General features: G+C 34.9%; 1 protein-coding gene across 2 annotated transcripts; it reads right to left on the bottom strand.

Moving 5' to 3' along the window:
* Positions 1-80,807: 80,807 nt before the first annotated feature.
* CDH26 (cadherin 26) lies at positions 80,808-139,627 on the bottom strand. Of its 2 annotated transcripts, XM_031951712.1 has the most exons (16): positions 139,370-139,626; positions 125,092-125,154; positions 124,694-124,783; positions 122,609-122,767; positions 112,513-112,660; positions 111,901-112,067; positions 110,401-110,529; positions 108,913-109,098; positions 107,439-107,698; positions 104,394-104,536; positions 101,741-101,974; positions 101,325-101,546; positions 100,753-100,883; positions 94,351-94,434; positions 92,557-92,640; positions 80,808-81,360 (listed from the first exon to the last, which is right to left on the bottom strand). In XM_031951712.1, exons 1-16 carry the CDS (start codon positions 139,418-139,420, stop codon positions 81,157-81,159), a joined length of 2,355 nt encoding a protein of 784 aa, XP_031807572.1. In that variant the 5' UTR covers positions 139,421-139,626; the 3' UTR covers positions 80,808-81,156. The 2 variants fall into 2 exon arrangements, with proteins under 2 accessions (XP_031807572.1, XP_031807573.1); XM_031951713.1 differs by lacking the exons at positions 80,808-81,360; positions 100,753-100,883 and having other exon boundaries at positions 92,565-92,640; positions 139,370-139,627.
* Between the last annotated feature and the right edge of the window lie 4,552 nt (positions 139,628-144,179).

Raw genomic sequence — 144,179 nt, 5'->3', positions numbered from 1 at the left:
TGTAGATAATACTTACCAGAATTCTAATTAGATGGTAGAGTTAAATAACATAAATCCTCCTTACATAAGTATGATAAGACAAAAGTAGTCCAAAACATTGGACCGGTATCATGGTATCATGGAAAGAGGCCTGGATTTGGTCCTACTAGATCACCACTTAAATTCCAGTTCCAAAACTTGCTAATAAGGTTCGGGTGCTTTGAGTCCCAGTTTTTTCATCTGTAAAAGGGAAACTGACATTACCTTGCTCATAGGTAGGCTTGGTGGGAGAAAAATACTGTGGAAGAATACATTATTTTTACCCACAAGACATCTGAAGCAGTAATTATTATCTTTATTTGACTAATAAAACTTAAAAAGATTGAGTAACTTTCTCAATGTGCCACAATAAGCTAGTGTCAGAAGAGACTCAGAGGTAGTCATTTCAACCTGGGACTTTCCCATAACACCATGTATCTCTCTCTGCAATCATCACAATCCATTATTGTTTATATGCCAAGGGAAGAAGTGATATTTTCCCAACAAAAGGGGACTGCTCAGAAAAGAGGTCCTCCAGCTGTCTGGAAGGACAACTTCTATTGTCCCATTGCTGCCATTACAGCAACATAACACCTGCAGAGGTTCTCCCTCCACTCTACTCTTTTCCACTTCATCCCTGAGTAGGGCTTGACTGCCACTTTTGGATACCTCTGTGCTCAAGTGCTACCTATTGACTCTCTAATCAGTTTGTTTCCTCTCATTTGTGAGGAAACAGATATGAAGACTTTGTAAAATGTAATCATTTTGCCAGGTTTTATTCTGTGTTCCTCCCAGAGTATTGTTTCCCACAAGTTTTTTGTGAATGTTGTTTTAGCAAGAAATTTGGCATGACGTGTGCAGGGGCATCTGAACACCCCTCATGTAATTCTCTGGGTTTGGTATCTGGGCCAAATGTCTCTGGATGAATAAAGTCCTGTCATTCAGGGCCAGATGTTCTTGGGAGTCGAGAATTATTGTTGTTGACTATTCAATATTTTCCCAAATTGACATGGTAACACATACACACACACAGATCTTCTTAGGTCTTTGATATGCCAATGGATCTGAACTCCTCCCCAAGAAAACTCATTCCACCATTTCAAATCACTCCCATTTTTATGCTTCATAGTTGCCATGACAAAAATGAGCCATCAATCAATGATCAGAGCTCTGATGATGAGCTTCTACTACTTGGTTAAACTGGTCCTCAAAAAGCAAACACAGGTTATATTATAGAAGTTTGAGGGACTTGTCCCCCCAAAAACTGCCAGATTGTCTTTTAATGGCATAGACTTCAAGAATTTGGGGGTTATCTCCTGGCTAAAAAAAGGAAATACATAAGTCTGTGAAATATAGCCTGAGTATGGGGACTAGCCAATATCTAATTTTCCCTTCCTTTGTAATGGTTCTAGCTTTGATTTACCTGGAAACCAAGATTATAGGAAAGCTCCCTACTGCATCTTTTGATTGTAGCAAAAGCTTCCTACCTAGACCTTTTGATCTAGTAATTTGGTTTTAGCAGAAGAGGACAATCTTCCCTAGAAATGTTTTCTATCTCAATTGACTTGGGGTCAGAAAGTAAAATCTCTTCATTTTTAGTTTTGCTTTTTCTTAAAAGGGAAAAGTGCAGAGTGCCATCTTTTTGATGATTTAAAAACTTTATGTCAAAGTAAGAATGTCTGCTATAATGGAAACTATACATGTGAAAACTCCAACTCTTATCTTGCGTGTGTGCTTGTGTGCATATGTGTATGAGAAAGAGAGAGAGAGAAGGAGGCGGGGGAGAAGAAGATTAGAATAATGAAATAGATGATTAGCAGATTTGTTTATAGATAGGAATCCCAAAATCCCAAAAAGATCTTAATAGACCAGAATTAAAAATGTTTAAATTCAAAAGAGACAAATACTAAGTTCTGTACTCAATGTCAAAAAACAAATGTACAAGCATCAAATGGAGAAGATGTGGCTGAAACTCAAGGAAAATGCAAAAGATCTGAAAGATTTATAGGTCAACAGTGTAACATGCAACAAAAAATAAAGCTAATAAAAAATATCAGAATGAGAGAAGTGATAATCCTTCTGTATTCTTCTCTATTCATAATAACATCTAGGACTGACTTCAAATTTATAGCACCATATTTTAGGAAGGACATTAACAAACAGCTAAAAGAAAGCAGTAGCCCTATCTGGGTAAGGACCAGAACACAAACAAGGAGAATAGTGACTACATCTCCCTGGATGGCATCATCTTGGAAGAACAGAAAACTTAAAGAGTTCTAGGACTAGCTGGAAAAACAGTAAAATCCAAAAGTCTAAAGCTTGGAACAGTAATCACCTGACCTACCAGAAGTAAGCAGAGCTCAACTCTAATAAAGTTAGTCAAGAAATAGGCTGGAAAAATTAATCAACAACAGCAAAAACTTGACCATAAAAAGCTACTGTTACTGTAATATCAGGGAAGTTCAAAACACAAACATTAGAAGACAATGACTTAAAAGTGTCTACAAACAAAGATTAAAACGGGAAAAATGCAAATGAAATACACATTCAACAAGAACTCCTAGAAAAATTGAAGAAATAGATTTTTAAAGGAGGGGAAAATTATTTTAAAAATTAAATAGGTGGCATAGAGGGGGAAATAAGAGAAAGTGAAATGATTCAAGAACATTGTGTAAACAAAATTAACAAACACAAAAAAACCTAAAGAAATTAACTCCTTAAAAAGCAGAATTGACTAAATAAAAAAAGAGGCACAAAATCTCCCTAATTAAAATAACTCCTCAAAAATTATAATTGGTCAAGTAAAAGCTAATGACTCTGGGAGAACAATAAAATAAAATCAAAAGACTGAGAAAATAGAAAAATATGTCAAATATCTTACAGAAAAAAAAGCTGACTTGGAAAATAGATCAAGGAGAGATCATTTAAGAGTTATTAGATTAACAAGAAAGCCGGGATCAAAAAAAAAATTTCAAAGAAATTATAAAGAAATTATGCCTAAATATCTTGGAATCAGAAGACCAAGTAGAAATTTTAAAAATTGTGATCACTTCCTGATGATGATGATGGTAGTTCTACTTTTCTTCAAAATAGCATTTTTTAAACCTATTCCCTAAGTGGAACTACTGGACCTTCACCTGTTAAATAATTAGTATATTGAAATCAGAGCTGAGAAAACTCAAATGCTGTGAAGGGATATTTGTGACCCACAAAGGCCCCTATCAGCTATAGAAGCTTTTGACTAAAGCTTGTTAACTCAGAATATTGGAGTGTTAACATCCATACTCACACAGTGTTATTTCCAAGATCAAGAAAAGCACAATTTTTCTTCTCCAAGAAAGCAAAGTTAAACATGCACTGAATTTCTCTAAGTAACATACCCTCAGTCCTATAATTAATGCCACCACATCTCACTGATTCATAATTAAACATGGGATGCTCAGTTCTTGAAAGTAGTAATGGGACATGCATGAGATAAATCATTGTGCTGTTTTCTTCCACAGAGTTCAGCAGTGTAAGCACAGAAGGGAAGAGCACATGAGAAGTAAGAGGGGCATAATGGTGAATGCAAGTTCTGAAAAAACTGGGATTCAGTGTATTTTTACCTGATCATATTTCTAGTAATGGTGAATTTATCAGGGCATTTTCTGGCTTATTAGTCAGGCAATTACTAATAAACACAGATATTTTGTTTATTTCATCACGTTCTGGTGTCATTCATCATGCAGTCTGGACTATGTTAAAATAAAGATAGATAAATAAAAAACCAGAAACACAGCATAATTGATTGTTTTCAGAATAATGACCAAACTCCACCACTTCAAAACAAAAAGAAATATGTTGGATATGTGATGATTTGTATTGCAGTAAGAAGAGAAAATGAAAAACATGACCACATAATTTAAAGCTTCAGAAATAGCAACAGAGGTTGGGTCACAGATATAATCACCATCCCAGCCTGGTTTATTTCCTGTGACAAACTAAAAATGTCTACATTTTGAGCTTTAATTGAGATGACTTCTATCCTTAAATTTTTGGTTGTTCAATCACCTGATCTGAACATATACATGCTCCCTACTGGGAAAAAAGAATAAAATTGTCTAATCCAACAATGGAGAAAAGGAGTAACTAGGTATACTGGAGAGACCTGGAGTTTCAAAGTCTAGCCCATGGTAGGGAAAGGAAAATTTTTAAAGCTAGTTGTTGTTCTCTCTGTGTGAAACTTCTGTACAATAAAAATCTAGCCAAAAATTCATTCACCTATCAATAGGAGGGGGATTTGTAAGTGTTCCAGTCCTCTGGAATACCAAGGAGGAACTGTGTAGCAATGACTGGAGGAGGGACAAAATACTTGGAGACTTGATATAATGGTTACTGATGAGGACTAAATGACCAATAAAGAGATTAAGGATAAACTTAGTCCACAAATAGAAACCCATCAATAATACTCTCACAGAAAGAACGACAATGAATTAACAAGATATATTATAATGAATAAATAATATGAAATGATGGAGTGACTGAAAATCCCAGTGAAAAAGGAAAGCAATACAATCTAAAGAATTTCTAGAAATAAAGAAGCAACTACAGAAAAATTTCAAGAGAACTTTCAAATTTTAAAGACATGAGTTAAAAGATTCAAGTCCAATTTTTTTTCCAAAAAGTGATTGGCAAATTTTTGGTATCTTTGATTTTTCCTCTATTTTAATGCACAATTTTCATTTACGCTCTTTTGAAATATAGTGTCCAAGTTTGTTTTTTTTTCATAGATTTCAGGGATTCCAATTATTATTTTTTTAATTATTTTAATTTCACATAATCAACATTTTTCCTTTTATGCCTCCTCCTCCCTTTTCAGAGAGTCATCCAGCAAAATGAAGTATTTTCCTGCAAAGAGAAAAAAATATATTTTTTTAACTGACCAGTACATTTAAAAAAAAAAATCTAACAATATAAGCAGTGTTCCACAGGCATGGACATCCCACCTCTACATAGGAGTTGGGGGAGGTATTTTCTTATATCTCTTCTTTGCTTTGCATCAGTTCATGCTTCTTCCCATGCTTTTCTGCAATCATATTTAGATTACTGAGTTCCGTTTTTTTCTGATTCTTCCTTGTCTAATCTCTTCCATTGATCTATGACTATTTTTTTTTTAATCAATACCAAATGTCTTTGATGATCACTATTTTACAACATAGTTAGAGGTCTAGAAATGTCATTTATCCATTATATTCCTTCATACTTGGCATAAGCCAACCATAAGCACTGTAGTATTTCTTCAGTTATTTAAGTTCTTTATTTCTTTAAGGAGAATTTTGTAATTCAATCTACACCAGTATTGAGCATGCGTTACTAATTTGACTCGATTTTTTTTAATGATCTCTCCTTAATGTGTTCCCCAGGTTTCTTTAGCTAATTATGCTATTTTTCCCCAATCTTTCTATTTTGTCTAATGTTTCATACTATTTCATGCAATAATTGATTTCTGTTTATTTAATTCTAGTTTTAAGTCCATCACTTAGGTAAGGCTTATCACTTTTTCTTTTACATCATTTCATTTCCCTCCATTTCTTTCCTCCAGGGTGCTCCTTTTGCTTTATTTTTTCTATGTATTTTATGTAATCCTTGTGGAATTTTTTTTTTAACTTTGAGTCACTATTTAAATTTATTATGGAATTACTGACTTTTTCTTTTGAGGGCTCTCTAGATCTATTTTTTTACATGCTAGCCAATTTTTTTTTCTTTATTCATCTCTTTAATTTTAATTACTGGATTAAGGCTCTGTGCCTGTTCTAATCTCTGTCCGTTGTTGCATTTTATGGAGATGGAAGGTTGGTTTTACTTACTCTCCTTTTGAGTCCCCTGGGTTCCTATCAACTTTTCTCCTGGTATTAGTTCTCACACATTAGTTCACACACACCAACTTTTCCTCATTTTTGAAATTCAAGGTAGTAGATCTTTTTTAAACATTAACATATTGAATTTATTACATATTTTAATCATGTAAAATATTTCTATATTAGTCATTCTGTACAAGAAGTCTCAAAAGAAAAAGAATGAAAGAACGAAAGTGAAAAATAGCATGCTTCAGTTTATATTCAAACAATATCAGTTCTTTCTCTAGAGGCAGATAATATACTTTATCATTAGTCTTTTGAGATATTCTTGGATCTTTGTGTTGCTGAGAACACCCAAGTCATTGCATCTCTAAGAAGATTTGCAGTTATATTTATCGCCATAAACTTAGGACACATCCTTTCATGGATAAGTACACACATTACTGTGTACAATGTTCTCTTAATCCTTCCTGTTGACTTCACTGCATCAGTTCATCTAAGCCTTTCTAAGTTTTTTAAACCATTTTGTTTGTCATTTCTTATGACACAATAGTTTTCCATCACAATTATATACCACAGTTTGTTTAGTCATTCTCTAATTCATAACCATCCCTTCAATTTCTAATTCTTAACCAACACAAAAAGAGCTGTTATAAATATTTTTGTACAAATAGGTCTTTCCCCCTTTTTTTGAAGTCTTTGGAATATAGACTTTGTCATGCTATTGCTGGATCAAAGGGTATGCACAATTTTATACCCCTTTGGGCATAATTCCATATTACTCTTCAGAATGATCAAAGCAGTCAATCTTTAAGGGTGTCAAAACAAGTTTAACAATCCATGAGCCTTAGGACACAGGGAACATCCAGTATGAGAACTATGTCATCATGAATATTGCCACTCCTTACAGTTTTAAGCTCTGTCTACTCCAGAACTTTCTGATCACTCTGAATATCATTCAAGGGTCTCTTCCACTCTTGTGTGTCTGATCACAAAGCCTTACAGGCTGAATTTATCTCTGGTTAATATGCTATGAGGCGATATTTATTTGCTTACACTGATGTTGACTTTGGTAGCCACACTCATTCCTATTGCTGATTTTCTATGTAGTTCAAGTGTGTGAGATTTTGCTTACTATAATTTCTCACTGGATTTCTTGAACATTATTTGATCTGCTACAAATTTCAGGTTATTTGCTAACGTAGGTATATAGGAGCCTGTATTTGGGAAGAGATCTTGGCCAGAAATCACAACCAAAAACTAATGAAGAAACAAATCCTTATTTATAAGAACTTATGGGAAAACTAAAAAGAAGCATGGCATAAATTAGCCTTAAAGGAGCATCTTACATCATATACTCTAATAAAACCTAGACTTATATGCAACTTAACTATAAATGGTTATATCGTTAAAATAAAATTTTTCAAAGAGATTGGAAGAAGGTGTCTTTCTAAATATTGCCAGGGGGATAGTTATTAAATGATGTATGGAAATAATCATGAAAGATAAAATAGGCAATTTTTAATAGTTATATCAATTTATAAGGCTTTATATGAATAAAATCATTGAAAATAGAATAAGAGAAAAAAACAATCATGTGAAAGAAAATCTTAGCATTAAATATCCATGATAAAAGTTTCATGCCTAATATAAACATACACACATATACATGTATACATGTACATATATAATGATCTATATACATCTTAATCTATCTATATGTTAATTACATATGTGGCACCTGGGGGAAAATCCCCTTCTCACCTGCAGGGTCCAAAAATAACAATCTGAGCTACTATCAAAGTACTGTTGATAATTACTTTGTACTTAAAGAGTACTAAAGTACTGGGTGGGCCCATGCAAAACAGCAGATTATGAGTCCCCATGTATTTATGCTCTCTAATAAATCAGAGAATACAATTAATTCAAAGAAAAGTTATTCAATGAAATAGTTCTCTAAGATTTGCAGTTGTATATATATCTCTATAAACTTGGGACACACCCTTTCATGGATATGTACACCAGGAATGAGCACACATGGAGATCACATAAAAGGGTCAAGCAATAGGAAACACCTGTTAATGAGCAATTCACATCAGGTTACTGTATGGCCATCAGAGAGATCACACTACTTTCATTGGGCCCACTCCCCAAATGATACTGCATCTCTTTTACGTAAGTTGTGGTGGTCTTTTTGATTTCACAGTCTTTGGAGGGTGTTCCTCTGTTCTACAAATGAAGTTAATCTCCTCAAGTCAAATAATCTTTTTTTCAAATAAAAGCAGACAAATGTCACTTTACTCATAGCCACCATACTTGGCTAACAAAAGCCAAGAACCTTAGGTCAGGCTTGGTTAGGTCTTTCTTTCTTGATATATGAATTTGGGCAGAGATCCAATGTTTCTGACAAAGAAAGTAATTTCAATCATTAACAAGCATTTTATTAAGCAACTATTATGGCCATTGTGCTAAGACCTAAGGATTCAAAGAACTAAAAGACAGTTCCTGATCTCAGGGAGCTTACAATCTAATAGGGGAGATCACATGGGAACAAATATACATATATATATATATATATATATATATATATATCAAGCTATATAGAGAACAAATAAGAACTAATTAATAGAAGAAAGGCCCTAAATTAAGAGAGAGTGGGGAAGGCTTGCTATGGAAGGTGGGACTTAAAGGAAGTCAGGTAGGTTCTTGAGCAGAGGAGGTGAGAGCTAACTGGGTCTACTAATATATATATATATATATATATATATATATATATATATATATTTTACATATTATAAAATTATATATTTATATATTATCTATTTTATTCTTCACATTTTATATATTATAAAATTATATTATGTTAGTTGATCTAAATCCTCATTACAGCAATTTTACCATTACATCCTAATTGATGTTCTATATCAGCAGCAACTCCAAATCTTTTCTCCTTTCCTCAACCCTTCCACACCATTCTCTGCTTCAAGCTTTTGGGTGAGGACCTTATCTTACACTCCACTTAAGAGAAAAAATGAAGCAAATCTCCAAGAGAAATCTCTTCTTTCCTTCTCTTCACCTCAAATCCCTCTGACATTATTCCCCATATATTTGTGAGTTACTCTTACCACAAGAAGCTGTGTGAGATAATGTACTGAGAACCATTCTTGGGTCAAGAAGACCTTGGGTCAAGAAGTCACTAAACCTCAGTACCCTAGAAAACTTTCAAAGATTACAAATTGTAAAGAGAGATGCTAATTTGCACTAATCAAGAGATTTCCCCACTGGGAGCTCCTTACACTAAAGAAATCTGGTCCAAAAAAGTGCTACGGAAATGTGAGCTAACATCATCTTATTCAGTTTTGTCCAGCTCTTGGTGACCCCATTTGGAATTTTCTTGGCAAAGATTCTGGAGTGGTTTGCCATTTCCCTCTTTAACTCATTAAGGCCACACAACTAGTAGTGTTTGAGACTGGATTTGAACTCAGGTCTTGCTGATTCCAGACTCAGCACTCTATCCATTGAGGCATCTAATTACCTTCAGGTAGTTTATAGAGTAGTCCAAGGAACAATGCTTCACAATGGACATGCATAACAGAGAATAACATACAGAGGAAAAGTTAAGCAGGAAATCAGACTCTCCCTATCCATATACTCTCCCAGAATAAGGTTCCACCTGCCTTTCATGCCTACTCCCCTATGAAATCACAGCATAAAGCCTAATTAAAGAGGACTGCCCTGGAGGCCTAGGCTCTGCTATTTATATATCTGCCTATAGGTAGCCTCAGAGTAATTTTATGTTCATTCCTACACTGCAGGGACATTGCTGTCTTTCCCACATTCTATACTCACACAACTGATTTTATTTTTTTCCCTTTTTGCTGAACTTATCCTTCCATCCTCAACTTTCCCATATTTGCAAAAACTGACTTCCATATCTGTAATAAAGTCTCTCATCACCTCTACCCCTTTAGAATTCCTAGCTTCCTTCAAGGATCATCTCATTTGTCTTCTCCTAAGGGAAGACTTTCCTAATCCTCTTAATTGTTAATGTTCTCCCTCCTCAAATTATTATGTGTAAATTTGTCAGTCCCAGCTATTACATATAATGACTATGTGATCTTAGGCAAGTCATTTCTCTTTTTCATTTTTTTTCTTTCCAGGCAACATTTTAAGACCAAGGCAGTAGAATGCAGAATAATAGCTTGTACAGCACCTAGAGTTTCATTCCTGAAAGTTCCCTACAGAAATAATATCACAACTTGCTATAAAACAAGCAAACAAAAAACGTATCTGTTTATTTGTTATCTTTCCTCCAACCCCAGTGGGATGTAAGCTCCTTTAAAATAGGATTTAGTTTTCATTTTACTTTTGTAATCCCAGTGCCTAAGAGATAATATTGTACACAGTAGATTCTTAATGAATGGATGTTGATTTGTATTGATTTGTATTAGATCCATTAGAAGTAGCATGTTATTGGACTTGACAGTAGGCCCAGATTCAAATCCCACCTGAAACACTTGCTAGCTACATGAGCTTTGGCAAATCCCTTAACCTCTCTGTGCCTATTTCTTATCTATAAAATGGAGTCATTGGACTTGACAGCTTATAATATTCCTTCTAATTCCTAATCTATGAGTCTGTTGATAATAACTGCTGCCTTCTTGATCTAGGTGCTATATTTCTTCTCACTTGTATTAACAATCAAAAGAGAGAGATAAGATATTCTTTTGTTAAATATAGACCATCCTTCCTTAATAAAGGAGTTGATTGAAGTTAGGCTTTCCTAAGCCACTGGTCCTTTTGGGAAAACTTTTTTATAAAATTATCCCTCAATGCTGAAAAGGTTAATGTACCTCCAGAATGGTAAGTATATACTCCCTTTACAACAGTGGGACAAATCCTATTAATTTTAAGATTTTGTGTATTGTCACAAATGCAGAATGTTTCTGTCTCTCTAGGCCTTTTTTTTTTTTTTTTTAAATGACTCCAACTTTCCTCAAAGGAGCTTGTTTGCCTTGGTCTGTAATGCTGGCAGTTCTGTAGACCCTTTAACATTCAAAGCTGTAGCTTCTTCGAGAAAACACTGAAATGGGGAATTCTCTGTGACTAATGGATTCCAGAAATAGAAACTCACTAGTCACTGCTATCACTTTAAAATAAATTTCGAAAAGAAAATACCCTTTAGACTATACATAACATTATGTGAAAGTGACAGGTCAGGCTGTTCTTGTGGCAGTCTAGGTCAGCAAATTTCAGATCTTCAGCTCAGCATTTTTAGATTCTTCCAAAGAAGACAACTGCCTTCCTTCTTCCTCTCAACCACTCCCATTCCCTTCTGAGTTATCAAGAAAGAGAAAATTGTGTTTCCGAATAAAATTTAGCTGGTACTTAAAATTACAATATGCTACTTCAGCTCATCAGGTGACAGAGTGGGGGAAAGTATATACAGCATCAGAAAACCAAGGTTTGAATCCAGTCCTGTCTGTGCCCTTAAAGAAATCATTTAAATTCTCTCAATTTTAGTTTTTTGTCTTTGAAAAGAGAGGTGTTTAATTTCTAACGGGCTTCTGGATCTGAATCCCATGAGCCAAGATTTAAGTGGTACGGGCACTCCCTCTACTAACCAATCAATAATCATTTATTTATAGGCCAGCTATTATGCTAAGTGTGGAAAAGACAAAGATGAAAAATAAAAGTCTCTTCTCTCAAGAGGCTTATTTGAGGAGAGACCACACACACACACACACACACACACACACACACATACACACACACTTAATAAATACCAAATGCAGGCCACAGTCCCTCCACAACAAAGTATAAGTATGCAAATCTTTCTGTGACTTCTAAGTCTCTGAAAACTGTCAATCTACATATCATATGCATTGTAACTTGAAGCTGCCTATAGCAGGGGGCAGTACTGTTGAGTAGACAAATCAGATTTGGAAGAGGATTTTTTATTTGCCTGATCTTTGAGGTCTCCAAAATTAGATTTCTATTTGAGAAAATGACTTAAGAATTTTAAAAGTTTATTTTTTTTCCTTCCCTGCCCTTGGGTAACATGGTTTTAATTAAAAGAAATACCAGAGGACTTTAGTCTTGCATCACCTGCTGTCTGCAGAGGAAAGACACTGAATGAGGAATCTGCAGAGCTGATTCTGTCTGCCTTAATCCTGCCAACAGTGAATTCACATCTCCGGATAAGATAACTATAAAACGAACTCTCAAGCAATGAGCACATTTGATAGAATCTGGGAGTATTTAGACTGCCAGGCTCATTCAGTCCATCCAATCCTCTTGCTGACAAAGAGGAAGTATAAGTGCCTGCTGGATACCCATGGTGTGTAAATAAGCCCCTTAATATTCTAATTCTCTACTGGCTCCACCAGGCAGAAGCAGTCCTGGGAGAGATTGGGCATGGGGCTGAAGCTGGCTTTGAACATAGCAAGCAGAACTTTGGCAAACACATGGTTGTAACTTAAGCCTCTCAGGTATTTAGTTTCCTTTCCAGCCTGCAGAAGGTCTAAGTCAATCAGTTATGGTTCTAGCTAATTACACACCCACCTAACTCCACAACTGGCAAAGGGCAGAAGAGGAAGATAGGAAAATGGGAGAGAAAAGAAAGACAGGGAATAGAAGGAAGGTAAAAGAGTAGGGGGAGGGGAAGAGAGAGGCAGGGAATTGGAGAGACCAAGAGGAGTAAAGAGATCAGGGGAGGGAGGAGAAAAATAAGGGGGATTGTGAATTAGGCCAGGTAATTGGGGAAAAGGAAGAACAGAAGTAGAGGGAAAAGAGAGGGGAAAGAGAGAAAGATTGGGAATTGAAGAAGAAGAAGGGGAAAGAAAGAGATGAAAGGGGAAAGAGGAAGCGAAGCGGGGAAGAGAGAGAGAAAGCTAGAAGAAAAGAGGAAGCAGAAATAACAAGGAAGGAGAAGAGATGGGAGTTAGTGAGGAGACAAAGAGAAAGGAGGTTAGGGAGTAAGGCAGAGACAATCAGACAGGATATATACAAATGAATTAATCAGAGGTGACCAGGTTTCATTCTGCCACCGTTTTATAAAATAAATTTTCCTGTGACATGATGAGTAGGTAGAGTTCTGTTACAAAGCTGGTATAGGATTGGGGATAAGGATGAGGAAGTGGGGAGAAAAAAATAAAACAATAACAAAATTTTTGCTTTCAATCACTCATTGGTAGGTTTATTTGCTTCATTGTTGTGTCACATTTGTGTATATGTATTTTTTAATGTCAAAAAGAGTAAGGATGCTTATCAGTTTAACAGGTCTTCCCCCCATAAAGGTTATATCTGTTTAATCTGTCTTGATCAGACAATGACTTTTTCATCAGTCACAAAAAGACTCAAGAGAAATATTCTACCTTCTGTTCTCTTTCCCAGAGTGAGCTTTGTGGATATTTATATCCCTAAAAGACCTTCCTTTGGAATGGACTGAGGATATTAGAGTTAGTTTGACTACAGGGCAGAGAAGGAACAAATATAGGAACTCTTATATTTGTGTCATCCCTGTCCCCCAATCCCAGCCTCAAAAAATCCTCCCTGACCTCTCTCCTTGGCAAACTCCGGTATTACAATTCCACCTTGGGCTCCTATCACTACAATGTCTTTTACCCAGTCATACTGATCTGGACCATAGCACCCTACATTAAGAGGACTAAGCTTTGGAATCAAAAGACCCATGGTTTGAATCCCAGCTTTGCTAATTGTGAGCCACATCCAGTCACAGCCAAGTTCCTTAATCAATCAATCAATCTGTACTTCACTGAATGTCTGTGCTTTATTTGCTTCATTGTTGTGTCACATTTGTGTATATGTATTTTTTAATGTCAAAAAGAGTAAGGATGCTTATCAGTTTAACAGGTCTTCCCCCCATAAAGGTTATATCTGTTTAATCTGTCTTGTACTATGTACAAGATGACACAAATATAAGAGTTCCTATATTTGTTCCTTCTCTGCCCTGTAGTCAAACTAACTCTAATATCCTCAGTCCATTCCAAAGGAAGGTCTTTTAGGGATATAAATATCCACAAAGCTCACTCTGGGAAAGAGAACAGAAGGTAGAATATTTCTCTTGAGTCTTTTTGTGACTGATGAAAAAGTCATTGTCCGATCAAGACAGATTAAACAGATATAACCTTTATGGGGGGAAGACCTGTTAAACTGATAAGCATCCTTACTCTTTTTGACATTAAAAAATACATATACACAAATGTGACACAACAATGAAGCAAATAAACCTACCAATGAGTGATTGAAAGCAAAAATTTTGTTATTGTACTATGATTTGGCATAAAATGACAAAATCAAAACCATTTTTCAAGGAGCTGATAATGAGGGAAGGTTGAAGAGGGAGAAAATACATAAATACAAGATATGTACAAAGTTTCTCCTCTATAACATAAAAGCAAAAGGCTCCTTTTTAGACCCTTAACCTATGATTCCATGATCTTGCCCTTTCTTACTTACATCCTTAAACTATCAACTTTCCTCCACAAAGAAATGCCCACCCTAATGATCTCTACTTCTCACCTAACACTAACAATGTTACCTGCCTAATGGTGTTTGAGTGCTCAAGGCCAGATGTGAACTCAAAGCCTTTCTTGCTCCAGATCTACCCAATGGCTGCTCCCTAGTCCCAGCCCTGTCAGTACACTTTGCAAAGTGGAACTCGGGGAAGAGACAGATTCAAGGACACCTCAGGGAGCCTCCACTTCAATGGGTGGGAAAAGAAGTGGGGTTTTTCTGCCATCAGTATAGGAAATGCAAAAAATCTGTTAGCTTAGAGTCATTGATGCTGCCATAAACCTTGATTCCCAAGACATTTGGGGACCAATAGTAAGTGGATCTTGAAACATTTGTTCCCTCTACTTGGATCTAGGTCTCACATGTCCACATGAAGGTGAAGTGAAAGGCACTGGGGAAAGTTGGTGACTCACACGTGCAGATAGGAATGGGTGAGGGGACAAGGATATGAGCTGGTCTTTGTGCCTTCATATTTGCTACCTTCGTTTCCTCTACCTCCCACCCACCCCCAAGAAAGGAAACGCACAATCCAGAGATGCTTCCACATTCTGAGAGCTTCATGCCTTCTTCTCTGCCAATCCCTGCATATTGTGGAGTTGTCACTATGTAAGTGCTTTCTGTTGTAGCACTCTCTGAAGGAAGTCCTTGAAAGGAATTGAGCCAAACTCTGCTGTTTCTATACAGCTACAGTTAAAACCTTACTACAGGAAATTAAGCACATATGTACCGTTGGTGAAGTTGTCACTTCATCCAAAGAGACTGTGGAACATTTGGAACTGGCTGGGGATCGACCTAGCTGTATCTGTGTCTTACACTGCTAGGTATGTCCTCCAAAGAAGTCAAGATCAAAAAGAAAGGTTTTCATATCAAAATATTCATAGCGGCACTTTTTATGACAACAGAATTTTTTAAAAAGTGAATTCCCATCAGTTTGATATTATTAAACAAATTTTGATAGCTAAATGTAATGAACAGGTAGATAGTATAGTGGATAGAATGCTAGACTTGAAGTCAGGAAGATTACATTCAAATCCAACCTCAGATATCAACTGGGGGAACCTGGGAAAGCTGCTTAAGCTATGTCTGCTTCAAATTTCCTCATCGATAAAATGGGGATAACAATAACACTCATCTCCCAGGGTTATTATGAGGACATATTTGTAAAGCACGACGAAAACCTTAAGCACCATGTAAATCATAACTATTATTATTGTTAACCAAAATTGTATCATTTGGGTTTTTTTTTCTTCTTTATACAAAAGATTTATTTGGCAAAAGAAAAGGAGAAGCCTATTTTAAGATAACTATGGTGCTGGGGCAGCTAGGTGGCACAATGGATAGAGCACCAGTCCTGAAGTCAGGAGGACCTGAGTTCAAATCTGGCCTCAGACAGTTAACACTTCCCAGCTGTGTGACCCTGGGCAAGTCACTTAACCCCAATTGCCTCAGGGGGAAAAAAGATAACTATGGTGTAAAAACAAAAGGTATCAATAATTTTTTTTTCATAAAAAGAATATAATTAATATATTTGGTTCCTGGAACAAAACTCAGTTTCTGCCCCATTCTTTGCTGGATAACTCATTTGGCAATTAGCCAAATGCTGCTTTGAGCAATATTTAATTCTGTTTTCTCCATGTTATATAATCCATGTATTGTCACTGATCTTTTCTATTGTTTATGCTTTATGTCCTTGAGTGCAAGGGCTGTGTCTTAGACGTTATTTATTAATAGTACAAAATGAGGCACGTAGGCACATACTCTGCAAATGTTCATTGGCCAAATTTTAATTTTCATCTTTTGAGCTTTTCTCTGAGACAAATTCTTATTCTTTTGTCCTTAAAGCTGGGAAATTCTTGAATTTGGAGAATCATAGGTCCATTGCCAACCTGGTGAAACCTATGGAGTCCTCAGAACAATGCCTTAAGAAACATAAAATGAAATATTGAAAATTAAAAAGGAAACCAACTCTATTAAATTATAGTGTATATATATATGTATATAGATAGATAAAATTTCACAGACTTTAGGTTAAGAAATTCAGCTCTAGATTCTTTAATTCATCTTTGATATGCTAATTTCCACAAAATTCCAAAGGCAACAGAGGATAGTGACCCACTTTAACTTCCTATATTAAAGGCTATCTAATGATCACAAAAGACTGTATTTTAAGGAAAGACACACGAACTGAACCTTGGCAAAAGGCAGCTTGGTGACAGAGTCCAAGGGCAGACTGAAATGAAACTAAATCTCCTCTCACTTAGCAGCCTAATAAGGATTTGAACTCAAGTCCGCAAGGAATTGTCAGTGTAACTGGATTTTTATATACGGAAAACACATTTAATTTTCAAGAGACCCTAAGGAGGAAAACTGCAAGCTGGAAATGTAGATGCATGGAAATCACTTGCATCTGTTCCTTCTCAACATTAGTCTCTACCCCCGCTCCCTAGGTGTCAGGAAACAGTGCATCAATCTATAAGAATCGGGAGGCATTGTGGGAAAGCTCCAAGTATGGGTTAAACTGAGGAATGAAACTGCAACTCAGAAGGAGGGACAGAATTTTCAGGGGAATGAAGGAAGTCAGAATGATAAATGTACAGAAATGGAGCACTGGGCTTAGAGGTTATTCCAACAGCTTTGGGAAATGAGGCACATGGGCATGGGGAAATGAGTAGTACAGAAATTACAGTCGTTACTATATTTCATTTTTTAAATTCCCAGATTCTGTCAACAGCTCCCACCAAAGATGGTCAAGTTAGTGTCAATAATTTAAGTTGGAAATTTAGAGACTCCAAAGAATAATGTCTTCAGTTATCAGTTCATTCATATACTAAGAAGATTTGCTTTCCAATCACAGAGTAAGGTAGCAAAAGGCCCAGGATCTTGTATACGGCCTGTTTGCAGTTTACAACGTAGATGAGTTTTTCTCTTGAAATAAAAAGTGCTCACTTGTGCCTGCTGGGTACAGGGTTCTGCTGGAGTGGAGTACAAACATAAGCCCTGTCAAATGTCCACATCCTCTTCCTAAGAAATCTCTTACCATTCATAAAGAACAACCAACATTTTCCTGTGGTTCTCTTTAGAATGTTATATGATTTATCATCATTGTTCATCATCATGAATTATGTGGATGGGGGGGGAGGAGGGGGAGTGTTTGGGGCAGAGTTAGCAGAAGGTAGAATCTGCTGCAGAATTTCCAAACTCAATTGGTACCAACCTTAGCCAAGTGCTGCAAAATAAGCTCGCTTCCTCCATCTTCTGGAACTTTTGATAAATTACATCCTTAAGAAAAGGATCATAGGCTAATAGGATTTTTTAGTTGGAAGGAACCTTAGAGATGATAGAATCATAGATTTGGAGATGGAAAGGAATTTAAATTACATTTAATTGTGTTCCCTTAATTAAGGAAATAGAATTCAAGAGAGGTCAAGTGACTTGCCCTAATTCAGATAGCTAGGAAGTTGCAAAGCTGCAATTGGAGCAATCCGAATACCCTTATATAATAGATGAAGAAACCGAGGTACAGATCCAGGAGACTATTTTCCCACAGAGTTACAAAGTTATTAAGTGGATTCCCCCTCACCCCGACTTTCTCTCCTTCCTTCGATGATGAAGAAAGGGATGTTCTTCCCCTTCTACCCAAAATTAAATGAATAAAATATAGAAAAACCATAATTTTAGCTGTTACATTCTAGTTTATTTACTCCTTTTTTGATTAAGAAGCCAGTTTGACTAAGAAAGTTTATTTTCATTACAATCCCCCACATTAGGAGAACTTTGTGACAACAGTGCAGAGTAAAGTTTCCCCTCATTTCTCAAGTTCCAGAAGAGTTCAGGAAGGGATTCCATATAGTTGCTGAGAAAATTTCAAATCCTAAATCTACCACTTGCTACATGACCTTGCACAAATCATTTCTCTGTAGTCCTCCATTTCCTCATATGCATAACTTAAGGATCAGCACACCTCAGCTGTAGGTTTATATAGACTGAGTTAAATCTTAGGGAGTTCTCAAAAGTCATTTTTCTTTGTCTTATTCCTCACCTCCTCACCCACCCAAAGGATAACTACAAATATTCTCATGTCTCCCCTATATTAAAAAAAACAACTCATAGCTATTATCCTATATCTGTTCTCCCTTTCTTGGCTTAAATTCTTGAAAAAGCCTTCCACAATTGGTGCCTATAATTCCTCTCCTCTCACTGTCTTTTAAACTTTCTGAAATATAATTTTCAAATTTTCTCCTGCAAACTCAGGTACATTTATAGTTCTGTTGCTGTTCCTTCTGATCATCTGTCTCACCTCAAAGAACACTCTAATCTCTTACAGAAATTCATTTACATGCTCAATCTGAATAGGTGGTACCAAACCACAGTAGCCTAAAACAATTAAATTATTTCCTAACTAAAAGATCTCTCAGGTATAAAAATTGACATGTATCTAAGTCCAGGATATATTTTCAATCATATTAATAGAGGTATTGATGAGCATATACTCAGGGAGAATGAATGAGTGAATAAGAAAAAGAGAGAGAGAGAAGGATGGAGGGAAGGAGAGAGAGACAGAGACAGAGATAGAGACAGAGAGGGGAGGGGAGGGAATAAGGGAAGGAGAAGAAGATGGAAGGAGAAAAAGAATGAGAAGGAAGAAGAGGAGAAGGAGGAGGAAGAGGAGAAGAAGAAGGAAGAAAGAGAAGGAGAAGAAGGAGAAAGAGAAAGAAGAGGAGGAGGAGAAGAAGAAGCAGAAGGCTTTAGAGGAATTTTAATGTTTAATGTCTTTGGAAAAGGGAAACCATAGCCATTACTCACCTCTCAAAAGATAACTTCATATAAAGTTCCACTCTAATTAAAGATAAATTCTTATGAAGTCTACAGTACTTTCCAATAATAAAATCATCTAGAATTAATGAGTGAGAATCAGAGAGTCATACTTAAACTCTTAGGGCTTTTATTTTTTTAATGAATAAAATGATGGGGATTGGACTAGGTGTCTATCATCACTTTCAATTCTGAAATTCCACAAATCATAGTATTAGAGATACAACATGCTTTAGAAATCATTCTGTCCAAACTCATCATTTTACAATGAAGAAACTGGGGAAATGATTTATCCAAAGTTGTGTAAATATTTGATGACTCCAAGGTCAGATTTTTTTTCATTAAATTGTTTGCCAAGATTCAAGATCATAAAGTCAGAGCTGAGAATCTCTTAAATTCAGATCCTTCATATAAAGAAATTGAGGCCCACAAAGGTTAAATCCTTACTCACAGTGTCTAGTTTCAAAAGTAGTGAGTAGAAAAAGAATTCAAACCAAGATCCTTTGATTCCAAAGCCAGTGCTCCTTCCCTTCCATCATCTTCTCTTGTCCTATAGACAAAGAAGAGACAGAAGATCTTGGTCTGCACCTTTGCTTGCCACTTACTAGTTGCATGGCTTTGGTCAAGTCATTTTAATATCTGATATCCAATTTTTACATCACTAAAACAAATAAAAGAAAATCTACCTCCCAAAAGTTGCAGAATCAGAGATTTAGAAATTGAAGGGAGGGATCTCAGGGAACAACTAATCCACTATAGTCTTGTACTGGTAAATATATGTTGACTTCAAAATCTAGGACAATGGGATCTCAAAAATCAATCCACAATTTTCTAGGAATAATCCCTTTAAGTATGTCATATATTACAGTAAGACTAAGATGTGGCTCGTTGGCCACTGTGAGTCAGGGACAGTGCTTATTGTTCAGTTATTAGTTTAATCTTTACTATTTTGGCATTTGGGGCTGTTTTTAAAGCTCTAAGGAAGCCTTTCAGTGTCAGCTTTATGCAAATTTCACTGTGTTTGGCTGCAGTTTCTTCCATTTGAAATTTGTCAAAGAAGTTGCCCTGACTCAGTTTCTACTATGTATTGGCTCTCCATTGGACTCTAAAAAGACAAGATGAAATAGCTTCTTGGTGATAGGTACAAGATACACATCTTGGCCACCTTGACAACGATGTTGCTGACACAAAGTGATTTCCACTAAAATATACACAACATATAGTCATCTAATCTTTGCTCAAAGACTTCCAACGAGGAAGGACCTACTACGACATAAGGCAACTCAATCCATTTTGGGATAGATTTAACCAAAGGGGAAATTTTTGCTAATATCCAGTCTAAATTATATCTCTTGTGAGTTTTACTTTCCAGGAACAAACAAACACACTAACCACTTCTCCAAATTAGAAAGAATTATACCTAGAATTCCCCTTGCTTGTTACTCCACTTTTTGACAGATTAAATTTAATTGAGGCAAGTCAGGAATTTATGAGCAAATCATTTTTGGAAAAGAGAGAGAGAAAGGAAGAAAAGAAGGGAAAAGGGCTAAGGCAGATAACAGGTGGCCAAGGGGAGAGAGGAGGGAGGGAGAGGGAAGAGAAGAAGGAAAGGAGGAAGGAAGAGAGAGGGGATAGGGAGAAAGAGGAAGGGAGAGAGAGGAAGGAAGGAAGGGAGGGAGGAGAGAGAGGGAAGAAGGAAGGGAGGGGGGAGAGAGGGAAGGGGAGAAAGAGGGAGATGGGGAGAGGTGGGGGGGAGGGTGGAGAGAGATGTTTGGATAGTTGAAATTTCCCACTACTCTCTCATATTTTTGTGCTAGGCATGCATTTTTTTCTTTTCTCTGTCTAGGTGGTCTATAGCAAAGTACTTAATTACAAAATTGCTTCTATTTCTTCCTCCATTGATTCCAACTGTATAATTGTTCTTTTTTTTTTTTAAACTTTCTCCTCTGCATGTCATTCTTCCATTTTCTAGCTTCCTAAAATAATGACTAAGTTTGTCTCCTTCCCATTCATATTTTTCCCTAGTGAAGCTCCATTTCCATTTTTAAAGGAATATATCATTGTCTTTGAAGCTTTGAAGTATGGAAAAATAGTTTTTCATTCCCTTTAACTTCTCTTCTAGAATGTAGACCAGCCTGCGTTAGAAAACAGATACTACTATTTGAATGTGGTAGGAACACAAACATTAAAAACTCCTTGTTCTCTGCGTTGAGATTACTGACCTTGTTTCTTGAACTATTTGAAGGAATTAATATTTCTAAGCATCTGTTATGTCTCATGCTACTTTTTAATCATCTCTTAAAACCTGACAGTCTTTGCTTTCTCTTATTATTTTATCTATGTGTCTTACTTTTTCTTTCTACTTTACCTTGCCACCTACCTTTTGCTTGAGTCCTTTTCTTCAGGTCTTTACTCCTCAATCCTTTTCTTCTTTCAAACTGAGTCTTCCAGCAGAAGCCTTTAGAGTTATCCAATTTATAATCTTCAGATTACCGTGAGGTTTCTCAGATATTTCTTCCAAAAACTCAATCTTTGGGATTCTTCACAAATTCAAACACCACAAATTCACCTTCACAATTTATTTCTCCTTATTGCTCAGAAACAGAATCTTAACCTAGATATTATTATTTTCTTACAATTTTCTTCAATTTCTCCAAAATTTCTCCTCCCCAAATTCTCTGGATATTCCTCAATTATTCCCATGGTTCAAGTGACAAGTTTAATTCTCTCAAAATCACCTTCCTACTTATCTTTGCTTTCTAATTCAGCTTCAATCTTTTTTTTTCTCCCATTTCCTTCCCCACACACACAAAAAAAAGGAAAGGAAGGAAGGAAAGAAAGAAAGAAAAAAAAGAAAGAAAGAAAGAGAGGGAGGGAGGGAGGGAGGGAAGAATGAAGGAAGGAAGAAAGAAAGGAAGGAAGGAAGGAAGGAAGGAAGGAAGATAGAAAAAAGAGAGATATTGGAAGGAACACATGCAATAATTTATAAAAGAAGTTTTATAAACTTTAAAATGCCATCTACATAAAATGCAAATTATTTTTGAAATTGGTAAACAAGAGTGAGAATTAAGAGAAATGATCAAAAGACACCATGACTAAACACTTATATTTCAGTTTTACAGTCCAGAAGCAATTAAGAGTCTAAGGCAGAGAAGCCCTATTTTTAATAACTCTGTCATTATTCTCAATTTTCAGCACCACCACACATGAAAAACCCATTTCCCATTTCTTTAAAGGTGTTAAATGGCTTTTGCACTGAGTTGGGAAACTTTGCCACTAGCAAAATGACTGCAAAGTGAGTTCACAGTTTTCCTGCCCCAAAGCTTCTATAACAACCTAGTTTGGCCTGTTTTTTCCCACTAGACCAACACTCTCTTGTTAAGTGTTTAATTATGAGGACTGCAGACTATGAAAATTCTGGCATTCATGGAAGCATCTAATTGCAGCCTAAGTGTTTCCTCTAAGCACTTTCTATCAGAGGAACTAAGCTAACCTTTACCTCTGCATGGCCCTGCTAAGATATTAATGGGAAATTGCTTCTTCCTGTTAAATAGACAAACTGATGCAGAAACCAGGAAAGTAGAGTAACTTCTATGAGAAAAGAAACATACCAGGACTGGGAAGGGAAGCTGAAGACTGTGTATGAGAATTTTACCTAAGGAGAAAAGGACTAGCTGAGTGTACTGAATGGGAGAAAGAGAAAAAGAATGGGATCCCATCAATGTGTCAAAAAATGAGCCCAAATTGTAGGGATACCAAGAATCTATGATTTCCTTGGCTGAAGAACTCAAAAAAATACATTTATGAATCTCATCTATTTAGAACTAGACGCAGTGGTATGCTGGAGCCAGCGCAAACTAGCTGAGGAGCAATATAAAAATTTTCATTGTGAGCATTTATATGTCAGAAATTATCAAATGTTACATATTAAGATTTAATTGTTTTGTTGATCGACTAAACTTTAAAAAGTGATGAGAAAAGTGTTAATAATATAGATTAAAATTAAAAGTATATCATGTGTAATTTGTTTTTAAGAGGAACAAATGTTAAATATTTAGCCAGTACATGGTTGGCTAAAAGGGACCTTAGAGGCCATCTAATTCAAACTTCTCATTTTTCAGAAACAGAAAATGTGATTAAGAGAGGTTATGTAACTTGTTTAAGATTATACAGACCATAAACAAGAGACAGCATTTGAACTCAAATCTTCCAAGTTAATTCCACAAACTCTGTATTTATCAGGTATGCTCAATGCTAAGATTATAAAATTAAATATTCTCTATGAATGTGAGGGTAGAAAACATATATAAGTAAACATAAAACATATGCAAAAAATACAAAGTAATTGGAACTGATCTTTAACAAATGGGAGAATCAGGAAAAATATATTATTGAAAGTTGGCAATAAAGCTGAGCCCTGAAGGGAAGAAAGGGTTTGAGAGGCAGGGATGAGAAAAGAAAGCATTCTAGCAATAAGGGGCTGGCATTGCATAGACACAGAGATAGTAGACACAATACAATGTATAAGTTATAGCAACTTGGCAAATTTGACTGAATCATAGCAAGCTATTGGAATGATATGCAAACTTCCTAGAAAGATAGGTTGCAACCAGATTGTGATGAGTTTTAAAAGCCAAATGGAGCAGTTTATATTTCATTCTAAAGGCAACAGTGAACCACTGAGGATTCTTGAGCAAAGAAGTGACATAATCAAATCTGTGATTTAGGAATACTAATTTGGCAGTTGTGTTTAGAACTGATTAGAAACAAAAAATGGTTTATGCAGAGAAATAAATTAGGAGATTATTTCAATAGAAGAGGAGAGAGGTGATTGGAGCGTGTTAAATAAGGTGATTATGGTTTGAATAAAAAGATGAGACAGAGGATAGAGATGCTGTGGAAACATCATTGACAAGTCTTAGCAACTGATGTGACACATCAGGGTGAAACAAGAGTGAAAAATCAAGGATGAGTCCTAAATTGCAAAATTGGATAACTAGAAAAATGATCATGCTTCAACATAAACAGACATTACATAGGAGAAAAGTAGGAGGGCAATGATGCTGATAAGTTCTGTTTGGGATCTATTGAGTTTGAGGAACCTATGGGACATCCAGGTAAATATAGATATGTAGTAAATAGTTGAAGATAGAAAAATGGAGCTCCATTTCTAAAAAATAGAGAATTGACTCAAATTTATAAGAATTCAAACCATTATCCAAATGATGTGGTCAAAGAATATGAATAATTTTTAGATGAAGAAATTAAAACTATTTCTAATCATATGAAAAGACGCTCTAAATCACCACTGATTTACTGATCAAAGAAATGCAAATTAAGACAACTCTGAGATGCCACTACTCAATTCTCAGATTGGCTCAGATGACAGGAAAGATAATAATAAATGTTGAGGGGGATACTGGAAAACTGGGACACTGATACATTGTTGGTGGAACTGTGAACAACAAAAAGAGTAAAAATATTATGTTGTAAACCACACTCAGTTCTCAAAGTCCTCTCTCTGGGTGTAGATGGCTCTCTCCATCACAAGATCATTAGAATTGGCCTGAATCATCTCATTGTTGAAGACAGCCACTCCCATCAGAATTGATAGTCATATAATTTTTTGTTGCCCTATATAGTGATCTCCTGGTTCTGCTCATTTTACTTAGAATCAATTCATGTAAGTCTCTCCAGGCCTCTCTGAAATCCAGAACAATAATATTCCATAACATTCATATGCCATAACTTATTCAGCCAAATGAGAAAAAATTAATTGCAAGCAAACAACAAAAAAGAGTGAAAATGCTATGTTGTAATCCATCTTCAGTTCCCACAGTCCTTTCTCTGGGTGTAGATGGCTCTCTTCATCACAAGGTCATTGGAACTGGCCTGAATCATCTCATTGCTGAAAAAAGCCACGTCCATCAGAATTAATCACCACTTGCTATTGTTATATATAATGATCTTCTGCTTCTGCTCATTTCACTTTGCATCAGTTCAGAAGGAAAGAAGGAAAGAAGGAAGAAAGGAAGGAGGAAGGGAGTGAACAAGATGGAGTGAGATTTCTAAAAGATAGTTGTGAAAATTGAGTAAGACTTCATCTACCCTAGAGTTGGAGTAGCTTCCTCCTTATGAATGCTTGTTCAACTGGAGTGATTGCCTCTTCTTGAGAGAATATATAATAAACCTTCGTTTTGCTCCTAAAGATATCTCCAGCTTTTTTTTTTTTTTTATTATATGGTGGTCACTCACCATTCTGAAACACACAGGAGAAAGGAAGGAAGGAAGGAAGGAAGGAAGGAAGGAAGGAAGGAAGGAAGGAAGGAAGAAAGGAAGGAGAGAGGGAGGAAGAAAAGGAGGAAGGGAAGGAGGGAGGGAAGGAACAGAAAGAAAGAAAAAAGAAAGAAAGCCAATTTGTTAAAAGTTATTTGATTACTTTACTCAATTATAAAATATGTAATTTTAAAATAACCTGATACTCTGAATTGGATATAAAGGCTGGTTATTTTATAATTGAACATAAATATTCTTGATAAATTCCTAGGCATATTTTCAATGATTAGCTAAGCCAAACCCTCTTCTGAAGTCTCCTTCCATCATAGAGTGGAGATAATTCTGGATCTGAAATGCCATGCCAGTAAGATCCCAGACAAGTTCTACCTAGAGGAAAGACTATGTCCATGTCAGGAAATAGACTGTGTGTTCAAAAAGATTTATTCCCACAGCCTTGACTTTCGGATGATGGCCACAACAATTCATAACCTTCTACTAAGGCATGGAGAGTTTGTCATTTGCATCACAGAAAAGGCTGCTCATATCTATTGATCAGTAAACACTTATTAAGAACTTCCTGAATACCAAGCACCATGGGAGTCACAGGAGACAATAAGGCAAAATAGAAGTTTTTAACATCAAAAAGCTTATATTCTAGGATTTCACATAAGTGAAACCACAGATCTCGGCAATCTTGAAGTTAGTGTCATAAAACAATAAAGGTGATAAGTCACTTGAACCATGGGAATAACTGAGAAATGTTATTGTTTTCATAGATAATAGTTGGGGATTGGGACGAGAAAGGGAAACTAAAGAACAACTTGGGCTTTGGGAAGGAGAACAAACTGAGCTGAACCTGGAAGGGTTCTAATTATTCAATTTATATGGGCTGACATGCCAATAGAGCTTCATTGTTATGGAAAGTGATGGATTAGACTTCTGGAAATGGGAGTTCACCTGCTGCTTCCCATCAGAAGACATACTCCTCTCCAACAATCCTTTTTTGGTTTGGGTTAAAAAAGAGCTCTTTATTGACTGACTTTCCTCAGTGTAACCGTTAGAGACATGATTTTTTGCAACTGGGGTGATAACATCTTCCAATTTACACCTCCTTTCAAATAATCTCTGTTGATTTTTGTAATCAGCCTATAAGGATAAAATCTCATAGCTTGTGATCCCCTGGTGCCAATCTCTGCTAGAGCCACTACTGGTGATTCTACAAATGTTCCTTGGTCTTGATACCAGTGGTAAATTAATGGGCTAAGTTATCCCTACTTTTCTGTCTTGTGACAACACACACCAGTTCTGTCAGTATCTAACTTCCCACTGCCAGACTCAAGCTGCCAATGAGAAGGACATTAGGAGGCAAATAGATCTAACCCCAGATTACTTAGTGAGCTCCCTGGGACTCCAGTCACAAGGATGTGATAATTTGACAAAATAATACTTCTCTAGAAGGTGGAAATTTTCATATATCTAACACAGACCCTGTCTTTGCCAAAGGCACTGGCATCTAGCTTAGAGAAGGTCAGATTGAAGGGACCTTGGACCTCACCAGGGATTTGTCCATGTTCATATAGCTAGTCAGTGGTAAAGTTGGGACTTGAACTCAGATCCTAAAACTATGAGATCAGTGCCTCTATTATAGAGAAAAGTCCAAATAGTTCCATGGGAAATGGAATCTATTGTTTCCATGAATGGTTTGTCAGAACAGCCTGACCCCCTCAGACTAAAGGAGAAAGTGACTGATTAACTCTATCACACCCCCATTCTCTATAAATCATTAGAGTCAGCCAACAATGTATATAAGTCCCTATTGAAGGCATTGCCCTGAACAAGCTTCCAGGAGGAAATGGTACAAAAACAAACACGGTCCCTGTTCCTGAGGGTATTTACTTTCTATTGATTGAGATAGGTCAAACACTGTCCTAAAAAAATTTTAGATAGCTAAAGCAATGTACTAAACTAATCAATACTGCAGCACAAGTGAGATTAATTCCTCAAGGATAGGATCAAATAATAGTCACACATTCTAGTTCAAGAAAGAATAAGAATCTCTACAATCTCAGTGTCTGTCTCTTTGAACAGATATGAAAACTACAAGGAGCTTTGAATTCAGTTAAGAGAGGGGATGTAATCATTTAGACAGTTAAACACAACACAAAGTAGTATATATAGGAGGAGAGGGGGAAGATCCAGACATGTTCCCTGGGAAAATCTGAGGAAGGAAAATACCTGTTGAGGATCTGTGGACCATTCTACTCCAGGCCAACTCTACTCAAACCATCACTTCCACTTCCTCCTCCCTGTCCCTGGTAACCTGAATTCTGATCCAATGTCCCTCAGCCCTGATACTTGCTTTATCTTATCAGGGCTGATTCCTCTACTCCAGGGCTTCTTAAATTTTTTCCACTTATGACTTCTTTTCACCAGAGAAATTTTTGAATGACTCCAGGTCTAGAGGTATATAAGCTAGGCATATAAAGCAAACATTTACTGATAATTAATCATAATTTTGGACCCCACATGCAGTTATGAGACCCCGTATGGGGATGTGAACCACAGTTTAAGAAGCTGGGCTCTACACCACTTCCCTGATATGCTACACCCAGTCTCCTTCCCCACCACCACCACCACCTCTCCTTCCCCTGTTCTTTCACCTTAACGTTATGTGCTATCTTCCCCCATAAGAATGTAAACTCTCCCTCAGGAGAGAGACCTGGGCAGGAACTATTTTACCTGTCTGTATTTATATCTCTAACACTTAGCACGATCTTTGGTTTATGTTAAGTGCGCTATCTATAAATGCTCTATCTATCACAGTATAATTTAGCCTAACACTGAGCAGATAAATACTCTACATACTGATTCATTAAATAGAGAAAGAACAGATTGATATATATGACACAAATTAGATGGGATTCCAGTTTGGGGCAGCAAAAATCATTAAAAAAAATCTTTCCTTAGGTTGCTCTGAATTCTGTCTGTACCTAACTTTCACAAATTGATCCTAGTTCTGGTAGGATGTTTTCAAAAGTCAAGGATAATGATAATCATCATAACATTTACATCAAAGAACATGTATACACCATTTTTAGTTTGCAAAGTGCTCCTCACAAGGACACTATGAGACATTAAACTATTCTCATTTAAAAGTGAAATAATTAAGACTGAGAGAGATGGATGCTTTGCCTACTGTCACATAGCCGGTAAATATCTGAGGTGATATTCATACAAGAGTCTTTCTGATTCCAATCCCAATGCTCTTATCTACTATGCCAAGCTGCTCTCAAAATAAGACTTATCCTTCTCTCTTATGATAATCCCTCAAATATTTGAAGGCAGCTACAATATCTTCTCTTCTCCAGGCTAAATGTCTCAAGTTCCTTCATTCTAGCCGCTCCTGGCACAGTAGCAAATTTTTATTCCCTCCTAGTTGCCCATTTCTTGGCAAGTTCCAGGCTATAAATGTCCTTCATAAAATGTAACACTTGAAATAAATATAACTACAAAATATAGTTTGACCAAGGCAGCATACAACAGGATGATAGCCTTATTTGTTTGGTACCTTTGCTTTAATGCACTCCATGATTTTATCCCTATGAATTTTATTCACCATTGCAAGTTGCAGCCTCTCTGTGTCATGTGTACATGGTCTCTGTGAGTTCCTGTGGTCAGCATTTATTTCCTTGTAATCCCATTTTTGTTTTGCTGAGCCTCTCTGTAATCAGCTAGCCCAGTCTTCAGGACCAGAGCCCATGATTGGGCCTGTTCCTAAGTTCCCAAAGTTTTTCCAGCTTAATAAGATTTGCCAGAACTTGCTTTCCTCCCAATGTAGTCTTTGAAAGTCCAGTGTCATGCAGAGGCTACAAAAAAGCACCAGAGATGAAATTTTAATGCGGCTTTAGTTCTAACCATCAGGCGATGCAACAAGTGATATCATTAGCTTTTCTTAAACATGAATTAGGTAACATAAGATAAAGTGCTTTATGTTCTCTGTAGAGAAACAAGTTATAAATTCAAGAAATTAAATTCTCATAGGATTTCATAGCTATTAGTGGTACTTCTAGCCACACATAGCAGCATGCATCGATACTCTTTGGCTTCATGATTAATTGATATATGACTTTCTCAGGATTGTCCAGATCACTCTTAATTGTGTTCTCAAAATGTCAGCAATTGAGATCAATCTTCATGGGGCAATGCCAGACCATCTGCTAATCCCCTTGATTTTAACCACAAATCCAATGTCTGCTACAGCATGTGCATTTTGGCTGGAATTCAGGATGTATTAAATTTTTTTAATTGTTCTCACATTTTGTCTGAGATACCCTGTGGGTCCTATATATTCTCTTCAATTATCATGTGGCCTCCATTTGAAGGCCAAACACAAACTCTCCTGTTTCTACCAAGCTGAGAAAACTTATAGTACAGGTCAGAAAACAGACTGTCTATTACTCTTCCAGAGTTCCAACTAGCCACATCCTGAGACATTTATCACCAGAAACTGGTCACCAGGTGATGAGATTGTTTTGTTTTTTGTTTATTTTTTTAGCTACAGCATACTAAAACACAAGTTTTTAACCTGGAATCTATTGATAGATTTCAGATTACTGAATTTGTACGTGGGGAAAAATTTTATCTTTATTTTCACTAACCTTTGGTTTTCTTTATAATCTAATATATTTTATTTTATGCATTTAAAATATTCTTTTAAAAAGGTATCAATAAGCTTCACTAGACTGACAGAAGAATTTGGGCCAATAACAAAAGGTTAAGAACAGCCCTGTTAAAGACTGTCTGCTAAGGCAAGGAACAGGGGCATTCTATTGTTAAAAGAAGTACTCATGCTAATGAAATGATGGATATTTAAAGTACTGAATGAGCAGCCATGTAGACTAGTAGAGCACTGACCTTGGAATCAGGAGAACCTACATACAAATCTGAACTCAGATAGTTACTAGCTATGTGACCCTGGGCAAGTTACTTAACACTACTTATCTCAATTCCTTATCTGCAAAATGAACCAGAGAAGGGAATAGCAAACTACTCCAGTTTCTTTGCCAAGAAAACCCAAATGGAGTCACAAAGAGTCAAACACAACTGAACAACAACATAAGTACTGAATGATTATGTGTGCCCTTGATTTTGCTCTTCTTGTTACTGTAGATTAACTCTGAACAGAATTGGAAGAAGGCAGGATTCTGGTTTAAAATTTCAATAGGAAAATTGTCCCAAAAGGGAAAGTATGCTCTTGGTGACATAAGCATAAGTTATTCTGATGAGGAAAAAAGGGGAAGCATTCTAAAGAGAATGATGCACATGGAACTTAGCAACAAGCTTACCTATTTTTAAAAATGTACAAATGTTGGATGGAAGGACAGATAACTGAGAGTAATATGTTTCAGTGAGAAAAGCATCAATAAAGCTCATATGAACTAAGTGGAAAATCAAAGAAAGGATAGGATGACAGGATCAGGTTGGATAAAAAGGGAATAATGGAGGACAGAGAAAAGGCATAATTATTCAGCTAAAATTTTTGTTTTTGTCTTCTCCAACACTGTTGTTTAATTGTTTTCAATCATGTCTAACTCCTCATCTGGAGTTTTCTTCACAAAGATTCTGTAGTGATTTGCCATTTCCATTTCCAACTCATTTTACAGATGAGGAAACTGAGGCAAATGGGGTTAAGTGACTTGCCCAGAGTCACACAGTAAGCATCTGAGGCTGGATTTGAATTTGGGCTCTCCTGAGTCCAGGGCCAATATTCTGTTTTCTGCACTATCTAACTTCCTGTCTTTTCTACCAAGGAGATTAAAAAGAATGGAATAAAAATGGTTAATAAGGGCATGAAAATTGAAATAAAGCAAAATATAGTAATAGAAAGCTTAACTTCCTTCTGTGAGTTTGAGTTACTCTGCTCAAAAGAGCTCAAAGTATGAAAAGTATTAGCTGTGTTGGTTTTTTTGTTTTTCTTTTTCAAATACATCTATAGTAGAGTGCTGGGCCTGGAATCAGGAAGACCTGACTTCAAATCTGGCTTCAGAAATTTACAAGCTATATGATCCCAGGCAAGTCATTTAACTTCCATCTGGCCTCACTTTTCCCAACTGTAAAATGGGAATAAAGAAAGAATAATTAAATGATGTTTGTAAAGTGTTTAACATTATGTCTGAAACCCATTTAGGTAGGCATTTAAATAAATGTTATGCTTCTCTTTGCTAAATAATTTGGCAAATTCTAACCATAAACTGAGTACATTTTGTTGTTGTTCAGTTATTTCACATATCCAACTCTTTGTGACCCCATTGGGGTCTTAATGGCAAAGATACTAGACAGGTTTGCCATTTCCTTTTCATTTTACAGATGAGGAACCTGAGGCAAATAGTCAAATAATTTGCCTGGGTTCACACAGCTAGCCCAGCCTGGTCCTCTGATGGCTCAGTTCTGTAAGTATCTGAGGTGATATTTCAACTCAGATCTTCCTGACTCCAAGCACTGTCCACTTCATCGCCTGACTGCCCAGGGAGATTTTATTATCTTCTAAATATTCTTCAGCTTCTTAACATCCTCCCTAAACTGTGTATCCAGAATTGAAGATAGTATAATATAACACATCTGATTGGGAATTTCTAGAAACTATTCACCATCTCATCTCAGTTCCTTCAGGTAAAAAACAAACAAACAATCCAACCTGCATTTGCATCGTTGGCTGCCATTTCTACTATTGACTCACATTCAATTTGAAATCCATCAAAACCAGATTTTTTCACATAAACTGCTCTAACTCTTCCACTTTGTACTTATGGAACTTATTTTTAAAGTCAACTGGAAGACTTTGAATCTTGATTTAATTTCATTTTGTTAGACTCAACCCAATGTTCGACCAGAAGTGTCAAACTCATGGCCTACTACAGGTTGTAACCTCCACCATGCCCCACCCTCCAAATATAGTGGGGAAACAAAATTAAAAGTAATTGGTAAGCATTTAACAAAAATAAATAAAAATACAACATAGAAAATGTGATTTTTCTAATCTAATCCAATCTAATAATATGCTACCAGCAATGATCTGTTTCTATTTGATTTTGATATCACTATAGACCATCAATATCTTTTAAAATTTTGACTGTCATTCAGAGAGTTAGTCATCTGTTTTAGCATTGTATCATCTAATCTTAGATCTAAATTATTGAGTAAAAAATAATCAAACAATGCAGGACTAAGCACAGATCCCTGGGTCATTGCACTAGAAACTTCCTTTTGAAATCATCAAATTCAGCTCCTTCATTTTACAGATTAGGAAAATAAAGCCTTGAAAGGTTAAGTGAATTGGCCAGGATAATATAGCTAGTAAATATCAGAAACAAGATTTAAATTTAGCTTACCTTGATTCTGAAACCAATGCTTTACCCATCACACCAAAAAGCTTCCTAATTATGGATAACACAAGGGTTGTCATGGGCTGGAGCTAGCCCAGCCTGGTCCTCTGATGGCTCAGTTCTAAAATTTAAATGAAATGAGATGATCAAAACCCATTTAACAGTTGAGAAAAAGAGGTTTACTTAACTATAACAGGGGAAAGGCATTCAAAATAGGAAAGAAATATTTATACAGGATAAAGCATTGATTCTGCTGGGGACAACTTCCTAATATAAGTAAAAAAGATTGAAAGAAAGAAAGCGATAAATAGCATGCTTCAGTCTGTATTCAAACAATATCAATTCTTTCTCTAGAGGCAAATAGTATGCTTCATTATTAGTTCTTCGGGATTATCTTGGATCATAATATTGTTGAGAATAGCTAAGTCATTGACAATTCTTTATCAAACAATTTTTCTGTTATTGTGTATAAGGTTCCCCTGTTCTATTCACTTCACTTTGCACCAGTTCATGTAAATCTTTTCAGGTTTCTCTAAAGTCATCCTGCTTGTCATTTCTTATAGTACAATAATTTTCCATCACAAGCAAATATCACAGCTTGTTTAGTCATTCCCCAACTGATGAAGATTCCTTCAATTTTTCCATTTTTTTTATCACCACAAAAAGAGCTGCTATGAATATTTTTGTACAAATAGACTCTCCTCCTCACCACTATCTTTTTTGGAAGTCTTTGGGATATAGATATAGCAGTAGTATTGCTGGATCAAAAGGTATGCATAGTTTTATAGCCCTTTAAGTCTAGTTCCAAATTCCTTTTCAGAATGACTGGATCAGTTCATAGCTCTATCAATAGTGCATTATTGTCCCAATTTTCCCACACCTCCTCCAATATTTATTATTTTCCTTTTTTGTCCTATTAACCAATCTGGTAAGTATGAGGTAGTATCTCAGAGCTTTTTAAATCTGCATCTCTCTAATCTATGGTGATTTAGAGCATTTTTTCATAGTACTATAGATAGCTTTGATTTCTTTGTCTGAAAATTGCTTACTTATATCCTTTGATCATTTATCGAATGGAAAATGACTTGTATTTTAAGACTTTGACTCATTTCTCTACATAACTGAGAAACGAGGTCTGAATATGGGATTTTATTCTAAGGTAGGCAAAAGGAGATGTGTGTTCCAACCTCAAGTGTACAAATTCCAGATGACTCTGAATGTTTCAGTCACAGATAGGACAGTTAAATCTAAACATAGGAATCAGCAAAATTCTTTTAGAGTCAAGGTTACTCATAAATATCCATCATTCTATGACTTTCCTTTTCTGTGTGAAAGGACTAGTCTAATTTATCTACCTTAAAGATCATATCCAAAGAGTAATAATTGACAGATCAAACTGGAAAGGGGTTTATAGTAGAAGGCTCCCAGGAATGTTTTCTTGACCCTGTCCTGTTCAACATTTTTATTAATAATTTTAATGGAAGAATACATAGCAAATTTGTAGATGTCAAAATTGAAAAAGATATCTAGTACATTCGATCAAAGAATCAGTATCCAGAAGAATTTCAATAAATAAGAATAATGGAACTAATAAGGTAGATTTCAATAAGAATAAATGAAAGCACCTACATTTGGTTTCCAAAAATCAATTGTACAATCAATCAACTAGCATTTATTAATTGCTAGTTTAATAGCAAATAATTACTTATGTGCCGGGTGTTGAGTACTGATGATGTAAATGAAAAGTAAAAATGGTCCTTGCCACTTAAAGGCTAATATTATTACAGGGGAAATTATTTATATGAGTATATACAGGACACATACCAAGTAGATGGAAAATAACTTGAGTGGGGAAGTCATTAGTAGCTAGGAGAAACTGGGAAAGGCCTTTAAGAGAAGGTAACATTTAAGTTGAGTCTTCAAGGAAATTAAGGATTCTAAATGTGAGATGTGAGATAGGAGAGTATTCTAGCCACAATATCATTAGTGCATTATGTAACCACAGAATTTGTGGATGGAAATAATATGTAAGAAAACTACACAAAAAAAGAATGATAGAGAAGTTGTCAAGAACTTTAAATACCAAATAGAGAAGTTTATATTTGATCCTGTAAACCCCTGGAGTTTATTAAAAACAGAAATGACATAGTCATGCATAAGCTTAGGAAAATCTTTTTGGCAGCTCTGTGGATGAGGATGAGTAAGATTTGAGGAAAGGAGACCCACAAGGAGAAAACTATAATAGTTCAAGTGAAGGTGACAGGACTTAAGTTACAGTGGTGATTGTGTAAGTAGAGAAAAGATACATTTTATATGTGAAAAATTTTGTAGAGGTGGAAATCACATGATTTGGCAACTTATATAGAGTGATTAAGAGTAAAAAGTTAAGATTGACTCCTCAGTAGTAGATCTAGGTGACTTTGCCCTTGACACTTATAGGAAAAGTTCAGAAGAGGATTAGGTTTTGCAAGAAAGATTACAAATTCTATTTTAATCATGTTGATTTGAAATGCCAATGAGATATCTAATTGGAAATGTCCAGTAGCATCTTGTAATGCAGATTAAAGCTTAGTAAAGAGACCAGCGCTAGATATGTCTATGGATTTGGTAATCATTAGCACAGAGATAATATTGAACCTATGTGAGCTGATGAGATCACCAAGTGATTGAGTGAAGACATGCAAAGAAAAAAAAAAGCATAAAAGAAAGATAAAAACAAAGAAAAGAAATAAAAAAAGAATACAGTTGCTGGTGACATAGATAAAAATCCAGCAAAGGAAAGGAGTGGTCATGGAAATCCAAAGAGTAGAAACTATCCAGGAGGAAAAGATGATCAGTATTGTTAATTGCTACTGATAGGTTGAGAAGGATAAACACTTCAAAGGTGAGAAAAGAGGAAGTGGAGACACTAAAAATAGCTGGCTTCTTCAATAAGTTTAGCTGAGAAAGAAAGAAAAGATACAGGATGATAGCAGAGTTGGTAGGATTTAATATGTGAATTTTTTCCAAGGATGAGAAACATATACACATGTTTGGATACAGAAAGAAACCAGTAGTTAGCGATTGAATCCTAGAGAAAAAATGAATAGGATTTTGGGGACCATATTCTGGAGATGACTAGAGGAGATGAGATAAAAGTGCATGTAGTGTAGTTGACCTTGGAAAGATAAAGAGTGATTTATTCAAGTAGTGACAAATTATGTCAGAGAGACATAACGTGAGAAGAGGAAAAAAAAGGAAATTTTTTGAAAATGACCTCAGCTTTTTTCAGTAAAGTATGAATCAAGATTCTCAGAAAAGAAGCATTCTAGAAAACAATATTGTGAAAATCATCTTAAAAGCTATCATGATCTTATGCTCCATAATTGGAGGCATCATGTTTGGAAAGAAGATAATAGTCCCACTGTAATCTGATCTGGCAAGACCATATCTCAAGTACCACATTCAGTTCTGAGTGCTATAAAAACTTGGGAAAGATGTAGACAAATCAGAATATGTCAAGAAGAAGATGGTGAAAAAACGGGAGAATGTGACATAACAATGATAAATTATAGGAATTAAGTTTATTTACCCCATGGAAAAGAAGATTTAGTGGTGACAGGATAACCTTCTTTAAGTCCTTGAAGAACTGTCATTAAAAACATAGTAAGACTTGGGACTTTGGCACCAAAGGACAGAAGTAGGAACAATAATTTGAAGTGACAAAGAAGCAAATTTCCGTTTAGTATAAAAGGAAAAAAAAACTAGAGATATCTAAAGGCTGCTTGGAGAGATAGTGAACTCCCCATCACTAGAGCTCTTTAGATGAATTAGGATGTTTTCTTGAGCATTCTATTATTTCTGACCCCTAAGGCCAAGGGAACAAAGACAATTAATTTTCCCTAAGACAATGCTTCGAATATTTGGAGATAGTTATCATGTCCCTAATAAGTTGTGTCTTCTTCAGGCCAAGCTCATCTAGTACTTCAAATGTTCATCAATTCTGTTTCTTCTTCTGTAAAATGGAAATAATAAAGCTCCTCAAAGCAAAATACTCCTCAAAGAAAATTCAAGGAAAATAAGGGATATGAAAATGTGTTCTACACATGTAAGAAATAATCACCATTGGTCAACTTCTATTTCACTGCAGGAGAATTGACCTGGTAAATATTTCATTTCAGGTTTTTTTCCTCCTGCTCTCCAGTACCACTTCCCCCAGCTACCAAATAGTATCTGTTTAGGAAGGCCAGATTCATTTTCACATTATCCTCATGAAACCTAATTAGAAATGTAAATATACTTTCTCAAAATGGCAACATGCATTTTAAAACCATAGGGAAATGGTTTGAAGTTTGTCCACATTATGCTGCCCCTCAAATCATTAGTTAAGTATAGGTCATAAATATGTATTGAAAAATGATAGTATTATGCCATGTGCTTAAGTATACACAATAGACACTTATGCTTGAAGATACACTGTCCTTCTAATATTTTAATCCTTCTTATGTATCATTGTTTCAGAGATATGTCCTTGGGCATAGTCTGGAAGACCATGCCAACAAAAGCAAGTTCTGTCAGATCCTATAAGTTTTTCCAATCCAGGGCTAGTTCTGAGGTTTGTTACTATTGTCCAAGGACTCTTCCTAAATAAGTTTGGAGAAGTGTATTATCAGAACATTACTCACAGACTGATGGATTTTTTGAGGCCTAATCAACTAATGAAATGAATCCACTGAGTCAATGAAGTGTTACAATCTATGTCAGTGAAGGAACTACCAACAATACAGCAATCACTGCAATCAAAACCTTGTTAATGATTAAAATAAGCACATTAATACCTATTCATCTCTTTAAGACAAATAAGTATTAGTTATTTGATTCCAGTTAGTAATAAAACAATCATTCCTGTTATTGACAATTTGCATTGGTCCTACTCAGCAACATACTTGATTAAAGTGTCTCATCTGGAGTTATTATTTAAAGTCAGTTTATCATGAGAAAGATTGATGGAATAAGCAACTTGGCTGTTGGCATTTAGAGAAACACCTTATCCTCTTGCCATTTTGCAGGACTTCTTTAATCATGTTTGATTGAAGGTTACCAACCTTGAATTATTAGTTAATGACATCTTAGCAAAGGAATGATTTATTGTGTGAGTAAACTTTGCAGTGGAATATAGAAACTGAAACACTAAGTATTTAAGTTGTACCTGAAATGTATGTTATTCCATTTTGACCCTGAAAATAAAATCCCAAACAAAGGCATTTACACTCAGTCTTAGTTCCTTCTGTGCAAGAACTACGCTGAAATAGATTGAAGTCTGAAATCCTTTTAACTCTCCCAACTTTTCAAACGATGTTGATGAAGAGGGGTCTATACAGCTCAGGAAGTCCATCCTTAGAACTAGTCCCCAAAGTCATTGATCATCATCAAAAAACTGAAAGGGACGTTCCAGCAAGCTGAAACTCAGGTGTGAGTTTTGTGCTGAGTTCCAAAGATCAGTCACCTCTCATTAGGGACCTCCTTCTGAAACACCAGCATGTGTTCAAAAAGCAGCCCTCCACACTATAGTCTCACGGCATGAATTTTTAGGTCCAAAAGGATATTCAGTTCATCTGGTTGGACAGCAAATTAGTTAGTCCCAAGTGAAAAGAATGCATTCATTTTGGCAGGTGTCGTATTTTTCCCTGCATTTTGTCTGAACATCTCTTTTCAACCTTCCATTCTTCAGAGAAATAGCATTTAGCTTCAGCTCTTCTGAAGGGCAAGTGTGATAAGGGAGAATTTGTTCAAGAGACCATCTGCTCCTTATCCCTGGTCCCTCATATGTTCATCCAACAGTCATTTCCATCAGTGGAATTCCAGAGTCAAATTCAAAGCATAAATTTACAAAATTGGAACGTCATCTTCAGATCATTCTCTCACCCAATGTCAGAATGCCCTCTATGATATCTCTGTAGCCATGTTTGGTGATTGAGAGAGGGAAGGAAAAAAGAGACATTTATATGATAAATTTATTATATATTTAAAGGGAATAGCAATAGTACATAATAGATTTGCAGTTCCATGTACAATCATCTTTTTATTATTCTACCATGCCATGGTAATATTTGTTTTAGTTTATAAATTAAAAATAAAATAAAAATATTTTTAAAGGTAGTCATCTAGTTTCACTTGCACATCTTTAGAGAGAGGGAAATCATTTGTTCCAGAAACAGCTTTTTCCATAGATGGATTAATCTAATCACTAGAATATTTTTTAGATGAAATCAAAGTAAAGTGAGGCTCTAGAACATTTTTTATTTCCATGTGAAATGTATGTGAAACAAACTAGTCTATGTAAATAAGAATAGAAATTAGAGTTGGGTAAGCTTAAAGCCATCTGATTCTATTAGTGTAGAAATCCACAATTAATAGATCTCTCAGAAAAAACTTAGGCTAGATTAAATGTACTGTGTGAATACCCACTTGCTAAAACCATAACTCATGCCATATTTTTTTGTATGTTTATTTTTGATAATTAGCCAGGAAGCATAAATTTGTGTATTTAATGCACATATTAAACATATGTCATGGGGTATACATGTAAGGAATATATGTGACCATATACATGGGAAACAAAGGCAAGGGCGGGGCAGAGCACTGGGTGAGTGAAAATTCCAGGAAGGACCATAACTTTTTAATTCTGACAGGTTGGGGATGAAGAAGATAGTCAAGCAGGAAACAAGAAGTCTAAGGTAGATAACCAGATTTGAGATAAACCATCTAGAGTTTTATGACTCTTTGGAATGCCAGTGTGCCCTCCATAGCCCTAATTATCTCAGTCCTAATGGCCAGGAAAGGGGTTTTGCCACCAGGGAAACTGAGACAGAACAATTCAGGGAAACTGAGGCAGAACAATTCAGCTAGTAAATGTCTGAGACTAGATTTGAACTCATGAAAATAAATCTCCCTGACCAAACCCAGTGCTCTTTCCACTACATCACATAGATGTTCTTATTAATTTCTCTGGCACTTTCTTAATTCTAGATAACCAAGAAAACAATAAATCAAGGCTTGGTTTATGAGGGTTTGCTGATTTCCAATTGAACAATTGCCTCTAATATAAACTGGCTCCAGCACACCCCAAGTGCTACCTCTTCTTCATAAGATGAATGGGCACTGCCATGCTCTTAGTTCAAACAGCAAGATTTTTTTTTTAAATAATCTGAGAAAAAGAGCCACTCTTACTTCAGCCATGATACTAATAATAATCTGAGGATTAAAAACAAAAATCTTTTTCTTTATGGAATGACTGTAGTCTCTTCTAGAGACTTAGCTGGAAGGTTTTTAACCCTACTTGGAGGTTCTTTACCCTCAAGTATTAGGAAAAAGAACAAAGCCCTCCCACTTAATTAATCCTTTTAGGCTTAGAGTTTTCTTCAGACTGAAATTTTTAGTCATTAGGCTGGGCTTTCTGTGAGTAACTTTACTCTAGTTAATTATGAGCATTCTGTATACCTTTTACATTTAATAGCTAAAGGTCAGACTATTTCTGGTTATAATTCCCTTAATTACTATTTGCCCAATAACAAGCTATACAATCACTCTGAAATTCATGGTTTCCTAGTTTTTTTGTTCCAAGTCCAAATCTCTTCCACTCTCTATGTGGATTCCTGTATTGAAGAAATTTACAGAAACAAATTCACAAAGACAAAGCTAAGTCTAAAGATAGAATCATGGCCTCTCCTATCTCTCTGGTCACATTCTTGTAGTCTTTTGTACATAGAAATACAACCCTACATTATCATTTGCTGGATATGTGGTAGGTCCTTAGAGCAGTACAGCAAAGTACAAAGTTTTTTCCATCTCTTCTAGCCAGAGAGATAAAACATACACACAATATTAGATTTCAAATGGTTGCTCAGGACTAGGGTACAGGTTTAGAGTATCTCAAGGTCAAGCCTCAGTTACCTTCAAGGTCAATGGGAAGAATTAATGAGTAGCTCTAAGGATGCATATAAATTAGGGCAACAATTTAAATCAGAATCCTTTGCTAGCCTATAACAGAAAAAGTGTATCTGTGTGGACCATGCAGAGGAGTTCACATCTCATCTATTTGTCAGACTTGAGTCAAGGATACACAAGAGATATGAGAGCTATAGCAAAGAATGAGAAGTAAAAATAGAATGGAAGAAATTAGTTTGCCCACAGATTACTGATAACTGTCTCTTTGTAATGCTTTTCCCACCTGTTTTGACTTGGTAAGTCTCAGCTGCCTCCAACATCGTGTGAATTAAGAAACAAAGGAGCACAATAAATGATCAAATAAAAAGCCACTGTAAATAGTTCTGCTTACTCATATACTCCAGTGGTCTAAATAATAATCTTTTCTGATTTATAGCTCTAGTTTCTGTATCTTTCTGTGGCCTTATATAATTTTCTTCTGTATAAACTAAGAAATGGATTTTTTTAAATTGGTAATAATAGATAACATATTTCCATAGAACTCAATAGTTTATTTTCTTTCCTATAAACCTGTGTGGTCAATAGTATAAGTATCATTATCTCCATTTAAAAGATGTGGAAACTGAAGTTTAAAAGGACAAGTGATTTATTTATGGCCATACACTATTGGGATCAGAACTAAAATCCAGTCTTCTAATTCCAAGCCATTCTAGCTATTAAACTACCATGCAGTTTCTCTAGGTAGAATTTCAGTCTCAAGGCAGGAGCAAGAAGTCAACATTTAACTCACATTTTGGAAAGATTATGTTTACCCTCAGACACTAAATAAAATTGAGGGAGACTACCTAGAGTGCCAAAAAGCAAGGGGACTTCAGAGACTGGTCTTCCAAGACCCTTTAAGCAAATAAATAAATAAATAAATCGCTGCCATCTGAGAGAAACTCATAAGTATCTGCAAACCAATCCCGGGGTCTAAAAGCTCTTTGGAACTACTACTATCAAGTATCCTCATACTGTCTTGATTCTTTGAAAAGCAATTTTCTAAATATAAGATCTAGGCCCATGACCAAAATGGGAGAGGTATTTTTAGGCCTTGTCTATTCCAGCTACAGCCACAGTCATCAGAGAAATAATTTGGCTCTCCCTGGGCAGAATGAAATTCTCACTCCCTATGTCCTATGGGTTTGAGGTCTAATTGGACAGAGTTGTTAACACTGCTTTTACCTCTTCACTGACCCTCTCACCCTCACCCCTTACTTCCTTCTCTGACTACAGATGCTTGTCCTATGATATGAATCCTTTGGCAAAGCAAGATAAATGTCTGCATAGACAAGAGGACAATGTTTTGTCCTATACTTTGCCATCTTAATAGTGCCTTTCCTGTGCCCAGCTAACAATTGTTTTCACAGTTTGAAGTGACATATTTATTAGTTAATGAGTCAAATTCTCCCCTTCAGGGTGAAAGGAAAAGTATTAAAATCATAGAAAATAAGCGTTGGAAGGGAACTTTTCTTATCTATGTTGACATGGCAACTTACAGATCATGTCACATCCTTTTATCTTACAGATGAAGAAACTAAGCTTCCTAGCCAGTTTGTCAGTAGTCAGCAACCACTTATTGAGCACTCATTATGTGCCAGGTCCAATGCTAAACCCTGGTAATACAAATACAACAAAAAGAAAGACAATCCATGACCCAAGGAATCCTAACTGGAGAAGAAAACACAATAAAGGAAGAGTAAGGCTGGTATTGTAGAGAGTGATGAAGGAATAATATGAATTGCAAACTGGAGAGAAATAAAGAATGGTTTGCCAGGGATTTCTTTTTCAATATAAGTTCTGGGAGATGCCATCCAATTGGAGACAAGGGTCACAGGGGCTGATGATTCTGCTGAGGTGTGAATTCCAGAGTGGAAGTGATCTTCCAAGTTAAAGAGTTTTCTCAGGTGACAGAGTATTGTAGCCTGGATTGAAGCCCTAAAAGAAACTAATATCTGTGAAGTGATTGGATCATGAGTACTAATAGGCTGAAATCAAAACTAGGACCAGAGTCTTTTGACATCTAAGTCACTGTTATTTCTGCTATTACAACATTGCCTTTAAGTCCTAACTTTGAGCTTTGCTGTGCCCTTTCCCTGCTGATTATGTCCGCTCCTGATTGGAGGATGGGATAGGAAGGCTGTCCAGGTTTATTTAGCTTCCAGGAACCAGTGATTTTCTTACCACATCCACAAAAACTAAAACATCCCTCTCTAAAGAGCTTCCCAAGAAGTGTTACTGATCAGTGTCTGAATGGCCATAGGTATACTGCAGAGGGCATCACTATCACACTGTCTCTCCAGCTGGCCACCATTCAGATTCACCACTCAGAGACTTCCCTAGAAGTAAAAAGTGAGGAAAAGACTTTCTTTCTCAGTCTCTGTTCTCTTCCTTCCAAATACAGCCCATAACTATGAAAGTCCTAAAAATTAGTATTATATGAATTGTTACATTGTCAAAATCACAACCCCATAATGCCATGGATCAGATAGCATCTGAATTTTCCATAATTCAAACTTCCAAGCAAGATTTCAGGTTTGAATTCAGGACCTTGTGTAACAATCTCATAATTAGTTTCCTTGTTTTTATAAAGCATGAATTTTTTTAGGCATAAGGAAACTTCCTCTTTTCTTGTCCCAGCCCTACAGAGGTTGCTTGGATAACCTCTGGTTACACTAGTTTATGTTAAGATACAAAATATCTTACCAAGAACTCCACTGACTCACTGGTGAATGCAGGAAAGATTTATTGGGTGCCAGGTTCATAGACACACCTTTGAAACTCTAAAGGCAGAATTTTATTTTCTTTCCTGAAGCACAACTCCCTCCCCTCATTCTTCATTAACTGGATGTTACAGAAGTTATACCACATGAATCTTCACCCTTCTTTATTACATAGCCATTCCCTGCTCCCAAGGAGCTTCCATTTTTTTGAGGGAGATAACCTTCACCCTTGATTATTCTTTGATGTCCATTTGGGTCTCAGTTTTCTAATTCTCCAATTTGATTTTTATAACTGTGGAAACCAAAATACCCATCCATTTCTCACAATTTCCCCCTTTTTTTCTTTTTGATAATTTGGTTTCCACATTCTTTTCTACCCTCTTTGCTAATATTTTTTATATTCCACTTCATAAAAATCTATTAACCCCTGCACATATCTCCTTGCACAGGATGGATAATTAATCCCTGAATTGTCTACTAATTCTTCTGATAGGATTATACTAGGAATAAAACTACTTCCAAATGTAGCACATATTCCTCCTCTTTTTGCCAATAATCTTTCTAGAGTCATTCTATTTTCCTATGCCATTTTGCTAGTGGCATCTAACTACTCTACTATTCCCTTCACTGCCTCTCTGGTGAAACTTATCCAATAATATTTACCCACCAGAGTAGGAATATCCCAAATTCAGAACTAGATTTCTAGCCTTGAATTCATCAGTTACTATTCTTGACTTAATTCTTCCTGATTCAATCTTTCTTACTACATCAAATGCCAAGGGAAAAAATAGCCAATTGGATCCGTGCACAGGTGCCCACTCAATTCCTGAGCAAAGCAGATTTGAGAGTGCTGCCTCCAGAATACCACCCAAGGTTTGCTTTGGGTGTGTTCATCCCTGAGAAATTGCTAGAGCTACTCTCAGTACCTTCCACTACAATCACTAGATTTTGGGATTTTTCACCCTGTCATGAGAGACAAAGCTGAGTGATCTCCAGAGCAAAGGAGCTAGTTTAGCCTGGTTTATTCCCTCATAAAAAGGAAAAGGTAAAACAAAGCACTGCTATTCTCCCCAGGAATGTTAGTTTGGGAACAGGAAAAACTCATTTTTGTGTGTTTCCATACCCAAAGGGAATGGTACTGTCTGGACACGGGGCAACCTGTAGCACAGACATAGAAACTGATTTTTGTGCAGACTCTTTACAGAGTGCTTTACCACTACCCTGGCATTGGCATCTATCACTTGCCTTAAGTTCTTAACTCAATTCCAACTCTTCCTAAAGAAATCTATACCTATTCTATGTACACCAACTTACTCTTTGATCTATATTTTCTAAATGTCTAGCCCTTTTACAAACCAAACATTATTCCAAATTGGACAGATAGTTCCAAAAAATTCTCTTTCTCTATTAGGACACAATTGTACCTACTTATCTACAGCTAATCAAGCCTTTACAATTCTATAATCTCTCAAGCATCAAGTTGATGTTTTTTCAGTAATATTAACCTAAAGTTTAACTCAATGTCCCCATCCTAAGTCCCAAATACTATTGCTGCAGGGGAGTAACATTAATCCTATATAACCCTCCCCCTTCATAGGATTGATGGACTCTTTACAGGGAACCCATTCAGAAACTGGGTAATTTGGGATCCATTCACCAACCAATTTCAGTTCCTTCTCAAACAAATGGGCTTAAAATCCTTTGAGGTATGGGGAGATGATCTCATTTTCTGAAACTACTTCCTGCTAAGAATGGGCATTGAGCTGAGTCATCCTACAGGGGCTTGAGCTGAGTGAAAATCCAATGGGTTGCATCAGACTCCTGTCTAGTGCTAGTCATTTGAAGGTGAATTGCTTCAAAGGTGAATTGAGGAAAACAAACCTAAGAGAAGTAGTGAGAGAAGGTGAGAGAGCACTAAGAGCAGAACTGCTCATTCTTGGGAGGTATGCTTATACTTTCTCTGAAGATTCTATAAGTAGTTACTTAGGTATCATCTATTCTAATAGAGACTACATTATACCCCAAAAGCAATTTTCAGAAAGGCAGGATCCCATCAAAATTATAGAGGTATTCACAAAATCTTTATTAATAGGTCTAATTTACCTGTCAAAAGCAGGACATTAAGATAGGGAGATTAACCAAAACTTCTACATGAGGCATGTAAAAAGCCTCTCTGCCAGTACTTCTTTTTAAAGATATTCCTCCTCTTTTGCCAAGGTCTGTTGTAGGATGGACTGGGAAAGGCCAATGTAGATTGGCCAGCAGCATTTCATTATAAATTATTCAAAAGAAAACACCATACATACTATACAAAACTATACAAACAAATGTTATTCCCACATTAGTAATGAATTTAAATAAAAGTGATTTCTTCATACATGTAACAAAATATGCCATAAGTTACATGCCTCTAAGAAAACTTGAATGTACTAAAACCCTATTCTCTAAACATTAGGAAAGATTTTTCAGCTTTAATTTCAATAATCAATAAAATAATAGGACCCACAGATAATTGTTTTTACATTTACATAAGGTTCTTTAAGGACCTTATTTCATACAGACATATACATCTAGAAACAGGTAGATGACTAGGTCAAGTTACTCATTTACCTAATTATGCAATATCATGACTATATATTTATGTTTTATGTTTTCTATTATTTTCTATATGTGTTTATGTTTTCTATTGACTTCTTACTCTGATTTGCTATAAGAGGAAAAAGCTGGGGCCTGATTATAATAGCTAACAATCCCACCTTTTAGCCAACTCAGGAATCCATTCGAATAGCTTAATGATATTTCTGTCAAATGGTGTATTACTAACAATTCAGATAATCATTCACAAATTCAAAACTCAAAAAAGTATCAATTATAATCCCAGGAGATTTCATCTCAATGAACACAGCAAAAACTGGATGCAGGACTGTCAGGTTGAAATCCTGCTCTAGGTACTTCAAGAAAGCTATAGATCACATTTGCTATCATATTCATTAAACAATGAGACCAAGATGCACTTAATATATATCAGATCATTTCCTGAATGGGTTTGAAATAACCATTTTTAGAGAATTTGCACTTAATCAAAAATCTAATAAACTTTTCTTGTAGAATCTTTAATATAGCATCACAAATTATTTTGCCTTAAAACAACTACAGACTTGAAAAATAAAAATAAATATTCAATTATTAACACCATTTAAACAAAAGTTATGGAAATAACTAGTATACAGTTTTCAATACTAAATTTCAGATTAACAACCAAAATTCCCAATCAAAAACCTTCACCTAAAGGTGAAGGGACTGGAACTCTACACCTAGAACCAAGCATTTTCTAGACCTGGCAAGGTCATAAACCAGGGGAATGGACCCTAGAGCAGGGGCTGAGTCTACCACCCCAGCCTGTCCAACTCCATCTTAAGAGTTCCTGAGGCAGGCAGGGAGAAGGCACTGATAGAAATCAGCTCATCAACACAGTCCACTTCAGGGAAGTGATCCAGTTCAAAATCCAGGTCGTGTCAAACTCCTGAGATCCACCTTCTTTAGAGGTCCTGAACAATCCCACCTTGCCATGCTCTGCCAGAAATCCCAGTCATGTTCCCTGAGGTTAAATCGTCCTACAAAATCTATTTATGGGCCATCCCATGGCTGCTGCCTTCCTTTGGGTCAGTTAACCAAAACATTCTGCCTCATGGTGTCTTTCCCTTTTCCCTTCCCCCATGCCATGTGGTATCTCTCCTAATTCCACTATACTTCTGACCCCACTTCTCTTTATAGCTAAGTCTTTTAGGGTGCTAAGTTCCTTTCAGGATTTAGCCTGCCCACTAAGGTATACCAACCTCACAGGGTGTTTCCTTTCTCTTGGCAAATGACAAGTCCCACTAAGAAACTTGCCCTTTCCATCAGAAATTATTAAAACTCCTTTCTATGCTCTCTCACTCTATTTCATATTTGCCATTCTATTAGTGCTTATTGTATCCCTCCATTTTGTCTGTAACCTCTTCCCTAAATAAATTTATCTTTTGTCAAAAAGAATTTGGACTCTTCGAAAAGGAAGAGTTTTCCAAGGACATCATCATCTGGTGTCCACATCTCTCTCTGTGTCCAACATCCCAACCCATCTCTCTCTCTCTCTCTCTTTCTCTCTCTCTCTTTCTGTCCTGTCTCTTTGTGTGTCCAACATACTGTCTTCCTCTCTGTGCCTAACATCGTAATTCATATCAATAATTAACAGTTTTAGGTTTCAATATTATAATAATCCCAAATAATTTAGTAATTTCACAGTTTTCATAAGTGATAGCCAAATAGACATAACATAGCCTATCACAAAAATAGATAGGAATCTCATGTAATTTATAGTCAAGTTTCCAATTTTAACGTATATACCAACTGAAAAAAAAAAGTTATTTAAAAAATCAGTTTTTTAGCTTCTGGTATACTAACTGGATGTTCTATTCAAATTATCAATTGCTTTTGCAAATAAATCTTTCTTGTCCCTTGTTTTTAAAAACCATATTTTTTAGACTTTAAGATTCACAATATAGGTAATATCTATATAACTTTGGACCAAATTTCTTGCCGATATATTTCTAAAATCTTCTTCCCAAATGTATCAATTGAAAGTAATTCTATTGGGCACAGCTAGTTGGTGTTGTGGATAGAGTACCAGCCCTGATGTGTTCAAATCCAGCCTCAGACACTTAACACTTCCTAGCTGTGTGACCCTGGGCAAGTCATTAACCCCACTTACCTGGGGGGGGGGGGAGTAATTCTATCATATATCATTTAAATTTAAATTTAAAAACACAGTAATTTAGGTAATATTTTTGAGAGAAAACTCCTCTTCCTCTTTAAAAATTCCATTCTCTTACACTGCCCGAAATCTTTGAAAAGTAAACTATTTTTGATCTGAAATGGAGACACAGGCCTCTGGGAGCAAAATGGCAATGGCTCCTATCTGCCCCCCTAAATTTTGTACTCTTCCCTGTGTGGACTGCTGTATTGGGAAGGGGGAAAGATTTTAAAGTGTAAAATGGATTCCCCTAGATTCCCCAAGCCATGCGGAGACCAAAAACCTTTTACAGAATCCAGAGTCTCCAGAGAAAAATTTTGGGGAACATAGGAACCCATCTAGAGAAAAACTGAGGCTTACTCCAGAGCATGGGGTTTGGGGGGAGTCTACTGTTCTTTGGAGAGGCTGGACTGGACAAGAGTTCACACACAGCAGCCCTGGTCCAGTCCCCTAGCTTCTCTCCCTAGAGAAACTTGAAAGCTTAAGAAAAATTCAGGTTAGTCTGCATCAAGATGCCTTACAATGTTTTTAAATCCCCAAATGGCCACATTTTTTCCTTTGTAACTCAACTAAGAGAAACATAGAAGACAAAACACACGCCCACATAGACATCAACAAATTGCTTTTAAATTCTTTTTCTTTCTATCCAGTACAGAGTTGTTCCTTCCCCACTTCCTGGAGAAAAAATTCTTTTCTTCTGCAACTCCACTTCTTGCTTTGCTAAAGTTTCTTATAAATTTCTCTGGTTCATATCCTTTCTGTGCCCAAGCATGGAGATCTCCATACTCCAGTGATCCCAGATCACTAATATTTACTCACCCCTAGCTTTCCTGACATCCCTTCTCTTCCTGAACTATATGGGAGTTATATTCCAGGAGTTCCCATTTCTTGGTGCCATTAAATTCCCCATCTTACTAACCGGTCTGATTCCTCAGACCCTATAAGATCCCAGCTACCAAAGACAATACCAGTTAATCCACATTACTTTTGTCTGTGCACAGAGATGCCTGGCTACTACAGAACCTACTCTAGTTCCCTTCCTGATTCCTGGATTCATCAATAACCTCACTGACCAAAGTGATCCAGAGCCACGAGGCCATTGAAATCAATGGGATGCATCTCGTTGTGTGTTAACAGGGACGTCCCAAATTCATAATGGCTGGATCCCAGACAAAGTCCCCATTTGTAAGAAATAAAATATCTTAACAAGAACTCCATTGACTCACTGATGAATGCAGGAAAGATTTATTTTAAATTCCTGCAAAAATGGGTAGTTGAGTAGAAACACCTTTGAAACTCCAAAGGCAGCATTTTATTTCCTATCATGAAGCACAAATCCTTCCCCTAATTCCTCATTAATTGGATGTTACAGAAGTTACACCACATGAATCTCCACTCATTACATAGCCATTCCCCGCTCCCAAGGAACTTACATTTTAGAAGGGGGAAACTAACAGAGGAGGGCTAAGGGCAACGAACAGAAGATTTTTTCAGATCAGGCTACCATCCCTGATTACAAAAGTCTGCCCCCAAGGAGCTTATATTCTTTTTGAGGGAGATAACCTCCACCTTTGATTATTCCTTGATGTCCTTGTGGGTTTCAGTTTTCTATTTTAAGCTTTATTTCTTCAATTTGATTTTCATATCTGTGGAAACCAAAATGTCCATCCATTTCTCACAGTTATGAGAAAAAATTTGCTAGTATTTTTCAATTTTAAAAAAATCTGTTCTTCCAAAAAGCGGCAGGGACCACAATTCCTCTATACACTGATTCCATTAAATATAATAAAGACAGGTAGCTGTGTGTCAGGTTCTGGCTTTATGGGTCACTTGATAGATTAAATCAATATTGCTCTAAAGTGAATGGATCAAAGTTTCAGGAAAACAGAGACTAGAAAACAAGGAGCCAAAGATTAAGTGTGCATCTTAGTCTTAGTGTGGCAAACCCTCAGACCATCCAAGAATATGGTCTTGCATACAGAGAATGAATGGCTGTCAGTCACCTCTGCTGCCTTACTCTCCAATCTAATTTGCTTCAAAGATTTCTTCCATTTCTGATAAGGCTATGAAAACAAACAAAATAGTAAAATGTCAATTATTACAGAAATGGATCACCAAATTTCAAGAATGATAGATTTTTTTCTTCCTATATCCAAAGCACAGGAACTTTAAAAAAAAAAAAAACTTATTCAACAAAATTTAAAGTGAATGTCCTGAATCAATAAACTAAAGAAAGAAGAAATCTGTCATGGACAGAAAAAGAAAATCTGTGAAACTCAATCTTGTGGATAGCCATAGTTAACTTCTGCACAGGAAATGATAAGCAACAAGATAAAAATACCCTTAAGATAGGAACTTCTCTGATGACAACTGCTCCAAATCCAAATTTTATAATTTTTCAGAAACTTTGAGCCAACATGGGTATCTTATAGCTCTTTATGTCCTATGACAGCCATAATGATGTAATAAGGACTCTGTGTCTCCCTGATCTTTGTGAGGGGTGGGCCACCTGATCCCCAATTCCTAAAATGATCCCCACCCACCTGAATCTCCCTTAGGAAAGCTGTCTGGTTTCTATTGGAATCTTTCACTCTCAATTGATCTGATAATCACTTTGATCTGAAAAACAATCACCACCCTTTAATGAATTGAAAATTAGTCCCTCAAATTCATCTGGAGATCACTCCCTAGCTCTGGGCCATAAAAACCTAATATAATCAAAAGCTGTACCCCTGTAATGCCGGAGAAACTGAGGCAGGAGAGAGATTAGAGAGTTTTCAATAGTTTATTAATTGGAGAGTATAATTGACTGGACAGGACTCAAATTATCCAGTCAGATAAAGATATACTGGGACCAAGAAAACCATGTTGGTCCCAGGGCTGTCATCTCAAAGAATCTATCATGCTGCATCTAGCAGCCAGGCTCTTCTAGCAATGGACAAGAGAAAGCCAATCACTTAAATATTCTCTACAGACAAAGACCCCAAAAAAGGCGGGAAGGCTTCTGTCAGGTTGGGGGGAGACCATAACTCCTAAAAGCCCAGAGACAGGATGTCTGAATACCCAAAGATAAAGATGTCAGTGAGGTATCTAGGAATATTTTAGAGGGATATTGTAAATTCTTGAGGACAGGGGAGGGTCAGGAGTTCTGCTCTCTTGTTTATCTTGCTAGCAATTTATAACCTTAGAGTAAATGGTTCCCAGTCTTAATGGACCAGAGTGGGTTTTTAGGACTAAGGGGATTTGACAGAACAGTTAAGGAAACTGAGACAAAGGAAACTAGTTCAGGGAAACCAAGTCAGAACAGTTAAAGAGAACTGTGGCATAACACCCCAAACATTTGTTAATTCCTTTCTGGATTTGGCCCAGTAGGAAGTTGTTTCTCAGTGTAAACCCATCTTTGCCAAAACCTAGTTTTGCTAATTCCTAATCAAGAAAGCCCACTAAGAAGTTGTTTCTCAGTGTAATAAACCCATTTCTGCCAAAAAAAAAAAAAAAAAAAAAAATCTCTACTACAGTTCAGGACTGCAAATTCTTTCACAAAAATACCTGCGACATTGGCCTAGGGACTTCATTGCTGCTAAGGTAATCTCTCACCCTCATTTCTCACACCTCAACAATAGAACTACAGGTTTCCCCCAAAGCAGGAGCTCTAGAATTCTATACCCCTTCTATTCTGTCAAGAGCTTTGAAAAGCTATCTTCTATTGCAAAGGTTTTCAGATATAATCAAGATTTATTTTATTTTATTTTATTTATTATTTTCTTTACTTATGTTTATTCTGTTTCACTTGTGTCATTGTCATATTGCTATAGCTAACATTTATAACACAATATCAACTAATGCCAGGGTTATTATGCTTTATGCGGATCTCATTGGAAAGACCATTAGTCTTTTCTCTACTACCTATAAAGTTGACTCTAGGTTTTAATAAGTGAGCAAGGAAAGAGATTATGTTCTTTTTGTTTTTCATAAAAAAAAGGATGCTGAAAAAATCTTAGTTGGCCAAGTAAACAGTATCTCTCTGGTCTCTCCAAAATAGCAAAAATCATGATTCCTATAGTATTTATCATATAAGACTATATTAAGAGCTAAAAACTAGGGGCTATTGTAGATAGACTTCATACTAAATCAGTTTAACAATAAAAATCTTTTCCTTTAGCTCTGAAGAGCAGAACTAGCATTAGATAGCAGTGATAGAAGCAGATTTCAGCTTAATGCAAGAGAATATTTAACAAGTAGTACTGTTCAATGGTGGAATCAATTGCCTCTACCCCTAGAAGCTAGCAGTAGAAACTATGAGGAGGCATAGTGAATAGACACTGGACTGGGAGTTAGATAAACCTGAGTTCAAATCTGTTCTTAAATACTTACTAGTTGTGTGACTGAACAAGTCCCTTAACCTGTTGTCTCATTTGTAACTGGGTAACACTTCACTCTCAGAGTTTTGTGCCTGATACTTAGTAGGTAATTAATAAATGTATGTATCCTTCTTTCAATTCAGATACTCCAAGATCTAGGGGGTTTTTATTATTATTATTATTATTCTGAACTCAACATAGAACAAATATAATGAGAATTTTCATATAAATAGTAAATTAGAAGAGAATTATATGCAAAGTTGTTAATCTCTATTTTGTACTTGCTTTGCTTTTCTTTTCAAGCATATAATGAATTCAGCATTTAGTTAACTTTCAAAGCTCTCCTGCTTGTCTGTAATTCCTTCTGGTTTTCCTTCTGGTCTTTTATTCACATTTTAAATTATGCTTCAATAACCCTGATTTTTCTTTCTTATTTTTGGCATTCCTATTGTTAGCTTCCCATCCCTCTCACTTCCCCTGTACTCATTAAAAAAGAGGATAAAACAAAATGCTGGTAAAATATGCAGAGTCAAGCAAAATAAATTCCCACATTGGCCACATGTAAAAAGTTTGTCTTTTTCTTCATCTTGGACCTATCAATTCTTTGTCAGATGCTGAGTTGTATGCTTCTTCTTTGGTCCACTGAATGTGGTTGGTCATTACATTACATAAGTATTTCAAAGTTGTTTTTCATTACAATTTTGGTTTTATTGTATATATTTTTCTCTTTGTTCTATTTGCTTTTCTTCACACTAGTTCATATAAGTTTTCTCAGGATTCTCTGAAACTGTTCATTTCCTTATTTAACAATGCAATATATCATATTACATTCATATACCATCATTCAGCTATCCTCCAATTTATGAGTCCTCCCATTTAGTTTCGAGTTCTTTGCAATAACAAAAAGAGCTGCTGTAAATATTTTTGTACATATGAGTCCTTTTCTCCTTTTCCTGACTGTTTTGTAATATACACCTCATAGTATTATTACTACCTCAAAAGGTATACAGTTTAATAACTTTTAGGATATAGTTCCAAATTGTTTTCCAACATTGCTAGACTAATTCATAGATCTATCAGAGTTCTAGTGTACCTATTTTATTGAATCCTCTACAACTAATGTAATGCCGGAGAAACTGAGGCAAGGTAGAGATTAGAGAGTTTTTAATATTTTATTTGGATTTCTGAGAGAGAGAGATTTTCTGGGACCAAAAGGATCCATTGTTGGTCTCAGAGCTGAATCAAACTTTCCTCTCAAAGAATCCAGCCACGAATGTGTGTTTTCAATGAAATATATATGGCTCTAAGCTATCAGGGTAGACCAAAGTAGGGGCAGAGTCAGAACACTGAGATGGGGAATTTCCAAGAAGGGGACCATCAATCCAATTCTGACAAAGTGGGGGTAGAACCATAAATTCTTACAAATTGGGAGGACTTAGGAGATGTCCAACTAGAGTCAGGAAGTCTGAAGGACTGATTTAGTATGAAGTCTATCTACAATAGCCCCTAGTTTTTAGCTCTTAATATAGTCTTATATGATAAATACTATAGGAATCATGATTTTTGCTATTTTGGAGAGACCAGAGAGATACTGTTTACTTGGCCAACTAAGATTTTTCAGCATCCTTTTTTTTATGAAAAACAAAAAAAACATAATCTCTTTCCTTGCTCACTTATTAAAACCTAGAGTCAACTTTATAGGTAGTAGAGAAAAGACTAATGGATCCGCATAAAGCATAATAACCCTGGCATTAGTTGATACTGTGTTATAAATGTTAGCTATAGCAATATGACAATGACACAAGTGAAACAGAATAAACATAAGTAAAGAAAATAATAAATAAAATAAAATAAAATAAATCTTGATTATATCTGAAAACCTTTGCAATAGAAGATAGCTTTTCAAAGCTCTTGACAGAATAGAAGGGATATCGAATTCTAGAGCTCCTGCTTTTGGGGAAACCTGTAGTTCTATTGTTGAGGTGTGAGAAATGAGGGTGAGAGATTACCTTAGCAGCAATGAAGAGGATGCCAATTAGGTATCTGAGATAAGACATCTGCAGTCTTATCTTTTGGAATGTCAGATCTCTATAACCCTAATTATCTCAGTCCTAATGAGCAGAAAAGGGGGGTTGCAACCAGAGAGATTGAGGCAGAACAATTCAAGGAACTGAGGCAGGACAATTAGGGAAACTGAGGCACAACACTATAATTTTCCATTTTTTCAATTTGCTGACCTATAATCATGAAGTATTAGATAGATTGATGGATATATAGATAATGATGAAATCTTCAGAGTCACTTTAATTTGCATTTCTCAAATTATTGGTGAATTAGAGCATTTTTAAATCTGTTCATCTAAACTCTCTATTGATAGCTTTGACTTTTTCTTTTAAGAACTGTCTGTTTTATAGCCCACAGGACTATAAAACTGTGCATATCCTTTGATCCAGCAGTGTCACTACTGGGTCTGTATTCCAAAGAGATCATAAGAGAAAGGATCCACATATGCAAAAATGTTTGTAGCAACTCTTTCTGTGGTGGCAAGGAAATGGAAATTGAGAGGATCTCATCAGTAAGGGAGTGGCTGAATCAGTTATAATATATGAATGTAAGGAAATGTTTTTGTTCTACAAGAAATGATGAACAGACCGATTTCAGAACATCCTAAAATGATTTACATGAACTGATGCTAAGTTAAGCGAACAAAACCAAGAAAACTTGTACATAGGAACAGAAAGATTATGTGATAGATTTGGCTCTTCTCAGCAATGCAGAGATCCAAGACAATTCTAGTAGACTTGGGATAGAAAATGCCATCCATATCCAGAGAGAGAACTATGTAAACAGAATATAGATCAAAGCAAACTATTTTCATCTTCTTTTTGTTTACTTTTTCTTTCTTGTGATATTTCACTTCTATTCTGATTTTTCTTTCACAACATGATTAATATGAAAATATGCTTAAATAATTATAGATGTATAACCTATATCAGGTTGCTTGCTGTCTTGGTTGGGGAAGTAGGTGAAGAAAGGAGGAGAAAAAATTTGGAACTCAAAATTATCCAAAAATAAATGTTGAAAACTGTTTTTATGTGTGATTGGAAAAATAAAATATTGTTAAGAAAAATAAGACACTTGTTTCAAAAATTTCCCCCAATTATCTGTTTCCTTATCATTTTTACTCTACTTGATTTTCTTGGGTAAAAGTTTTTTATTTCATGTAATTAAAATGGTCCATTTTTATTTTGTGTGGTCCTGTCACTTATTTAGTCATGAACTTTTCTCTTATTCATTGGTTCAAATTACTTCTAAAATATACATGGTCAAGCAAAATAAATTCTCATATTGATGAGGTACAAGATTGGGTAAGAGATCTTTCTGGCCGATGTCACAGTTCCCTTGTGAAAGAATTCACAAACCTGAAGTCTGTGGCAAAAGGGGATTTATTTGCACTAAGAAGACAGCTTGCTAGGAAAACAGCTTTCTTAGTGAATAAGGTCCTGTGAGGACTATTGAAAAGATGGGTTGACACTGAGAAGAAAATATCTTCATCAGTGGGCTAAATCCAGAAGGGCAAATAGCAAAGATTAGGGGTTCAGTCACCTTTTATTAGCCTTCTGAGGCTTTATCAGGGTTTGCCCAGGCTCCCCAAACTGGGAGCAGTTTGAGGAACTAATCTCTAATTCAAGAGAGGATGGTAATTATGCCCCTGGCATATCTCCAATTAATCTCCAATTAAATGAGACTACTTATCGTTAGTGGGTGTGGCCCCTCCTAGTGTTTGAGACACAGGTACATCCTTCCCCCAAAAGGGAGATGCAGTTTCAGGGCCTCCAAAGGTGAAAGAGAACACATTTTATATCATCCCCAAAGATCTCAGTTTACATCAATATTGGCTATGTGTGAAAGAGGTCTTATTCTTCACCTTTATCCCATTATTTCTAATTTCTTTTTCCTCTAATTTACTTATGATTTGCCTTTTTATATCTAAGTCATGTATTTGGAATTTATCTTGATATATGGGATAAGATGTTGATCTATGCTTAATTTCTGCCAGACTGCTATCCATTTTGCCCAGAATTTTTGGTCATATGAGTCCTTTCCTCAATAACTAGACTTTTTGATTTATCAAGCACTAAACTACTATGTTTGCTTTTGACAGGAACACTGATTGAGCTTTTTTTTTAAACCAGTAACCATAACACTTCAATGATAACTATTTTGTAATACAATTTGAGTTTTATATATCCTTAGTTATTTGTAATGGAATTTCTCTTTCTTTTGCTTCCTGATGGATTTTGTTGCTGATGGTTTATGTGGATTTATTTTATATCTTGCTATTTTGCTGAATTTATCAACCATATCTGCTATGGGCCAGAACTTGAAACAAGGTGCTAAGTCACTGGAATTAATAGAGACAATGCTTATGTACTTAGTTCACACCTTGAAGAGAGTTCACACATTAGTTCACACCTTTGGAGTTCACACCTTTGGGAGAGTTCCGACATTGGTTCATACATTAGAGTTCACACCTTAAAGAAAGGATATATAAGGAGGACTTCCCACAAGCCCACTAGAGACTTTTCAGAGATTCACAAGTCAGGATTCAGTTCAGGAGATTCACAAGTCAGAAACCCACAAGCCTACTCCCTGGGAGGAGGAGTCAGATTCATTCCATATTCCACCTTTCTGCTGGCTGCAGGCTTTGGAGTCAGAGAGAGCTAGAGGCTGAAGTTGGCAGAGGCAAAGGACAAGCAACAAGAGCCCTCAGAACCAAGGAGAGAGATAGGCCCCTAACAAAGCTAACCAGGTATTTTGGAAGAGACAATAAAGGACTAGACTTTAACTCCTGGCTGCATTTGGGGTGATTGTTACACTGAACTGAAACTAAGGCTACCTCTAGAAGCCCCCCAAGAAACCTGCTCCCACACTGATACATTGTTGGTGGAATTGTGAACACATCTGGTCATTCTGGAGAGCAATTTGGAACTATGCTCAAAAAGTTATCAAACTGTGCATACCCTTTGATCCAGCAGTGTTTCTAATGGGCTTTTATCCCAAAGAGATTTTAAAGAAGGGAAAGGGACCTGTATGTGCCAAAATGTTTGTGGCAACCCTATTTGTAGTGGCTAGAAGCTGGAAAATGAATGGATGCCCATCAGTTGGAGAATGGTTGAGTAAATTGCGGTATATGAATGTTATGGAATATAATTGTTCTGTAAGAAATGACCAACAGGATGACAGGATGATTTCAGAAAGGCCTGGAGAGACTTATATGAACTGATGTTAAGTGAAATGAGCAGAACCAGGAGATCATTATATACTTCAACAACGATACTGTATGAGGATATATTCTGATGGAAGTGGATTTCTTTGAGACCTATCTCAGTTTCAATTGATCAAGGATGGACAGAAGCAGCTACACCCAAAGAAAGAACACTGGGAAATGAATGTAAACTGCTTGCATTTTTGTTCTTCTTCCCGGGTTATTTATACCTTCTGAATCCAATTCTCCCTGTGCAAGAAGAGAACTGTTCGGTTCTGCACACATATACTGTATCTAGGATATACTGTAACCTATTTAACATGTATAGGACTGCTTGCCATCTGGGGAAGGCGGTGGAGGGAGGGAGGGGAAAAATCGGAACAGAAGTGAGTGCAAGGGATAATGTTGTAAAAAATTACCCTGGCATGGGTTCTGTCAATAAAAGAAACCTGCTCCCAGAGAACATTATAATTTAGAGAAGAGAACATTACACATATAAATATGTATCATCTCCAAAAAATACATAATTCTTTTTCTTCTTTACTTATGTTTAATTCCAGTTCACTTTTTGTCATGTCATGTTGTTTTTTTACATGTAACTGGGAAAAATATATTTTTTAAAAACATACTTGTTATAGTGGGACAGCTAAGTAACTCAGTGGATAGAGTGCCTGGTCAATAAAACTTATCTTCACGACTTCAAATCTGGCCTTATTAGCTAAGGCACTAGCTGAGGGATCCTGCACAAATCATTTAAACCTGGTTATCTCAGTTTCTTCATTGTCAAATGAGCCTTAAGAGCAAATGGCAAAATACTCCAGTCTCTTGGTCAAGAAAAACCCAAAATTACACAGATATGATTGAAAAGAACTGAACAGCAACAATAACAACAATTTACCATATTAAGGAGAGGTCCACTTATTCCTATGCTTATTGATGTTTTTAAGAGGAAAAAGTCTTGGTTTTTGTCAGAAACTTTTTTACAATCTATTGACATAACCATGCACATTTAATTATTTTGATAATTTATATGGTCTAGCATGTCTCTTATTATCTTTATATGGAACATCAAAACCAGATATAATATATTTCTTGATATATTTATTTCTTAAGATATTTATTCTCTTTGCTTATTTATTTAACTCAATCAATAAACATTTATTATGTATCTATTATGTACCTGGCATTGTGCTTTAGTATTTGAATACACAAATTCTTTAATATTATAATGTAATTATTTAAAATATTTTAATATTATTTATTTTTGGATCAATATTTATCTGGGATTTGGTCTATAGTTTTCTTTCTCTGCTTTGTCTCTCATGGTTTAAAATAACTTTTTCACCTTTTTCCTAATAAAAGGAGTATGGAAGGTTCTCATCAGTTTTTATAAAGTTTATACAGTATTTAATATATTTTTCCTTATAATTTACTTACCTTTTCCCTTAAATATTTAAGTGCTATCATTAAGTACATAAATATTAAGTAATGATATAGGTTCTTTATATATAGTATCTATGTGAGTTCCTAGTATCTCTCTTTTTATCCTATTTTTGCTCTTGTCTAGTATGAAATAAGGACTGTTATCTTGGGTTTTTTGGTATTTATCAGAAGCCTAAAAGATTTTTCTCTAGCACCTTATCTTAATCACATGAATCTTTGTTTCAAGTGTGTTTCTTATCACACAAACAAACAAATATATTGTTACATTTGAGCTTTCTAATCCACTCTTGTTAATTCTTTTCATTTATAAAAAGATAATAGTCATATTTAAGATTATGAATGGCAATTGTGGAGCTGGTAAACCATCCTTATCTCTAACATTTTTTCTTCTCTTTGTAAAAAAGAGGGTGGTGAGAAATAAGGGAATTTCTTATTAGTTTTCCATAATGAAAGTAATCTGTTTCTACTCCATCACCTATCTTCTCTTCCCTTTGCCCTGGTTTGATCATAAGTTTTTATTTTTTCTTTCTTTCCTTTTAATCTTTCCTTCACACTTCAGCACTGAAATTTATTTTGCTTATGAGTATTCTTTCATGGATGCTGCACTCCCTTTTAAAGCACCCCCAAACTCCTGTGTGTGGGGGTGGGAGTGGGTAGGTAGTTGGGTATTCATGGGCAAGTGCATGTGTGTTGCAAGTGAAGGTATCCCACCTTCCTTTATCTGGTTTAGGTTCAACTGAAGCACATGGGATAGATATTTACTCCAGATAAAAATAGTAAAAAATTTTCTCTTTCATCTAGTATATTCCTTTATTCACTTTTTCATTTTTCCTTCCCATTTCCTTTTCTTAATATCAACACACACACACAGACAGACAGACAGAGAGAGACTTTCCTATATATTTAAATTTTTGACTTGAAAGCATTAGATTTCTAAAAGAATACTAGTTGCTGTAATGCTAAAATGCTAATGATTCCTTAATGAATACTCTCTTCCAAAGTGGAAAAGAAGTGTTAAGGAGACAAATATCAAGTATGCTATCATATTAAGTATGATGAACTAAAGTGTATCAGTCACATAAAACAGCTGGTGACAGATCACCCAGCTTGGAGTCAAAAAGACTTGAGTTCAAATCCAGCCTTAAACACTCACTAGCTATATCACTCTGGGTAAATTCCTTAATCCTGTTTGCTTTATTTTTTCATCTGTAAAATGAGTTGGAGAAGAAAATGGCAAACCACTTCAAGTATCTTTGCCAAGAAAACCCTAAATGGCATCACAATGTTGGATACAACTAAAATGACTGAACAACAAAAATAAACCAGGCACCTCAACTAGTAATTTCTAAATATTATCCTATTTAATCTTCACAACAACCCAGAGAGTCGGTGTTGTTATTAATCCCATTTTTACAGTTGAGGAAGTAAAAGCACAGGAAGATTAAAGGACTTGTCTGAAGTCACACAGCTAGTGTCTGAGGCCATTGATTTGTGTTATTTCTATACATACTGTCTTCAAGTTCTTTTCCTTTAGCTTGCATATGATTTATATTTTCTTTTAATACTGTTGACCTTTGTTTCTCTTCCAGAAATTCAATGTCCACTTAAATACAGTTTTGTTAAAAATATGTTTACTTATCTTCCAGAACTTCTATATATACTTAATATTTCCTACTCTGTTATTTGGGTTTTTTCCATTCTTGTGTTGGAAATTTGGATTTCCAACCTCAATTCAGTGTTAATTTCTTTTTAAAAAGTTTTCTCTTTTGAATCATTCTGTAGTTTCTTGTTATTGTCTTAAGATAATGGAAGAGTTAAAAGATTCTCTTTTTCTCTTATTAATTTTGGTTCATTTTTCTTTTGATTAATTGTATTTTCTAAATATCAATTGTATTCATTATACTTTTAAATTTTTATTTTTTATTTGAACTTTTAAAAGGTGAATATCTTAATATACAAAGAAAAGAGGGAAAAGAATAAGATGAAACTGTAGATCTCTTTTTGTTTTTTTGTTTATTTGTTGATATTAATTTAACACAATAGTTTCTCAAATGGCCCCAACTAGTCTATATCCCCATCTGAGCTTGCTTATGTGCTCTTTTGAAATTTTAAATACTTCATTGATATTCTGAATATTTTAAAGACTTCATTAATGTTTTTTTTTTACTTCTCTTTCTCTTTCTCTTTCTCCATCACTATCACTATATACCTATTTCTTCCCCACAGCTCTGTCCTGCTTTTTCTTGTAATTAATAAGTATAGTCAAGGAAACAAATTTATATATTGGCCACATTTGAAAATGTATGTCTTGGGAGGTGATGCAGTGATCTAAAACTATATTATAAAGCAACAGTCATCAAAATCATTTGGTACTAGCTAAGAAATAGACTAGTTGATCAGTGGTATAGTTTAGGTTCACAGGACAAAATAGTCAATAACTATAGCAATCTAGTGTTTGACAAACCTAAAGATCCCAGCTTTGGGGATAAGAATTCTCTATTAGACAAAAACTGCTGAGAAAATTTGAAACTAGTATGGCAGAAACTAGGCATTGACCCACACAACACCATATACCAAGATAAGATCAAAATGGATACATGATCTAGACATAAAGAATGAGATTATAAATAAATTAGAAGAACATGGGGTAGTTTACCTCTCAGACCTGTGGAGGAGGAAGGAATTTGTGACTAAAGAAGACCTAGAGATCATCATTGATCACAAAATAGATAATTTTGATTATATTAACTTAAAAGTTTTTGTACAAACAAAACTAATGCAGACAAAATTAGAAGGAAAGCAATAAACTGAGAAAATATTTTTACATTCAAAGGTTCTGATAAAGGCTTCATTTACAAATTATGTAGAGAATTGACTCAAATTTATAAGAAATCAAGCCATTCTCCAATTTTCAGATGAAGAAAATGAAACTATTTGAAAAGGTGCTCGAAATCACTACTGATCAAAGAAATCCAAATTAAGATAACTCTGAGATACCACTACATACCTGTCAGATTGGCTAAGATGACAGGAAAAGATAATGATGAATGTTGGAGGGAATGTGGGAAAACTGGAACACTGATACATTGTTGGTGGAATTGTGAATATATCCAGCCATTCTGGAAGGCAATTTGGAACTATGCTCAAAAAGTTATCAAACTGTGCATACCCTTTGATCCAGCAATGTTACTACTGGCTTATATCCCAAAGAGATCTTAAAGGAAGAAAAAGGACCCACGTGTGTAAAAATGTTTGTGGTATCCCTTTTTGTAGTGGCTAGAAACTGGAAATTGAATGGATGCCCATCAATTGGAGAATGGCTGAATAAATTATGGTATATGAATGTTATGGAACAGTATCATTCTGTAAGAAATTACCAGCAGGATGATTTCAGAGGCTTACATGAACTGATGCTAAATGAAATGAGCAGAACCAGGAGATCATTATACACATTAATAACAATGCTATATGATGATCAATTCTGATGGAAGTGGCTCTCTTCAACAATGAGATGATCCAAACTAGTTCTAATTGTTCAGTAATGAAGAGAATCAGCTACACCCAGAGAGAGAACTATGGAAAATGATTGTGAACCACAAAGCATTTTCACTCTTTCTGTTATTGTTTGCTTGTCCTTTTGTTTTCCTTCTCAGGTTTTTAATTTCTTTCTAGATCCGATCTTTCTTGAGCAGCAAGGTAATTGTATAAATATGTATACATATATTGTATTTAACATACACGTTAAGATATTTAACATGGACTGACAGGAACTGATGCTGAGTGAAATGAGCAGGACCAGGAGATCATTATATACTTCAACAACAATACTATATGATGATCAATTCTGATGGATCATGCCCTCTTCAACAATGAGATGAACCAAATCAATTCCAATAGAGCAGTAATGAACTGAACCAGATACACCCAGTGAAAGAACTCTGGGAGATGGCTATGAACCACTACATAGAATTCCCAGTCCCTCTATTTTTGTCTGCCTACATTTTTTATTTCCTTCACAGGCTTATTGTACACTATTTCAAAGTCTGATTCTTTTTGTACAGCAAAATAACTGTATGGACATGTATACATATATTGTATTTAATTTATACTCTAACATATTTAACATGTATTGGTCAACCTGCCATCTGGGGGAAGGGATGAGGGGAAGAAAGGGAAAAGCTGGAACAAAAGATTTTGCAGTTATCAATGCTGAAAAATTATCCATGCATATATCTTGTAAATAAAAAGCTATAATTTAAAAAAACAATTTAAATTATGAAAATTAGATTTATATTTTCCTCCACTTAGCTCTAATATTTTTCCAAATTAAAATGTTTGAAAATTAAAAAAGAAAAGATATTTAACATGTATTGAACTACCTGCTATCTAGGGGAGGAGGTAGGGGGAAGGAGGGAAAAAGTTGGAACAGAAGATTTTGCAAGGGTCAGTGTTAAAAAAAAATACCCATGCCTATGTTTTGTAAAGAAAAATCTATAATAAAAAAAAAAAAAGAAAAAGAAAAAAATATAAATAAATAAATATTTTAAATAATGAATTCATTTAGATCTTCTGACTTCAAGTTCAGTGTTCTAACCATTGCATCACCTAGCTGTGATACAAGAAAACAGGCAGTTCTTTTACACCATTTGAAATGCTCAAGGGCTTTTTTGAACATTGAAATAAAAAGTATTTCAATAATTAAAAAATCTAAATCTGCTAATAAAACATCTCTTTGCAGTAAAACTGGGTTTCAAGTAACTAGATTTTTCTGTGACATATAAATATATTCTATCTTATCTATCTATCTATCTATCTATTTATATATGTTGTTAGGGACAGGACACAGAATGGAGGATATTCTTATTCTGGGACTTCTCCTTTAATTTTCCCATCATTAATTTCATCAAATTGGTTCATATTTCCTCCCAACCTCAACCTGTTTTCAGATGAAGTCAAATGCCATGGATCAAATCTCACAGTTCTGCATAATCAAAAGGGGGAAAAATAGTAAGTGATAAAGTAGTGTTGATTGATTTTCTTGAGAAGTGAGTAATACTTAATTTAAACAGAATATAAGAAATTAAATATTGATTTCTAGGTCTTTGTCAGTTCTAATACCTGAAAAACTCTCCCCTTTTCTGTCTTTCAAAATCCTACCTATCTTTCAAGGTCTACCAACTCAAATTTCCCATATTCTCAAAAGTCCCAGTTGGAGAGCTCCTTTACTCTGTATTATCTGAAATATATTCTCCTGTGTATATTTTCTCTGCTTTCTGTTTTGTTATCAATCTGGATAAATAAGTTATCTTGACTAAGAACCAATTTTTCATTGTGAAACTAGTATTTGATAGGAAACTAGTTAAGCCTTAGATATAAAGTATGTTTCCCCTCAATAACAAATAACGATCAGGGGTCAGATTGAACCTGACAAATCCATTTCCTTGACCAACAATATTTAAAAGAGCAGATAGGCATAATTCTAGCTCTGAAGATAGCAGGATGGGCTCTGGCCCCAATTTCTTGCTTCCTTTCCTGGCAGGAATTAAAATTTCCACTAGAATACGGACAGAAAAAAAATCAGAGATGCCCATTCTGCCTTTCTTCAAACCACAGCCTCTCACAGCAGATGGGATCTTCTTACATTTAGATTTTACTAAAGAAATAAGGGAAGAAGAAAAGCATCCAAGAAAGTATAGGAGAGGGAAAAAAGAAAAGTTGGAAAATGTAGAAGGAATGGTCAAAGGTTGAAGGAAAAAATGTATCTGGGAGATAATAAAAGATGAACAGGAAAGAGAAAAACACATAAACAGAAAAGAATAGACTTTTGTGCTGTGTATGTTCAGAGCTGTAACTGGACCAGGATGACCACAATTTTGTACCAGGATTGTCAATGTGAAGTAGAAGGTAGAATTGCCATGTTCTTCAAAGTTGCAAGGGTTCTGAGATACATTTTTCCCCTGAAACTTGCCTTCCCTCTGAATCCTTGTGTCAGGGTGAGCAAGGTTATTTCCTTCCTAATGTGACAGTATCCATGACTATAAGGATGCCAGTTAAATTAAAATTCCTTTTTGCCACACTTTATTGTTCTTTTGAAGCTTTGATTATCCAATGTATCTGTCACTTCTTATCAGTGCTCTGAAATTCAGAAACCCAGCAATTAATCACACAGGAGTTGCTCCAGGGACTTCAATCTTCACTCATTTATGACTAGAATGTTTGTAACAACTCACTAAAGAGAGATTATTTTGTGGGCCAGGAAAAATAAGACCACAACAGTAACTCCTTGCAGAACAATATGTTCTCAGATGCAGCATGTAATCATGCCAAAATTACTGAGGTTTCCCTCATCCTATGAAAAAGTCTTCTTGAAAGCAGACCAACTAAATGTAATGATCCCAATTTTCACTGTTTCATGCTACTGTGTGTAAAGTTAGACTGATATGTTATTTTTAAATATCAGAATATATAAATCCAAGTGAACTACCCTTGGACTGAAGGAAGCATTCTTCTGCAGTCTATTCCAAACCCTGTTCTACAAGATTATTCCATCAGTCTACTTCAGACTTTCTCCATATAAGTAGAAATTCAATAAGTGCTTAAACTGTTAAAATGAACAATAATAATTGTAATTTTAGCTTACATTGATGCAATAGCATAAAAATTACGAAGCACTTTCCTTAAAACCACTCTTGTGGCATATATAGAATATCTATCCTAATTTACAAGGAAATGACAAGATCAGAAGATATAGGAGTAGAAGGGACATTGTAAAACACCAAAATGTTTTGAAATGTACTTCCTTCCTATCTCTGGCTCTTAAAATTGCAAGTTTCCTAAATAGCTCAATTTAAGTATTACCTCTGAGTGTACTTTAAGTATACCTTTTAAATGAAAGCTGTTCTGATGCCCTCATTGATTGTTGACTCCATTCCCCATACCTCAATTACTTTGTATTTATTTTGTATGTAATGATAAACATACAGAGAATGGTACCATACTCTTGCATCTCAACCTCAGAAGCAGGATTGAGTGCACAATCATACCAGGCACTATTATAGGCATACAAGGAGAAAAATTAAACAGTCCCTGCCTTTAAGGAAGAAGGATTTCCCAGCATGGGATCCCTTACATCATAGAAGGTGGTGTGCTCTGTGAGCAAAGCAGAATTGCAGTAGCACAAAGGAAAAGTGAGATGTACAAATCTAAAGACTTCTCCATCCCCAAATGTTCAAAGGGACAATTTGTGCCTTATTTGTGGTAGAGCTTTCCAAGCTCAGATTGAACTGATTGACCATAATTGAATACACAGTACCTTGACCCTAAAATCATATCATTGGTCCTCTTCAAGTACAAAGGATGAACAACAAACAATAGACACAGATTAATGTCTTATTGAACATTATCTATAGATAGATAGATAGATAGATTACAGCTAGGTGGTACAGTGGATAGAATGCTGACCTTGGATTCAGCAAGATACTGAGTTCTTATCCTACTTCAGATACTTACTAGTCATATGATTCCTGGGGAAGTCACTCAACCTTAATTTTCTCATCTGTTTAATAGGGATAATAATAGCACCTACATGGGAGGGTAGTTGTGTAGATAAAAATGAGAAAATGTGTGTAAAACACTTTGTATTTCTTAAGGTGCTATATAACTGCTAATTAGCATCATTACTATTATTTATTATCATTATTATCAGAGAAAGTGAAGTGACTTGTTCCAAGTCCCACAGGAAGTAAGCAGTAGAGCTGGGATTCAAGAACATATTCTCTGATTCAAGAACCAGTGTTCTTTCTACTTTACAGTACATGGAGAAGTTCAAATGATTTGCCCAAAGTTCACATAATTAGGAAATTCTGAAGCTAATGTATTCATTAGCTTCAATGTGTTGGCAACATTTATTCAGATATATAAGTTCTGAAACATTTTTTAAAACAGAAAATCAATTAAATTATATTATGACCAATGCTCATATACTGGAGTTTCTAGAGAAGTAGAAGAAATAAATCTCTTCACCACCATCACCCCCCCCTTTTTTTTTAACAGTCTAACCAAGTCATCCTCCAGGCTCTGTGTCTATCCTTGAAGCAGATAGATTTTGACATTTGCTACATTGCTTTTAAAAGGGGACTATATGACAAACCTTGCAATCAATGTCTACTCAAGCATCAGCAGAACTTTTCCATACAGAGAGGTTCCTAAATAAGAAAAAAAAATCATCTCAGAAATGTCCCCTGCCCAGTCCTTAATTTATTTTCTTTATGACTCTGTCAAACTCTTTAGTTTTCTGGAATAAGCATTGCTTCTTTCATCTGTCATCTGTGAGGGGCCTATTATGGGATGTTTTTATAAAGGAAGTTATATATAGCACCAAATGGATTTTGATCAAACTATTCCACAACTAATGCTGTGGTTTCCTGTAGGGCCAATATTTCTCTTTTTTCAAATGAAAGTTTCATTGCTGGGTAAGCAATATCTATTTACTATTAAAAAGCAACCAAAATAACTGCTTGAAACAAACACTGAGAACCAAAAGAATTTTTATTACTGAGAAAATAGAAAAAGAAAATTGAAGGAAATCTTCATAGAAGGGGATAGAGATTAAGACTGTATAATTTGAAGATGAATAAAAATAAATAAAATCATATTTTTCCTGAACTTAGCTACTGTTCCTGTCAGAAAACAATTAGAAATCTACTTCATTGTGATATTACTGTTTATACATTCTTTCTTATTTACATTACCAATCAATATGAAACATTAAAATATGTTCATATTTCACAGATTGAGTATCATACATCTTATATTTCCTAAAGGGTTTCATTAGCATTTTCATATTCTGGCTTAATAAAAATACAAACAAAGTCTTATATTAACAAATAATTGTCCCTTAGGTATAAAAGTATAAGTAGAACCATAATTCATAGAATTACTTACATATTCCTTCCTTTTATAAGGAAGTTTAGTATCTTGTGTTAGTCATAAAATATACATTGGAAAAATTGAGGGGAAAAATGATTATACAAGTCTAATAATAAAGATATCCAATGCAAATATTCAAATTCAAACTTTCTGTTTCAATAAAAAGTCTTTTATGCATCTTCATGTATATGTATGACACTGGTATTTCAAAACTGTTCTATACTAGGTATAGACTGCTTCCAAGTACAGGGTCATGATCTAGAGATATTGAATGAATGAGATAAATAATGTGTTCAGTTATTTTAGTTAGATCTCCTACTTCATGACCTCATTTGGGAGTTTTCTTGACAAAGTTGCTGAAGTGGTTTGCCGTTTCCTTCTCCAACTAATTTTCCAAATGAAAAAACTGAGACAAGCAGGCATAAGCAATTTGTCCAGTCACACACATATTGAATGTCTGAAGCCAGATTTTACCTTGGGAAGATGAGTCTTCTTGATTTCAGGCCTGCTATCCTCTCCACTGAGCCGCCTAGCTGCTAAATACAAACACTCATTAAGTGCATCCATTGACAAGTACAGCTCTGCAGGTCCCATCCACAAGAGAGTAATTATAAGAATGGGCTTCAGGAAATAAAAAGTCTGTTTGGTTTGAAGAGATATGCTGCCTTCTCAATATTGGTTTATTTAGAATTCATTTTTTAAAATGGGTTTTAGTAGACTTACCCTAGTCCTGTTCCAAGTCTCCACAACTAAAATCTATTGACATATCTTAAATCACTAAGGCCATGCTGTCTTGTCAGATGCTTAGGATATAAGGTCAATGCAGAAATAGTATTGCTTTTCCCTTTGATCCAAGAGTGTCTCTACTGGGCCTAATCCCCAGAGAGATCATAAAAAAGGGCAAAGAGCCAAATGTGCAAAAATGTTTGTAGTAGCCCCTTTTTATAGGATTGTAGGTAAGAAAAACTGAGTGGATGCCCATCAGTTGGAGAATGGCTAAATAAGTTATGGTAGATGAATGTTATGGAATATTATTGTTCTGTAAGAAACAACCAGTGGGATTTCAGAGAGGCCTGAAGAAACTTACATGAACTGATACTAAGGAAAATGAGTAGAACCAAGAGAACATTGTGCATAGCAACAACTAGATTATGTGATGATCAGTTCTGATGGATGTAACTCTTTTCAACAGTGAGATGATTCAGACCAGTTCCAATGGCCTTGTGATGGAGAGAGCCATCTGCACTTAGAGAGAGGACTGTGGAACTGAAGGTGGATCACAACAGAGTATTTTCACTTTTTGGGTGTTGTTTGCTTTTAGTTTTTTCATATTTTTATCTGTTTTTTCTTCTGCAGCATGATAATTGTGGGAGTAAGTATAGAAGAATTGCACATGTTTGTCATATATTGGATTGCTTGCCATCTGGGGTAAGGAGTTGGGAGAAGGAAGAGAGAGAAAAAAAATTGGAACACAAGGTTTTGCAGGAGTGAATGTTGAAAACTAATTATGCATCTATTTTGAAAATAAAAAACTTTATAAAAAATTTAAAAGACAAAAAAAACATAGCAATGATTGATATTCCATCCCTTGGTCCTGGTCTTATTATGACTACAACAGGATTATGGCTATATTTTATAAATCAAATCTTGGCTTTACATACCAAAAAAATAAAACACTTGAGGGAAACTCTGGCACATTAGGCATATTTCAAACAAAGAAGACAAAAACAATCACAGCCAAAATTGCTATTATCCCCAAGTCTGATAAGTTGTAGTGTTGCCACGCTACAATAACAGTCTGAAGATCAGAGTGGAGCAATAGGCCAACAGTAGATGATAACAGGGAGACAGCAACCAGGAATAGACATAAAGTACCAGAGCCAGATGGATTTTAATGATTTCTCTGCTCCTCAATATCTGAAAAATGACACCTGGATGCAGAAGTTACAAACTTCCATAAAAGTGGAATAAAAAAGAGTTAATAGAGGTAGGGAGACTTTAGGATAAATCACATTTTCTTTTTTTCCTTCTTGTATTGTTTTAATAGGATGCTGAAAACCTGTCACCATCCCTCTTTCCAATCCCATGTTTTAATAACTAGATCCATAATGCCAGTCTAGAGAAGGCCTTCTGTTTCCTCATCATTTGTGGGTGGACTACATAGGAAGAAAACACTGTTCAATATGCTTAGTATGATTAAAGGATGTTTATCCTAGTCAACTATATTCTATGAGTGCCATTCATAGGGGAGGGTAAGGGCAGAAGCCAAAATGAATGGGAAGAATCAGCATAGGAGGTACATATTTTTATCCTCAGTAGAATTCCTTTTCTGTTCCCAATCATCATCTTCAAAGCTCCCATCTTTTTCCTGGGTGACAAAATCAAAGGGAGGACTTCATACTTCCAGAATAACATCTTTAACTCAATTGCCACAAAGTACGTCAATTAGCCCTACATCTTTAATAGGCCCAGCTAGCAGACCCTGGTCTCATTTCATCATATTCTAATTAGTTTAGTATCCAGATACTCAACTGTATCATCCCGACTAGCTCTTTGCAGGTTCTCGGTACCAGCCTGAGTCCTTGGTCTTAGAAGAGGAGTGAAGAAGAGAGAAGGGGCACTCAGATGGTCAAGCATGGAGTCCATTTATTTCAAGTTCTCTTGAAATACACAGTTACATCATTATAGCACACTGCACATGTGCTAACTATAATCATCTTGCTGTTATTATGTAGATGCCTCTTTACTACATTTTTACTACTTTACTCTGCTGCCAGTAGAACACAGGTTGCCCCATCTCCTGACTTCTCAGGAAGGCTGAGACACCCCCAAGGGGAAATGAGAGCCAAACCAGACATTGTCAGCAGGTTCCCTCTGGGATGAAGGGTCTTAAACCTCACCCAGAGTTTCCCCACTGTCTGTAGCCCTCTACATTCAACAACAATTAGGAACAGTCACAAATGGGAAGGAGGTAGTGCGTTTGCCTCTTTGATCCCTCTCCCACAGAACCCAGGAGATCAATCCCTCTGGATCTGCAGTGGATCCACTTATTTCATTGGTGAAAATTATCCCACCCTACACAGCTCACAATTCCAATGCTACTAAACAATATGGATTAAAGCTGGTTCATCCTAGTAGTCAGAGTGTCCTTTCCTCCTTCCTTTATCATGGCCATCCTTCTTCTTAGCATTACTATCCCATTATTATTCCATTAATCCCATAATAAATACTATCAGACCTTAATTAACTATGCTAAAATGTTCTAGTCTAGGTACATGTGGGTCCCAAGTACAAACTCAAGTTCTGGAAGGGAAATCAATGAGGCAGATAAAAATAACAATAGAAACTTTTACTAAACAAGTACAAAGCAAAGATAAATATTGGCAATGTAGTTTTTAGATCCCTAGCTACAAGGAAGCCCCCAGTTGGAACAAATTGTTCTCATCCACCCATTCTGCCAGTGGGATATGCCTGGGGTAGATACCTACTAACATCCTCATGGGCTTGAGGTCAATCAGGTTCCCTCAATCTGGTTTACTAGAATGCAATCACCATGCACGCTGTAGCTTCTGGGAGCCACAAGTGAGAGCTGGGTGAAAGGTGGACACTAAAGTTTCAGGACTACTTCGTCCTGAAAAGGGCTCAGCAAGCCCTCATACCCGAGGTGCTAGTCCTCTTGGAACACTGGGAATACTCCTTCAGTAGACCTAAGCATTAAGTGAAAAGTGATCTGATTAAGTGCAAATGTAGAGTTGATATTTACAAGCCTCTTTGGAAAAATCTTTAGTCGACCCAAGACTTGTTGCCAAAGGTAATACTCTGACAAACTCTGAAACAGTTTTGTTTCTACAGATTGAAGTTAGGAAACGGTAAGAAGAGATTAGTATTCAATAGAATGTTTATATTCTCTTTAAAATCCTAAAATTAGGGAGAAGCATCTACAAGATTTCATTTACAAAGTATACTGGCTTTAACCCTAGCCTCTCAGACATACTTTTTGGTATTAATGTGCTCAGATTATGGCTCACAATTGTCCTAGTTGTTTTCTCATATATCAAAGAGGCACAAAAATTATTGATTCATGTGACAACTCATAAGAAAAAAAAACTAAATATATTTTGTTTTCAACTTGAAAGGTGAGGTGAGTCCTCAGGAAATGAATATGTTGTTATTTTCAATCAAGCCTGAAGTGCTTTATATGCTGCTATGTATGTACAAAGAGCCATGACTTTTAAATAATGGAGAACAAGTTGATTTGATGTTGCAGACCTATATAAGGCATAAAGCTGGTGGCAAATCTTGTTGGGAGAGAAATGTAACTCTAGGCATTCTAAGGAAGAGACATATAAAAAGACTTTGGAAGTTGTACACACATAGGAGATGCCAACTCTTCAATATGTCTCCTTGATTTCTAGTTTGCCTCCCTAGAGACTTTGAAAATTTTCCCTTGGGGTTTGTGTTCTTTGAGCTGAGATCTCTCTTTCTCCCCTAGATCCTCCTTTCCTCATGTATTTTCTGATGTATATAGTAATACATACAATTTCTATTTGTTTGGATAATTTGTTATCAGCGGTTTGAAAAAGTATTTTATGTAATCAGTTCTTGTAGAAATGATCAGGACTGCTGAGTCTTGGGGCTACCTTATCCCTGAAGAGCCACTGGGGAAGTGGCTGTGTTTTAAATTGATTAAAATTTTAACCACAAAAGTATTTGATGGGGGTAGATAAATATACTTCTAGTCCAATAACTCTCTTGGAAATAGATAAGGGAAGAAAAAGGCACCCAACCCACAATACTTCTTCAACTCCCTCTTTCCCTTCCCATTCCTCTCTTTACAAGGCAGAGATCACAGTAGCCCTTGAAGAAGAGTAGGTACAGATTCCATAGATACATATCTGTACTTTTTGACAAATCATGTCAATACTTTTTCATGAGTCATATGTACATATCATACATAGACATATATGCCTTATAGGTATTTAGAAAAATAAAAGCATTAAGCTTTGTAGTTTGGCTAAAGATCCTTCCTAGTTTTGGATAGCCCACTAAATTGAAAGGCTTCTCCTCTGCCAATGTTTCTTATAATGGGAATAGCATTCCTTTCATTGTGTAGTATTAATTAAGATTTTAAGAGTTACTGAAACCTTCATTTTACTTGTCTATAATATCATAGTATTCATTGCCTACTTATCCTACCAGAGAGAAAAAAACTATATTTCTAAAAAATTTTCCTTAAAACTTCAAAGATCCATGACTTCCTCAGTGTGAGCATTCCTAGAATCACCCACCATCAATTACAATCACTTTGGTTTTTGCTGAAAGGTCTTTGAGTTGTAGCTGAAAAAAAAGTCACCAGGCTTACAGCCAACATACACACATGTATATATGCATACATACATATATTATATATATATACTTTCTATATATCTACATATATATAGTACATATAGATGTATCAACATATATACAAAAATGTATCTATTGTTTTATTTTTCTAATTATATGTAAAATAGTTTTTAATAATATTTTATTTTTTCTAATTACATGTAAAAATAGTTTTCAACTTACACTTTTGTAAGATTTTGAGTTCCAATTTTTTTTTCTCCTCTTTTTTCCCCTCTCCTTTCTTCAAGACAGCAAGCAATCTGATATCAGTTAAATATGTACAATCCTTTTAAATATATATCCATATCAGTCATGTTGTAAAAGAAAAATCAAAACAAAAGGGGGAAAATATGACAAAGAATAAAACAAAAACAAAATAATATGCTTTACTCTGCATTCAGTCTTTATAAATCTTTCTCTGGATGTGGATAACATTTTCCTTCCCAAATCTATTGGAATTGTCTTAGATCATTATATTGCTGGGAAGAGCTAAGTCTATGATAGTTGATCATCACACAATCTTATTGTTATTGTGTACAATATTCTCCTACTTTTGTTCACTTCACTCAGCATTTTTCATGTAAGTCTTTCCAGGCTTTTCTCAAATCAGTCTGCTCATCACTTCTTATAGAAGAATAGTATTCAATTATATTCACATATCACAACTTATCCAACCATCTTCAATAGATGGGCATTTCCTCAATTTCCAGTTCCTTGCCATCACAAAAAGAGTTGCTACAAACTTTTTTGCAAATGTGAGTACTTTTTTCCTCTTTTATGATCTCTTTGGGTTACAGACCCAGAAATTATAATGTTGGATCAAAGTATGTCCACAGTTTAATAGCTTTTTGGGCATAGTTCCAAATTGTTCTCCAGAATGACTAGGTTAGTTCACAAACTCCACCAATAATTCATTAATGTCCCAGTTTTCCCATATCCCCTCCAACATTTATCATTATCTTTTCCTGTCATCTTATTTAATCTGATAGGTGTGACATGGTACCTCAGAGTTGTCTTAATTTGCATTTCTCTAATCAATAGTGATTTAGAGTATATTTATATAACTATAGATGATTTAATTTCGTCATCTAAAAATTGTCTGTTCATATCTTTTGACCAATTTTCAATGGGAAATGACATTTTTATGTTAACTCAATTTTCTATACCTTTTAGAAATGAGGTCTTTATCAGAAACACTGGCCATAAAAATTGTTTTCCCAATTTCTGCTTCCCTTTAATCTTGACTGCATTGCTTTTGTTTGTGCAAACCCTTTTTAATTTAATGTAACCAAAATGATCTATTTTGCATTTCATAATGTTCCCTATTTCTTCTTTGGTCATAAATTCTTCCCTTTGCCAAGACAGGTAAACTATCCCTTGCTTTTTTTCTAAATTGTTTATAGTATCACCCCTTGTGTCTAAATCGTGAACCCATTTCAACTTTGTCTTGGTATATATAGAGTGTGACATGTTGGTTTATGTGTAGTTTCTGATATCCAATTTTCCAGTTTTGACTCATTTCCTAAGACATGCATAAAAACATACAATTTAGTCCTCGATATTTACATTCCTCTACTTAGAACAAAACTAACACAAGAAGCAACAACACAAGAAGCAAAAAAAGGTCTTGATCAAACATTTTTCTGGATCAAGAAAACCTAGGGGGTCAGTAGGAGAAATTTGTAACATCTGGAACCCACACATGTGGTGGCAGTAATAGCGGTCACAGCTTCTGGAGCTCACATCCCAGAGAAGGTAATATGGTCAGAGAACTGGTCAGAAAGAGATCACAGGGGACCCTTTGCTAGCACAGGTTACAGCTGGCATTGATTGGCACTATTGTCCATACACAATCCTAGACCACAGTTCAAGGGAAGAGAAGAGTACTAATGGTTTGTCACAAAGGATCAAAAGACCAGTTCACAGTTACAAGGACAGAAGGAGGACTAGTGCTTATGGCTGTAGGGAAGTAGGGTCCCTTCTTGGCTAAAACACCAAGCTCTAAAAACAGTAGCACAAAATTTCTAAATCTTGGGAAAGTGCTGTCTCTTCCCAAGTGAGACCCAACTTTAACATAAAGTTCAAGAAATAGGCTGAGAAAATGAACAAAAACAAAAAATTATTGTGATCATAAAAAGCTGCTACAACAGCAGGGAAGACCAAAACATAAACTCAGAAGAAGACAATAATATGAAAACAGTTACAAACAAAGCTTCAAAGAATGAACTGTACCCAAGTGCAACAAGAATTACTGGAGAATTTAAAGAAAAAGATAAGAGTGCTTAGAAGGAGAAATGAGAAAAGTAATGAGAGTGATATAACAAAATTATGGAAAGAAAATTAACAGCTTAGTAAAAGCGGCACAAAAATATTGAAGAAAATAATATCTTAAAAAGAATTGATCTAATGGCAAGAGATACAAAAATTTGCTGAAGAGAAGTCTTTCTAAAAAAGTAGAATAGGTCAAATGGAAATGGAAATACAAAAATTCATTAAAGAGAATAATTTTTCTTTAAAAGTAGAATTGGCTAAGTAATGATTCCATGAGACAGCAGGAAACAATAAAACAAGGTCAAAAGAATGAAAAATAAAAGAGAATGGGAACTATTTTTTCTTTTTTTTTTTATTATAGCTTTTTATTTACAAGTTATATGCATGGGTAATTTTACAGCATTGATAATTGCCAAATCTTTTGTTCCAATTTTTCTCCTTCTTCTCCCCACCCCCTCCTCCAGATGGCAGGTTGACCAATAGATGTTAAATATGTTAAAGTATAAATTAAATATAATATTAGTATACATGTCCAAACAGTTATTTTGATGTACAAAAAGAATCGGACTTTGAAATAGTGTACAAATGCAGGCGGACAAAAATAGAGGGATTGGGAATTCTATGTAATGGTTCTTAGTCATCTCCCAGAGTTATTTCGCTCGGCGTATCTGGTTCAGTTCATTACTGCTCCCTTGGAACTGATTTGGTTCATCTCATTGTTGAAGATGGCCATGGCCATGATCAGAATTGATCATCATATAGTATTGTTGTTGAAGTATATAATGATCTCCTGCTCCTGCTCATTTCACTCAGCATCAGTTCATGTAAGTCTGTCCAGGCCTTTCTGAAATCATCCTGCTGGTCATTTCTTACAGAACAATAATATTCCATAATTTTCATATACCACAATTTATTCAGCCATTCTTCAATTGATGGGCATCCACTCAGCTTCTAGTTTCTGGCCACTACAAACAGGGCTGCCACAAACATTTTGGCACATACAGGTCCCTTTCCCTTCTTTAAAATCTCTTTGGGATATAAGCCCAGTAGTAATAACTTTTTGAGCACAGTTCCAAATTGCTCTCCACCAACAATGTATCAGTGTCCCAGTTTTCCCACATCCCCTCCAACATTCCGCATTATCTTTCCCTGTCATTCTAGTCAATCTGACAGGTGTGTAGTGGTATCTCAGAGTTGTCTTAATTTGCCTTTCTCTGATTAATAATGGCTTGGAGCATCTTTTCATATGGCTAGAAATAATTTCAATCTCTTCCTCTGAGAATTGTCTGTTCATATCCTTTGACCAGAAAATAAAAACTATTTTATCAGAAAAACAATTGATCGGGAAAACTGATGAGAGAGAATTTAAAAATCATTGGAGTACCTGAAATTCATGATCAAAAGAGGAGCTTACACTTCATATTTCAAGAAATTATCAAAGATTTTATTTTAGATCCAGAGGCAAAATAAAAATAGAAAGAATCTAGAATAAAAATAGAAAGAATTATCACTTCCTGAAACAGGCTCCAAAATGAAAACTCCAAGTAATATTATATCTAAATTTCAGGATTTGCAGATCCAAGAGAAAATTCTTCAAGCAGCCAGAAACAATTCAAATATTGTGAACCACAATCAGGATCACACACAAATTGGCTGCTTTCCAAGCATCAGAGGGCTTGGAATATGATATTCCAAAGGGCAAAGGAGCTAGGATTACAACCAAGAATAACTTACCCAGCAAAACTCAGTAATCCTTCAGGGGGAAAAAAAAAACCCTGACATTTAATGAAATAGTGGGTCTTCAAACATTCCTAATGAAGAGACTAGAGCCAAATAGAAAATCTGACATTTAAATACAAGACTAGAGAATCATAAAAATAAGAGATTCAACAAAGTTAAACTATTTCCATTCTTATATGAGAAGATGGTACATATAACTCAAGAATTTTATCATTATTAAGGCAGTTAAAAGAAATTTACAAAGACGGATATGAATCAATTATATTGGAATGATCTCCAAGAAAGTTGAAGGGGTGAGAAAGAGAGGATTGCTTGGGAGAAGGAGGAAGGGGAAGGTAGAGAATAGGTAAACTTCTCTTATATAAAAGAGGTGCACAAGAAAAATCCTTTTCAAGTGAAAAGGAAATGGGGGGAAGAGGAAAGGAGGTAGAGGGGAAGGTAGCAGGCAAGGTTTGAACCTTGCTCCCAATGGAATTGATTCAAAGTGGGAAACACACACACACACACACACACACACACACACACACACTTAGTTGTACAGAGAAATATAATTTACCCAATGGGGAAAAAGAAGGGGAATGGGAAAAGAAAAAGGCAGGGTAGAAGAGTATTACAAAAGGAAGAACAGATTAAGGGAGGTAGTGGTTAGAAGCCGAACAGAGTTTTAAGGAGGGAAAGGATAAAGAGAGAAGAAGAAGAAAAGAAAATGGAATGGAAGGAAATACATAAAAATCATAACTCTGAATGTGAATGGGATGAGCACACCCATAAAATGGAAGCACAAAGCAGAATGGATTAAAAATCAAAATCCAACAATAAGTTGTTTGTGAGAGACACACTTAATTGTGGGTTTTTTGTTCCTTTTTAAAAATTAAAGCTTTTTACTTTCAAAACATATGCATAAATAATTTTCAACATTCACCCTTGAAAAACCTTGTATTCCAAATTCTCCCTCTTTCCCCCACCCTTCCCCTAGATGGCAAGTAATCCAAAATATGTTAAACATATGCAATTCTTCTAATCATATTTCCACAATTATCATGCTGCACAAGAAAAATCAGATCAAAAAGGAAAAAAATGAGAACGAAAGCAAAATGTATGCAAACAACAATAAAAAAAGTAAAAATACTATGTTGTAATCCACACTCAGTACCCACAGTCCTCTCTCTGGGTGAAGATGGCTCCCTTCATCACAAGTCCATTGGGACTGCCTTAAATCATCTCATTGTTGAAAAGAGCCACGTGAATCAGAATTGATCATCATATAATCTCGTTGTTGCAATGTTCTCCTGTAACTTAGCATCATTTAATGTACATCTCTCTAGGTCTCTCTGTAATTATACTGATGATCATTTCTTATAGAACAATAATATTTCATAACATTCATATACCATAACTTATTCAGCCATTCTCCAATTTTGGGGCAGCCACTCAATTTCCAATTTCTTGCCACTACAAACAGGGCTGCCACAAACATTTTGCACATGTGGGTCCTTTTCCCATTTTTATGATCTCTTTGGGATACAGGCCAGTAGAGACACTACTGCATCAAAGGGTATGCACAGTTTGATATCCCTTTGGGCATAGTTCCATATTGTTCTTCCGAATGGTTGGATCAATTCACAATTCCACCAACAATGTATTAGTGTCTTAGTTTTCCCTCCACATCCCCTCCAACATTTGTCATTATCTTTTCCTGTCATCTTAGCCAATCTGAAAGGTATGTAATGGTACCTCAGAGTTGTCTTAATTTGCATTTCTCTGACTGATAATGGTTTAGAGCATTTTTTCATATGACCATAAATGATTTTAATTTCTTCATTTGAAAATGAGAGACATACTTAAAACAAAAACACAGAGTAAAAATAAAGGACTGGAATAGAATAGAATATGCTTCAGCTGAAGTAAAAAAAAAGGCAAAGATTTCATGATTTCAGACAAAGCGAAGCAAAAATAGGGGTAATCAGGGAAATTACATTCTGCTAAATGGTATCGTAGAAAATGAAGTATGATAGAAAGTTTTTCTGATAAAGGCTTCATTTCTCAAATATATACTGAGTATACAACTGAGTCAAATTTATAAAAATAAAAGTCATTCTGCATTCAATAAATGGTCATAGAACACAAACAGAAAATTTTCAGAAAAAGAAATCAAAGCTATCTGTAGTTATCTGAAAAAAAAAATGTCCAAAATCACTTTTGATTAAAGAAAGGCAAAGCAAAACAACTTTGAAGTACTACCTTACACCCATCAAAAATGACAAAAGTTAGAGGGGACAAACAAAAAACTAGTACATTAATGAACTGTTAGTAAAGTAGTGAACTGGTGGTCTAACCATTCTGGAGAACAATTTGAAACTAGGGCCCAAGGACTATACAATGCATACCCTTTGATCCAGCAATATCACTTCTGAATCTCCATCCCAAAGAGATCAAAAAAAAAAAAAAAAAAAAAAAAGGGAAAGGAAAGGGACTTACTCCTACAAGGATATTTGTAGCAACTTATTTTGTGGTGGCAAGGAATTGGAAGTAGTAAGGATATTCATAAATTAGGAAATAGCTGAACAAGTTGTAGCATATGATTGTGATAGAGAGGCATATCATTGTTGTGGAATATGATTATGCTATGTGAAATGACAAGGAGGGTGGTTTCAGAAAAAAAAACATAGTAAAGATTTAAATAAAATTATATAAAGTGAAATGAGCAATCTGAACTGAGAGATCATTGTGCACAGTGACAACAATGATGTAATGATGTTTAACTGAGAAAAATTTGCTGCTTTCACTAACAGAAAGAACTTGGGGTGAATAGATGCTATCCCACATCCATAAAGAAAAGTGATAAACTCTAGTGCAAATTGAAGCATAATTTTCTCACTTCCCTTTTTTTAAATGACTAATAAGGAAATATGTTTTGCATGATTTCACAGATGGATTGATATATCCCTTCCCTCCCCAATAGGTGGAGAAGGAGATGAAAAGGAGGGAGAAAAATCGGAACTCAAAATTTAAAAAGAAATATTAAAAAGACATAATGGAATTTTTAAAATAGTGAATAAAAAATAAGGGAGAATATCTTATTTCCTTTATTTTAACCAATCCTATTCAAAACTTCATAGGAATCTATTGATCTGTCTAATTATATTTACAGTTATAAAACTAACAAAATGGAATAAACAGTTATATACAAATCAGTAACGTTCATACCTGTAGAAATAAGTTCTAATGATCCTATATAAAAATACAACATTTTTTTCCTTCTCTTTTGCCCATTATTCCTGTTCCAATAATCCCACAGCATTTTCCACATCATTAACTAACTTTCACACAAGTCTTAGAAAAAATGAATAAAGAAATAAAATTGTCCTTAATAAAGTAAGGTCTCTTCAGGTATGACTACCAATTTTCCAATATATGCATTATTTCAGAAAGACTGACTCGGAATATATTTTTTCAAGGGCAATTACTTTTGATCCCAAATCATCCAGAAAATTTTCAGGCAAGTCACTTTCTGTCAAAGCAAGTGAACTGAGGGATTTAGTAGCTTCAAATTCTCCCTCATCCATGTAAATGTGAGGTTGGTAAGTAGTGTCATATTCCAAGTTGTCAATATCATGCAGCTTCTAAAGGAAAGAAAGAAGACACAGGTCAGCCATAAAACTCTCACTAAAGCCTCTACTTTTTTTTATCCTTTTAATTAAAATACAATGAAGTCATCAAAACTGTTGTTGATAGATGTCAAATCTCCAGGTTTCAGGAAAATTTTTACTTCTATATTTTGAAGATAAGCCTAGGAGAAAGGGTGTTATAAAAGCTGCTTAAGGAAAATCAGGAAAGTGATGGATGGACAAAACCAGTTAATTGTATAGAGCAGCTAGAAAAGCCCATTTAGGTCCTCCTATCTTACAATGAAGGAAAGTATAATATATAAAGTATAAGAAAGAAAAGCAAGATACTTTTTGAAGAAAAAGAAAGAGACAGAGAAAGAAATTAAAAGAGAGAGAGAGAGAGAGAGAGAGAGAGAGAGAGAGAGAGAGAGAGAGGGGGGGGGGGGGGAGAGAGAGGGGGGGAGAGAGGGAGGGAGGGAGGGAGGGAGGGAGGAAGAGAGGAAGGGAGGAAGGGAGGAAGGGAGGGAGGGAGGGAGGAAGGGAGGAAGGGAGGAAGGGAGGAAGGGAGGAAGGGAGGAAGGGAGGAAGGAAGGAAGGAAGGGACGGAGGGAGGAGGGGAGGAAGGAAGGAGGGGAGGAAGGGAGGAAGGGAGGGAGAAAACATCCAGGTTTATAAGAATTTTGTAGTATGTATAATGGAAATGCTTGTCTAGGGATTTCTCTGAATAGTGGGGGAAAGGGAAGAGAATACAAAGATAATGCAGGCAAATATGGGTTTGATGATTCCACTGATCAGATATTATAGTCCTGGGCAGGTTTAATATACCTTTCTCTTTTTTGTCAGGCTCCTGATGCTGATTTTGTCCATATAAACTGGGAAAGAATTCTGAATACTAAATTGGCAATATTTAAGCTATAAATCTTGAAATGGTAAAGTGAATAGTTCTTGGAACTGATTTTTGAGTGAAAAAAAGAAGTTTTAAACAGGACAGCTAGAGCTTATACAAAGTAATTCTAATCTTTATGATAGTAGTTTAAGCCTTGAGGATTTAGAAGAAGCCTTTCTTTATCACTGACAATTTAATCTTGGAGTCTTAAAACACTAACTTTGATGCTTATTGTGTAAATAAAAAGAAAAACAAAGGAAATGGGAGTTGTAGAAACTAATGAGGCAGTGATATATAGTAGATCAGAAAGTAAAAGAGGAAAGGGAAAATGGTTGATAATATTGACAGCATGAGCTATTGAAAGGCACCAATTCACCCTCTAAGACTAGAGAGGGATAAGCAAAGGCTTTGAAATGCACTGAAATATTAAGGACAGCTGCTATGTATAGTCCCAGTAGAGACAAAGGAAGAAATGGTTGTACCACAAAATTTTGAGAGCATACTTACAACTCAATATTGCCAACACCTGCTGGGGTCTATTAAGTGAAAAAAGACCATGCCCAGCCCTAGGATTATGAAAATTAAGACAATCATAATTCATTATAGAAACAATGAATCCTGTGCCAGAAGAACTGGGCTTGAGTTCCCTGCCTTTGCTATTCAGCAACAGCCTGGAAGTGGGACTCAGCCTCAGTCTCCTATAAGGTAGCTGATGGCACAGTTGACAGAATACTATGTCTGGAGTAAGGAAGAACTGAGAAAAAATCCAAAACCCACAATTTACTAGGGGTGATCCTGAGCAAGACACTTAACTTCTGTTTGCCTCATTCTCCTCAGCTGTGAAATACAAATAATAATAGTACCTACCTCCTAAATTATTATAAGGATCAAATGAGATATTTGTAAAAAGAAATCACTTAGCACATGCAGACACATAATAGGCACTAAATAATGCTTATTCCCTTCTCTTACCATCAATCTTTTCCTCAACTAAAAAGCTAGGATAATGTTCCCTACTTCACAGGGTTGTTGAAGGGATTAGATGAGATGAAACATACATCTCAAAAATCTTGAAGCAGTGTCCGATGCTATAGTTTGATTTTAGATACTATTGTTTTTCCTTGTTTGAAGAATTATTTCTGTAATGGTCATTATGTTTTTTAAAAAAGCTATGTATTTAAGCTTAGGGGAAAGTTCAGCTACCTGGATGAATGTGTCACTGGCCCCAACCCATGGACCTAAAGGTAAGGAAGAGACATCACTAAGCAAAGGATGAAGTCTCAGGGTATCATAGCTCCCACTTAAATCTTGTTGGGGATTCATCTGCAGTTTGTTGGTAAGGCTGTCAATTCATAATAAACTGACTATAGAAGTACTTTTTATTATATTTGTATTCCGATGACTTGATTCTTACACTATGACAACTCTGCCTGACCTAACTTCCAACACTTAGATAGGGGTCCTCAAACTTTTTAAATAGGGGGCCAGTTCACTGTCCCTCAGACTGTTGGAGGGCCGGACTATAGTAAAAACAAAAACTTTGTTTTGTGGGCCTTTAAATAAACTTCATAGCCCTGGGTGAGGGGGATAAACGTCCTCAGCTGCTGCATCTGGCCTGCAGGCCGTAATTTGAGGACCCCTGTAGTCTTAGGGTTTTGAACAGAAATTGATTTTCTTTATCTACCTATGGCAGGTAGATGGCACAATAGAATGTTGGTCTTCAACTAAAAAAGACCCGAGTACAAATCTCACCTCAGATATTTAGCAGTTCTATGTCCCTTGAAAAGTCACTTAACCAAGTTCTGCTTTCTCAGCTATAAAATGGCAATAATAATAATAGCATCTATTTCATAGGGTTCTTGTGAGACTCAACATAAAACAAAATATATAAAACACTTTATAAAATTGAAAGTGATAAAAATTATTATTATTATTATTGTTACTTCTATTATCATTTCATGAGATGCCACAATGGATCACTTCTGATCATAGCACTTCCCTTCCCAAATCAGGTACTGCAAGATGTCACCTATAACCTGGGTATTATTTGAGAATGTATTCCCATAGGAAACACTCTCTTTCATTAGCAATAGCAAGCTTATTCTATTCTTTGTATTTCTATCCCTATCCCCTGGCACACAGAGTGCCTAATAAATGTTGTTTGGTTGAATGAAGTGACTGCATGATTATGTTAAAGTAGGCCTTATCATTGCCTGAGGTTTTCTGCCTCCCTCCCTCACCCCCAGTAGCAGGGAGCATGTGCCCCAGTATAACAGGCTATCAGGTCAACAGACAATTTTTTAATGTTAGCTAATTTTTTACATGTTCGAAATGGGTGAATAGAGATATAGGCAAGGAAGGGGTACAAAGTTTACATATAATGATCAGGTTATCATAGATCCCACCTAAATCTTGTTGGGGATTCATCTCCAGTTTGTGGAGATCAGGTCAACAGGTGTCTTGTTGATATCTCTTGAAATTCTCTCCATTTCTACAGTTTAATGTAACAGAATGGGATATTCCAAGGAGATCAGAACTCATAAGACTGGGGTAATGCTCAGAACTACTGCTCCAACTGGTTACATTTATCTATAGAGTATGGCTAAATCTAGCCTCCCAACCGTAGGGAATCAGTATTCTGGGAGAAATCAATGACCCTATTCATGAGGGGCAGATTAAAGAGATTTTACATATCTAGGGAATGCCCTGTGGTAGTGTATGTACAGAGTCCTGGGTTGAGAAGCCTTAAGCCAGGATTTTCTTACTTGACCTAAAATATAAATAGGTCATTTGGATAGCTATCTGGGAAATCTTTGCCCTGACCTCAGAGATGAGATGTTCTGAATTTTGAGTCATATAAACAAGCCTCAAATAAATAAAAGATTTGAGTTGACATGCAGCTTTGAAAAAATCACATTCAGAATAAGAAAGACTGATTTGTGAGAGCTCAACTGTAAAGCTCAGGCTACAGAATAATTTTCAACTGAAAGGCAGAAGATATGGATCAGCTGGCCAACTCATGCCCTCACAGTTATATCAATCTAATGAAACTTTTCCCAACTAGTAGAGTGTATAATTCAAAGGTCCTCCAAGAAAATATGATCATCACTAGTGCTGGTTCAGGTATCTACCCAAGAAGAGTAAGCCTAAGACTTCTCCAATTGTACAATGACAGGAAATCTCCCTCAAAAAGCTAATAGAGATTCAGGTCTGGGAGATGGAAACAAAGGGAGTTGTAGATGTGATGACCTATACAAGTAAAGGCAATTTTCTTGTCCAACCTAAGCTTTTCTGTGCATACTCAATTCTCCTAATATGGAGACATTCTTGAGGGGCCCTTTGAGCACACCCAGTTTGCCTAACATGGAGCCTGCTTCATCTCCTACCACCTGGGTGGGGGTAGCCTCCTTTAAGTGTCTTCCTATGTCTTTTTTTTTCCTATGCTCTCTAGTGTTTTTATTTTTTATTAAAGGTTTTTATTTTTAAAGCATACACATGTATAATTTTATAACATGAACCCTTGCAAAACCTTGTATTCCAATTTCCCCTGCCTCCCCACCCCTTCCCCTAAATGGCATGTTAAACATGGTAAAAATATGTGTTAAATTCAATATATGCATACCAATTTATACAATTATCTTGCTGTACAAGAAAAATCAAATCAAAAAGAAAAAAATGAGAAAAAACAAATTGCAAGCAAACGACAACAAAAAGGGTGAAAATGCTATGTTGTAATCCATACTCATTTCCCACAGTCCTTTCTCCAGGTGTAAATGGCTCTCTTCATCATAAGATCATTGGAACTGGACTGTATCATCTCGTTGCTGAAGAAAGCCACATCCATCAAAACTAATCACTACTTGCTATTGCCATGTATAATGATCTCCTGGTTCTGCTCATTTCACTTAGCATCAGTTCATGTAAGTCTCTCCAGACTTCTCTAAAATCATCCTGCTGGTCATTTCTTACAAAACAATAATATTCCATAACATTCATATACCATAACTTATTCAGCCATCCTTCAACTAATGGGCATCCACTCAGTTTCCAGTTTCTTTCCTCTACAAAAAGGGCTGCCATGAACATTTTTGCACTTGTGGATCCCTTTCCCTTCTTTAAGATCTCTTTGGGATATAAGCCCGGTAGAAACACTATTGGATCAAAGGGTAGGCAAAGTTTGATAACTTTTTGAACATAGTTCCAAATTGCTCTCCAGAATGGTTGGATCCATTCACAGTTCCACCAACAATGCATTAGTGTCCTAATTTTCTCATATCCCCTCCAAAATCCGTCATTATCTTTTCCTGTTATCTTAGCCAATCTGAAAGGTTTGTAGTGTTCCTGTGTCTTTAAAACTGGGGAAACTGAAACACTCAATCCTTTTCAACTATTCTTTTGCTGCTGTGTTCTACTTTTTTGTGCTCTTTTAGGCCCTTCTTATGTGTTATGTGTTCTGAACTGAACAAGTGAGAACTCCATCTCTTTTATCTCAGCTCCGAGAAAAGGGATTGGGGATGTTTCTTTCTTTTTATAGATTTTTATCCTCCTTACTTTCGGGGATTGGAATAATACCTTCAGGACTAGAAGTCTGAACCATGGTGATCTTGAAAGCTATGATTGAAAATGAAGTGATAATAGCCACTGGGAAACCAGAATCTTTGAGATTTGAACTCAAGAGGAGGTGGGAGTGGTCTTGGAGTTGGAACTGGGACTATACTCCATGGAAACTATGAACCTAATCCTCTTTCCCTCTCTAGAGCCTGAGATTATTGGGGGGTGGGAGGATTATATCTCACACATTGGCAAAGTCAATTTGTATATTAATGATTATATCATTTGAAGTAAATATGTCTGTATATAAATTCTGTATAAAAATTCATTTGATTATTAGTGGTTAAAGGGATCTGAGATGCAGAGGAAAAAAACAATTGAGGGAATATTATCAGTGGTGTCTGAATCCATTTGTAGGGAATCTAGACACCTCCAATACCCTGAAGGTTATTGAAGAACCCTAAAGGTATATGGGAGGAAGATTAAAATAGAACACATGTGATCTTTGGAAAGTAGGGATCAAGGTAGTATACTTATAAAGGTAATTTTTAAAGATGATGACCAGATATGGCCTAATAGATTGTCCTGAGGACAATTTAAAAATGCCTTCTACAAGAGAAATGGGATCATATAATGGTCAATATTTTAGAATTTGCCCAAGTCCTTCCAAAAAACTTGAGAAACAATAGGTTCTCCATTTTCCTTCTCCAATATCTGGAGAAAGCCTGGTGTTGGGCAAGCTTAAATGATTATTTTAGTGTGCACTCTGGAAACCAGACCCTTTAAAGGCACACTGGTGAGGAGAGGTAGAGTTGAAATGTTGAAAGACATTGTGTTACTTGTTCTTATGTTTATAAGGTTTTACACATATTGTTTGTTATAGCCAGAGGATTATATAACAAACAATGTAATGTCTAAAATTAACCTCAATGGCTATTTCTTATACTGCCATTTTGATCTATTATGGATGGAAACTTTAGGATACTAGTATCCATGCCTGGTCAAGAAGTGACTACTGAATCTTTTATGGGAATGAAGGATGCCATATATGTTCTTTCTCTTAAATTTTATCTTGCAACAATTGTTAGTTTCAATAATCATGTATATAATATATATAAATACATGTATATATGCATATATATACACATGCATATGTATTTTCATACTTTAGTGTATACTTTTTAGATATCCTATTATCTTGTGTTAGTACATTATAATTTATTAGTCCACATGGCTATCCCTATAAAATAGAGATTTTTCCTATTGGTTTAGGGATAAATGCACATGCTAGATACAGATTGTTTGGAATTAGGATAAAGTCATGAAATTTAGGATTAGGGAACTTTTGGATACTAACCAATTGCCACTAAAACAAGTGAACTACTTGAGACTGCCTGTAGGACATTTCTGCTCTATTAAATGTAGAAAGCGGAAAGGGTTCTATATGTAAAACAATATTTATAGCAGCTCTTTGTGTAATGACAAAAAACTGAAAACTAAGGAGATGTCAATTTAGCAAGGCTAAATAATATATGGCATCTGAATGTTATAGAATGCTATTATAGTAGAAGAAATTAGGAAATAGGTGATTTTTAAAAGACATGGAAAGGCTTATATGAACACTGATGCAGAAGGAAGTGAGAAGAACTTCAAAAAGAACTATACATAACATAAAAATGTATGAAGACTTGTATAAACTGTATAAACAGAAGAATGAAATGAACAGAACGAGTAGAATAATTTATACAATAACACTAAAAATATCATTGAAACCTCTATGAATGTTAATTAGCACAATGACCATCCAAGATTCTAGAAGGTTGATAAAGTATGTAGTTCATCACCTGTGAGAGTGGTGATGAATTCTGGGAGCAGAAAGATGTGTGTGTGTGTGTGTGTGTGTGTGTATAATTAATTAAAAAAAGCAATAAGGAAATGTTTTGCTTGATTCTGCATATTTATTACAAGGAATTTGCTCTTTTTTTGTTTTCAATGGGGTGAGGAGGCAGAAGTGAGAGATTTCTGTTAATTAAAAATGTAATTTAATGTTTAAAATAAAAGGAATGTTGAAAAACATAGGAAAAATGCTCATCTGATCTTGACATTTGGCTTAAAAGATACCATATTTGGCAACTGGACAAATTTGCTAGATACCATAGAATCCCAAATCCCTAAGATGCAGGAGGCAGCTGCATGTATAACGGGGTTTAGATACCTGTTAGATCTTTTAAAATATCTATTAAAGGATTCAATCCTTGTAGTAAGCATACCTAATACTTTCTTTCTCCAAACACAGAAAAAACATAGAAAGAAGCTTGACATCTCTACACACTTTGTCTAGTTGAAGCCAGGGGGTGCTGCATAGGATTATAGAAATTAGAATTAAAAGGGACATTAGAAAAGGCACAGCCTAATTTCCATTTGGTAAAATAAGGCAAATCAAGTCTAAAAAGGTTAAGTATATACCCAAGGTCACATAAGTAGTAAATAAGATAAATGGAATTGAAACTCAAGTTTACTGAGGCTAAATATTGCACACTTTGCAATATATTATGCTGTCTCTTTCGGAATGCAGCTTTAGTTCCCACTATTTGAGGAAACACACAATTAAGAGTTTAAATCTATTTCATGCAGTTTCTCTTTCTCCTCCCCCAGAATATATTTCTCTCTAATCAGAAATTTTCCATTTTTCTTTATGCAGAATTCATAATGCAGTCACCCATGTTGGCCCAGATTTAGCCAGATAATTCTGTTTTGCTATTTTAAAAAATGGTTCATATTTAATAAATACCTATGTACTATAGCTATGAGCCAAGTGCGTGACAAATTAGGAACTTAAAGAAATTAAAAACAAATTCTAAATATAATGTGAAGGCAGAGCCAATATTGAGGAGTAAAGGCAGCATTACCATCAAATTTCCAACATTCTCCTCCAAACAGTTTTAAAATAGCACTGAAAATCAAATTCTATAGCAAACTATCCAACAAGAGGTCAAAGTAGGCCATTTCCTCAGCAACTTAGGCAGGTGAGAAAAAAAGAGGCCTGTAATACCAGGGGATTGGCTCAAAGCATGGGTACCAGAAACACCCAGCCTCAACCTTGCAGAAGAGTTGCTTCAGCAGTAGTAGGAGTAACTTGGGAAGCTCTTACCCTAAAGATGGCACAAGGATCAGAAAAATAATTTGAAAGAGATTGCATAGGATCTCTGTGCAGGTACTGTACAGGTGCTACTTGGCAACTTCATTGCACATTACCTGTTCTAAGCTGCAGTTTTAGGATGAAGAGAGCATGCAAGGTCATACTTTCTACATGATGGTTCCCCAGCAAAGAGAAAAATACTAATATTTGTGGTAGCAAGTGAGTGGGCACCCTTGCTGTTTGAGGACTAAAATGCAGTCCAGGACTGCAGTGACCACACCTCTCCCTGGGTTGTACCACCTTGAAAGCACAGAAAACATAAAGACCTCCAGAGTTATCTTTGAAAACAGCAGGGCTTAAAAAACCTGAAGCTTAGGACAATTACCCTTACCCCATCCACTACCATCCTCCAGGTGAGAGCAGAAGCCTACTCTAACATAAAGTTCCAAGTCAAGAAACAGACTTGGAAAATGATCAAACAAAAACAATAAAAGAATCCAGTGACAAGGAAGCTCAAACTATAAATTTAGAAGAAAACAATGATATGAAAACATCTAAAAGAAATGCCTCAAAGAAAAATGCAAATTAGACACAAGTCAAACAAGAATTTCTAATAAACATAAAGAAATATTTTTGAAAAGGCAAAAATTATTTTAAAAATTTAATAAGTGCATTAGAGGAAAAATTGGGAAAAGAGATAAGAGCAATGTAAGAAAATTTTGAAAAGAGACTCAAAAACTTAGCAAAAAAAGTAATTAAAAATATTAAAGAAAATATATTCTTATAAAGCAGAATTGGTCAAATGTAAAATTGTCATTCAGTCATGTCTAACTCTTTATGACCCCACAGATCATAACATGTCTGGCCTTTCAATCCTCCACCATCTCCTGGAGTCTATCTAAATTCATGTTCATTCTTTTATGACACTATTTATCCATCTCATCCTCTGCCATCCCCTTTTCCTTTTGCCTTCAATCTTTCCCACTATCAGGTTCTTTTCCAATGAATCCCATTTTCTTATTTTGTGGCCAAAGTACTTCAGCTTCAGCTTTGGTATTTGGCTTTTCAGTGAACATCATGAATTAATTTCTTTAGGTATTTACTGATTTGATCTCCTTGCTGTTCAAGGAACCCTCAAAAGTCTTTGCCAGCACCACAATTCAAAAGCATTGATTCCATGGCATTCAGCTTTTCTTACAATCCATTTTGTATAACCATGCATTCATCTACTAGAAAAACCAGACCTTTGACTATATATGTACCTTTGTTAGCAAGATGATATTTCTGCTTTTTAGTTTGCTGTCCATATCTGTCATAGTTCCCCCCCCCCAAAGAACAAGCATCTTTTAATTTCATTCCTGAAGTTACCTACAGTGATTTTTGAGCCCAAGAAAATAAAATTTAACACTACTTCCATTTCTCCTCCTCCCTTCCCACCTCCATTCGCCAGGAAGTGATGGGATAAGTTGCCAAGATCTTAGTTTTGGGGTGTGTGTGTGTGTGTGTGTGTGTGTGTGTGTGTGTGATGTGTGTGTTTATTATTTATATTAAGTTTCAAGCTAGTTTTTACACTCTCATCTTTCACCTTTGTCAAGAAACTTCTTAAATTTTTCATTTTCTGCCAGCAGAGCAGTTTTGTCATATCTGAGACTACTGATAATTCTCCCAGCCCCTTGATGCTGGCTTTTGATTCATCCAGCCTAACATTTCACTTGATGAAATCTGAATATAAATTAAATAATTAAGGTGACAATTTATACTCTTTCCCATCTTAAACCAATCAGTTACTCCATGTTCAGTTCTAACTATTGTTTTTTAATTCACAGACAGAATTCTCAGGAAATGCTCCCTTTTCTTTAAGGATTTGCAATATTTTGTTATGATCCATATAAAGAATTTGGTATATCAATGAAGTGGATAGTCTTCTGCAACTCCCTTGCTTTCTCCATAACCAGAAAATGTTGGCAATTTGATCTTTAGTTCCTCTACCTCTTCAAAACCCAATCTGCTCTTCTGGAAGTTCTCAGTTCACATATTGCTGAAGGTAGTTTTCAGAATCTTAAGCTCAACCTTGGTGGCATATAAAATGAGTGCAACTGCTCAGGAGTTAGAACATTTCTTGGCATTTGCCTTCTTTAGGATTAGGGGTATAAATCAATCTCTATCAATCCAGTGACCACTCCTAGCTTTTTCAAGTTTTCTGTCATATTGAGTGCTGCACTTTAGCAGCAAGCTCAGTAAAGAAACTAATTTCTTAAAAATTATAATTGGGTAGGTAAAAGCTAAAGAATGTAAAAGATGCCACACAAAAGAGAAATTAAAGAAAAAAGGAAAACAAAACAAAATAATAACAAGCAGAATGGTAAAAGAAGATAATTTTAAAAACTCATCAAAATTTAGATTGAGTAAAATCACCAGTCAAGTCCAAAGAGCAAATGATGAAACACAATATGTTCTTTGTTAGAGAGCTAGAGGGGTGCTATTGTATAGATTGTTGTATATACTGTTAGGTCAGTTTGTTTTACTTAGCCATTTGTTATAAAGAAGAGTTTAACTGGGAAGAATTATACTGGGAAATAACTGCAGTATAAGAGGAAAACTTTAAAAATAAATAATCTAAAAAAAATCTTCTTACTTGAGTTAATGTCTCTGCTATTTTTCTTTCCATCCTTTCCAGTTGGCTTTTAGTACACAGGCTCCTTATGTCATTTGGATAGTACTATAACATAAGAAAATTCAAACTGTGAAAACACTGATAAATGTTACTAGATCAATATAACCATTTTCTATGTCTGCCATTTCTTCCCTAGAGCCACCATACAAACAAGCCAGGCAAGAAATTACATTGACTCTGAGTCGCATAATTTTGTTACCATCCCTCTTCCCTCTCTTAGTTGAAATACTCTTCAAAGCTAGCTTGCATATGTCACTCTGATTCTGATTTGCAGTATCTTCTACCATGCATTATATGATCCAGCTGGGCAACACAGTAGATAAAGAGTGTTGGGCTTGGAGTTAGAAAGGTCTGAGTTCAAATCCTGCCTCCAGAATTTACTACCTCTGTGATCCTGGCCAAGTCACTTAATCTCTCTCTGTTTCGGTTTCTTCCTCCATAAAACGAAGGAGTTAAACTCAATGGACTTTAAGATTCCTTCCAGCTCTAAATCTATGATTCTATGAGAACTGGAAAGGGAATAGAGAGAAGAAAAGTGTTTTTTCTTGGTGCAGGTTGTTTATGAAGGATCCAAGGATATTGAGACCTGAAAACCAGAGTGGTGAATTGGCCCAAGCACAAATATGCAGAGACAAAAGAAATTTCCACATAGGCCATGTCCAAAAATGAATTTTTAATTTTGCATATTTAGCCCACCACTTCTCTGTCAAGATGTAGGCAACTTTCATCACTAGTCCTCTGGGATCATAGTTTATCTTTGTGTTGATAAGAATTATTATCTTCCAAAATTATTCATTTTTATAATTTTTTATACCATAAACTGTTCTAGTTCATTTCCCGGGTATTTCAGAAAGCATCTCTTTCATAATGTTAAACAAATTTTTAACATTCATTTTTGAAATTTTGAGTGGCAAATTCTCTTTCCCTCTAACCCCTTTCCCACCTATAAGATCCAGACTGAACATTTGCTATACTCTTTAGGCAATGTCTTTGCTCATAGAATTTCCTTTACTTGGAATGACTTTCTTACCTCTTTGCTCCAACCCTTAAACTCTAACCCAAAAAACACTTAAAAGTTCTATTCTCCCTAGTCCTCTGAATCTTAGCTTATATCAACTTCCCCATTAATAGCTCATATGAGACTTTACTTTGCACCTTCCCAAAGAATTATCAGTCAATATTATTTATTATTAGTTATCACCCATTCATTGAGAAGGCAAGAATACAAATACCTAAGTGTCAGTCACGTTACAAAAATATAAAAATTTTCAAAAGCAAGAAAAATAAATTTTCTGCTTTGCACATCCTTTTTAACCCAGAAATAAACACCACTAGATTTATCCTAAAGAGATCAAATAAAAAGGAGAAAGACATAAGTTATAGATACAAAAATATTCATAGGAACTTTTTGTGGTAGCAGAAGAATTGGAATTCAATATTTAAAAATTAATGTTAAAAATAATAGCCAACAAAAAGGTGAAAAAATTATTAAAAATTTAGAATGAGTTCAATTATCAGTCTTAGGTTCAAAGAACATGATAAAATACAATATGCTCTTTTTTAGAGAGAGCTGGAGATGTGCTATGGTGGAGATTGTTGTATTATACTGTTAGATCATTTTTCTTAACTTTTTTGCTTACTAACTATTTGCCATTTTAAAAAGGGTTGAATTGGAAAGAAGCATACTAGGAAATTATTGCCATATAAAAAGGAAAAACTAAAAAGAAAATAAAAACAAACAAAAATTCTTCTTACTTCAGTTAATCTCTCTGACATTTTTGCTTCCATCCTTTTCAGTTGGCATTTAGTATGTAGATTCCTTGTGTCGTTTGGATAGTACTGTAACATAAAAAAATTCAATTTGTAGAAACACTGATAGGTGTTACTAGATCAGTACAACTATGTTTGTACCTACCATTTCTGCCCTAAGGCCATCAAACAGGCAGGAACACACCAGCTCTGAGTTACATATGCTTGTCACCATATTCCACTGAACTAAAATACTCTTCAAAGCTAGCTTCTATATGTCACTCGGATTCTGATTTATAGTGTCTCCCACCATGCATCATATGATCCAGATTGGACATTAGTTTTTAGGCAGTGTCTTTACTTGGAATGACCTTCTTCCCCTCTTTCCCCCTGGGCCTCATATGAGACTTTACCTTTCAAATTCTCAAAGAATTGAGCACTCATTATTGTTTAATATATGTTATCACCCACTAAAATTTTCAGTTCCTATTTGATCAGAAGCCATGCCTTATCTAATTTTTTTTTCTCTCAGAACCAAATAAAGCATTGTAAACACAGAAGACCCTTTAGAAAACTTGCTGCACCCCAAATAATTACAAATAACTACTCTGGGACTTTGAATTAGAACTATCCTTATACCATCTTTACATGTGAGGGATTATACTATAGCAGCCACAATCAAGGACTGCTCAAGTTCTTAGGAATTCAACTATAAAAATAAGAATATATTTGAGAACACTGAATCCTTATATTTATGTCTTGCTATTAAAAGTCATTTATTAAAATGTTATTTATTAAATTATTAATATTAAGTTATTCATTAAAACATGTTCTTTTTAATAATCTATGTTACCACCAAAATATTTAAGAGTTAACTAATTTTTTTGTTGAAGACAATCCCCAAGTTAAAAAGCCTTTCCATAATCATTTAGTAGTATTTTTTTTCTAACCACAGTATTGACATTAATAAAGTGATTAGTCCTTAAATGTTATGATTTGAAAAATGTCCCAAAAGTTACATTGCAGTAAATTAAAAAGGTCTTTGGTCTCAGGTATATTACCAATGGATATATTCACACACACACACACACACACACACACACACACACACACACACACACACACATATAGAATAAGAATATAGAAAATTCTTTCAACAGCTTTGCCTTTTATTTTTATACTATAGATCAATAGCTCTAATGATCTTGAGAAAAAAGTGAAAGGTCTACATAACAATGCATAAATACATCAGAAAACCCATAGTTAGATTTTTAGAAGTGCTTATTTATTAGGCTGGGGTTTTTTTTAATATATTTATTTCAAGCCCATGGTCAATTTACTCAGTTGGATGGAGAACATTGCTAATGAGGATAGGGCTGCTGGTTTAATTTCTAAATTATATACAGATTATACTTCCAATTCAGATGTGGGTGAGGAAGAAAGAATGGCAAATTAGCAAAAAATTACAGATTTATAATCCATAATTAGTTAACAGATATGGAATCAGGAGACCTGGTTCAAATAACAATTCATATGTTACTTATATGATTATGGCCAAATAAAGACTTCCAAATGCCAAATGAATGCATTATCATTATTCTATTTCAAAATTTATCATCACAAGTGGAAAAAGAAACCTTGAAACACTTTTCTCTGCATAAGAACAACATAAAACTATATAAACACAAATTCTGAATTCTTCATATTCCAATTTAAATATTAGAAATTATAGAATAATAGTTATGAATTCTATATTCTTTATAAAGTTTTTTTCATTTTCAAAGTACATAAAAATAGCAATAATGAACAAGTAACAATGTTGTTTCTATTCAGTTATTTTTACATATCTGACTCTTTATGATCCTATTTTGGGTTTTCTTTGCAAAGGTACTGGAGTAATTTGCCATTTCCTTCTTTGGCTCATTTTTACAGATGAGGAAACAGAGGCAAACATGGTTAAATCACTTGCCCAGGGTCACACAGTTAGTAAGCACCTGAGGCCCTATTCGAATTCATATCTTCCTGACTCTATGTCCAGCATTCTATGTACTATGCCACTTAACTGACCTTGGACAGAGATAGCATGTTTAAGTAGGAGATGGCAAATTTTCTAGAATTTGGTTTAAAATGTATTTAATTTTAGCAGTGCATAATTGAATCAAAACAAATATAATAGTGAGTTTTATGGTAAATATTAATTTAAGCATCAACTATCAAATCACTAATATATTTAAGTATGGAGATAGATGTATATTTCTCTTACCTAAGTACTAAATTCAAAGTGTACTTGACAATACAGAAATGGTGATAAAGACTCTGATATAAATAAAGTACACAATGAACCTTAAAATAGGTATTCTACATGATATCTTCTGATGACCTAGGAAGGTCAAAAACTAGTAGACTATTCAGGGATTGTTGGCAAAATTAATGGATAACTCATAGTTACAGAATTAGAACTGTATTTATTGCTGAGATTTCATTGTAATGATTTTAATCCATCCAACAGGTTTTTGCTGAGCTCCTATAAACAGATTATGATGGCTTGACATTGTAAGGGAGTACAAAGCAAATAGCTTTTCAAAGTTCTTCAAAAAAATTCATTTAGTTAGCAAAAGAAAAGACATATACATGCAAAAAAGTCACAATAAAAGATTCTTTATGTTGTTTTAAGTAAATGGCATAGAGAAAAATATCTGTATGATTTCAGCCAAGCACAGAATCTTAATCAGAAGGTGTCTAGTCCATCTCATACCTGAAAAAAAAGATCTTTTCTAAAACATCTCCAATAATGACCATCCAACACTTAGCTTGAAAACTCCAGTGAAGGAGAAACCACTACCTCCTGAAAAGTCCATTCTACTTTGGGGTTTATGTAACTGTTGGAAAAATTTCTCCTCAAATTGACCTAAAATGAGCTTCTCTGCAACTTCTATTGTTCCTATCTCTGAGGCTAAACTAAAAAAAGATAAGGGAAGGCATAGTGTAAGCTGATGTGCCCACCACAGAAACAATATTGGATTTGGAGTCAGAGGGCCTGGTTTCAAGTCTTGACACTGCAAATTCCTACCTGAATGACCTCTGGCAAATAATTTCCCCCTCAATGGACCTTAGTTTCTTCAAATGAAAATTAAATAGGTTAGATAAAATAGTCTATATGTTTTTATCTACTTTATATTTTTCATTGCATTCCTTTGTAGAGGCTAATCTATAATTTTTCTTTTCATTTTTGACCCCTCATCTCCCTACTCTCTACTCTCAGTAAGGATTCACTCTTCATACTTTACTGAGAAAATTGAGTCCATCTATAATAAATTTCCTCTCTTTTTACTCTACAATGGAAATCCTATTCTTCATTGTCGCCTATTCTGCTACAATCTCTGAAAAGGCAGAGTCCCACCTCTCTTTGCCAAGGACAATCTTTCCATAAATTTGTCCTTTTCACCTTTCTCTCTTTTTCATCTTAAATCTCTCCTCAGTTTCAGATTTCTTTCCCATCACCTACAAACATGCCAGGTCTTCCTCCATTTCCCAGAGAACAGAGATTGTTTCCTTTTTCTCTTTGTATCAAGTTTCTAGTATAGTACCTTGCATATAGTAGTTATGTAATAAATGTATCTTGAGTGGGTTTTAGAAAAGAGGCTGGTTAGCATTTTTTATGTTAATTATGATGGTTGATGGCAACTATGGAATGATTTTAATTAAGTAAAAGCTTAAGATACCTTTGACCAAATGTAAGCTTATTATCAAGGTTGAGGACAATATTTATTCTTATTTAACTTTGTAGAAATTTTATCTTGGATTATCTCATGCCTATGGGGATTATAGACATGCTGCATAAACATTTTATTAAGATATGAGAAAATCCATGATTCATTCTGGAGTACAAAATACTATGCTATGTTGTTGTATGCAAAGAATATTATAAAATTAATTGCTTAATATGTGACTTGAATATATGACATCAAGGAACCAGTAGGGATAAAATAAATAGGAGGATGAGAGTGAGTTGAATTTCTGGATCATATCAGAGGCCAAGTATGAATGGTAAGGAAGAATAGGATATAAAGACATTAGGAGGTATCAGAGAGATAAGCAGATAGTACTAAACTTGGGCATAGTCATAGGAACAAAGCATGTTTGAGATGGGGATGGTTAATTGGTTCGAGACAATAGAATTTAAATGAAGAATCAAAGAACTGGGGGAAGTGTCTATCAGTGAAACTGAAGTAGATAGAAGATAATTAAGAATTAGAGGCATATAATTAGGTTATAACATACAACCTATAACCTTCAATTTTTTTAAATAATGAAACTATTTAAAAGTACACATAATTTCAGCATAATCCCCTTTCATCTGTAACCTGGTCTTGTTTCTTTATTTTGTAATCTTAGCGGGGTTCTACTGTTGGAAGTTATACATCCATGAGGAAATTATCATTTTCATGCTTTTTTTTCCCAAAAAATATTTGGTCATTTTTTTCATACTTTTTCCATAATAAAAGTTTAAATTTCTTGCAAAAAAAAAAAAGATATGAGAGAATGAAGTAACAACATTCTTTAGGATTTATCAATTATTTGGCTTGATTAAAAAAATCTTCATAGTTATTATATTACTTTGCTATTATATATAATTTAAGTTTCACCACAGACATCTTGTTCTGAGGCTTATTGAGTGATTGATCATCATGAAGTAAAAGTTAACACTTGGTTTTCAAAGGTTATTCCAGTAGTTCTTATTAAGCAGGAAGGGACAGATTTAATTACATGCCAAGTGACAGACTACATGTCTCTTGATTGAAAAACAGCCTCACTAAATTTGAAGTGCTTCATCACCTGATAACTGCACACAGGTAAAAAATAATTTTGGCTATAGCAATTAATAAAAATTGTCCTAATAAGATATGGAGCCATTGGTACCTGCATCAATGGAATGTCAATACCAATGTTGTCACATGATAAATATGGTTTTATTTATAGATACTGCTGCTGTTCAGTTGTGTCCAGCTCTTCGTGACCCCATCTGGGATTTTTTTGGCAAAGATAATGAAGTGGTTTCCTATTCCTTCTCTAATTCTTTTTACAGATGAAGAACCCAGGTACACAGGGTTAAATCACTTGCCCAGGGCCACACAGCTGTAAGAGTTGGAGGCCACTTTTGAATTCAAGAAGATGAATCTTTTTGATTCTAAGACAATGTTCTATCCACCAGACTTTTTAACTGCCCTTTTATTCTCAGAGAAGTGCTGTTAATTTAGAGGGTGCATTCCTAGGGCACAGTTGACCTGGTGCTATTGCCAGGGTTAGGGATAGCATGTGAGTCAGAGTAGTAGCAGATTGCAAACAGATGGGGTTATCACACACACGTATCACATGTCTTTGGCTGGGCTCCCTAGTCCTCATTTCCTGCTTGAATTATAGTCTGGACTAGGTTTCTCCTTTACTGGGACAATTCCTGGAAGGGGCTAGTACTCAGGCCTTCCACTGTAAAAAGCCTCATCTCAGACCTATTTTCTTTAGTTTCCCAAAATACATAAAATAAAAATGATTGGGGCATAGAATAATGCAAGAAATTTAATCCAAAAAACATTTATTAGGTGATTGCTGTGTTTAATGTACAATAATAAATTCCAGGAATACAAAGACCAAAAAAAGTTTCTTCTCTTAAGAATCTCCCATGGAAAATGTTTTCTTGATTTTCTACTTAAAATGTGTTTTAGTCAACAAGCACATATTAACTACTTACTATATGTCAGGCACTGTACGAAGCCCTACAAATAAAAAGAAAAAAAAAACTTCTCTAAAGGGGCTCACAGTCTAATGGAAGGGACATCATGCAAACAATTATAGTCAGGATAAATTGAAGAAAACCAAACAGGAAGAATTAAAATTAAGAGGCACTGGGAAAGTCTTTTTTTAAGTCTTATAGAAAGTAGGGTTTTACTTGGGACTTGAAAGAAGTCATACAGACCTAAAGGTAGAAATGAAAAGAGAATTTTAGGCCTCAGGGATGCCCAGTAAAAATTCCTCAAGACAGCAAATGGAATATATTGTTCAAGAAAAAGCAAGGCAAGTAGTGTCACTGAATTACAGAGTGTGGGGAGAAGAATGATCTGTAAGAAGACTAGAAAGGTAGAAAGGGGCCAGATTGTAAGGAGCTTTGAATGCCAAATAAAAAATTTTAAATTTAATCCTTTAAGTAATAGGGAGCCAGTGGAATTTATTGAATAGGGAGGATGACATAGACTGCATGTAAAGAAGTGGAAAAAAGTGGAAGAGAAAAGATAAGGGGTAATAGATGATGGGAGTGAATCAAACGAGGGAGTGACTCAGCATGTGTATATGGTATAGCATAAACATCATCAAGGTGATGTCTGAAAAAAAACACATTAAAATACAATTTATTACCAGTGCTGAAGTATTTTCACTTTCATCATTATATCTGATCAAGGACTGACTGCCCCGTTCATAAGGAAAGGTTATTGGTTGCCTCTTGTTTGCAGATCCAAAAGAAAACTGCATCAAGAAAAGTAGGGCTACTGTGATGGAGAAAAAAAAATTCAAATTCATTTTGTCAGTTGAATAAATTTATATTAACTATTTAGCAGATTTTTATCACCTTAAAAAACAGGGCTTTATATGGGATAGCTCTCTGGGAAGAAGGAAGAGAATAAAGGGGGAAATTTAATAATGTAAAAACAAAAGAGATCGACAAAAATATATCTTTTCACCAAAGGGAACCATTGATCCATATTCTAAGAGAGAATTCCCTCTGCCATATTATCTAGCTCATACTTAAGCATATAAGCCATTATTCAAAAAAAAATCTCTGTAATAGTCCAGAGTCACTCTTCCCTTATCCCCAACTCTTTCCTTTCTATTCCTGGTCCATGACTTAACAGATTATTGAATAGAAATGCTGTTTTCTTAGCCAATAAAAATTGGGATATCACTGAGAATGTAGGAAGCTGACTACTGACCTGCCAATAACATGAAAGCTACACATATCAGGATAATGGCAGCTCCACCAAGTCCTACAAAGGCCATTGAAGATTCTATGCAGGTAATTCCATTGAGACAGGAACACAGCCTCACATATAGCATCTGTTTCTTGAAAAATCCTTGTTTATCTAAGATAATGAAGGGCACTGAATAATTACCATTTGGGAGACTTCTTACCATTAGAAGTTCCACAGAATAACCTACAGGAAAAAAAAAAACTCAGCTGTAGATCAGAAAATTATAAACTTTATTATATACAAACAGTAAGTACCACTTAAAACTAGATCAACTAAAAGCCACAAATACATTTTTTTTCAAATATTTATTAAATGGCTACTATATGCAGGGTACCACATAATATATAGTCAATTAAGCACAAAAGAGAAAAACTTACCAAAATTGTTCCCTAGCTTCCAAGTATCTTTTATATTTCCGGAAGAATCATCTAACTTAAATGTAAAAGGACCAGAGAATGGATCTAAATCTTTATCCTCAGCTTCCACAAGAAGAGATGCATTCTGCTCTATCTTACAAACTTCCATGAAAGGTTTAACAAGAATAGGTGTGTTGTCATTCTCGTCAGAAAGAAAAAGCATCATAGTTCCTGTACTTGTCTGAGGCGGGACACCTTAGAATAGAAAGAGAACAGATCAGTGGATTTACATTCACTCCTGCTCCCCAACTTAAGGTATATATTCCTTGATGACACCAAAAAAATATATAAATAAGAAAAAAATTAGTGACAATGAAAGTGTTTCAGGAAAATGATTTCAAATTAACCACTGGCCCATATTTCAGCATGAAAAACCACTAATCATTTTGAAAACAGCTTGAATCTATTTTCCTATGTAATGAAAAACTCAAAATGTCTATAAAAAGTATTTTAAAATAATGGTTTATTAAAATCCTAGCTCTAACCCTGACTATCTGTGACCCTGGGCAAACCTCAATTTCTCTGGGCTTAAAAATGGGCTTCTCCAATTCTGCAGAGAGCAAGGACTGAATGTGGATCATAACATAGTATGTTCACCTTTTTAGTTGTTGTTTGCTTGTTATTTTTTTTCTCATTTTTTCCTTTTTTGGTTTTATTTTTCTTGAGCAGCATGATAAATGCAGAAATATGTTTAGAAGAACAGCACATGTTTAACCTATATTAAATTACTTGTTGTCTAACAAGGGGTTAGGGGTAAGGGCAAGGAAGAGAGAAAAATATGAAACACAAGATTTTGCAAGGGTGAATATTGAAAACTATCTTTGCATGTATTTTAAAGATAAAAAGTTATTGTTAAAAATAATTAAAATGGGCTCCTCCACAAAATGGGGTGATGACATTTATTATCTACTTCACAGGACTATTAAGAGGAAAGCAAAATATAAATCTTACAAGTAGTATAGAAATGAAAATTGTTATTTTAAGAAATCAAATCAGTGGAAAATATGTAAAATATGTAAAAATATGTAAAATTCATGCAAAACATGAATCCAAATTTCTGGGCTTTAAATTTCTTTAGTTAATGCTTATTAAGAAAGTGGGTTTAATACCCAAGAAATTAAAGTGAAGTTTTAAGATATAATGTTACACACTCTACTGACAGCTCAGATTTCAGTTCATAAACTTTTAAAAACTTTAAATTATCCAAATAGTTTAAATATTAACTAACTTTCACCTACTAAACTTTATTCCCTTGTACTTTGACTTTTCAGACTTGAAGGATTGTAACATAGCCATAAACCATTCCACTTTAAAGATGTTTGACCTTCTTAGAGACAGCTAGTGGTGCAGTAGAAAAAGAGCTGGGTCAAGAGTGAGGAAAACCTAAGTTAAAATTCAGCTTTAACTTTTTGTTATCTATGTGATCCTGAGAAAGTAAAACAAACTCTGTTAGCCTCATTTTTCTAAAATGGTAAAATGAAAATAATAATAGCATCTACCCCATAAGTTATTATAAAATTAAATGAGAAAAAAATTATAAAAAGTACTTGGCATATATTAACATTGTTTTAGATGCATGTTTACATATGGGTAAATGGCTATGTGTATATATGTGTGTGTGTGTATACATACATTCAGGAAAATGATTTCAAATTAGCACAGCCTCACATATAGCATCTGTTTCTTGAAAAATCTTTGTTTATCTAAGATAATGAAGGGCACAGAATAATTACCATTTGGGAAACTTCTTACCCAAGTAAGAATTCAGATACACACTGAATATCTGTGGGTTTATATGCATCTATGTACATGTAGATATATTTATATGTATGGGTTCATAGATATATGTCCACACACACACATATATATATATGTATATATGCATATACATAAGTATATGCATATGCATACATAAGTAAAAAGTGCACAGCAAAGAACAAAAGAATAACCTACAAGGAAACAAAGGAAAGATGGACACTGATGAATATAATCTCTTCTATTATTATATAGGCTTTCTTGACATGAAAATTTATTGTTATATATTTTGAATTTTTCCTGATGTTCTGCTGGGCACATGACAATATTTTATTTTATTTTCCCTTTTTGTCTTTCTTTTTCTATTCTGTTTTTTTCTTATTTGTTTTGTTTTTTATTTTCCTTTTTTGTATTTCTTTTTCTGTTGTTTTTTCTTATTTTGTATTCAGTTCAATAAAAAAAAAGTGCTAGGCAAATGGGTCTGGCAAATACTAAGTGCTATATTAAGGCTTATTCTCTTCCCTTTCCTCCCTAGGATTCAAAAATAAAGAGAAATTATGCTAAATATTTACTAAAGATAGTTTTCTTGGAAAAAAAATTGAGAACACCCTTACAAAAATTGGTAAAGGATGTTAGTTTGGCTACAACTTCCATAACTTACATAACTTCCATAGCCTCCTATGGAACTATAATAGTTTTTCCTCCTGGAACACTGTTCTCCCAGGTTCCTCTGTGATTGTTGGAAGGAAAGCATAACTATATTAGTTTTATGGAGTTGTGCTGGTCCAAGATTCTCATAAGTATTCTCTTCTCCTCATGCAGGGATATTGGGTTGTTTATGGCTGAGTTATATTCTTACCATCATCGATGGCATAGACGATAATTGTGTAAAAGCTGTTATTCACATATGGGGATTCCCGATCCACATGTTTCACTGTGGTAACCACCCCAGAGAGTTCATCCACAGTGACCCAACTGGCAGGATCATGAACCAGTCTAAACCTTTAGAAGGAAGAAAAAACCAATTTTTAAGTAACAAGAGGGGAACCAGGAAAACAATATTTACAGTGACTACAACTGATGTAAATGAAAGGACAATAAGAACCATAAAATGAAATTGAATGCTGTGTAATTATAATGATAAAGTTTGGCCAACAGGAATACAGAAAAAAGTGTCTTCCCTCTTCTTTGCAATAGTGGGAGACTGGGTATGAAATAATGAATGTACTGTCAATCTTGGTTGGTAGATCATTTAGTTTTCAAGAATTACTTTTTACTCTTCCTCTCTCTATTTTTTTTTCTCCTTTGGTTCTCTGGGGAAGAGCCAACAAAAGGGAATACTACTAGGATATAAATATGACAATAACAAAAAGATATTAAAATTTTAAAAAATGTTTTAGGGAAATCACTATGCCCATGAAAAGAAAATTTTAAATTAGGCTACAATTCATGAATGGGATGAAAGACATAAGGGTTGGCAGCTCTGCAAAATGAGATGTACAATAATACATGATACAGAAGAATCAATGAAAATTCATATTACCTAATCCTAGTTTCCCCTTGGCTCTCCATTTTGTATTAATAGTAACTATATTGATTCAGGGAGAATATTACATTTTAATAAAGAATGAAACTTCATCTAACTACTTGCTTAATGATCAGATTCCACACTAACAAAATGATTCAAAGAAACATGAAATTTCAATTGTTGTCTGCTGTAAAATGGAGCGATGGGTCCCTTCCAGCCCTGTAATTTTGTATTTCTACTATCCTTACCATTCTATGGTTTTGTATACTATGGGTCTCTACCACAGAAAGTTCTGGACAGCTGGGTGGCACAGGGAATATTGTGGCAGGCTGTTTGGAGTTTAAATCTGGCCTCAGACACTATCTGTGTGACTCTGGGCAAATTACTTTCTGTTTACCTCAATTTCCTCATCTGTAAAATGAGCTAGAGAAGGAAGATAACAAATCACTCTATTATCTTTGCCAAGCCCCATTGGGTTTCAGACATGACCTAAATAACGCAATAACAGCAACCATAGAAGGTTTAGGTTCTAAGAGCTCTCCCAGTTCTAAAGTCTAAAGTCTCACGCAGGTCTAAGATTCAGAATCTCTTGTCTCTGGTCTCTGATTTTATTTTGCAGTCTATGAATTGAATAGTTCCATTATGTGAAGAGAGGGTTCTAGTCAGAGAAACTTCTAGACAAGTATATAAGGTGGTATAAATAGTCCTTTATTTTCCCTTATAGCATATTTAGAAAAACTGAGTTCTAATCCCAGTTTTGTTATGTATATTCTGTTATGTGTATAGTTTCTGGCAAGTAATTTCTTTATAAATCTCTATTTCTTTATTTTTTAAAATAATGGAGTTGAACTAGATATCATCCCTAAGATCCCTTCTCTAGTTCTTCCAGTATATAACATAATGTCAGGTATTCTTATTAAATAGTAGGATGTACAAATTCTCTCTAATCTTGTGGTTTAACAGATCTTGGTCAAATTATCAACAATAGATAATTCAGAGGCACAGATAGAGTTTCCTCCCACCTAATTAAACAACCAACCAAAACATTGCAAGCCCTTAGGAGGGCTTCTCTATTTCTTCTTTTTAAAATCCAGGGCTTTTTAATCATTCCATTTTAAAACTTGATGAGCTAAAATTTTCAAAGAAGCTGCTGCCTTCCATTTATAGTTTCACATCATCAAGCAACTAAAACTCTGCAAACATAAATGGCATCAGTGTTTACAAAACAGAGGCACTATAAGTGGCAAATCATTCATCCTTGTATTATCTGAAGCATTAAGAAAACAATTCTCTGGTAACCTTGGATCTGAGATCTCTTTCATATTAGATGCAAATGGACTGGAGAGGAAAGATAGTGTCACACTGTAATTCAATAGCCTACTGCAGCAGAAAAAGGACAGGAATTGGAATCAGAGGAACTAGATTCAAATCCTGAACCTTACACGTTGTGGTTGGATGAGCAAGTCTCTTAATCCTTCAGACCCCTGTTCTTTTAAATAAGGGGGTTGGGTTAGGAAACTTTTTAGATCCCCTCCAGCACTAACTGTATGATTTTAATTTATTTTACCTTTTTTTTTTCTCCCTGAGGCAATTGGGGTTAAGTGGCTTGTCCAGGGTCACACAGTTAGGAAGTTAAGTGTCTAAGGCCACATTTGAACTCAGGTCCTCCTGACTTCAGGGCTAGTGCTCTATCCACTGCACCTAGCTGTGCCCCCAATTGTATGATTTTAAGGTAACAAGAATGCTGAAAGAATCAAATGGGATAATATATGTAAAGTATTTTGTATCCCTTAAAAGTGCTATAAGAATGTTAGCTTTTACAGAGTTTTAAGGCTTAAGTTTAAAAGTCCTTGCCTTTTCTTTTTTGTAACTAAAATTATTTCACTATTGGGGGGAAATCTATTTTATCATGGAGTCAGAATTGAACCACAGGAGAAATCAGTTGACCATATAAAACCTCTACTAAAACATTATCTAGTGTGGTAGTAAGGCCGGATTCACAGATATTCAAATGGAGTATAGCCTCAGTCAGGTCTAGTCAAATTGGAAAAGGTTCTAGTATATGGTTCTGGCAACGGCCTGTGCATCTGTCATAAAGACCTGCTTAGTTAGCCTTGGAAAATCTCTTCACCAAAGCACAGATGTCACCAGGTGATTACATTTTTAACTCAGCAGATCATTAGGCCATTCCTTAAGGTGTGGAGAGATTGTAATTTACACATGTAACAGGAGCATCCTTGCCAATGAAACCATATCAATTCTGAAATACCAATATTGAAAAAGTGAAGATTTTAAGCAATAACAATAGCATCATGTGATAGTATATGATTCATTCCAAGTGGAAAATAACCCTCATTCCCTCTATTATATCTTCACCTTATGTTCTTGCTGTTCCCATCTGGGTCTGTAGCATTATATCTTCCCAACTGGATCCCAGGACCAGCTCCATCAACTTCTTGAACGATAAAATTAGGAGGATGGAACTGAGGAGGGTCATTAGTATCAATAACCTCCACATTCACAGTTGCAGTGCTGGTTCCATTGCCAAATTGGTCTTTTTCACATGAAGAGAATGGTTCTTCATTTTCAACTACAATAACAAGTTTTTTGTCTGGCAGGTTTTCATAATCCAAAGGCTGTCAATCCCAAATAGAAGACTTTATTAGCAAATATGTCTTGTAGCAAATATGAAACTTTGTTACCTCTACATTACAGAATCAAAGAATCTCAGGTATTAATCGGCCATCAGAGATCAATTTAGCCGACTCATATTTGAAAGACTTGTTTCCACAATATTCCCAACAAATAACTTTATAACCTTGGTTTGAAGGTCTCTTTCTAGTGATAAGAAATTCACTATTTTATGAGTGAAACTTTTATTTATGTATGTTATTCATTTAATTAATATTTGTTTACTTATTTATTCATTTATTTACTCATTCCTTCATCTATCTATTTATCTGTCTGTGTTATTTTAAATATGACAAACACCAACAAATGCAAATCTCTATTTCTATCTGAAAAGAACAGGAAAAAATTTGCATATGAAACCATGACTCCGATTATATACGGCTTTTTTCAAAATATTCCAAAGCTATCTTGTCTATTGACCTCTAGACTTTTTTCTGTACTCTTTTGAACATTTTCCTTCCATACCTGATGAACACATTGCTTTTCCTTTTTTCTTTTTTTGTCTTCAGTATCAATAGCCACCCTCTCCCCACCAATTCTCATACTGTCTTCTTCTTCCTCTTCTCTTAATTATGTCTAAGGTCCCTTTGAGCACACTCTATGATATGATGATCAGTCTTCAAGAATCATGGTTGATTCTTTCATTGATCAGAGTTCTAAAGGCAGCCCTAATCATTAGAAAATGCCACCAAAGTGAGCAGAAATATGCTTCTCTGTATTTCACTCCTTTGGTCTTAAATTCTTAAGACCACTCTCTTGGTCCAGACCAATTCTCATATGGAACACTCACATTATCTTTTACAAGAAAGTCTTCATCTCATTCTCAAATCATTTATGGATTTTTTTTTCTTTTCATGGCTAAATAAAATCGCCATCAATAAAAGTAGAAAAATACAACCAAAATCAAAACTAAATGAAAAAATAATGTAAAAAACCAGATTACAAAATCGGAGGAATGTTGAGAATATGTATATTTATAACACAGTTGCCCAATATACAAAGTGATTTAATGTGGTAGGGGAACAGAGATATATAGGAAACAAATATATTAATTTCTAAATTTATTTCATCATAAGAGAAGGAAATTATGAAGAATCCAGGGAAATCTGAGAAAATCAGAGAATCTATTAGAATCTGTCTGACTGGGCCAAGACTTTACCTTGATGATATTTAAAATTCCTTCATTGGTACCAGGATCTGTTACAATATTGAAGTGTTCTTCTTCATTACCATGTAATATTTTGTATTTTGCTTTCCAGGCAGGCGTGAATGGAGAATCATGATCTTGCACTAGGAGTCTTAGCACCTCCTGTTGTATTTGACCTTCAGAAACCTGTATTTTATACTGAAAGAAGCAATCATTAAGTCAGTGCTACTGAGACAAAGAAAACTTCCCTCATTTTCTTTCTCTATCCAGCTTACTAACTCAGAAGCCTGAACACAACTCTTTACTGAAATCGCTAAAAGAATTTGAAATTCTAATTATTTGATAGCAGTATAACCAATGATAATGAGGCATATTCTCTGCCTGCTACTTGGACTGTTAAAAATAAAAGGACTTTTTTTAAGTTCTGTTGAACATGCTATTTTCCCAATATTTCAAAATATTCTTTAAATTGTTTTTATGAATGTGCTGTAATATAAAACTGCTGGTAAAAGACAAAAGGAGAGGCACTCTAGATTAATGGAAAGTGTATTGGAGAGTCAGTAAATCTGAGTCCAAATTCTAGTTCTAATACTTCTATAACATGTGACTTTGGATATGTATCAGTTTCTTTATCTGTAAAATGGAAAAATTTTTCCTTGTGCTACTTACCTTATAGAGTTTTTGGCACCATAGAAATGTGAATTATAATAACTACAGAGATTCCGAAAATGCTTTTATATCATAAATAAGCCTTAAAATAATTGGTTATTCAATAACCTTAGTGACATTTTGGAGTCTTCAAACTAAAACAACAAAAACAAAAGAGCAGAATCCTATTTTCTGGAGTTATTTGTCAAGCAAAGATCTTTGATAAATCAGGGGAAAAAAAATAAAACAAGCTCAAAAATAATATCTTTCAATATCATAATCAAGTTTGTTATGAGTTTGGTTTTTATCTCACTTTGATTTAGAAAATAAAATATGATTGTTTTTTAAATAATTAACTATTTTGGGAAATATTTTCTTTTAATCCTACACAAAAAATTGGAAATAGACACTAAATACTTGCTAATTTCTTAATTCATCTAAAAGAAAATCATTCACATTCAAAATAATACTCTCTTGTTGGTCAAGAATAATGATTCTCAATCTTTTTTTCTCTTGAAAATGCTATCATTTTGGATATTATTTCCTGACACCCAAATCACACTTTGTCATTTAATCCCTTTCACATAATAATAAGATATTAAATTACAACCAACCTGATTCTTCACATTTCTCACCTTGTCAAAACAATCACAGACACTCTAGGATGATACTAGATGAAACTAGAGACCAGATCTCATTGGTGATTATGATGATTAAAAAACAAGTTAAAGGTCAGCTAGGTGATGCAGTGGATAGAGCACCTGAGGCTGTGTCAGCACCCTGGGCAAGTCACTTAACCCCAATTACCCCAGCAAAAAAACAAACAAAACGGAAGTTAGCTATTGAACTTACATCTTCCTTAGTAAATACAGGCATGTGGCTGTTTCCCTCTTCAACAACTATGTTAACAGTAGCAGTGGATGACAATGGTGGCTCTCCATGGTCATTTGCTCTAATCAGTAATTTGAACAATTGGACAGCCTGTGCATGGAAGAAAAAGTTAGCTTCTCAACATAAGGCAAGAAAACAAGTTAGCTGGCTTTGTTGCTTAACTTTCCATTCCAGTTGTTTTACAGTAGCCCCTCCAATGTTTCATAATGGCATGGATATAAGATCTTGTAGGCTATGCCAGCAGAAAGCAAGCCCTGGCAGGTCCTATAAAACTAGAAAAATTTCTGGGCTAAGTCCAGCAATAGAATCTGATTCTAATGCTCATAGATTAGCCCACTCAGATTCAGAGAGGTTCAACAACCTTTGGCTGGCAGATAATGTAATTTATTGGGAGCCACTGTAATTCGTAAATAATGTTTACTTAATTATATGGAAAGGTTGCGGATTTTCATGGGTTTCACAAGCATCTATTCCAATGAAACCCTAGATCTTTTAAAATATTTTTGTAGGACTGTAGGATTCAGCAGTGGAAAAGACCTTAGAGATCACCTTTCTAGTTCTCTCCTTTTAGAGACAAGGAAATTGAGACCCAGAGAAAAGTAAATTTCTTAGAGTCATAGCAGATATGTAAAGCTAACACTAACGCCCAGATTTAACAATAACTTTTACTTTTTTCCTATATTCAAATATATTTGTTTATTTGTATATGTATGTGTGTGTGTTTATTTTAAATTTTGCTTATCTACTATTTATATAAGCTACTATGTAGCACAGAGAATAGAGTGCCAGGCCTAGAGTCAAAAAGACTCATCTTCACAAGTTCAAATGTGGCCTCAGACACTTACTAGCTTGTGACCCTGGGTAAGTCATTTAACCCTGTTTGCCTCAGTTTCCTTATCTGTAAAATGAGCTGGAGAGGGAAATGGCAAACCCCCCTAGTATCCAATATCCAGCCAAGAAAATCCCAAACAGGATCATAAAGAGTTGAATGTGACTGAAACAACTGAACAACAACAACAAAGATCTTTTCTACCATTGAATCCTATGTCTACAAAAAATATTTCAAAAGAGCTACCATTTTACTGGGGTAGATCCTTGCTTCACTCATCTAGATTCTAGTCTTTCCACAGTCTGTGAATATATGTGTGGGGTTTTTTTTATGTTAGTGTGTGTGCACATAATCCTGTAGTGCATATGTCTTCACCAAATATACAGTGTAACTGTAACTAGCTTAAGAAAAACATCATTATAGTTATCTATGTCTCAAAGCAATTACCTACTAGATTGTCAGATCTTTCAGGATAAGTCTCCTGGCACAGTGCTCTAAACATAGCAGGCATTTGGTAAATACATGATGAATGAAAAAAAAAAAGATATATCTACACATTTAGAGCTCATGTACAATAAGCACATATAAGATACAGAATTCAAGATTTTAAGTAATAGTAAAAAATTTATGACCTCATAATCTAAGCATCCTGAGAGAAGAATTTCTCCACTACTTTGATCAATGTAAAACCCATTTCCTTTGTTCAATGGCACTTGTGAAACAAGGGAATAGGAGACTTCAGAATTGGGAGTTTGCTTTTCATCCAAATCGACTGCTTCTACCTGAAAAATAGGATTATCTGGAAGGAAAGAAAATGAAAATTAGTTGTTACAACAAACTAAAGTTCCAAGGTATAGTTTGAATTTGTTTTAATTAGGCTGTGAAGTGGTCCATCAGAAGATCTAAATACTAATGAACTATTTTCCTGGTTATTTTATTGTTTGTACAAAATTTAGCATAAGGATCAGCAAGAATCAGAATAGGAAGCTTCAGGCCTGCTATATTAAGAACTGAACAAGAAAATATATACCTGAAACCATTCAGTAGCACATCTATTCCCTATTTTTCATCTATCTTGTTCAGTATAAAAAGTGAAGAAGCTTCCATTAAGGAAATTAAGGAATATTAATCTCTGTTTTTACATGTAATTGGGGAGAAAATAAAATATTAAGAATATTTTAAAATGACATTTCCACTGACAAAAAATGGAATATAATTTTGCCCAATAAGTGAACAAGTCTCACCAAGATGGTGGCTCTCTTTGATAGTGATGTTAAATTCTTCCTCAGCAAACTGTGGTGCATTATCATTGATGTCACCAACTTTGACAATGAAAAATAAAGATGTATCCACAGCTTTCCGAGTTGAACTCTCAATAATATCAAAGCGTACCTGTAAAACAGTGGTCAACATTAATGCCAAAACCAATTATTTTTAGGGGAGAAAACATTACTATATTATTTTTATGGTTTGTTATTATTTTTTAAAATTTTATAACATTGTTATATCTCCTACAATAGTGTCTCAAATGAGTCATCTTCATAAATACCCCATAACTTCATGCACTAAGAACCTATCCTGATTGCAATTTAATTGATGCAGGGAAGATCTCACTAAAGTTCAATTTCAACAGGTTTTTTCATGTTAAGTAATTGATACAAGTCCACAAAGATTTAAATCACCAAAGTAGATTTTTTGGCAATGTTTAGTGAAAGACAAGAAAGATTTGGGGCACTTTTCCTCTAAGGTCAACAGTTAGCCCACAAATAGGGGCTTTAGTTCTTTGTCTCCATATTTGATTTTTTTTTTTAAATTTTAGGTGAGGGATGGTGGAGGCTCCAACTTTATGGGTGTCAAAAGGTCAGAAGAATAAGCCATCTGAGGTCTAGAAGGCAAATCCATAATGAGCTTTGAATGCACCTGAGCACCAATGTCTCAAGAAATAGAGAAAGCTATCGAAGCAGTACTCAACTGGCTGTAATGTCACATTTTAAAGTGAATTTGATGGGACCAGTACTTTGTAGAGAGTGCATTAAATCTGAGTCTTCTTTTCCCAGAGATTGAAGTGATATGGGAGAGTTTGGAGGTAAAATGCCCTCAAGTTGTATGTGTGGAAATAACATTGTATTTCTATTCTTATTTTATCTTCATATTTTTAATGTAATTATCCATTTTTAAAAGGTAACATTGATTTTATGAAATAATGGTGCTAATCACTGATTCCTAACAATAGAGATAAAAATACCCCCAATGGGGCATCAATATGATAGTATTAGAGAAGAGATACTCCAATTCCTATAATCCTGAAGGAGTGATGTAGCCAGCCTGACTCTGAGAACAGTGAGTCCAGAGAGTATTTACTATGTTGGAGTATATCGATTTATAAAATACGTTCTGTTTCATAATACCATTTCTCAGAAGGAAGCTTTGCTGAAAGAAGAACCTTACAACTGAGCAGCTCTTCATAAACATTCTTTAGGGGATTTGGGGGCGGGGTAAAGAGAAAGCAAGACATAATTGATGCAGAATTGGTAAGGTCTGTGGTAAAATGAGGGAACAAGGGGTTGAAAAAGAGAGACAGAGGAGGCATGTTAATAAATCTCAGAGCAGAAAGAAAAAGACACCTGAAGTCATAGATAGGGGTAGGAGCCACAAATAGGGGAAAAGGAACAGGAGAATCAGGATTTACAGCTGAAAGGGACTTTGGAGACCACTCATGCAGGGGTCCTCAAACTACGGCCTGCGGGCCAGATGCGGCAGCTGAGGACGATTATCCCCCTCACCCAGGGCTATTAAGTTTCTTTATTTAAAGGCCCACAAAACAAAGTTTTTGTTTTTACTATAGTCCAGCCCTCCAACAGTCTAAGGGACAGTGAACTGGCCCCCTATTTAAAAAGTTTGAGGACCCCTGATAACCCAACCTTTCCTTTTTACAGATGAAGAAACTAAAAACTAAATAGGTTATAGGATCATAAAATCATCTAATTTAATTGCCTCATTTTTCATGAAGAAACTGAAGTCTAAGAAATTTTAATAACTTGTCCAAAGTCACACAGGTAGAAACCAACTTTTTACTATATCCATTGACTTTCCCACAGATACAGAGTCAGTGGTGAAGCCTAGAGCCAAACCCAGATCCTCTGATTCCTAATCCAATATTCTTTCCACTACATTGCCTCTTTACAAATCAGGCCCCAATAGGTATTCTAAGGATAAAAGATATCAAAGCTGTGGTCCATGCTCTCAAACACAGAAATATTATAGAAGGTTAGAGTGTAGAGAGGATCGTAGAAATCATCTAATCAAAATCCTGTTGTTGGAAGTTAAGCATAGAAGCTATCTAGTCCAACCTGTATTTTGATCAAGAATCTCTTTTACAGTATTATCAACAAGTAGCCATGCAACTTTTGTTTAAACACTTGTGAAGGAGAACCAGTTACCTCCCATTTAACTTTTGGTTAGCTTTAAATGTAGAAAAATTTGTCTTCACTAAAGTTTAAATAGTCTCTCGTCAACTCCTACTCATTTATATCTAATTTTGCCCTCTAGAAATGAGCAGAAGTGTAATTCCTCTTCCACATGGCAGCTCTTCAAATAACTGAAAAAAGATACTATATCCCTTCTAAGTCTTCTCACCCACCAGGTAAACATTTTTGCATCTTTTTTTTTTTTCTGATCTTCCCAATATATATAATATGCTTTTCGGCCCTTCTCTGTATAATTTTCAGTTTTTCAGTAACCTCCATGGTATGGTATCCAGAACTGAAAATAATATACTTGATGGAGGTTGGTTAGATTAGCCTTTTATCCCAAAGGGACAAGGGGCAGGGAGGGAAATTCAGAATTAGCTAAAACAATTAATAAATCCATGGGTATGACACCTGATACAAAAGGAATTCAATCTCTTTACTCATTCTTCTCTGGTCTACTTGAAATTTGCATATTCTTAGACTCATGGAATATTGAAGGGGAAAGGCCTTCAGAGATTATTTAGTATACTCCATACTTGAATAAGAATCCTTGAATCACACTTAACCAATGGACCATCCTTTTTGCTTTTAGAACTCCAATCTGCTTGAAGGATTTTAGGCCCTATTCACCCTAGATTAGCACAAGTTTTTAGCTCCCTTTGTCCCACTCACTGAGTAAAGAGCAATTCTGGCCTTAATGACCTTAGGCTACTCAGAATCAGATTGTGATTTTAGGTAGAGGTTTTTCTCCTTAGTTGTCATTATATGTTGTATAGTAATTTCTTATGACTAGTACAAGTTTGAAAACTAAGGTGGCTGTGAAGCCAAAAAGCACATTTTCTTGTCTCTTTATGTCAGTACTCTGACAGTAGTTTGTAAGCTGTTAATCAGTGCCCTAATTTGATTGGCAGTGGCATAATGGTGGCTCTTTTCCCTGATATACTGAACAAGACTTAAAAAACAAAAACAAAAATGGTTTTTTTATATGGCCTTACAGAGGAACAGCATAGCAAGAAAATCACTTCAATTGTTCTATATACTGCATCACTTGGGATGGTCAAAGATCAGATCAGGTTTTTTTTTGATTGCCATGTTTCATTGTTGATTAGTGTTGAATTATCCATCTCCTTCCTTTTATGGAGAATAAAAGCAAGGTTCACAAAGCTAAATTATACCAAGGAATCAAGAGGATTTCTCTCTGAGAAGATAATGAAACATGGCTATTGGGCAGCAGAACCCAGACCAGAAACCTCTGTTCTTGACGCCATACCGACTATACAAAGAGATTCTATATTAAAACAGAAACTGAAGAATTAATCAATTTCTGACACTATATAAGAAGGCCCATTAACCAATGTGATTATTTGTTTACTATTGTTGTTGAGTCATTTTTCAGTTGTGTCTGATTCTTTATGATCCCATTTGGGGTTTTCTTTGCAAAGATACTAAGTGTTTTGCCACTTCCTTCTCCAACTCATTTTATAGATGAAAAATTGAGGGAAACAAGATTAAGTGACTTACCCAGAATCACAAACTAGTAAGTATCTGAGACCTGATTTTAACTCAAGTTGATGAATCTTCCTTATTTCAAGCCCAGTGCTCTATCCACAGTGCCACCTAACTGCCTTCACTGTGACTAACCATGAAATTTTGGAATTTACAAATAGTTTCAACACTTATTTATTGGACAAATTATTTAACCTCTCTGACTCTCATTTTTAACATCTGTAAAATGGGAATAATATTATTGTTATTGCCTGTCTCACGGGATTTTTGTGAAGAAAGTACTTTGTAAATATTGAAATGATACAGTGAGCTAAACTAGAGAAAAATATATATGGGAAACATTGATGAAAATAAATAGAAAGCCAATAAAACATAGATAATGTTAATTAGTTCTCTAAGTCAATGTATAGCAATCAAGGATCCATTTCTATTTGAGTCTGAGATCACTGATGTGAATTATTACTTTTATTGTATGCATCACATAAACCCAGGCATGAGTGGCAATTAACCTTGGAATCTTTAGAAGCAATAGGTTAAATATTAAGAGAGTTAAATATGTTGTGCCTTTCCATAGAATCCCTTATCTTTAATTAATTGATTTAAAAAAGATATTTTGTTTGTTGAAAGTCTAAAGGTCATAGTTGTGCTACTAACTTCTCCTTATAAAGAACAGAAATATTCCCTATAATTTTTTTAAACTCTTATTGTAATCAAATTTCTTTTAAAATATAACCATATGTTTATTCCCTTTTATAATTCATAAACAATCTCCTAATAGCATTGGATTTCTATGCCTAAAACTAAAACAAAAGTGTCCTTACACTCAAAAATAAGCATTTTAACATGTAATCTTTCACAATTATTTTACCAGGACAGAAAAACCAAACCAAGATATGGCATATGCCTAGAAACAGAGGTAATAGTATTATCTGGACAGAGTTTCAAGAACAGGGGAAACAAAGGGAAAAGAGAAGACCAGAAGGAAAGAAGCCTAAAGATGCCTAGAAAGACAAAATTTGGATCAGACTGATAGAGAAAGAGGGTTGGAAGGAGAATGAGTGGATTTCTCCTTCCAACCCCCTTTCTCTATCAGTCTGATCCAAATTTTGTTCTTTACCCATTATGCTATGCTGTCTCACTTTATGATTTCACATTTTATTATTTTCCTTTAAAAGGTAAAATAGCTGCATTTTAAACCAGTAATTTTCCTCAAGATCTGTTCTGGGAAAAAATTGTAGAATTTTCACCAAGGCCCTAAATTTAAGTCAGAGTAGATATAAAACAATCATGTATACATTCTATACTTGGAAAAATTTGCTGTGGTTGAAATTTTTATTTCCTAAAAGATGAGTTTTGTCCCTAACAGAAACAAACATTATATATCTCTGTCTGCCCTTACCTGTTAAATCTTTCAAGAGTTTTCAGGTTTGGCTGGCTCCTTCTTAGGTACTGAAGGAGCAGGATCCTAAACCCAAAAGATCTCACACTCTCAGTCCATTACCCTCTCAAAAGTCATCAAGGGTAGAATGTTTTCTGTCCTCTTGTGTCTCACCCATATCTTACCACTGGTGATGGAGTAGCTTGTTTAAAACCTATCTTGACTGTAGAAGAGTCTAAACTGAAATGTTCAACTTTCTTCTGAGCTTCTCCCCAGTGAGCTAATATTTTTTAATGTAGTACTTACTGTTGACATTACTTCTCCAACTCTAATCTTCTGAAAACAAAGGATCTTAGGTTACAAAGCAGAAAGGGGCCCAAGAGAAAACTTTGTATTAAGTAGAAGCAGTGTAGAACAGAGAAAAGAGGGCTGACTTTGAACACTTGGGTTTGTACTTTTGACCCTTTTTACTTGTGTGACTTTGAGCGACTCACAAACTCCCTGGGATTCAGTTTCCTCCTCTGTAAAATGAGGAATTTGAATTAGAAGGCCTTCTGAGATCACTTCTAGCTCTAGGTCCATGATCCTAGAATTATAAAATATGATTTAAGATAGAACTTAGTGGTTTGCAAGGCATTTTACATATATTCATTTTAGCCTAAAACAACCTTGAGAAGTAAGACGCTAAAGACTAAATATATTAAAGATAAGATACAAAATACTAAGTCAGTAAGTAAATAAGATACTAAATACTAAAGATACTTCCATTCTAGGGTTGAGGAAACTGAGGTTTAGGGCATGTAAAGGACCGTTCCATGATCACATACTCAATTATCATACACAGGATTTGCTATCTTGGTTAGGTTAAATGAAAATAAAATTGCCCAACTTTTACTGAACCTAGATGCAAGGTATTATCATGCTAGCTTTTCCCTGAAGTTGACATTTAATTTTCTATTTCTGTTATTTTCAATAGCCTAATTCCAAATAGATCAAGCATAATGTCCACTATACCACATTGCCTCTAATTCAGTCTCTTTATTCTACAGAAGAGGAAACTAGGCCTCAGACAGGTGAGGTAAGTTGCACAAGAATGGGTATAGGACAGAGACAGGTCTAAAATCAGAGCCTTTTAATACTCAGGACACACTTTTTCTCTAGCAGAACACTGCTTCCCTTGACTATACCATGCATCTTAATCTCCTTAACTCTACTACAATATCACTGAGAGCCAGGTGTATGTCATATTCTATATTTTGTGTGTCCCTTTTGGATCCACAAAATTTAATCCAATAAACATTTTTAAGCACTTATGTCTAAGGCACTGGGCTTACAAAGACAAAAACAAGGAACTAATGTTACACAAGGGAGAAAAAACACATACATAGATAATTTAAATACAAGATAATTTTATATTAGATAAAGAATAGTTTGAGAAGGGAGAGAGCAGCAACAAGAAGGGAAATCAAGGGAATTATGGGCAACTGAACTGAGGGTTAAGAGATGAAAGGCATGCTAAGAAGCAGAAATGGGAAGGAAATGCACCCTGTGCATAGAGGATTATGGAAAATCACAGATTAGAAAAATATTGCAAATATCCCTCTAGTTAGTATTGTTAATTGTGAATCACTTTCATGGCCATTTAAAGTTTTTTTCATGTTTTATTGGGTATTTTGTCTGGAGAGGATGAAAGAATTACAGCCAGAAGAGACCTTCAATGTAGATTCCAACTCCTTCATTTTGAAGATGAAAAAAACTGTAGGCCATAGATGTTGCCCAGGATCTCACAGCTAATAAGTATGTAATAATAGAATGGGAGGATGCTGTACCTTTAAAGAAATAGATTTTTGTTTTTATAAGTATTTTAGGAGAATTTTTGTACATTTGGAAAATAACAGAGTCAGATCTTACCAATGCATAAAAAGGATATTTCCCACTTAGGAAAACTACACTAATTCTTTAGGGACACAAAAGTAAGACACGAGACCATATCATTCTGAAACATTAAGTTATCTGGTTGGGGTCCTTTAAAAATGGACAATTTACTTCTAACACAAAGGAGAATCAGGCCCTAGGCCCTGTAAAACCTGAAAAGTAAGGTGCTATTGCACAGAAACAAAAATAAAAACCAACATGGTTCTTGTTTGCTGAGTTTACAAAAGCAAATCTTCTTCTAGTTCTCCAGAATTGCATCAATGAGGTTTGTAGTTATTTCAGTGGTGACTCATTTGCTGACACAATATAAAATCAACAAACCAACATATTCAAAGGTAATCTTAGAAATCTTCAAACTTCCGGTTCAACTTGGGACAACTATCAAGATAACTATAATATAACGAGCCCCAAATGGAATTTTTAAAAGAAAATGAGGAATAGACTAAAATCACTGGAAAAAAAGAACATCACAGTCTTTAAAATATGCTGCTAGGAATTATTCAAGAAATCCTTAATCCCCTTATCCAACCATAATATATTAGTTTTCTATCTCTTCCTCTGCCTTCCTTTATTTAACTCAAATCTTCCATTGCACTGTGACCTTCAATTTAAGGACATTTCCCTGGCACCAGACATTCTCTTCATTTCTCCATCTTGACAATGGAGAATCATTTCAGCTCTATACTGTCCCATTTTCTTGAATTTTTAATCACCCTTATCATTTCTGCTGATTGCATCCTGCCAAGTCTCAGCCTTGGAACACTCCCACAACATGCACTGTTTTTGCTTGTACACATCCTGCTGAACAAAGGTATACAACTATTCCGTCTAGGTCCACTACAAATTTGTTACACAACCTCAGCTAGGCCTTCATTGCTTTTTTGGCATTCCTTGTATACCTGCCTTATCAACTCACTGTCCCTCTCTTCTAAACCTTTTCATGCCTTCTCAATCCTTCCATGATTCTCCACTCCCACCTTCTCAGCTGGAATTGCTTCTTATTTTATAGAAAAATATGAAGACCAATTGCTACAAACTTTTTCTTCCTCATATGGTCCATATGCCTTTTGTCACTACTTCTTCCTTTGCCCTTATTTCATAACAAAGTTAATCCTTAAGCAATCCCATTCTATCCCATCTGTTTCAACAGATTGCTACTCTGTTATTCCTCTTTTATCACTTATTTTCATTCTTTCTTTGTCTACTGACTGGACCCTGTCTGCTTACAAACATACCCATGCCTCCTCATAAACTCTTGCTTTATCCTTCCATCCCTTGTGTCACCCTATTTTTTTCTTCTCTTTGTAACTAAACTCTTTGGAAAAACTATGTATAAGAAATGCTGTTACATTTTCTCCTATCATTTTCTTCTTCTTCTTCTTCTTCTTTTATTAAAGCTTTTTATTTACCATATGCATGGGTAATTTTTCAACATTGACCCTTGCAAAGCCTTCTGTTCCAAATTCCCCCCACCCCCCTCCCAGATGGCAGATAGTCCAATACATGTTAAATATGTTAAAATATATGTTAAGTCCAATATATGTATACATTTATACAGTTATCTCACTGCATAAGAAAAATTGAATCAAGAAGGGAAAAAAAACAAAATGCAAGCAAACAACAGAAAGATTGAGAATGCTTTGTTGTGGTGCACACTCAGCTCCCATGGTCCTCTCTTTGAGTGTAGATGGCTCTCTTCATCACTGAACAATTGGAATTGGTTTATCATTCTCTTCTTAATCCCTTAGAATCAGCTTCTGATTCATCATTCCACCAAATCTGTTCTCTCTGAAGTTACTAATGATCTCTCAGTTGTCAAATCTGATAACCTTTTTCTCAATCATATTCTGCTTGACCTTTCTGCAGCTTCTCTTTTCAATGATTGATCAACTCCTTTCTCCAGGTTTTCAGGACACCACTCTTTTCTGCTTTGCTGAATGCTAATCCAAATCACATCTGCTAAGTATAAGTGTCCCACCTAAGTGTCCTGAACACTTTTATATTCTACACTTGGTGATCTTATCAGCTCTCATGGATTTAATTATCTTTATGCTGAAGATTCACAAATCTACCAATTTCTGTTGAATTCAATCTTACTTCTCTAATTGCCTTGCAGAAATCTCAAACTGTATATATTACATAGACAGCTTAAACTCAAAATATCCAGACCATTAGAACTCATTATCTTTCTCTCTAAAAACTGCCTTACCTCCTACCTCCCATATTATTTCATACCCAACCCTCATGCCTTAGGTGTCATCTTTAACTCTTACCTCTCATTGCTCCCCTTCCAATCTCTTACAAGGTTTTTAATTTCACCTTTACAATATCTCTGGAATATGCTATTTCTCATCATACAACTTGCCTACTGCAAAAGTCTGCTGAAGATCTGCCTATTTCAAGTCTTTTTCCTTTCTAATTTATCCCCCATTCAACTACTAAAGCGATTTTCCTAAAGCAAAGGTTTTACTATGTTATGCTGCACCTCCAATAAACTCTCATAGTTTCATATCCCCTCTAGGATCAAAAACAAAATCCGCTGGTTGGTTAAAAGTTCTTTATAACCTAGACTCCTCCTACCTTTCTAGTCTTCTTATATCTTATTCTAGACCATTTGCTCTGATCCAATAACACTGCCCTCCTGGTTCCCCACTATTTGCCTACTTGACTTTTTTTTTTTTTAAGTCTCAATTAAAATTCTACTTCTACAGTAAATATTTCCCTACTTCCTCTTAATTCCAGTGTCCTTCCCCTCTCGTTTACTTCTTAATTATTCTGTATATAACTTGTTCGTTCAGATTTGACTCCTCCCTTAGTTTATGAGTTCTCTGAGATAGGTCTGTCTTTTGACTCTTTTTTGTTTTTTCAGTGCTTAAGATCAGTGCTTGCTTAATAAGTATTTATTGACTTAGATAAACTTTAGCTCTGAATTTTTGGTTAGGTTAATCTTTTTTTTTTCTTTATTGTCTCATGCCTCTCCAAAAACTTTTTTTGGGGGAGGAGAAGATGAGAGAAAAGAAAGAGGATTAGAGGGATAAAATTTATAGGTACCACAAAAGATTGTATTTCCTCTCGGTCAATCGAAGAGTGAACATAGACTTTCCCATTTTGATTATCTTCTATAGAAAACAGACCAACTGGAGGCTCATCCACACCAGGCCCACTGATTATATATATTAAGGATTCATTGTAGTCCATGTTATTGAATAACTGTAAGTAAAAACACAGAAAAAAAAAGGTTGTTTTTTTTTAATCATTATTCAGAAGAAGTGTTCTTGACCATTGAAGCAAGGTATTTCATTACCCTGATATTCTATAACAGTCTTGAAGTTTTGTCAAATCAAATACTGCCACAGTGCTTGTTCTGTCAGCTCCCTTATTTCCATTCACATTTCCTCATAAACCCTTATCATCTCTCACCTAGACTATTGAAATAAATAGACCTAATATAGACTTAATTGGTCTCCCTACTTCCATAATCTCCTCTCCAATTCATCCTCCACATAGCTACCAAATTGATATTTCTAAAAACATGGAGCTGACCATATTACTACTCTACTCAAAAATCTTCAGTGGCTCCCTAATGCTTCTAAAATAGAATTTAAAAAAAAAAAAAACTTCAGCTCTAAAACCCTCCACAATCTTTCACTAACTTTTCTAGTCATGGTTCCCATTACTTCCTTTCATTTATTCTCTGTTTCAAATCGGCCTGAGATGTTCTGGAACACAACAATCTATCATTTGCCTCTACACTTTTTTACAAGCCATCCTCCATGTAAGAGGAGGATCCATCTTCACTTTTGCCTCTACCATTCTGACTTCCTTCATAACACAGATTACAAAGCCTTTCTTGATGTCACTGTGTAGTTGGTGCTTTGTAAATTATTTTGTATATGTATTGTATTTTCTTATCTGGGTACTTGTTACAGGGGAGTACGAAAGCCAAATTGAACTGGCTTAGAGAGTGGACTGTTAAATTTTTTCAGTGTGAGTAAGCATTTATGTTGCAATCTTTACAAATTGTTAAACCATTAGAGTTGATAGAGATAATAATTATCTAATTTAGCATGGTTCAATATGATTGATTTGATCTTAGAAGGAGATATTTTGGGCCAGAACTTGAAACAAGGTACTAAGTACAAGATAGAAATGATGCTCTCTTTAGAGAGCTCATAGAAGCAAGAAGTATTTAAGTACTCATTAGAGTTCACATGTTTGGGAGATTTCAAGATTTAGAAAGAGATATCTGAATTCACACCTCCCTTGAAGCTCTTAGGGCCAGAGGGCACGCTGGGAGTTATCCCACAATCCCACTCTCGGAGAAGCCGCATAAATACAGCTCCAGTGAGCCACTCGAGAGTTTTTACTTGGGAACATTCCCAGGGGTCAGAGAGGAGCACTTTGGGAGGAAGGCTACAAGCCCTCTCTCTGAGGCAAGAGAGATTCATTGCATCTTCTACCTTGGTGCTGGCTGGAGGCTGAAGATAGCAGAGGCAAAGGACAAAGCTGCAAGAGCTCTTAGAACCAAGCAGAGAGATAGGCCTCTGAGCTAACCGGGCTATATTGAAGGACACAATAAAAAATCTGAACTTTTATCAGCTGGCTGTGATTTTGGGCGATTATTTACTTGTAACTGAAACTAAGGCTGCCTCCAGAAAACCTCCCCAAGAAACCTGCTCTCTCCCAGAGAAAACCATCATATTTATTTTTATTTTAAAGAACAAAAACACCCACATTTACACTTTAGAAATGGGCAAATACTATCAAGTAAGGCTTGATTTATTGTTTTGTAGATTGTCTTAATTTAAGAGTGTCAAGAATGCAGACTGAACTTAAAAGTGTTTTTGGAGAGAAGGTGGTTAACCATTTACCAGCATGTTCCTGACATTTTATCCACATAGCATATAGGATGCAAGCTCCTCAAGGAAAGGAATAGTTTTTGTTTTGTTTTGTTTTTAACATTTTAATACTGGTATCATACAGTACTTTGCATGGAGTAGGTGCTTTAAATTCTTTGTGACTTTATAGCAGAAGATAGATCTTTGATTAAAGAATTATTATTATGAATCCTTTCAGAATTTTTATGTTTCTAATTGCTAGATTTTTAAATGGTCATTAAGGATACATGTGGCTTACCTCTCCAGCAAACTTGGGAAATGGTCCTGGGTCTTCTTCAATGAGTTTCAAGGTAGTAATAACCCATCTTCTTTTAACACGCTGTAAAGGCTGGTGATCCACATTGTAATCAAACCAGGAAAAGAAAATTGTTGCAGTATTATTTTGAGGTATCATTTTATGATATGTATATAAGTATCACAAATTATCCATAATCTTGCTTAAGATGAGATACCCTTTACCTTAAATCCCTCGTGGCTCAATGAGACTTCATAATATAAATATTTTGAATCTATTTTTATTTCACATTCTTGAAAAACAAAACAAGTCAGAGTACTGCACATTTCTGGATTTTCAAACAAACTTATCAGTCAAAAAATTTTTACAGTATCTTGCATATTATTAAGTTTAAAACCTACCCTCATCTTAGCCTGATTGGTAAATTCATCTTTTGCTGGCTGGAGACAGCTGATCACAGTGACCTTGAAAACAAAAACTAAGTTAGTAGGCAATACATGTCTTGAAATATTTATTGACAGATGCAAGTTGCCTAAAACAATGATCTTCATATTAGACTCTGATCACATGTAAAACCCAAAATAAATCTGGAAAATATACAATTGTATATTTGTATATTCAACTGTCTAAAAATGTTAATTTCTTTAATTTACATTTTTTTTCTTTACTATCCTAACTGTTGTCTATCTTATGCTGTGAAAGAAAGGGCACAAGATGGCTTATGATGGAAAACATACATGTTTGGGTTCTTGTTGGCTATTTGTTCTTCAGTTTTTTCAGTCATGTCTAACTCTTCAGGATCCTATTTTGGGATTTTCTTGGCAGAATACTAGAGTGATTTGCCATTTCCTTCTCCAGCTCCATTTACAGATGAGCAACTGAGACAAAAAGGGTTAAGTGAACAGGTTCATATAACTAGGAAGTGTTTGAGGCCACATTGGAGCTCAGAATCTTTCTTATTCCACACCCAGTATTCTATCCACTGAGCCTACTAGCTGCTCTAAAATTGATTATTTATTGCTCAGTTCAGTCCAATTCTTCATGATCCCATGACTATATTGATTTGATCTTAGAAGGAGATATTTTGGGCCAGAACTTGAAACAAGGTACTAAGTACAACTGATAGAAACAATGCTTGGGTTCACACCTTTAGAGAGCTCATGGAAGCAAGAAGTATTTAAGTACTCATTGGAGTTCACATGTTTGGGAGATTTCAGGGTTTAGAAAGAGATATCTGAATTCACACCTCCCTTGAAGCTCTTAGGGCCAGAGGGCACACTGGGAGTTATCCCACAATCCCACTCTCGGAGAAGCTGCATAAATACAGCTCCAGTGAGCCACTCGAGAGTTTTTACTTGGGAACTATATTATCTAGGGGTTTTCTTGGCAAATATGTTGGAAGTGGAGAGCTATCTCCATCTCCAGTAGATTAAAGCAAACAAAGGTAAAGTGCCTGCCCAGGGTCACTGAGTCAATAAATGTCTAAAGCTGACTCCAGACCCAGATTTCTAGCCACTAAACCAACTAGCCATCAATAGCTGTTTGATTGTAAGGAAATTATTCAATCTCTGTGAGTTGAATCCTCATCTGTAAAATGGGGACAATTACATTTGTTTTGTCTCAGAGAATTGTTGTGAGGAAACAGTTTTATAGTTCTTAAAATAGCCATAGTTAAAGGCTAAATAAATATGATTCTGATATAAATTCATTAAAGACAAAAACTAGTGGAATCTATTTGTTATGTCATAGTTCATTATAAATTTTTCCAACCACATGCTCTATTTCCGTCTTTTCCATAAGAAGAGAAAATTTCAAATGCCTTGAGTGGGATTCTAAAGTCTCAAATATCAGCAAATTCATGATTACTCCTTTTTGATTAATGCTAGTAGTTCTAAGAACCAAACTATGGTTTTAATTTTTTAACACACTTCTTATAGAAAAATAAAAATAAATTTAACTTTGCTGAAATTGATAAGAAATAGTAATAAAGTCACTTTCTTTTTCTAGGCCTCAGTTTCCTTTTCTATCTTCCTTCCTTCCTTCTTTCAGTAATTCCAAACAATGCTTGCTATTGTAAAAATCCATCTCCTTACATATTTACATTAATGCTATATGTTTTCAAATGAAATAATATTATAATCTCAGAAAAATCAAAATGACAAGTAACCCAAAGAAGAACAGAGATAGGTCTAAGTAGGCTTCGGCATAAAATTTTGCTTGTAAGGATACAGGACATATATGACCAGAAAAGAACAACCTAATTATGTAACTAGAACTGGAGACAAGTATAAAAACTGAGTGGTATATTGGGATTATTAACAGAATCAAAACTAGGCTTCTAGCACATTGAATGGAATCCCTAAAAAGCTTGAAAAGGAATAGAAGACTTGTGATCCTACAGTCAAAAAATGTGAGTTCAATTTTGGCCTCAGACACTTATAGCCCTGTGCAAGTCACTTTAATCTGTCCACTTCATTTTTCTCAATTATAAAATGGGAATAATAATAGCACCTATCACTCAAGATTGCTTTGAGGATCAAAGGAGATATTTATAAAGCATTTAGCACAATGATTGGCATATTGTAGGTGCTTAATAAATGCTTATTTCCTTTCTTCCTTCCACCAATGAAGTAATTATCCACATGCCATCTAGATATTACAATCCAAAAAATAGTACCTTAGTTATAATAAATACTTATTGAATTCAATTGAATTAATAATAACTAACATTTTATATGGCACTTTAAGGTTTCCTAAGGCCTTTACATGTATTGATATGATCCTCACAACAACTCTGGGACGTAGGTACTATAATTACCTTCAATTTGCACATGAGGAAACTAAGGTCCAGAAGGATTAAGTCACTCTCCCAGGATCACACATTTTGACCCAATAATCTCCCTGTTAGAATTATACTTAAGTATCATCAAAGTCAAAAAAGAAAGAAAGGGAGAAATAAAGAAGGAATGTTCGATGGAAGGAAGAAAGGAAGGAAAGGAAGAAAAGGAAGGAAGGAAAGGCCTACGTGCTCAAATATTTTTATAGCATCCATATTATATGCTGTCATTCATATCACATGCTGTTCCAAATAAGCCTCCCCAAACAAAACAAACCTGGAAGCAATATAAATGATATGAATGTCCAGCAAAAGGATAATGTAATAAAATACTATAATTCAATTATTATATTATGAGGAATAAAAAAAATCTGGAAAGAAGTCTATGAAATAACACAAAGTGAAAACTAGCAGAATCAGAATTGAGAATACACTAAGAACATACAAAAAGGGAAGAAGAAAGAAGAGGAGGAGGAAGAGGAAAAGGAGGAGTAAAGGAAATGAACAGGGGTGGTCAAAAGATATTGATTGATGAAAAGTGATATTAACTTTAACTTATTGAGAAAATTTAATTAGTTGAATTTTTATTATTTTTTAAACTATGGTTTGCTTAAAAATAATTTGCATTTGATGGTGCTATTTTTGATCTACGCACTTTTTGTAACCTATTAGGCTTCTTCCCCTAGCGTAATACTAAAACTATTATATTTAATATTACCAATGACCCACAATCTGCAAATTCAGTAATCTTTTGATTCAAATTTCATTTTTCTTGATTCTTTTGGAATTTATGAATTTTAGCACTTTTTCCTTCTCTTTATCTTTCCTATATCATCTATTATACAGTTATCACAAAACAAATACAGCTAAGGCGTACATAAAATGGGTTTGTATTGCATAGTGGGTATTAATTAAGTATTATATTTTTATATTATTACCCTCATATTCAAAAGTAACACTATGACAGAATTTTTCAAACTAATGAATTGGAGTGAGGCTGAGATGAAAATAGGAAAAATAATGGTCAAAATTTTTTACATTTTTGATATACTTCTGCATAAAAACATCCAGTTTTTTCAGTGAAACCACAGTTCAACTCATCATCAACAAAAGCAAACTTCACCCAGCAAATACGCTGAAAGGAAATGCTGTGTAGAAATTATGTTATGTTATCTGCAAATGAAGCCAATTTTGAGTTGTTACATTGTCACTCTTTATTAAGTGTCATGAAATGAATGAGTCATTATCAAACTGACTACAAACTAAAGATATGTGTAAATTTAAAGTTATAAAATCTTTTAAAAAAAATTTAAAGTACTATGTTACTTTTTTATTGTTATTCATTTTGGCAAGTATAATAACATGCTTCTCTCAAGCCTACAACTTTAAAAAATCATTGTAACTTTAAAATTATTTTAGATAATAAGACATTATCAATAAATAAATTGACAGAATTTTTATTATATCTGATCTCAACAGAATGAAATAATTTCTCCTCATAAATGTTAAATAATCAATTTGAAGATAAAGTAAATTTAAAGTGAAATAATCTCTTTTAAGTAAAATTCTGTCACTGTGATAAGTATATAACAATTTTAATCAATAAATATCTGTACCCATTGTATTATTTTATTGTGTATTTATAATGTTTATTATATAATTAGAACTTGTTTTTGCAATAGGGAAGCTAAAACAATTATTTCCTTAGATTTTTGGAATGAAAAGGAGGGAAAGTCAATTTTTTGCAAATAAAAAAGGTACTATCAGATAAATTTGGGCAATGTTTACATTCTGATGAGAATGTTGTATATACTGAAAGGAACAATATCTTTTTGTGATCCTGGGTATTTGTGATGCTCTACCTTTGATGTTATTTTCAAAGTGGTTATTTAACACTCATAAAGAGAGATTATTTTACTTCTACTAAGATTAGATATAATAAAAGTTTAAGGCAATTAAATTATTAATGTTTTTTATCTAAAATAATTTTCAGATCATAATGATTTTTTTAAAGTTGCATGCTTGAGGAAACCAATACCAAAATGAACAATAATAAAATAGTACTAAATACTAAAATAGTATAGTAAAATAAAAAAAATTTTAAAGGATTTTATAACTTGAATCTTGTTAGCAGCTTTTAATGTTAAATATTTCACTTCTTTTTTTAATTAATAATTTTATTTAGACACTAATAATCAACATAGTAGATTCACAGACCACAATAAAAGAGAAGCTATATGATATAACAGAATATTGGATTCAAATCCCATCTCAGAGATATTTACTATATATCACAACTTCTCCAAACCCTCATTTTCCTGCTTGGTAAAATGAAGGGATTGGAGATGACATCTGAAGTCGCAGTTCTAAATTCAGAGTCTTATAAATGTTAAGTGAAATAGTTTAAAACTTTGTTGTTCAGTAGTTTCAACAGTGTCCAACTCTTTATGACACCATTTTGGGATATTCTTGGCCAAAAATATGGTAAATTCATGGATTCAAGAAGCTTAGAAATCCCAGTTTGCCAAAATAAATCTGCTTTTACTATATTCTCTCACAAATTGTAGGCAGTGTGTTTAAAAAAAAAAAAAGATTCCATTCAACAGATTTTTCTAAGTTTTGATTAAGGTGGAAAAGGCTTGCCAAAATCCATTTTCTCCAGGTACCTCTCTATTGTACAACAGTACTGAAAATATTACTATAGCAATTTCATCCTTTCCACTGTTCTTTGTCAGAATCTGCCATTTTCTAGTCATTCAACCAGTGTAATTTTAATCTATTCAATTTTAAAAAGAAAATAAGTTTTAAAAATGAAAAAATCTATAAACAATCTAGTTTCTACCTGATATTTCCTCCTAGAAATTAAAAAAAATACAAAAAAATGTCCTCATTCATAATTCAATTTCATCTGGTAAATGGGGGTCAGAAACATTTTAAAGGAATCCCAGAATGTCATTCCAAATGAACTTCTGAAATGGCCAAACGAACTTAAACAACAACAACAACAACAAAAATTAAAGAATCTTAAAGTTATTTTAAAAATCCTCAAAAGTCAGTTGATCCAATGCATATATAAATAAGAATCTCCCTATACCCTGACCAATATAGAGTCATCCAGTTTTTGCTTTAAAATCTTCATTGAGGGAGAACTAATTACTTTCTTAGGCAGCCCATTCCACTTTTGGATATCACTTTGCGAGGAAGTTTTTCCTTGCATCAAGCCTAAATCTATTGCTTTGTGATTTTTACCTAGTTCCACCCTCTGGGAATAAGCAGAAAAATAAATCTCTTAAGTTACTTAAGAAATATCTATATCTTTTCTCATATATCTTCTCTCATTTAACCTAAACATTCCACTTCCTTCAACTATTACCCATATGGCATAAACCCAAGCTGTTTCACTATCCTGGTTGCCATCAACTGGAACTTTTTGACCTATCCATCAATGATGACAAGATTTTTACTCCCCTAATCCTAGAAATTACATTTCTCTTAACCTAGCATTATAATTACCTTTCTTGACTGACATGTCACATGGCTGACCCACATTAAGTTTATAACCATTAAAAACTCCCTATCTTTTATCAGACAATTACATCTTACTGTGCTTCTTCTATCTTATTTTTGCAAAACTTGTTTTCTAAAACCAAGTGTAAGACTTTACCTGTATGCTTATTAAAATTTATCATATTAAACATGGCCCCAAGTTCTAGCCTTTCTGCATCCAAATCCTTTAGCTTTATTCCTTTGCAAACTTAATTACCATTCTATAGATGCCTTTTGGTAAATCAAATAAAATTAAATTGTAAATGCAAAAAGTCAAGCACAGAGCCTTTAGATACTTCCCTAGAGACCTTGTTCCAAAGATTCATAACTATTTTGACTATTTGGCTGGAGGTGGAAGAGTCCAGTCAGTTCAGAATCCACCTAACTGCACTGTTGTCTATCCTACATTTCATCTTTTCTACCAGAGTAGCATGAGAAGCTTTGTTGAACAATTTACTAAACCTAGTTCAAATATATCCTACTTCCCTACCAGCTTAATAACCTTATTTTTTTTTAATTATTTTCACATGACTTGTTCTTAATGAAGATATATTGGCTTTTTGTGATCTCTACTATCCTAGAATTTGGCACCAAATCAAAACTGAACTCATAAATGAGTTATCTAAATTGTTGAAGCTCTTTACTTTTATTAAAAAGTGGGATCCTTACCCTGCTGCAATCCTAGGGTTCCTATCCCACTTTCTAAAATTTTGCAAAGACCACTATCAGTTTCTTAGCAATCACAACCTATCAGTTCTTTCAGTAGAAAAGAGAAGATATAAGAGGTAGAATATTAGACTTATCCTAAAGAATTGGATAATTGTCTTAGATACTTATTAGCCATATGACATTGGAAAGGTTATGTAGTATTCATCTTCAAAATGGGATAATAGTCCATACCTTGTTACATTATAGTAATCAAATGAGAGAATGTGAGTTAAGTGCTTCACAAACCTCAAGGTCCTATTAAACATTAGTTTATTATTATTATAATAGGAGGTAACTCATTTGGGTATGAGGAATATACTTATCTTAATGTGAGTACCAATTCACTATTAACCATTTTTTCTGTACTTTCAACTTCACAGATGATTCTTCTCATTAGAGAAAACAGAAGCAAAATTAGAGTTGAAGAGCTAAATTATTTGTATCACTACTTAATTAATCAAGAATTTATAAAGCATTCACTATGGGTCAGATACTCCTAAGTGCTTGGGATATAAAGACAAAACAAAACATTTCCTACCTTCAAGGAGTTTACATTTTATTCAGAGAGGCAAATGTATATCTATAGGCATGCAAAAATAAATACAAAATAGATAAAAAGTAATAGGGTGGATTCATTGGCAGCTGTGGAAGGACAGTTAGTAAAAAGATGATGCTTGAGTTTAGTTTTGAATGAAACTAGAGATTCTAAGAGACTGAAGTGAAAAGAGACAGAATTTCAAGCATGAGGAACAGCAAAAGCAAAGAGGTGGGAGATAAAGTGTTATATATGAAAAACAGGAAGGCCAATTTGGTTGAATTGTAAAGTATTTGAAGGGAATGATATATAATAAGTTTGGAAAGTATGTTCAAACCAGGTTATACAGAGTTATGAATGTCCAACAGAAGAGTTGATATTTTATTCTAGGGTGATATAAGTAACATGGCCAGACCTGCCTTTTAGGAAAATCAGTTTGGAAACTGTGTGCAGGATGGATTGGAGTAGAAAGTGGCTTCAAACAGGGAGAAATATTGGGAGGCTGTTGCAATAGTGACAGTGATAAGAGACTGAATTAGGGTATTAACTACATGAAAAGAGAGAAGGGGACAGATTGAGAGATGTTGTGGGTATAGATAACAAGACTTGACGACTGATTATATCTATGGAATGAGGATGGGAAGTCAAAGATGAATGGAGGTTTCAGACTTGAGTGACTGGACGGATGGTTATGCCCTCAAGAGAAATGGAAGTTTTCTGTTTTGGACATGTTGAATTTAAGAGGTTAACAGAACAACCTAGGATGTCTAATACACAGTTGCTCATAAGGAGCTGGTGATTATGAGAAAGACTGGATATATGGATCTGATATTCATCTGCATAAATATGATAATTATGTACATAGAAGTCGATGAGGATACCAAGCATAGGCTGTGGAGGGCCTGGGTTCAATTCATAAAAGGGTCAACACAAGACAGCATGGTAATGTGCCTTTGATACACATCCTAGAATGTCAACAAACCTTTCTTTCATTCTTATTGGTCTAACAAATAGTTGTCTTGCTCCCTTGTAGCAAGATGTTGGAGAGTATAAAAATAAGGATACACAGAGGAAAAAGGGTAGGAAAATAACAGCAGTACAAATAAAGCTATAAAAAGGGGAAAGGATATGAGGCAGTTCCTCAACAAGAGGGGGTTAAGTGGTATAAGGAGCAAGAAGTTGCTTGTCCTCCAAAAAATGATACAGTACAGCCACAAAGACATTTAGGAGAGAGATCATCCAGGGAAGGTCAGAGAAAAACAGAAAAGTAGTAAATTTTGGTGATTCCTGCTCAGGTGTGCTGAGGTAACTACACATCTAACTCAAAAAATAAGAGACTGATTCATGTGAGCACCAAAGAAACTGCCAGAAGGAAACTAAATAATTGTCTATGAGTATGATGGCTTCAGCAGGAACTTGAATACCATAGTTGCATAAACTGCATTTTTCTCATCTTGACCTTTTAAAAGCAGAGGACGCAGAAGACAAACATTCATTTGCAAAGTGAATATTTGGAATTTTGTGTCATGGATTAAAATATTGCATTGACAAATACCCGATCAGGAATGAAGTATACCTAACAAAATCTTTTAATAGTAAATTATTTGCTGGGTTTTTCTATAAATCCAATCAATAGTACTTGCAACTATAAAGGATGACAGGGGTAAAGTCTACCTAAACACATCCCCACAAGTTAGATACCATATAAGAAGCTACAGTGAAGGAAAAATAGAAGTTGGGATACCAATATGTTCACAGGAAGCAAAATCCAAAAATAGGGTCAATATATAAAACCTATGGCTTCTAATGCCTATACACAGGTAATTACACAAGTAATAAGCTCCAGTCCCTGATCTGTTCTTTCTGGAGCATATACCCTTGGAGCATTCAAGGAACTCAATTGAGCTCTCTGGCCCTACTTCCTTCTAAAGCTTGAGTCATAACTTCCAAGGTTAATTTTCTCTTTAGTTTATGACTGGTTCTCTTCTATGCTATCAGGAATCATGATTCTTGGAACCATATCTTACTTGAACCCTCCTGCTCCTCCAAATCATCTCTCCATCTCTGTCTCTCTCTCTCATCTAAGAAAATTTTAATATACACTAAAGTAAAGAAAATTGCAGTAAATTAACTTTCTAAATTAGAATAAAGAAAATATTAAGCATATAATAATTAATAAAAACTAAATATAAAGAGGTAGAGAACAAGACAGTAGCAAAACAAAGGCTATATTAGAACTTTGCTAAAGAATCTTATACTTGTCTCTAGTCATTCTATCAAAGGAGTTAGTATTTTGTGCCATCGGGCTGGGTTTTTTTTTTTTTTAATACATAAAGCAATAATTTTTAAATCCAAAAGTCACTTAGCAGGAAATGTTGAGAAGTTTCATTACAGATAAAGATAATGACAAAGCTCTTTATTAAAACATTAATATAATCATAAATATTCTTTGAGTTGCTACTCTGCAATGAAGACTTGTAGAAAATCAAAAGTATAAACATGATCCAGATCCAAGAGGGCTAGAGGAAAATCTGAATTCAAATCTAATTTCAGATATGTATTAGCTTTGTGATCCTGGGCAGCTCTTATAAAATCTGTCTGACTACCTCAGTTTCATTAACTATATAAAATGGGCATAAGAATAGTAACAATTTCTAGGGATTGTTAGGACAACCAAATGAAACAACATTTGTAAAGAGCTTAGCACAATGCCTGATACTAGTAGATTCTTAATAAATTCTCTGCTTCTTCTCTTCCTCTTTTTCCTCTCTCCCTCTCTTCCTTCACCTTCCTTCCCTTCCCTTCTTCCTTCCTTTCTTCTTCCTCAAGAATTCAGTCACCATTTTATTACAATGATGCAATGGAGGTGGGGAGTATAGGAAAAGATTGGTGTAAACACCAATTAAAGAAATCAAAGTTCTTTTCTAAAGAAATATTCCAAAGACCAATAAAAATTATGCTAATTTTGTATCTGCTACTGATCTCTCACCATTAAGATGGAGAAACAGTTTTAACTGCAGTTTTTAGCAATGTAAATATGAGATATTAGCATTCCATAAATGCATCTCATTTTCTCCATGACTTATAGCCTCAATCACATATAATTTTCAATGAATATTTTTAAGAAGATTGAAGACTGGCCCGAATCAATCTTCCAAGTCTGATCAATGTTCTTATCCAAATGGAAAGATAAGATTCTATTAGCATGTCAGTTTCATTTTCATGAAATTAAAACTAATTAGCTAAATAGAACTTGCTTTTATGTTGGCTACCCAGGTTAAAATGAGAGTGAACTCATCCAGTTCTCCAAGTCTCTTGCCAAGCCTCTCTTTTTAACAAAGTCTTTAGTTTGGTTTAAAGTGGTTTACAGAAATTTAAAACTAAAAGGGGCCTTAGAGACGGATAGTTGATTTCCCTTCCCATCACAACTCCTGTAATTGTTTAAAATAAGGAAGAAAATCCATCAAGGAAAGTCTGGGCTTTGTGATGGGATACCTATTCATCAAATTTTAATAAAAAAGTATGGAGGGCTGGGACAACTAGATGGTGCAGTAGATAGAACACTAGCCCTGAAATCAGAAGGACCCAAGCTCAAAAGCAGTCTCAAATACTTAATATTTCTTAGCTGTGTGATCCCAGACATGTCACTTAACACAAATTGCCTTGGGGAAAAAAAAGATAGAGAAGCAGCAGGGTGTAATGGAAAGGATGTTGGATTTCTAGCCTGAGGACCTGAGTTTCAAATTTACATCTATTATTTAAAATCTGTGTAATCTGGAGAATAGTTCTTATCATATGGTCCCACAAGCAAGATAAAGAGATTGAGCTACCTGATCTTTAATATTTCTTTCTGTTCTAAAAACTATGATCCTATTTTAGGAAAATAGTAAGCAAATACATAAGTGGGAAACCCAGCATCTGGGGCAAATTTTGTTACATAGATGAGAACGGTGGTGCTAATATAGAAAATGATCCAATCCAGGATTAGGTTGTATCAGGAATGGACGTATCTCATCTTTAAGAGAGGTCATTCATTGTCCAAGTAGTAGTGAGAGCCTTGGGATATGGCCCTAAGAGAGGATATCACCATAAGGGCCATAAGAAATATATGGTGAGGTACAAAAAGAAGCAATCTTTTTTCATGTCAGTTCTCAGAGCAAAGTCATATAGATTGTTGCTAGTTAGGTTCTGAATGAAGAGGAGGAAAGGAAATCATTTTAACTTATTTCAGTATTAAAAGTGTTTATTTATATCTAATTACTTCAATGTGATTTCAACAAATGTCTGATTGTTTTAAATCAAATTCTGTTTCTTTTGATTCTTCATAATTCATATGTAACTATTTTAATATAATAGTCATTTCAGTAAATGGAACAGAAAAAAAATTGAAAAGCTCTAAATTTTTATCAGATTCAACTCTAACTCATTCCCTAAAAGAAACAATTGTTGGAGCAATTACAGTACCTCATACTTGCAAAAATACACTGCCCTGTAGTGGGATCATGGGATTTTGTTGTAAAGAGGAATCTTTAAAATAACCCAATCCAACCTGATTAATTTACAGGTGAAGAAACTGAGGTCTAGAGGAAAAAAGAGCCTTGCCCAAGACATGCAGGTAGTAACAATATAATATTGGCAACAGGAAGTATTATGAGCAAAGAGGTGAATTGACTTGTAAGATTTGTAAATATTCCTTTATCTCAAGTTCTTTTAGAGCTCTTTTTTGTTTTAGTGCTTGGGAAATTATTTCTTTCAAAATATACCTACATCATAATCCTATCCATGAATATATTGGCTATTAACAGAATTCTACTACATAAGCTTTAAAAATAAAATTATTTTCTGATTAAGAGGTATTGTGGTTTGTATGCTGTCCTTGGAGTCAAGAAGACCTGGGTTAAAGCCTTGACAAAAAAAAATAATGAATCTGACATTGTGAGCAGTTCAAAAAACATTTCAGTGACCCTATTCAACTCTCTATAACTACAGCTGGTAATAACTTTCTTTTGTAAAGGAAGGTTGCTCTTTGAGAATTTTTTGAATCAATTTAATCATAGATCCTGCTTTTTAGGGGTTTTTTATTACTTTTTTTTTTTTTTTTTTATAAATGGGTATCTTTCTCTAAAGTCTGCTTCCAATGGATTGACCCTGAATTCTCAATACCTGGAAAATTCTGGCAGTTCTTAAGAAAATGGAAAAACCAAATATAGTCCCAGAGTTAAATTATATATTTACAGAATCAACCTGGTTAAGTTCTTGGAACTACAAATTGAAGATTTAGGAAGAGAGTTGGCACTACAAGTCATGAAGACTTTGACTAAAGCATAAATGTGTAAGGGTGAAAGTAGTACACATATTGATGAAATTGTACAACTTTGCAAAAAGGAAGCATGAAAATTCTTTTGATGAGGTTGATTTGGGCCATGAATATAGCCTAAATTCCTGGCCACTAAGATCACACAAGATATCTCTTCCTAAAAAATAAAAAGTCCCATGTCATGTTGTAAAATAGGAGATGGCAAAACATTGACATCTTTCTTTCTTTTAAGAAAAAACAAGTTGAGTGGAATATAATATTCATGACCCTGTTTTCTCTCCAGAAAAACATTTCTTCAGTCTTAGTTTACACTTATATAGTGCTTAAGTTTTACAAAGTATTTTTCTCCCAACCCTGTAAGTTTGATAAGTAACAACCAAAGAGCATCTATTTCTTAGAGTTAAGTATTAAAAACTGATTTAGTGATCTTAATTCTATCAATGTAAAACAATAATTCTTTTTTCTTCTAACACTCTCATTGTGATGTATAATTGATAAAGAGTAGGCCTCAGAGCCAATAAGCCTACCTCGAATATATACTGGATGTGTGGCCCAAGACAAGTCACTTATCTTCTCAGTGTTCTAGGCCACTTTCTAAAACTAAAAACTTTCTTTAAAAAAAAAAAAAGGTGCTGACCTGCACTGATAGGAGTTTTCACATTCAGGATTTCCATACACAAAAGAAATCACAATTGCAGCTCCTTAATCTTGTGTAAACATGTATCAGTTTCCTAGATTTTTCTGAAACTATATATATTTTCTGATTCCTTTATTCATTTTCATTTCCAAATTTTTACCATGAATAATTTGATAGATACATGTAACGATAACCATGCTTCATTCTCAAACTGTAGGTAGATACAATCTAAGAATTGTACTCTTTTAAAAATCAGAAATAATTTAAATAATATAATCTCAATTTATTCCCAATTATGAAATGTGCTAGCTGTATACAATATGCCTCTCTTCCTTCAAAAAAGGATATTTTTTCAGTGTTGCTTTACTATACCACTTCCCAATAACTACCTTTACAGAAAGCTCACACTTTTCTAGTATACTTTTAACTTCCCAATAACTGGTCTTCTTAATTTTGCTTCCACAAACTGCTCACTGAAGTGGGTATCCCTGCCATCTTCTTTAAGATTCCTATTTATACTGTCATTCTGGATTAGATTATAAACTCCTTTTGCTTCCTCAGCAATTAAAACAGTGTCTGGCACATAGTAGGAACTTAATAAATGCTTATTGCCTATAACCTATATGAATAAGGATGCAAAAATTTAAACATTAGCTAAAAGTCTATCCATTGAATGAGAAACTTTCCAAGGATTTATTGATAGACAATTGATACAAGCAATAAAATTGCGTTGCATCTATATAAGGGGCTCTTTCAGCAGATGCTTGAGTAAACCATCTATCCTCTAAAGAGGAACCCAGATGATCTGGGTTCTAGTTCAGCTCCTACACTTCTATGATCTTCTGCAGTTCACATTCTCTCCTTCAGCCCCAGTTTCTATTTCTTTAAACTGAGATGGAGTGGCCCAGAAGATTTTTTTAGGATCTCTCCAAGTTTTAACCTTCCCTAATTATCTGATTAAAGAAAGCATTTTGATTTCCTTTGGTGTTAAGCCAGAGCTTGACTCTGTTCGGGCTTATCCAAATTCCTTATTCTGAGTTCTACCCTTCCCCCCAGTTTCTGGGGAAGTTTCTGAACTACGAGCTCTAACCCAGACTCACCAGCATCAGGAAGACCTGAAGGCTCCACATGCCTTGAGGGATGGAGAGCATCTCCTGAGAGATCTCCGAAGACGGATGGTGGTACAGAGTAGTCTGCCTAATAAAGCAGCCTAAGTTTTACTGCCAGCTCTCTACAAACAGCTTTCTCCGCCCTCCTCAGCTCTCCTCCGCCCCTTGGCTCACACCCTGTGTTTTCTCATTCTTGACCTAGGTGCAACCTTATCGGTTGGTCGATCCTGGATTATGCTCCTCTCTCCTTTGCAGCTCTTTGTCTGCTGTGTGACCACAGCAAATAGACTAAATAGGTGTCATTTTTTTTCGTGAAGGTGGGGCGACGGATTTGAGCACATCAAATTTAGCATTCCTCTTCCGTCTAAAAATGTGGGGCACTCAATTTTCAGAGAAACATTCTGTATGTGCTTCACGTATAATCTGTTCCGTGTTAAATCTTTTGTGAAAGAGGAAAATTTTTCTTTCAAATCTAAAAAAAAATTATTACATTTGCCAGTCTTTTAGTTCAGTGGCAGTTATGTTTTCAAGATAGGCTATTTCCATGCGTATTAGCTCCTGTAATACATAAACAAATTCTCTAAGAAAGAGTCCAAGAGAAAAGTTCTTTTAATTTTGTATTTCCAAAGCACTTAGGGAGTTAATTAAGGGAAGAAGATTCAGACACCTTTTACCATTCAAAGTATGTCTCATATTAGCCTAATGCAAGACTGCTGTGGTTGGAGCAAATGATGTTTCAGTTTACTGGGCAAATCACTTGCTCTCCATGAGTTTTGTTACCCAATCTTTAAACGAGGTATTTCTACTGGATCAGAGGTTCTTTATCTTTTTTTTGTGCTTAATGTATTCTTTTGCTAGTCTGGTAAAGACTATGGACCCCATTTCAGAATGTTTTCAAATACTTAAAAAATGTATGGAATTATAAAAGAAACTAATCATTATAAAATAGCAATTTTTTTTCATTATAAATTTTATTTTTTTTTAACATTTCATGGATGTTAGTTAAGAACTGTTAGACCAGATGATTCCCAAGGTTCCTTCCAATTTATACACTGATTCTACATTTAAAACAAGATTCCTTTCTTCTGAAAGAGCATTGATCTAGAGGAACATCTGATCAAAGGTTTCCTGCCAAACTTTGTGATATAGGATCATAGAGTTGAAAGGGACCTAGAAGGCTATTTTTTTCCAACTAGTTCATTTTATAGATGAGAAAACTGAGACCTAGATCACTTGTTATAATTGACCTTCCTTAACAAATTCAAATTAGATATTACTGTACTTCTAAAAAGGTAGGTATACTTTAAAAAATATTATTTCATCAGCCACAAGGTGGCAACTTTCAAAAAGCAAAGTTTTGCTGATGATGTAATAACAGATCAAGGAGAAGCTTTGTAGAATTAAGAGATTCTGAGCTAGAAGGGACTTTAAATATATATTCCAATGACTTCATTTTATATGTGAAGAAACTGAGGCCCAGAGAAATAAAGTTATTTCCTCCAGTGTAACAAAGGTAGTACCATACCTAGAATCTGCTCCCAAATTTTCTGATTCTTGTGGGTTTTTCCACTCTATCATTTAGGGCAGAAAAATACTTTAATGATTAAAAAGATATTTTAAAAGCAATTACTTTTCAGAGATTTCAATTTGTATATTGTTTTATTTTTTTCTCCATGGATGTTCAATATCGTGTACAAAGTATAACTGAAATGAATAAAAGAATTATTATTAAGGAAGAGTGACAATCCAGGTGAGGTTAGATAGCCTGCTTCTATAGTGTACTCAATCAGCAGCTGATTGACTTTTCCCAACAAGACTAAACAACCCAAGGTCAGAGATAATAGAATTGAAGGCCATGATGCCCCTTTTTTGAGATTATGAATTCCTTTGGCAGTGTAATGAAACTTATGGGACTCTCTTAAATAGTGGTTTTAAAGGCATAAAATAAAATACACAGGCTTAGAAAGAAACTAATTGGGGGCAGTTAAGTGGTACAGTGGATAGGGCACAATCCCTGAAATCAGGAAGACCTGAGTTCAAATTTGACCTCAGACACTGAACACTTCCTAGTTGTGTGACTCTGGCCAAATGATTTAACCCCAATTGCCTAAGAAAAGAACAAACAAATAAAACCTAATTGTACTGAACTAGCAAAATGTTTAAATGTTCATAGATGTTAAGAACCCCTTAACTTAGTTGCTAGCTATTATCTGAAGTTATTCATTTAAAATTAAGAACCTTACCTTATACAATATGCTGGACCTCGAATAATTATAAAGTTTAGATAAGATTCAGACCTTTCTACAGTTTATAGCATAGTAGGGAATAGGATAAAGTTGTAACTTTAATATATATCACCTGTTAAGTGCTTTTGAGTTTATGAAACAAAGAGCTATGTAAGTTCACAGAGAAGGGTTGTCACCAATGAGGGATGGTGTGTGTGTGTGTGTGTGTGTGTGTGTGTGTGTGTGCGCGCGCGCGCTAGAGAATCAAGGAGGGCTTCATAAAAAAGATGATCCTTTAATTCAGTTTTAAAGGACAGATATGAATTCATGCAATGGAGTCCAGACTAGAATGGGAGGAAAATAAAGCCAGATAAGAGATAGTGGAATAGGAGAATAGGAAAGAATCAAAAGATAGGTAATTAGAACCAGGATCAGGCCTAAAAGAATGAAGGGATGATAGTGTCACATAACTGTAACAAGATCGAAGACTCCATTGCCTATCTTTAAAGTGCACCTTATTTTGACTATGAGGTATATGGTATAAATTGGTGAATTGATGGAACAGACTGAACATAGAACTCACTGAATTTAAGGTCAGGGAGCTATAAGATCAGGCTTTCAAAAGGTTATCAATAAGTGCATTTTTTTTTCCTTTATAAATTTTTTTTTCAATAGTATTTTTTAAATATATACAGCCTTACTAATATGTAACTTCAGATAATAGCTAGCAACTAAATTAAGGGGTTCTTAATCTTAACATCTATGAACATTTAAAACATTTTTTAAATGTTTTTTGCCTAACAAATATATACAGCTATTTCAGTACAATTAGGTTTTGTTTATTTGTTTTTTTCTTAGGCAATTGGGGTTAAGTGATTTGTCCAGAGTCATACAACAAGGAAATGTTAAGTGTCTGAAGTCAAATTTGAACTTAGGTCTTCCTGATTTCAGGGATAGTGCCCTATCCACTGCACCACCTAGCTGCCTATAATTAGTTTCTTTCTAAATATATAGTTTTCAACATTCGTTTTTGTATTACTTCATATTCCAAATTTTTCTCCTTTACCTCCCTCCGCAAGACATCAAATAATATGATGTAATTAAATATGGTGCACTAAAGTTTTTAAGGGTGAAAAATGGAGTGGACCGGATGTTGAAATCATCGAGAAAAAAATATGCTGCATGTGAATAAACAGAGGCAAAAAGAATGAGAAAAGGTGGCATAATGTGTCAGTATGGGCATTCTTTTGCATTTCTATCTAGTTCCAATTAATAAATATCTTTGGATTTGATCAGAAATAATTTAATGCAAAAGCTAAAGTTGGTGCTCTTTGAAATGTGAAGTAAGAGTCGCCACCTTCTGGATAACAAAAATAGTAACATCTAAAAAAAAAAGAAAAAGAAAAATCACAAAAACAAATACATTCATTCACAGATATGCATGTGTGTATATGTATACTTCTATAGAACCCCGAATAACTTGTTCAATCTCTTTGTGCCTGACACTAATTTTCACCTAATGTTTCCTACCCTAATGAAATGAGGTTTGGAGATTTGACAGTAGACAGGAACAAACAGATTGACAGATAGATGACACATGCAGAAGCAGAAGCCAAATTCTATTTAATACATATTAGTTGTGTGACCAAGGGCAAATCTTCTTCAAGCTTTGGACATAGTTGCAATCTTTCTCGAGAGGATGTACCCACACCAATGAAATCACAGATTATTCACTCACACATAAAGCTTCATTATTTTATTACTTCTCTAGCACTTTCCAAGATGTAGTTTCATTGTGGTTATTTGCTCTTCCATGCAGAGTAAAAATCTTCCACACAGTATGTTGTTTAAAAAGCTGTTTCCTTCTCTTCTGCCTCCCTTCCCCTCCCTCCCCCCCACAAAAAAAAAAAAAAAAAAACAAGATTGGTCAACTTTCTGGTAATTCACTTCCCTTTACTTACTGGTCTGATTCTCAATCAAGAAGACAGTTCACTACTTACTATCTGAGTGGCATAGTAATAGTGGGCTGGACTTAAGAGTAAGGAAATTTTAAAGAGGAATCCTACCTCAGACACTTATTAGCTAACTGGCCACTTGTGGTTTGTCTCCTCTGTAAAATGGGGATAATAATAATAATAATAGCATCCACCTTTTAGGACTTTTGTGAAGTTATAATGAAATAACATTTAAAGTATTCTGCAAACCTTAAAACATTATATAATGCCAGCTGGTATTACTGAATCCATCCCTAAAATCTTTGCTTTTTCTTGGATCCTCCAGACGCTTGTATAATTTGCTGATAGAGCCTTTGATAATCTGGAGCGACCTCTGCACATGATAAATCACCAGAGAAGGATTGTAGGAAAGAATATTTCCCCACTTGCCCTTGGGGGTGGGGGGGAGATACACATTGATTAAGTAATAATAAAGCCTTTTATAGGTTTTTGATAAAACAATTAAGAAATTCAATAAATTATATTTAAGAATGTGCCTAAAATGTCCACCCCCTTTGACCCAGAGGTCTCCCTGTGAGTCATATACTATAAGGACATGAAAGATAGAAGGGAAAAAAAGGC

Source organism: Sarcophilus harrisii, chromosome 2, assembly GCF_902635505.1.
Source record: "Sarcophilus harrisii chromosome 2, mSarHar1.11, whole genome shotgun sequence".
In the NCBI taxonomy this organism is placed as follows: Eukaryota; Metazoa; Chordata; class Mammalia; order Dasyuromorphia; family Dasyuridae; genus Sarcophilus; species Sarcophilus harrisii.
The sequence above is the reverse complement of the archived record's forward strand: the minus strand, read 5'-3'. Positions and strand labels throughout refer to the sequence as shown.

What these genes read in the sequence shown, in the direction of transcription:
- CDH26 (XM_031951712.1), bottom strand. Translation starts at nt 139,420, where the DNA reads ATGCTCTCCATCCCTCAAGGCATGTGGAGCCTTCAGGTCTTCCTGATG. An exon ending in CAGGATGCTTAGATTATGAG is followed by an intron (nt 110,530 to 111,900) that starts GTCATAAATTTT and finishes TTCCATGCACAG; the next exon opens with GCTGTCCAATTGTTCAAATT. An exon ending in GAAGCTAGGGAACAATTTTG is followed by an intron (nt 101,547 to 101,740) that starts GTAAGTTTTTCT and finishes TTTTTCCTGTAG; the next exon opens with GTTATTCTGTGGAACTTCTA.